Raw genomic sequence first — 124195 nt, 5'->3', positions numbered from 1 at the left:
ACCCACAAGGGACCTGAGACCTAAGCCCATGGCGACCTGAGCTCGAGTTACAAGCCGATACTGGCACACCAGTTGTGCATATATATAGTCCAGATCCACTGGGGTATTGTTATTGGACTTGGGGGTTATATAAAGCCTAAAAATGGGGAAAAAAATAAAAATGTACGCTCGTTGTTGCGCATGCGCGCTTATGACCTGATTCACTTGCCGCTTATCAGCAATAAAGAAAATAAGCGAACAAAGTTCTACAACTGTTGTGGTGGCAGTACCCTGTATACTTTGTGGCTAGAAGGGTGTATTAGTTGGTGGGATGATAAATATTTGTATGTAGGGATTGCGGTTTTTTTGAAGGCTAAACAAATAGGATTTAGTTCTTAACTTCTAACTAACTTTCAAACTTCAAAAAAAAGATATATATTTGGTTTTTATTTATTTATTTTTTTATATAATTTTTTACTTAAAAAAAACTACTCTTAAAAGGGCTTGGTTGGCCTAAATTGATATGATTATGGATGTATATGTTTATCTAGGTTATTTATTATATTTTTATGATATCTTCTGAAACTAGGGAATGAATTATATATATGCATAGGCCTAACAATTTTCCTTTCTATTTATTTAAAAAAAAACATAAACATTACTTGAGTTTTAAAGGATTTCCCAAAATTCAATAGTCAAAGATACATATATAATAGACTATATAGACTTATTGAATTTATAGAACTATCATAACCGAGTTTTCATTTAAAGAGGATTTTTAAAAGATTTAAGGTTTACTTTGTTAAAAACTTATATAAACCATAAAAGAAGACCTTAAAATGCCTGAATTCTATTACAAGAAAGCCTTCTAACCTATTATTATATTATATAAAATCATAAGTATATCATGTCATATCGTATCTTAGATATTTAGAATTATTTATATCCCAAATATCATATCAAAAATATATCATATCATATTAACATAGGATATAACATCTTATCTTTTCCATCTTAGGAAAATTATATCCATATCCTATAGTATCATAAAAACAGACATATATCACATAATTTAGGGACCTATCATATCGTATTTCAAACATATCAATATATTTAATATATTATCAATATATTTTTTAACAAAATATCCTATCAAATCTGAGGGGTATTATATCCTATAATATCTTGAGTATATTATATGATATATCTAGATTCTAGAGTCTATATCATATCAAATCATTTTAGGAGATATCAGCTTATTTCACCCATCTTTGGAATATCACATCCATATCCCATCATATCTTGAGTACATCCTACTATCATCAGCTGTTCCTACTATATCTTGAAAATGTCATAATCCTCTCGTATCTGAAGCATATATCATCCATATATAATCCTAACATATCCTGAACAAACATCCTCTCATATCACATCAAGCACAAAATAAGATATAATATCTAAAAATATATATCTTATTCTATCTGAAAAATATCATATTATCACTTCATATCATATCTGAAACCCCTCCATACCATATTCCATCATCACATCATACCCTAATATTTTCTCATAAAAATAAAACCTTTTCCCAACTACTGGGTATCCGAGAGTGCCGTAGTCTGGCACTTGCACCACTTGCGCTGTAATTAGTTCGCTATCAAGGGCCAGAGTGAGCGGGAAAGCAAAGCAAATAGAATAAAGAAAAAGAGATAGCGATAGAGAGATAGAAACGCAAAGAAATGGGAAACTTTTTCAAAATAAATTTTATAAAATTTTATAAAAATTTCAATCTAAAAGAACTCGTTTTTCGAACCCCAACAGCTCTGGTTATCATCACACTGCGCATGCGAATAAGAAGCCCCAGGATAGTGGCCTGCAAGGATTAGCTTTAAGGATCGAGAGCCCGTTGGAGAGAGAGAGAGGACCAGGAGCAGGAGAGAGGAGAGATCAGGAGAGCTAGAACACACACACACAAACTGGCCACCACAAGCTATCGGCTGGTCGTGGCGCCGGCGGGAAGCCAGCGTAGCTCGGCGGGCAATGTCGTGGTGACCACAACCACGTCCGGAGGCAACGGCGGTGGCTCCGGTGGCGGCAATGCCGGCGGTAGCAATAGTTCCGGCAGCGGCCTCAACGTCACAACCATCACGACCACCGGCGGTGGCGGCGGTCAGGTCCAGAGCGGCGGCAACAGTTCCCAGAGCAACGGCACCACCTACAAAATCGAAATGCTGGACGAGGACATCCAGTCGCTGGGCTCCGAGGACGACGACGATGATCTGATCAGCAGCGACGGCAGCCTGTACGAGGGCGATCTTGGGCCCCTGCCCGTCAACGATGATGTGGCCCATCAGCTGGCAGCCGCCGGGCCGGTGGGAGTGGCCGCTGCTGCCGCCATCGCCAGTTCGAAGAAACGGAAGCGTCCGCACTGTTTCGAGACGAATCCCTCGGTGCGGAAGCGGCAACAGAATCGCCTGCTGCGGAAGCTGAGAGGCATTATCTACGAGTTCACCGGGCGGGTGGGCAAGCAGGCGGTGGTGCTGGTGGCCACGCCGGGCAAGCCCAACACCAGTTACAAGGTGTTCGGGGCCAAGCCGCTGGAGGATGTGCTGCGCAATCTGAAGAACATTGTGATGGACGAGCTGGACAATGCCCTGGCCCAGCAGGCGCCACCACCGCCCCAGGACGATCCGTCGCTGTTCGAGCTGCCCGGTCTGGTGATCGATGGCATACCCACGCCCGTGGAGAAGATGACCCAGGCCCAGTTGCGGGCCTTCATTCCGCTGATGCTCAAGTACTCCACCGGACGGGGCAAGCCCGGTTGGGGCAGGGAATCGACCCGGCCGCCATGGTGGCCCAAGGAACTGCCCTGGGCCAATGTCAGGATGGATGCCCGTTCGGAGGACGACAAACAGAAGGTGGGTAGATCCATATTATGATGATATCTATGATGGTAATGATGTATTTGTTTTTGGAAAACCAGATCAGCTGGACCCATGCCCTGAGGAAGATCGTGATCAACTGCTACAAGTACCATGGCCGGGAGGATCTGCTGCCGACGTTCGCCGATGATGAGGACAAGGTGAACGCACTGATCTCGCAATCGGGTGACGAGGACGAGGACATGGAGCTCTCCAATCCCCCGACCATACACACGGTCACCACCATGACACCACCCACGGGCAACAGCAATGTGAGTTGCCACAGGATTAGGATTATTTTTGTGTTTTGTTTTCGGGAAACAGTACCTATGTGGCAGATCCTTTCAAGGATTTGAATCCCCAGCCATAAGTACTGTTTGTGGAATAGTCGGATTTTTTTTGAAAAGCGACTATAGGATGTCATTTTGGGATTATAAACTTTATTATTCATTTCACTGCCATTTCGATTTAAAATAAACACTAATACGCATCTGGCATATGGCATATGGCATCTGGCACTTGGCTATGCATACCATCTACTAATCCAATCATCCAATCAAAAATCCAAATCGTATCCCAACACAGCAACCGCAACAGGTGAACGTCGTTAAGATCAACAGCGCCGGCACAGTGATCACCACGCACACGGCCCAAAGCAACACGCCAGCGCCGACGATTATTCAGAGTACCAATAACCAGCACGTGACCACGACGGCCACGCTGCCCGCCTCCACAAAGATCGAGATCTGCCAGGCGCCCGCCTCCCAACAACAGCAACAGTCCCAGCAACAGCAGCAGCAGCATCATCATCACCATCAGCAGCAACAGAGCCAACACCATCAGACCACCGGACTGCCCAGCACGGTGCACATCCAGCCGGTGAGCGGCGGCCAGCCGCAGACCATCCAGCTGACCACCGCCAGTGGCACGGCCACAGCGACAGCGGTGCCGACAACAGCCGCAGCTGTAAGTGCCGCTGCTGCCGCGGCAGCGGCCGCCCAATCGAATGCCGCCCAAACGGTCACTGCCCAGCAGATCGCCAATGCCCAAGTCTGCATCGAGCCCATAACGCTGAGCGACGTTGATGTTCGTACTAATCCGACTAAACAACTACTCCTAATGTCCACTAACCGAGCCTGGAATCTAGTGGGGATTTGTTGAGACAAGGAGCATGGTTGGAGAGGTTAGGGTTTAGGGGGGAGTTTCTATTAATTGTATTTTATGGTATTTAAAACTAAAAGATAGGTTAGTAGAGGATAGGGGCTTAAAACATTGATATAATTTATAACTTTTATAGATCATAACCTCAATTCAAAAAGACACATGTTGTAACATGTCTTTTAGGGAGAGATAACCTCAAAACTTTTAAAAGAAAGTCACAATTTCAAAGAATTTGTATGAAAGTTAGAAACATTTTGTCATAATTACCTAAATTCAAAGGCTTAAACTTCCGTAAACATGTTTTAAAGCACCAGAACATGCTGTAACATGTCTTTAGAGTAAAGATAACCTAAAAACTTTCAATAGAAAGTCACAATTTGTAAGAACTTATATGAAAGTTATGATTATATTATCATCATAACCTAAATTGAAAAGCCTAAACTTCCATAAAAACGATATAACCCGTTTTAACACGCTGGTACATATTGTAACATGCTGGTTCATGTTAATACAAGGCTTTTAAAGGAGTATAACCTTATAATTTCCAATAGAAACTTCTATTAGTCAGAGATAAAGTCAGAGAAGGTTATTTTTAGTAATAGTAACCTAAATTCAAGGGTTATAACTAGCATAAGCATGTTGGATCATGTATTTGTTCTAACACAGCGCTATAAGATGTCTTTTATTGAGAGATAACCTCAAAATGTTCAATAGAAAGTCACAATTTCAACGAATTTTTATGAATATTATGATGTTACCATTGAAGAATAGATCACCATTAGAGAATAGACCTAAATTCCAAAGCTTAGATGTTTTAACTCCTTGGAACATGTTAAAACAAGTCTTTTCAGGAAAGATAACCTTAAAATTTTTAAACAAAACCCAAAATTTTTTAGAATTTGAATGAAAACTATTACCACTCATATCTAATACAACTTAATAGATTTTTAAAGAATTTTAAGAACCAAAAAACCCTTTCAAATACCATGCCACCAAAAGGTCACAACAATTCCCAACTGTTTCCCACAAAAAAAAAAGCACACCTATTTTTCTTTACTCTTCTTTTGGCTCAACCCTTAGTTGGTGTAATTATTTTCGATATTTTTGCTACCAATTTGAGTTCGCCGAGGCTTCTACTGTCACCACCCACATGATGATGATGATGATGGTCTTTAATGTTTTTTTTATTGTTTGACAACCTGATTTGATATGATTATTTTTTGTTTTGTTTGTTTGTCTTTCTTTTGCAGCTGATTATTGTGCGAATGCGTTTGCACGCCATCGAGTTATTGGTTATTTTCATCATTATTTGCATCCGAACTCACAAACAATCGAACAAACACACAATTATTCGCACATGTAAATACAACAACCGACACAACCTCCAAATCTACTCTACTCTCTACAGTGTAGAGTCTACACACGAAAAACACAAATCATTATTTTTTGTTTAAACTTATGTATGTTATGGCTTGTTTTTATTTGCATTATGTTTTTATTATTGTATTTTTTTTTTTTTTTTTTAAGTTTATGTTGAAATTTTTGTTAATATTTTATACTTTTTCTAATGATACTCATCAGAATTTATTTATTTTTTAAAACAGTATACCACGCAGACGGTTCTATCGCAGAATGCTGATGGCACTGTGTCCCTGATTCAGGTGGATCCCAATAATCCCATCATAACCCTGCCGGATGGTACCACTGCTCAGGTTCAGGGTGTAGCAACGGTGAGTCTTTGAGTCTTTAAGATGATATTTATACTCGATATTCTTAAGAGGGGTTTAATGGGAGCTTTTTGAGAGAGTTTCTAGTATAATTTTTGGGGTTTTAAGTACCGGATATCGCATACTAGTCTTCTTTTGACTGTATTTCATATCCATTCCATTCGGCCCTTAATATTGATACCCGGTACTCTTAAGATATGTCTCTAATCCACATCCCTTTCCTCTTCATAGCTCCACCAAGGCGAAGGCGGTGCCACCATCCAGACAGTCCAGAGTCTCACGGACGTCAATGGCCATGAGAACATGACCGTGGATCTCACCGAGACGCAAGATGGCCAAATATTCATCACCACCGAGGATGGTCAGGGTGAGAATCCGAAATCTACATCCTACTCCTTCCTTGAAGACTTTAATTTATTTCTGAAATATTATTATTACAGGGTATCCGGTGTCGGTGAGCAATGTGATCTCGGTGCCCGTCTCCATGTACCAGTCCGTGATGGCCAACATGCAGCAGATAACGAACAGTGACGGCACCGTGTGCCTGGCGCCCATGCAGGTAGATACCAGTGGCACACGTAGTACAACGGCAGCCGGGGGCGGTGGCGGTGGCGCCAACTTTGCTGGCGTCCAGTGTTACTCGCTGATTAGTGCCGGAACGGCGGTGGGTCGTCGTGGTGGCGGTGCGACATTGGTGGGCCAGCCGGCCACCTTACAGGCGGCATCCGGTGGCAGGTACTACCTGGCGGCCACCACCACTAGCTCCACCACCGCCGCCGCTACCAGCAGTAGTGGGAGCAGCTTCGGCGGCCACCAGAACAACAACAATAGTGTGCTAGCGAATAACAATAATAGCATTAAGATGCCACTGCCCATTGTCCTAGCCACGCCGGCAGTGGGTCAGGTGGCCAGCACCAGGTCCACCAGAAGGGGAGGGAATCCAGGAGAGGTAGCAGTATCACCAGGCAGTGTATCTGTAGCTCAGAGGCGTAGAAAGCCAGGTGGAGGTGGCAGTGGTGGTTCTCTGAAAACAAAAAGTACAAAATCCATTGAGGGCACCACCAACACCACCTCCTCGGCGGCCATTAGGTGTGTGGACAGTGCCAGTTTGACGAACTTTCACTTGCAGCTGCCTGCCAAGACCATCAAACTGGAGCACTTGGAGTAGTAGGCTCCTCCTCCTCCTCCCAGAAAGCTAAAATCCAGCCCATCTCGAATCTAGTCAGAAAACATAAACGGCTTTTTGCATGAAAAACCACTAAAAAAAATGCACTTGCCATTTAAAAAACCTTGTAAATCTTTAAGAGAAACACCAATTGTGAATGCCAAAAAAGAAAGGAGAAAGTGAAAAGCGGAATAACCTCAGATTTCAGAATTTAGGGAAGCCGAAAATCGTAACCATAATTGTTGATAATTGAAACCAAAAATCAAAGCTACCAGAAAACGTTCAGCTTGTTCCTACAGCTAGCTACAAATTGTTTTGTCTAAATCTTAAATTCTAAAATGCTAAATTTAGATACTAAAAAAATGGAATTTTATAATTAGGTTTTTTTTTAAGCCATAAGTTGAACGAAAGTGCACATAATCTTGCTTAGAAGCGTAGAGCGCCAAAACCCACACACACAAACCAAATATTAACCATAGTAGTTGTTGTTTTAAGTTGAAACTTTATTGGGTTAGCTATTATTACTATTATTATTATTATTATTATTTAGAGGTTGTTAAGTAGTCAAGAAAAACGCACACACAGGGAAGAGACCTTAGAGTTAAGTGTGAAAAACGTGTGAATTTTACCCCAAAAATTAGTCAAATGGCATTAAAAATGCTTTAAAGAACAGGAGCTATAGTAACACTATATAGTACTATATATACCATCTTGAAGTGCATATTAATTTAGTTTGTGTTGATCTATTACTATTATCATCTTTATTGCTATTGTGTTTATTGAATTCATTTTTAATTACTACAAATATGACTATTACTATTATTATTATTATTATTATTATTGTGTTTAAATGTTTTATTTGATATGTATGTATATTATTGAAAATCATTTTTAAGTTCTAGACCAAATTTTTTTGTTCAAAAAAACCCCCAAAACCTCCCAAAAATGTTGTAAAGAAGTGCAAAAAAAAAACCTTAAAAAAACTGAAGCCAACAAATTTTATTGAATAAATCCTTTGTTGTTGTGATTTTATTATCATTTGTTTTTTATTCTTCGAGTTGATATATATTTTTAACAATTTTTGCTTTTTATTTATAGATATGATTTTATTTAAGCTGAGTTTTCTGTAAGTATGCTTGATTTTTAAAAAAAAGCACTGGTTTTTGAAAGGATATTTAAAATATTTTAAAGCATAAGAATCTTTATTAATTTTATTAATTTTTTTTCTTCTTCAAATCAGGTGGAAAACGGTGATCAATTGGAAACCATTACCGTCTCACCCGGCATGCACCAAATGATGATCCAAGGTGGACCCGGCCAGGAACCCCAACTGGTACAGGTCGTTAGTCTCAAGGATGCCACACTCCTCAGCAAGGCCATGGAGGCCATCAACTCTGGGAATGTCAAGACCGAGGATACGATTATAATGGAGCAATAGCTCGAGCCCATCGACGCCATGATCTCGCCGGGTTTGAGCGAGTGACTTGGCGGCTCTCCAGGCTAGGCAGCATCTCCCATTCTTCTAGTCACCCCCCCCCCAAATCTTCTAGTCACGAGAGCGAATTTCTGTAAAAAATCTAATCAACCCAGTCTAGTCTTCGCGTAGAAAATTAACTTTAAAAAAAAAACCTCTATATAGTTAACTATTTATTTATTTTTTTGGTCATCTTATTAAGTGTATTAAGTGTGTTTTTTTTTATTGGCTATATAAATAGTTCAATTGTGGGCTGGCTACTCGAATAGCTATTTAAAATATCGTACTATACATATGCCTATATCTAAGCATTATAAGCGTTACTTGTACGTACAGCTCTTATATATAAATATATTAAATATACAGTATATATACATATATATACTCTAATGTTTGCAATAATTAATCAACAACCAAAAAACAATTAAGGAGTTTAAAAATATATATATATATATATATACAAATTAGGACAACTGAGGCCCACACAACCTCCATTGCAATGTAAACAGAGAGCATCACTTTAAATTTAATTAAATTATCTAATTACGATAACAAACCTATGCATAATTATCGAATAAATCGAAAAGTGTATGTAAAAAAAATAGTATATGTTTTTTAAGATAGGATGTGGCTTTTAATTTTTTATTTTTATTTTTTTTTTAATTTTTTTTGGTGGCCCATCGAAGCAGGAAACCTGGTGACGTGGTGGAATGATGCAACAATCCGGAAACAATCGCTGGGAAGGTGAGAGCCGGCGATCTGTCTAAACTGCAGTTTCGATACAAAAATTACAGACACACACCAAAAGTATCATAAGTTCATAGTGGCAGCGTGGCATCGTGGCAGCGTGGCATCGTCGTAGTGGCAGCTTTGGCGGGAAACACGTTTTCCCATTCCCATTCCGTAGCCTCCGTACCATTGTAATTTAAATGAAAGCCAAAGCCAAACGAAGCCGATACGTTGACCCGCTGCTCCACTACACTATAAACCACACTCGGTGGTGTGGAAGTGGTGTGGCGAGTCGGCGAGGGGCATTTGGACTCTAAGCATGTGCAACTGGAGATCATCTGCTGGTGCCACAGCTGACACTGCCCTCTTCTCGTTGGCTGCCTATAGGGTCGCAGTTTATGTGCTTCCTTGTTGCCATTTGCTAGTTGCAAGTTGCACGTTGCAAGTGGCAAGTTTCTTGTTGGCTTAGCCATTGAATTTTTATTGTTTGGGGTTATTGTTTTTCAGGTGGCACAGTTATTGTTTCTTTTAAAGACTTAAACTTTCTCAGACGGTTTTATTTTAGGATTTAAATTTTAGGCTTAATGGTTGTTTTTTTTATAATTTGTAGTTTATTTTATCTTTATATATTACCTTATGTCTTTAGTATAAATTCTATACTTTATAAACCTCATATTTAAACCTTTTCTAAATATTATACCTTTCCTATAAGTTTCATTCCAAAATTCTCCTTAAATTCTCAAGTTTTAAGACACAAGCTTTAGTGTAGACAGTCCCTTAAGAAAGTAGTGTAGTTTTCCCTTTTTTCAAAATAATTCTTGTTCTTTTTTTCTATTTTTAGAATTCTGGATAAAATTCCAAAGTGGTTTTAGTTTTTATGAAGCTCCAAAAGTTAAAGTAATCGAAAAAGAAACTAGAACTCATTATTCAAATAATATGTAAATATTTTCTTTATCTATTTTAAATACTTTTAGTTTAAAGTTAAAAACTTAAGCTACAGGGGGTCTCAGCCATAGTATTTATTTAAAATTCATTGATACTTCCTTATTTTTATTAAGTTCTTTATTTTTTGGTTTCAAAATATTTTTTCCTCAAACTTGTTTTTTGAAAAATACCTTTTTTTTTCTTTCAAAAAATTTCAATTATGTATAGTTTGGAATTTATTTTTTGAAAGTGTGCCAGCCACTATATGGCTTTTTGGGCCATTGACAGGTCATTTGTTGATATCTTGGATCTTAAACGTTTTCGAATTTGAATTATCCGTTGAGGATGCCACAGAGACAGAGCCCCCAAGTGATGATCGCACCGGCAACTTGCAACTTACAACTTGCAACAAGTATTGCGTCTGGAACGGCAGTGCAATTGACGGCAGTTTGTTTAGTTTGTTGACTTTGTCGTGTTACCTGCACCATCCTTAACTTGCAACTTGCAAGTAAAAAAAAAAAGTAGAAAAAAAAGAAATAAAAAATTGTGTAAGAGATGTGAAATTTATTGTGCCGCACTTTCCTCGACAACGACCGCATCTGCATTTGCATTTTCCATTTTGCATTTTTACATTTTACATCTCCATCAGCAATTAGTGAAGTGCCGACACCACGCCCACTAAAATAGCGCGGTGCACGCCCTCAATTGCAGTGTAATGAGGCAAGTAGGCGTTGCAACAACGGACTTGCCCCCCCATGGGTGCATATTAATTGCTTGCCACAGGAGGCCAGACTACTGTTTATGTTTCAAAGACAACAACTACAAAAAAATAGTTATGCCATCCATTACGCATTGCGATCACTATTTTTTTGTCAGCCTGATTGGGATTATGTGAGATGGAAACTCACTTGCACTTTTTTCCAAAAAGGTCTTGGGAAATTGGTGAAAAATATCAAAGGAAACCAAACCCATCGCATATAAATCATTTCCTAAAGCTTCTTGTGATTAAATGAAAAGTCAAATCTTGTTAAGACTTTGACATTATTTATGATTTATGGGCTGAAATATAGGTAGGGTATTATAGTTTTGTGGATATGTCCAGAAAGAGGTTAATTTTTGTTGTAAGGAGTGAATTTTGGCTCAAAATAGCCATGTCCGTGTGTCCGTTTGTCGGCCAAAATGCTTAAAGTAAGACTATTCCTTAAATTCAAGCGCTATTCTCTCATAATTTGGTAAATAGGTTGCTGTGGATGACTTTTAGGATGTATGCTGGTCTAGCAGTCCTATATCTTATAGCTTTTATATCCCTGTCCGTGTGTCTGCTTGTCCGCCAAATTGCTAAAACTTAAACTATTCGCTTAATTTAAATTCTATTTACTTGTAATTGGGTATACAGGCGGCTTTTGATGGTTTTTACAATATATGTATGTTGAAATAAGCAAGATCGGTTAACAATATCTTATATTTTTTAGATCTATATCCAAGTGTAAGCGTCCGCGTGTCCGCCAAATTGTTTAAACTTCAACTATTCCTATAATTTTAAATCTTTTAACTCGTAACTTGGTAGACAGTCTTACAAAAGTGGCTTTTAGGATTTATGTTGGAATCAGCAAGATATATGGACTTTATCTTATAGTTTTGTTGCATATATGTAGTATATTTTTTATGAGCCATTCGGAAATTGTCTTAAAAAGAGTATATAACTTTCAACTCCATTCGTAAGTCTGCGCCTTTCTATCGTATTTCTTTTTATACAAGGAAGATCAACTTTAATTTATGTCTTGTTTATGGGCACTATACCATTTTATCCGGCAATTACCATATGGCCCCCCTCTCCAAACAAATTCAAAAATATTGTGACTAATCGTGAGATTTTGGCCAATATGTCTGGGGCTTTGTTGGCCATATTTTGTGGTGATTTTGTGGTTGGTTGTGCTTTTGTTGTGAAAACCAATTCGACATCGTCACGCCCGAAATGATGGATTGGTGGATGACGGGATGACTGGATGACTGGATACTAGACGGACAATGCCCAGGAGGCTAAAGTTGGCCAGCCTAATCCAATGGGCATTGTCATCGTTTTGGGGCAAATTACCATTACGGGCGATATCCAGCCAGATGCAAATCAAATAATGGCAACGCCACAAGTTGCAAGTTGGGCCGATGTTGCTGCTGTGGCTAGCTGTTGTTGCTGCCTGTTGCTTGTGGATTATGTAATGAGAAAGGTGCAGCAGCAACAGCAACAGCTAGAGGATGATGCGCCAATGCTATACAAACAAAATGCTTTTTTTGGCCAAATGCGACAAACGAATGCATTTTGAGTTATGAGTTGGGGCAGCTTTCGCCTGCCACCTAGCAACCTGAAAGTGAATCCGAATCCCAAAAACCCAATCCGAACCCGAATCCAAAATTCAAGTTGCAACTTTAGGTCCCAATCCCTGAAGGCCTCCCCCTCCTTCCTTGACTAATGGCAACGATGATGCGGCAGCATTTGGCCCACATTGCGGCAACATCCCAGTTCACACTGTAAGAAATTTATTTAAAAAATTATTAATATTTTTCTGCTAGAAATTTTTAATGCTTTTACAAAAATCTGTAAAAAATTTCCTACTTCTTGAATTTTTAAAAAATTTCTTTTAGTGTAACTACCAACCGCACTGCTAGTTTTTCTTTTCTGCCTGCACTTCGGCAGCCGCGCTTTTCCGGTTAATCGTATATGCCGCCTGAAGACTCCAACTTGCAACTTGCAACCAAAACTCTCCATCTTGGCGGCATCTTTTCGTATATAAGACCGGCCTGGCAGCGGTGTCATGTCAGTTGTGGATTCGCCGCGTTCCCAGAGCGCACTCAACAATTTAAACCAAGCAAAGCGTTCCAAGCCATGAAAGTACGTCAAGGATAATACCAAATAATACGTATACGCCATGTGGTGCATACTCATTTTTTTTTTAAGTGATCCTAACAGAAAGTGCTATTTTTTTTCAAAAGATTACTAAGTGTTTTGGTTACAAGAAAAAGTGCCGGTTCTTTGGTCTTCAGGATCACTATTTAAATGGATATATCCCTGTCCGTGTGTCCGTTTGTCCGCCAAATATGTTTCTTATGGAAACAATCCCTTAATTTTTTAAGCTATGTTGCTGTAACTTCGCATACAGCATCTCTATTTTTTTCTGTAATATATATAATAGTTTGAAACAGAATCTGACGAATATATCTGATGTCCTATATCTTTTTAGTTATATAGTTCACTTTTTTATGACCTCATGACCTCCCATAAGCTTAGTTTCTTCGAGGAAAGTCAAAGGTCTCTTTCTTTGGAGTCTGATTTATTTAAAAATTATATTTAAGTAGTTAAAATATTAATCTTATATATTTTAATATTTTTTTTTTCTATTTTTCCTAGGCCTTTGTGTGTCTTTTGATTATTGGAGTGGCCAGTGTGTCGGCCAAACCGAAGCCAGGTGGTGGCGGTGGCTGGTCCTCTGGCGGAGGAGGAGGCGGTGGCTGGTCTTCCGGCGGCGGTGGAGGTCATGGAGGTGGCGGTGGCGGTCATGGAGGCGGCGGCGGCGGCGATGTCCAGATCATTAAAGTGATCACAGAAAGCGGAGGAGGCGGTGGAGGTGGAGGCTGGTCATCCGGTGGAGGAGGAGGTGGCGGCTGGTCTGGAGGTGGAGGAGGCGGCGGTGGCTGGTCCTCTGGCGGCGGTGGTGGAGGACATGGCGGCGGCGGCGGTGGAGGAGATGTGAAGCTCATCAAGATCATCAGCCTGGGCGGAGGCGGAGGAGGAGGTCACGGAGGCGGCGGCGGCTGGTCTTCCGGCGGCGGTGGAGGCGGAGGCTGGTCCGGCGGAGGAGGTGGTGGCCATGGAGGCGGCGGCGGTGGCGGCACCAAGGTCATCAAGATCATCAAGCTCAGTTCCGGCGGCGGAGGCGGCGGCGGACATGGCGGCGGCGGTGGCTGGTCCTCGGGCGGCGGTGGTGGCGGCGGCGGTTGGCAGCCAGCCGGTGGCTGGGCCTAAGCCACTGAGAGAAAATCCCTGGACATACAAACAAAAAAAACGAAAGCCCATGACTTGTAAATACTGTACATAATCTGAATACTGTTTTTTTTTGTTTGTTTTTTTGTTGCTCAGCCCCCAAGAACTGTTACTGAATTTTACAAAAATCGACTGCCTGGTAAATTAATTTTAATATAAATAAAATTTTACCATTTTCCAGGCACACATTTTGTACTATTTTATAAATATTTTATTATTTTTCGCTAAAAGGCGGCCGAGAAAATAAATGTACTCTAAATTGTTAAATATCCTTTTTTTATTTGGAGTTTACTTAAAAATAAATAATATTTTTTAATTTAAATTTAGTTTATTATTTGAATATTCCATTTCAGAAACCTAAAAAGTATACCCTCCCAAAATTATTCTTTAAAAAAGCACTAAAGTACTGCCCTTTGAAGTATGCAATAATTTGTTTACAACAAAGCCTTTTATTTGTATTTAATTTAGAATTTATTTTTGGTTTAAATTTTGTAGAATTCGAGAACAAAAGTGATTGAAAAAAGTTTCCAAAAAGACGGCAGCATACATGGATTAATATTTCGATAATAATTAATGCAAAAGTTCCACAAGCGAGGTGAAAAATTGATAAATCAATGATTTATCGTTATCGTTATTCTGGTTATCGGTATTCCCTGGCGGCAAATCGTTAGGGTTATGACCAAGGCTGCCATTTAGAATTCGGTCGCCCAATAGATCGTCGTTTTCCTCCGCCAGCCACTTGGAGATCGAGAGATGGCCATCGATGTCGGCACAGTTGAGACGCTCCTCGAACACCTGGCAGGTGATCTCCGCGCAAGACTGCGAACCGAAGGCCTGTTGCTCCAGGAGCGTGAGCTCGGCCTCTATCTCGGAGTCTGCGATTTGTTCCCAGATAGTGCTGACAGGAGCAGTCGGGCGAATGTCCTTCGATGGATCTTTTGAATCTTCCTCTCTCTTCATTTCTTTCTCTATAGGATCGAAAAGCCACTCTATCTTTATCTTTGAGTTTTGAAGATAATCCATTAAATCCTGTTGATTCTTAGGTTCTTTTGGAGTCTCCTTAGTAGTCTCCGTAGTATCCTGTTTATCTTGCTTTGGCATATCCTGCTGGGACTGTGACGCTGTGTCCTTGGGATCCAAAAGGCAGCGCATTATGATACGAAAGTCCCCACGATGGATTTTACCGATGCGTCGAGTATCGAACATCTTGGAGAGGAGTCGCAACTTCTGGGCGCGGGTATTGCGACTTGGGGCGCCACCACCGCCATACTGTGGCACCATTAACGTGGCGCACGTCTCCACGAACTGGGCAAAATTCATCCGGGCATTGGGATCCAGGGTGGGGAAGAAACTATCGACGATCAATCGATGTAGGGGATTCTGCATCAGCTGTGGAATACGCATCAGATCCGTCGGTGTCAGATATCCATGCTGATAGCGATCCAATGCCCGGAAACGGGTGTTCAACTGTTCCAACTGTTCAACAGATAGCCCGGTGGTCTCCTGGTAGCGATGCATCTGGGCTGGTGTCAACGGTCGGCTGGCCATCGATCCCATTCTGGGGCTATCGCCAATCCCTTTCAGGTTCGCTTTGTCCTGAGAGTTCCCGTGTCGGTCGTCGAACCGGGACATAGGTTACAAGCGTTTCTGATATTTTCCGGATTCGGATTAGAATAAAAATATGTATATACCCAGTCCAGTTCTCCCGTAAGGTTAGGTCCTCCTTTTTTTATTTTTTTAGTTTTTTTGTGGAAAGGTTTTCGGTAGTAATTTTTCCCAGAATTGCAACATATGATTTGACGAAGTGATCTGAATAGTCTCGGCCTAACCATTTGCTATATAGTTCAAAACCTACTAGGTTTTATATTTTTTTTCTCCTTAAACTTTGGGCACTTGATTTTCGAAGTGTTACCAGTTCTTAACTTTTGGGGTTAATGGAGGAGTATTATATTATATATTATACATCCTATACTTTACTATAATTACTTATTAAAAATACTTAATCTTTTAACATTAAACTTCTTACTTTTTTTTTGAAATATATATATTTTTATTTATTTTTTTTTAAATATATTTTTTATAATTTGCCATGAAAACCTCAAGCTATTTGTAATCCCTGATTGGGGCCATAGATCATCTTCAGGATGGGTAGACCTTTCTATTTATGCGAATGACCTTGGCGGCTAAAGAAATCGAAATAATGGAGGGGAGAGAGCTCTTTGGCTGGCATTATTTCTGTGTCATTTTCATTTGTTGACTTTTGCAAAATGCCGCATAAATCAAAACGGGAGCTGTCAAGGTCATTAAGGGGGAGGCGGTAGTGGAGGTGGATGCTACTTCCGCGCCATCGTCGTCGCCTCTGACGCACTATATACACATACATACATATATACATTAAAATCTATATATATATATGTATGTATTCCACCCAGAAAGCCCACCCACGCCACCTGATGCCCTGCTCCTCTGCCTCCCTACCCTCCTGCCGAGATCTCCAGAGGCGGCGGAGACGCCACGGTGCGTGCGCCTTGGCCGCTTGCCAGTTGACAGTTTCCCGCCACACCCGCCCCCTACACCCTACCGCCCCCCTGGGGGCCTTTCGACCATCTTAATTGGCCCGCTTTCGTTGCGTGCCGGCCTGTCCGACTGGAGGGCAAGGTGAAGTCTAAACGAGTGCAAACAAAAACAACTAAAAACCAGAAAAGAAAACAACAGAAGACCAGCTAACAAGCTGCCGGGAAATGGAAAACATTTTATGAACTAGATTCCAACTACATTTTATTGTTTTTTAGTTTGTTTTTAATGGTTTTGGTTCATTAATTAAGAGCTCTTTCGGTTTTTAGGTCAGACTCAAACCATTGGTACTTTTCATTTAGCGGAGACACAAACAAGAGGGACTTTTTTAAACCAGACTCAGGAGTAGTAGGGTTTTAAACCAATGTTAAAAAGAAATTAAAAGAGATACTCTTGATTTTAACTATAATTTACCTAAGAATGTTTTTAAAACTTATAAATTCTTAATATTTCAAGTTACTAAATTATCTAAAAACTATAGAATCTACAAAAATAAAGAAAACAAAGATAATATTCCGACATAAAAACATTTAACGGACAGTCGAGCAAAAACAGCGGACAGGCCATTATTTACTCTTCTAATGAGACTATTAAATTTTTTATGGGCTAAATAAAATCACATTTACCAAATAAAAAAAATAAATAAAATAAAAAAACCTCCTTGATGACAAACAAATAGCAATTGCAACAAAAATGCAATTGGCCTGACCTCTGCGACTATGATCGAGCATACAAATTGCGAATATGCTTTGCATATAGAATCGCGCGATCCGAATGCGACTAAAAATATATATGTACATATGTAGAAAACCGAAACGACACACACTTTTTGAACAATTTCTGTTGATTTTTGAGGATTTTTTTTCAAGCCAATTCCACTTGCAGCTGAGTAATGCGCCGAAATGTGTATGAAATGGCGTTTTGTGTGTGAAAGGCAGGAAAATAAAACTCATCATATACGTATTTTGAGTTGAAAATGAAATGAAAAATGCGAGGCACATGCCGTTGGCTGTCCGTTCGGCTAAGAAACCAAAAAAACCCCCACCATTCTCCCCACCGCCCATCTCATATTGGCCAGAAAACAAAATCGACGAAATGCTCGGCGAGTGTCAAAAACGCGTCAAGATCAAAGCGAGAACAAAATTTCACCGCCCAGTTGCCAAATGCAACAATAAATTGGCCAAATGCACACATACACATGAACAGGTATGGTTGGCCATATATTTTTGTACAGTTTTGTTCAAGAAATTAGTTTTAATTTAATATAAAAGATATACCTATCTTTTTAAAATTTTTGTGTTGGTTTTGGTCTTGGCTAAAGTACTTCAATGGGAAATTTTTAAAGCTAAGTGTCCGTGTGTCCGCTTGTCCGCTTCTAATAAACTAAGTTAAGTTTCTCTAATATTATTTTTATACAATCTCCTTTGTAGACTTGCCAAAATAATTATTTTTTCTTTAAGAAAATCCCTCTGAAATGGTTTTTAAATTCTTGATCACAATTGTTGGCCAATCTCACCGCAAAATTCCGTATTTTCCTTTGGCGCGTACAAATTGCATGAAATGTTTTTTTGTTTGTTCAACAATTTGCGGCCCACTGCGGCCATATGTCCGAGTGGCCCGTATCCCCGGATCCTAGCCCGATTTCCCCCACCGGCCGATGACTCAGTCGATGGTTCGTATGGGTTTCGGTTTGATTTGGATTCGATTGGATGGGATTGGTGTGTTTTAGGATTCGTGTTGCACAGATGCCCCTTGATATTGCCACACTGATGCGGCATAATGAGACAAGTTTAATGCATTTAAATGAACTCGATTACCGGGAAAGAGTCTTCTTGCATTTGCAACCAGCCTTGACGCTTTCCATATGGCCACCCGAAGGCTATTTATTCACTTTAGAGCCATATTAGTGGAGTGGAGACATACAAAATCATTTAAATAGTTATTCAATAAATAATAATAATTAACATGTCTAAAATAGACCGCAAAATATTCTAGAAAAAAAGCTCATTTTAATTTTATTCTGTTGATTTACCAGTTTTTTATTTTAAATATAATTTATTCAATGGACATTTTCAAATAGCTGGTTTTGAATTTTTTTTTAGCAGAGATGTGTCTTGGAAACTGGGTAACGAACTCATAAAATATTTATATAAAATTAAGAGCATATTATAATTAATTTTGATTCAAAATTGTTTATGTTTTCATTTCCATTTTTGTATAAAATGTATTTTATATTTTATATATTAAAAGATTATTTTACTTTTACCGAAAAAAAAACTCTGACGTAGAAACCAAATCTTGACTTTATTAATAAAATATACAAAAAGTCTATTCAAATGTTAATTTATAACTAATATACATTTTAAAGCTTTTGTTGGTATTTTCTTAGCCATATTTTTTAAGTTTCTCTTTCCTGTTACCTCAGAAATTTATTAAACAGAGCAAATATTAAGTTTCAGGTTCGAAAATCTTTGGAAAAATATATTTTTTGTTAAAGAACTAAACAATATCTATAAAACAAGGGAATACAAAATATTTAAGCTATTACTATTCTCCTAAATCAAATTAAATTAAAAAGAATTCTAAAGAAATGTATTTTTCACAGTGTATAAATCGCAAAAACCATTAAGTTGAATACAAATAATTATTATTGTACATTTTTAGAAAAAAAAGAAATATAGAAATGAAAAGATATTGGCTCGATTCTTGTTTTCATTAATTGATTGAATTGAATGGCCAACCTGGAAACCCGCTAGAGATAATCTTTCCTGGACCCCACTCCCCACACCACCCACCTCTAGCTATTATTTTCAGATATAAAAAAAGAAACAATAATAATATAATAATCAAAACATTTTAAGCGCCTCTCAAGGTTGTCCGGCGGGAAACGAGTTGGAGGGGGCCAGAAAGCGGAAGGCGGGTCTGTTTAGGGGGGGATGTTGTTCAAATGCCCTACTGCCAGACGACTGAGGGGGAGGGCGGTGCTGGGTACAGAGTCGCAATGGTGGCGACACAAATTAAACAACAAAAACAACAAAGTATAACAAAAAATAGGGGGGAGTAGCGCCACACAAATGACAGGCAACAAATTGTAGAGCAACTTTTATTTATTTATTATTTTTTTTTGTTTTTTACATTCTGTTTGTGTTCTGCTCTTTGCGTTAGTTTTGATTAATTAATTTCCTGACTAATTCATCCACAATGCCCGACTCGCTGGAGCCAGCAAATGTGCCAAAAAAAAAGGAAAAAAAAAAGACAAATAAAAAACCTGAAAAGTAGAGAGTGGGGTAGAACCGAAAGTAATTGTGAATAATTGGAAATGATTGCGTTTGGGATGCCAAAAAAAAAAAACATTCTTCTTAAAACAAAACACACACAAAAAGGAAAATTTTGAAAAATTAGAAAATGCAACAAATATTTAATATTCAGACCTAAAGAGCTTCCAAGAGTACTGTGTATCGTATAGTGCTTAATAAAATATTTCAAAATATTTCAAATATAACAGTCTATTTGTTGGTTGACCAGCTGTTTTGGCCACCTTTTTGGCCTACTGTTGGCTGTCATAAAGGAATTAGGAGCAAGATCGAGAAATTAAGCAACGACCTTCGAGCAAAATATGACAAATGTGCCGCCAGAGGTATTATTAGTCAACTCGGATTCGGATTCGGGTTCGGGCTCATGTCACGACGACTCATCGACTCATCCAACTTTTTGCTTTTATTTTTATTAATTTCAAACTTTTATATTGTGGTTTTTGTTATTATTGTTTAAGCAGACTGATTGGCTGGACTGGGCACTGGGGACTGGGGACTGGAGTGAAGATTCAGCAGCTAAAAATAAGTTATAGCTCTATGAGTATTTTATAGATAGTCGATTTGCCTGGCTGGCTGACAGGCTAGTTGGCTAGCTGGTTCTATAAATATTTGCCCAACTAACCCAACAACAGGCCCCTTCGTTTCCAAGCCGATCCCCAAACGAATCAAAGTATCATGAATAAATATATATGTATATATATGTATGTATATACGACGTTGTATCTTTGGTTGAGTCATGCGCAAATAACTTGGCTTATTAGAAATTCAAAGCCAAGTTCCCGCTTTCCCGCCCTCGCCCCCCTCCCTTGTTTCTCCTAGACCGCCTTTCCTCTTGGCCAACTCCCCCGTGGAGTAACATAATACCATCGTCCGGCACTGCCATTCAAATGCAAATGAGCTTAATCAAAAGCAGAGCTGCCCGCCCGAACGTCTGATCGGCTTTTTGGCCAGGCCCATACTGTTGGCTAGTGATGTGCTAGACGCCATTTTTAAAAATCTGCGATCAATATAAGAAATATTTCAACCTAATCACAAAAAAAGGAAAAAATGTATTAGCTTTAAAAGTTAAACAGAATTTTTTGTTTAAAAATGTGTATTTAATAATATTATATTAATTTTTGCTACTTAAAATAGTATCTATTACCTTATACATACCTTAAAACTTTCTAAGACTAGGCCTTTTTAAGCTAAGTCCCTATACTCTTGTCATACGTAATATTTTAGGGCTATGAAGCTTTTAAATGGAAAACCTAAAATTAAAGCTTAAAAAAGGGGTAAGAACTTTTTTAAAGACTATATTTAGTACAAGATACTAAAATTTATAAAACATCTTCCATACATAGCCTTCTTAACAAAAATCCAAGACCCCTTAAGAAACCCATTAAGTATACGTGCAGTATTCTTTCTACTACCATTAAACTTAAAATTATAAATAAATAGAATATATATAAAATGTGCATAAACATTCCATATACAAGACCTTAAAAATGCAATGAAAATTACAAACAAATCTGAAAGAAACACCTGTTACTCTCCACGAGTACCACCTGGCGTATACGCAACGTCTCACGAACTTGGGGAGAGAAAAAAATCTTAAAGGCTTTTCGGGTCTTGAAATGCCATCTCTGGTGGGGGCTCTGGTGGAAAAAGACAATCCATTGGATTTGGTTGACAAGTTGTCAGCCCAGCAGGGGGCTGGGAGGAGTGAGACGAAGTGTTGTATTTAGTTAAGGCAGGGACGACCGCGGTGCTCCGTGGTGTTAATGAAAAAAGCAAAACGGTTTAATCACAAAACATATATTTGATTTGCATATAAATTATTATGATTGTAATGTTGTGTGTGCTGATTGCTGTGTTGTTGTTTGTTTGTCTCTTTAGCAATTTTTGATTTTTCAAACAACAGCAAACGTGGCCAACAGACTCTAATCAGCTTAGTGTTTATTTCGACGCTTTTCGGCAGTTTTATTTGCTGGAAATTAGGGGGTTATAGGTTATTCAAAAATCGTAAAAAGCCATCATTTAATTGGATGATTAAATGGCAGGAAAATATCTATGATTTTTGTAATTAATTAAATTTTGGAGATTATTTCGAAGCGTTTTTTTAATGCTTTTTGTTTAATTAGGAATGGTTTGAATCAAGAGTTAATCTGAACCTTTGAACAAAATAAAATTAAAATATTAAAATCCCTAGCTTGGAGAGGAATTTCCAACAAATTTTTGACCAAATATTGAATATAGATATTGATGCAGATTTTTAGGGAATCGACTTACAAATTATTTAAGGTATTAAGCTTGAGAATCGAATAAGAATTGGCGAAGTTATAGCCATGTCTCTAAGCCCTCTTCGAAAAATCACCATTTCCAAGGGGTCTCCCCACAAAAATTGGAAAAATTTTGAAAAAATATTTTGTTGCAGGATTTCGATGCAGATTGATGGGAAATCGACTCACAAATCATTTAAGGTATGCAGCTTGAGAATCGAATAAGAATTGGCGAAGTTATAGCCATGTCTCTAAGCCCTCTTCGGAAAACCACCATTTCCAAGGGGTCTCCCCACAAAAATTTGAAAAATATTGAAAAAATATTTTGTTGCAGGATTTGGATGCAGATTGATGGGAAATCGACTCACAAATCATTTAAGGTATTCCGCTTGAGAATCAAATAAGAATTGGCGAAGTTATAGCCATGTCCCTAAGCCCTCTTCGGAAAACCACCATTTCCAAGGGGTCTCCCCAAAAAAATTGGAAAAATATTGAAAAAATATTTTGTTGCAGGATTTGGATGCAGATTGATAGGAAATCGACTCACAAATCATTTAAGGTATTCCGCTTGAGAATCAAATGAGAATTGCCGGATATAAAGCCATGTCTCTAAGCCCTCTTCGGAAAACCACCATTTCCAAGGGGACTCCCCAAAAAATTGGAAAAATATTGAAAAAATATTTTGTTGCAGGATTTGGATGCAGATTGATGGGAAATCGACTCACAAATCATTTAAGGTATTCCGCTTGAGAATCAAATAAGAATTGGCGAAGGTATAGCCATGTCTCTAAGCCCTCTTCGGAAAACCACCATTTCCAAGGGGTCTCCCCACAAAAATTGGAAATATATTGAAAAAATATTTTGTTGCAGGATTTGGATGCAGATTGATAGGAAATCGACTCACAAATCATTTAAGGTATTCCGCTTGAGAATCGAATAAGATTTGGCGAAGTTATAGCCATGTCTCTAAGCGCTCTTCGGAAAAACACCTTTTCCAAGGGGTCTCCCCACAAAAATTGCAAAAATATTGAAAAAATATTTTGTTGCGGGATTTGGATGCAGATTGATAGGAAATCGACTCACAAATCATTTAAGGTATTCCGCTTGAGAATCAAATAAGAATTGGCGAATTTATAGCCATGTCCCTAAGCCCTCTTCGAAAAACCACCATTTCCAAGGGGTCTCCCCACAAAAATTGGAAAAATATTGAAAAAATATTTTGTTGCAGGATTTGGATGCAGATTGATGGGAAATCGACTCACAAATCATTTAAGGTATTCCGCTTGAGAATCAAATGAGAATTGCCGGATATAAAGCCATGTCTCTAAGCCCTCTTCGGAAAACCACCATTTCCAAGGGGTCTCCCCAAAAAATTGGAAAAATATTGAAAAAATGTTTTGTTGCAGGATTTGGATGCAGATTGATGGGAAATCGACTCACAAATCATTTAAGGTATTCCGCTTGAGAATCAAATAAGAATTGGCGAAGGTATAGCCATGTCTCTAAGCCCTCTTCGGAAAACCACCATTTCCAAGGGGTCTCCCCACAAAAATTGGAAATATATTGAAAAAATATTTTGTTGCAGGATTTGGATGCAGATTGATAGGAAATCGACTCACAAACCATTCGTATTCGTATTCCGCTTGAGAATCGAATAAGAATTGGCGAAGGTATAGCCATGTCTCTAAGCGCTCTTCGGAAAAACACCTTTTCCAAGGGGTCTCCCCACAAAAATTGGAAAAATGTTGAAAAAATATTTCGTTGCAGGATTTGGATGCAGATTGATGCGAATTTGATTCACAAATCTTTTGAGGTACCCTATTGATGAATCGGATGAAAATTGGCTGAAATATAGCCTTAGCCCTAGATCTCCTCACAAAAATTTGAGGAACACAAACACTTTAGAAAACACCTTTGGGAAAAAAACCAAAGGACTTGAAGGCCGTGTCGTAGATACAGTAAAATTTACAGTTACAAATACCGGAAAATATACAGTTACAGATACCGATCGAGCCCCCGTTTTAGAGCATGACTTAATGCTTGGAATGTTTGGCAATCTAATCGCCGTAGAATACCCTTGTAGAACCCTCGTAGAGCCCTCGTGGCAGCCCCCCTTAGCCCTGGGTCACCCCCTTTTCGGCGATGGGGACTTCCTATCAATCAGAGAAATGATTGGCTGGCGATAGTTGAGGCTCAATCCGGAAAGTCCGGCCAATCGGCGGTCTCCGGTTACGATCTAAGCGATTCGCGATTTTTATTTATTTTGGTTTTTGTTTCGCCGATTTTCGTCGGCCCTCGGTTATAATTAGCAAATTACAACTCGTGCCAATCGAGGCGATCCGAATCGATCCCTCGAAACGCCATCATCGATCCGAGGGCCTTTATCAGCCAGCCGGCGCTTATAATTTATTGCCAATAGTTGCCGGCTTGAATTTATTAATTGCGTTAAGTAATTGTCGCTATTTTCGCATATGATTTCACGCCACTCGATCGCACTTATCTCCCTGCCGGAACGATCCGGCAAATTGGCCAACCAGGTTCGGCGAGGGGAGGGGCTAAGAGTATTAGGTCTCCTCATAGTTAAGATAGCTCCATCTTTATTTTCATACGGAGATGACTAAGTTGAAAAGATTTCCATTATTTACTAAAAATGTAGGGAATTTTAATATTACATTGTAGTGATTAAGAATAGAAAGGCAGACAAATGCCGTATCCGTTTAGGGCATCCGTTCCCAATGCGATATCATTATACCCAAGAATTTATATCATTATAAGTAGTACCACTTCTATACTATAATTAGTTAAACTTCGTGGACAGACAGACAAACCAAAACATCTCTGCAGATAAATATTCAAAACTCTAAGGACCTCCAAAGAATAAATATATTCAATATGTTTTAAAGAAAAAAAATAACTTACCCATCTCAACTATTGATATAAAAGACAGCAAATATAAAAAAGTAAACAAAAATATCTGTATTTTTATCATAAAATTATCATAAATTTTTATATCAATTTTGATATGATAGGTAACTAAACATCAAACACATGAATCATAAAATCTCAAAGTGTCATATATTTTTTATCGATTTTGTAAATAAATAAACATACATTGTTTGTTTATTTATTAAACAAATAAATAAATAAACATAATAAACAATAAATAAACATACAAATAAATAAACATACAGGAATTTATCGCTTTTTTTTATCAATTGCCAAGCGATAAACAACAAAACGATAAAGTTTTGGAAAAACTTATAAATAAAATATTTCATTTTTTATCAAACAACATTAAATGAAATTTTTAATAAGGATTTTAGGAAGATTGAAGAATAATATCGATTAGTATTTTTTTTATCAGTTTTATCGATATTTTTGTAAAATCTTAAAATCTTTATCTTCAAAATAGATAACAATTTCTAGAACTATGGTAACTCATTCATATGACACTTTCTCAAGTTCCTCTTCAAAATTTAAGAAACAAAAGCGGACAAGGTCATTCAGCAAATATGATTACTCGATTGAATGATACGCATGCTAGTCACTCCAAAAAAAAAAATGTATACATATATATTTTTTGTGAATACTATATATGTTGAGGAATTGAAAAACACCAACCGACACACACGGTCGCATGAATGGAACATTGTAATCTCTAATTCCACTCAGAGTTCACTTGTAGGTTGAGGATATGATTCATTTTAATTGAGAACATTCCAGCGTTCAACGTTTTGCTATCAGGACAGAGGCGCCACCCCAGAGGGTTACTATAAAACTCACTCCCACATTCCCATTGCAATCTGAGCCTCTGACTTTTGAGCCTTATCAGCGAAGAACTACTTCGAGCTTGCCATGTACTTAGCAGCAATATTTTTCAAAATAAATGACTATATGTTTTTCTGATTTTTTTTTTCGGCGAATATCAAAAGATTTCATCTATGAATGAACCTTAAACTTTAGCTACAAAAAAACCTTTGCCCTAATATTTTGTAATAGTTTTTGGGTTAATGAGCTTTTAAAATACATTAAAAACTGTTTTTAAGAACTAGATTCTATAGCTTTAAATAAAATAGATTTTTTTCAAAATTAAAGAGGCTTTTATATATTCTATTTTCCTTTTGTCTTCAAAGCCCTTTCCAAATAAATTATTAAATTAAATTATATGTTAATAAAAACCCCAAAAATACGTCCCATTATTAGCCCGCACGCCCTAGAATGATAAATGTTTCTTTATAATTATAAAAAAAAAAAAAAAACTATAATGGAACCTTTCCCGATTATAAATTCCTGTATAATCATAATAATCCCTTAAAATGCATATTCCTGCCACAATTGTACTTACACATGACACTTTTATTATATCTTTGTTGGTTTTTTTTTTGTACTTTTCGAGGGTTAAATACACATAAAGCAGACATAAGGGGTACATTTTTTAGGCCCAAGGATCTGTGACTAGTATGGGGTGTCCTGGCGTTCTGGCGTTCTGGCAATCGTTTGTTGACGCCATTAGCCACATGCCGGGGTCAAATCACATACGCAAATATTCCAGGACACCCTCTAGTTTTTCCTCAAAAAAAAAACCAAAAAAAAAAATATCCCTGTGAAATGGTGAAAATGATTGGAGAACCTGTGACCTGTGTCCTTCGAGTGTTTGAATTAATTGCGTAGCGCACGCCCGCCTGGCGTCCATTTGGACACACGGACCCAGGACACAGGGACACAGTGGTACAGGACATGAAGCAGGAGGAGGTCCTGCAGGTTGGTGGCTTGGCGTAGGAAGAGCCACTGGCCGAGAACTGGAGGAGCACAGCCCACACAATAAATGAGTTTATGTCCTAGTCGCACATCCGTAGTCGGCAGTCCTTAGTCCGCAATCGCACAGTCTGAGTTTTTAGAACTCTAGGGCAACAGGGTTGACAAGCTTTGCAAATTTTTTAGCAACTAAAAGTTTTATAATAGTGTAAGTTTTTTGATTTTGGGCTTTGTTATCTTTTTGGGAGGGTTTTGGGTTCTATTTTTTTGGAAGATTAAAATAAAAGGATATCTACATCTTATTTAGAGTAAATTATAGGTTATTATTATTATTAATCTAAAATAGAGTGACCAAATTTACCAGTAACCAGAGTGACCAGTTCAATTTATAAGTTTTTTTTTGAAATATTTTAATCTAACACTTTTTTTTAATATATATTATTTTCTTAATTATTTTAAGAAAACTCGACAGCCCTGTCATACAGCCTGGCAACCCCCTAACTGCCCCTGTCCATTGGCCCCGTTGTCCGCTGTCCGTGTGTCCGTTTGTCCGCGGACGCGTGTTGCTCGGCGAGTACATAAAACTGGCGCCACAAGTCTGCACACAAAATGGCGGCCCACTTGGCCCGGACCCGGACTTGTACCCAGACCCGTATTCGTTCCTTTTCTCTCCGGCAATGTCTCCATCATCTATCCTCCTCTCTCTCTCACTCACTCTTTCTTTCCCTCTCTTTCTAGCTTTATTATACAATCGTAATTTCGTATCGTAAAAGCGGGCGTCGAAAAAATGTGAAAGAAAGTTTTCGTGTTGCGTGCAGGACCTCGCTCCCTGGGTCTATATATTTTCTATTTTTTTTTTTGTTAGTTTTTTTTGAGTGAGTGGGGGGGAGGGCTGATGGGGCTGAGAAGCAGGAACAGCCAACGTCAATCGATACGAAGTAGATCCAAAACAATGCAGAGTTTCGCTTTCAAGGTATGCCCCTCGCCAAGCTTTCGGGTGTGGCTTTTGGGTTACGGAAGGGGATTCTTCGCTGGTGTCGGGTCTTGAGTCCTTTGCCCTACAAAGACACACCACCCCTCCTCCATGAAACCAGTTCCTTCTTCTCTTTTTTTTTATTCAATCGGAAATGGGTCACCAGTTGTTGCTCCTTTTATACAAAATGCTTAAAAAAATAATGGATTTTGATTTTTTTGGAAAAAAAGGGGTATTCGCCTAATCGATTATGAATAAAACTCCCAGGACCAGGACCTTAGTCCTTTCCACTCGCTTGAGCTCTAATTGAAGTTTATAAAGGGCGACGATGGCTGGTTAAGTGAAGGATTGACGGGTTGAAGGACTAAGGGACTTACAGAGTGGCGCCCTTGGCGGCTGTCGTGTCGCCGCCCCTGTTATTGATCCGATTCCTAGGAAAAAACTACAAAACTACACACAACCCACACGGAACCATAAAAATGAGGGCTAAACAAAAAAGAAAACGAAAATGAAGAAAGCCCGGAAGCTTTTCTCGCGTGCTGCTGCCCACAGACAATAATGTTTGCCTTGTGTGGCAGCAACAACATTACATTGCCCCCACGAAAGGTTGCAAGCAGTATTGATGGTGCATCCTAGTAGAAAATATATCCAAAGTATCGAGAGTCACCGGATTTCCCCTGAAAAAGAGTACACACTTCCGTCGCCAGGTGGCGTTGCCTCGTCATCTCAAAAATAAAAACAAAAAAAACTTCCTTGTATAAATGATGACTATTACTTTGCTTACTAAATAACAACTACACTCACTGCAATGATTAAAAAAAAACAAAAGAGTCAGTGGGGGAGTTACCAAGAAAAAAATTTATCATTTTAAAGGGTTTTCAAGGCTCATCCTCTCTTGAGCGGACAGCGGAAAGGATTTTTTAAAGATTATCTGATTTAATTGTAATTAAATAGAGGTAGACTGGTTTAAAATTGAATTCTAAAATGAAAACTGTTATCATTAGATGATTAGAATAGTAATAAAAGCTACACCCTCTCTTGAGCGGACAACGGACAGGAGTTTTTGAGGATAACTTCACATTTAGGTTTTCTAAACATGAAAGATTAAAGCTAGATAGGTCTAAAGGTTAAAGATTAATTTTTAAGTACAAAAAATGATCATTAGATCATTAAAATAGGTATTACAAGCCCCACCCTCCCTGTCCGCGGACAACGGACATCATTTTTTTCGATTTCCCTTAAATGTATGGACTACTTTGTAATTTTGCCTCCATTTCTCATACCCTCTTGTTGGCCATTTTGCTATTTCACCAATTTGTAATCCAACAGAGCCAAGAATTTTTTATGGTCTTGCGTGAGCCATAAAAAATGCGGCATGCAGCGTTCGGATGCACGGAGGCCAACACAATGTGCCACATTGTGCCACTAAAATCTTTATATATATGTATTCCTTCGTTTTGTTTTTTTTTTTTCAAGACTATACTTGTATATAGCGATCGTTTGATTTATGATTTTTTTGCATTAAGATGTTACCAAGCTAAAACAAACTAAAAACTAATCAATAACCGCAGCTTAGTGACTCGAACTTGGAGACAGGTTGGCCATCGATCGTGTCATTTAACTCTATACGAGATGTGTTAATCTTCAGTGCCCTGATCTCCGATTTCTACAATACTAGTTGGAGTGGTATGCGGAAAAAACAAGATTCGATGTATCCGAAAGTCATAGAAAAAAAATATAACCAAGAAACCGTAGTTATAGATACCCTACATATAGCTTTGATTTCTATTTTTTTTTTCCTTTGGTTTATAACATTTTTATGTGCCTTTGTGACGTAGTCTTTGGAGTTGATAAGAAATATTCTTTCACACTGACTTGAGGTTTACGGCGTTCAAAGCTCACATCGATATCGAAAATTGATAAGAACTAGTATAGTATTTTGCTATTTTTTTTTCACCCATGACTATGCAAATATATGTATGCTCTTTCCGGTTAGGGTATTAAGACCAAAAACCCAAATCCAGTAGCCAAATAGCCGAAATGTGGAGAGCCAATGGCATGAATTCAGAGCCAGACATAGATCGATAGACAATTTGTAGACCCTTTTTGGCCAACTTGTAAACATAAACAAGTGGGGAGTGACAAGCGTTGCTGGACAATCGGTGATCTGTCAGAGACATACCTATATTTTGGTATATATATTTTGTTTTTTTTTGTCGCCGAAGGCTGTCAATACACTACTCTATGCCTCCATTGTGTTGTCGTCGTGTGTGTTCTAAGATTTTGGGCTTGGCATTGGACATTACACGATTGGTAGATAAATCAAGTGACTGGAAGCTGTAAGCCCTGATCGATGGATGGGCTTACCATCCATTAATGATCAACCCTCCTGACCAGCACTGATCTTACCCAACAGTTTTCGATTAGCTCATCCGGCATTTCCGGACAGGGGCACAATTGCATTCATTAGATTATGATTCGTAATCGCAGACCATCATCCCCTATATCCATATAGATTCTATAGTACTCTATAGATCGATCTGTATGCAAATTTTTAATTTTATTTTCACCTTTTTGCGTCGCAGAACAGTCCTTCAAATAGTAGTGTCTTAAATAGCCACAAAGTCATTGGTCATTGCAGTTTTTCAAAAAAAAAACAAAATATTGTTAGGGGCGAATGGGGATAGGTGGGTGAGTAATACAAAGAAAAGTCGTAAAATATTATAGTCGAACCACAAAAAAAATTAGTTTTTTTTTTTTGGAATAGTCTATATAAGCTGTATAGTTCTATAGACTTGTCTGGATGAGGTATTATATCTAATAATATAATAAATAAAAAGTACCGGGTATTTATTTTAGAATAATTTATTTTAGAATAACTACCCGATACTTTTTATTTTTTCTCTATCTCTAATTTTTTTCTTATTATTATACATCTAATAAGTATCTTTTAGTCGACTCTTTCATCCCAAACACTCTAAATTGTTGTTAAGTTGATTTTTTTATGGGTTTCGTTAGTTTGCAATGATTAATTTTTATTTGCATATACATATGCGGAGAGCGCACAGCAATTGCTATTGAAATTGCAAAAAAAAAGAATACCCTGTAGTTTTACACTTTCCAGGGTATATACGATCTCTAAGGGTAGTTCTAATAGAAGACTTTATAAAGGGTATTTGGTAAGTCATTATTTTATTTATTATTTTGTTGTTGCTTTACATAACACGTTTTAGCATTTCATTAAAGCAAAATTTTAGCTATGAATGCGCCTGCAAGCAACAATAACTGACAATTCCAATTGACTAACACGTGGCGGAAAATGCGAGGGGTGGAAATGTGGATACTGGGCGGATGGTGCTAAACTACACCCACACACGCACTCTACACTCTGTATCTATGTGTGCTTCTCCCACTGCAGTTGCAGAAGCACTAACAGGCAACCAGCAAGCCCAGTGCGTCGCCTGTAATCTTAGCATCTCCCCAGCCAGATGGCTACAGTGGTGGTCAAAACGAGAGCACTTGTTACTTTCAGATTGAGAAGATGATTAAATATAAACTACTTTCAAGTAGCTTAGTAAAATAATTCTAATGAAAAAAATATATTTCTAGAGATTTTTATAGATTCCATTGTTTAAAATCATATATTTAACCCATATTTCAAATCTCTATTAAAAAAGTGATAAAGACTCTCTTTTCTAAGAAATCTACAGTACTTTCCTACCAAAAATTAATAAAAAAAACCCATGTCTTCTAAGAATATAACCCATACAACCAGTTGTTTAAATCACTTATGGAAAAAAATTAATAGACCCTATAGCTTTTTGTAATTTCTAATCTACAATAACATTTTTTTTTTGACAAAAAATTATTGAAATCTTGTATTTCTAAGAACATGAACTCATTTTAAAGTTAATATTTCCTTTTCCTATTGGCATATCAGTTCTTGATTTTTGAATAATGAGTAATAACAAAACTTTTGTATGTAATTTAAAAAAAAATGGAATTTTTTTCCTATGAATATTCCTAGGATTCTTATTAAAAGAATATAAAACAAAGCAAGACAACAGTGCGTATGAGTAATACTTTTTTAGGAATAATTTCTTGGAAAATATTTTCAGCATCTGGAATGTAATTTTAGGCTGAGCTTAAAAAGTTTATATATTTCTAAGGTTTTGGGTATTATTGAAGGTATTTGATAATTACAATATATTCAAATATATTCAATTTCTTTAAAAGTTTTTCTTTAAAATTAATTCAAGCTAAATTAAAATTGATTTATAACTTTTTTAGAAAGTAATTATTTTTGTTGTTGTTTTGTTTTTCAATCAAATAGTATAAGCTAATTAATTTTATGGCTATTTGATATTTATTTTTATTGCCGTTTGCTAATTTTTCAACCGCTGGTGTGTGCATCTGCATCTAAGTATGTGTGTGTGTGGATGAGTGTGCCAGCTTGCACTTTCTTTGGGACAATTTTTGGCACACTTTTGGGTGCCGCAGCTGCTGCAACAATTTCCATATGCCACTTGCTACCGCCCCTCCTACAAGCTACCCCCCACCCCCCCTTTACCCCCACCACTCTTGTCGTTTGCCTTCGCCGCTTGCCGCTTTTAATGCTCATTTTATTCCTTTATAAATTCGCTATTAGATGCCAACAGCGACGACGACGACGACGACAGCGGAGGCAGCGACGGCAACGGCGACATAGAACTTTTCTGTGTTGGAGAATATACATACTTGTTGTTGTTGTTGTTGTTGGTGCCCCAGTGGGTACTGGTGTTGCTATTGTTGCTGCCAACGTTGCCCGCTGTCGTTTCTATTGGAAGTGTTCGACCAATCAGCGTTGAAATGACGCGATCGGCGGCGTATGAGAACTCGGCATGATGCGAGTAAGTGTCTAAAAATAGCCCCCTTTACCATTCACTATAGCCGATGTTGTACGAAGTGGGCTCCAAAGCGTGCCGAAGGTGTACGAAGCTTTCGCTTTTTTCCTTTTTTTTTTTTCTTTTTTTCGGTTTTTGCTTGTTTTTGTTGCTATTTTGCCTTTTCGCTTTCGGCGGTCGCGTGGAAACGTGAGTGGGACAAAACAAACTGAGTGTGAGTGGAATAAATGGTAATGGAACGTAGCCGGTTCTCTCTCTCTTCCTCTCTCTTTGCCTCTCTTTTGGTCAGTTGCTCTCTCAAAGTTGCACAGTTTTGTTATTGTTTTCATTGCGTTTTTGTAGCCGGCTATTTTTTTTTCTCTTGTTCTTTTTTTTGTTTTTGTTTTTTATTTTCTTGCTTTTGTTGTTATTGTTATTGCTGTTGTTTAGCCGGTGTTCCGTTCCCAGTGATTAAAATGAAATTGTTGATTGATTGCCGAGCGAATTGCCACTCGAATGGGTGTACGCCTCCGGTACAGGTAAGAGCGTCTTCCTGCCCTTTCAGCTCCTGGCGACTTTTTTTTTTTTTTTTGGCTCTGAGCTCTGTCACGTCGCTGCCCGCGTCTCTGCGTCTGCCAGCCTGTGCACCTTTGGTTACCGTTAGCTGATAACCGATAACCGATAGCGGTGGCCGAGGCGATGGCAGAGGACGGCGAGGCCTTATCACAGTCATAAGTTGCCCGTTTTGTTAGTTTTTTTTTTCTTCTTCTTCGTTTTTATGCAATAATTAAGTGTTTCTTTATCTTCATCTTTTGTAATATTTTTAAGCTTTTTATGTAGAGTCCCTTTAAGATAGATAGTCCATTAAAATGTGGAAAAAGTATCTTCCAGATACTTTTATTTCCAATTTGAAAGCCAAGCCGGCTGCGCATGCCGCCTAAGCTCCCACGAACGAAAGAGATGCCGCCACCTGGCGACAGAAAGAGAGGCACTGAGTCGTAAAAAATATTTTCAAGGTCACGGCGTCGCAGTCGACGTCGCTGCATTTCAAATGCGAATGCGTGTATGCAATAAGATTTCATTTCCAAGCATTCCGCTCAGCAGAGAGGAAGAAAGAGAGCGAGCGAAAGAGAGTATACAGTGGAGTGTTGGAAAGTGGTGGAAGCGGGGGTGGCGGTGGTGGGCGAGCTGAAAAAGTGGGTGGTGGTGAGGGCTAGGTCACAAGATTCGCAGGCAAAAAAAAAAAAAAATTAACAGAAAAAAAAACTGATAAGCGGACATTGCTTTTTTATGCCAAGATCCAACAGTTAATCGATCGCCTGTCCGATTTGGCTTCTAATCTCTAGTGTTTCCTCTACATTACCCCTCCCTTACCAAAAATTCCATGCAAATTTTTTTTTAAAAAAAAAAAACTATTACCAAAAATTTAGTGGCTCTTTTGGCCCTCTTTGCGAGAAAGGAGAATGTGGCAGAATGAGAGAGAGGCACACACACACACACCCTCTCCCGCACACTTACGCACTTAATTTTCGGATATCTTCGCTGCCGTTCCGATTCCACTTCCACCGCTACTTCCATTTCGCAAAAGGCGTAGACGAAAAGGGGTTGCTTTTGGATACTAAGATAATGGGTATCTACGGAAGACGTTCTTAAGATTTTGTTGAGTATATTTTCATTAAAAACTGTTATAAACAAAATATAACATTAAAATTATAACTTTAAAAATATGTTATAAACAAAAAACAGAATCTTTTACTGACAGATTTTACTTATATTAGATATAACATTATTATTTATTTATTAACTATGATCTGTTATTTTAGATTATTATAACTAAAAGTAGGGATAACTTAAGCTAAAAGAGATTTCAAATAACGCGAAATGGACAGTGTTTAGGAAAATTATATCTAGAAATTGGTAACCAAAGGGATCGGAAGTATCTAGTTACTCTATTTGGAACATAAACAATTCATTTTTCAAGAAAAAATTAAGAGTCCACCTGTCTAAGAATAAGCACATGAAGTAGCATAACCCCAGTACAAGTACAGCGCTCTTTTTAATGGAGGTAAGTTTTTAACCGACAACTAATAAAGTTCTTGGTTTATAATTACTTATAAGAGCTTTTACCTACTGAAATTTAAAATAAAGAGATTTAACTAATTGAGAAATTTTTTAAGCAGCATTGACATATTTTTTTGAATATAACGATTAGGTTCCTATGTAAAGGGATAATACTTCCAAAAGCCCAAAATAGGCAAATTCTTCAGGGTTTTAGATTACCTGTATGATAAATAATGTTATAAAAGAAATAACATATAATTTTTAAAGTTTCTATTCTATTTCTTAAGTCAGAAACGATAAAAAGAATAAAGTCATTCTATTTTTTGTTGAATTTTAACTAAATTAAAGTTGAAATATTAGTTAAAGTTTAAAGTTGTTAAGCTTTTAATATCTATCATAAATTTTTTTTATATTTGTATCTCTAAATTTGTATCTTATCATATTGATTTACTTGGCATTAAACTTTTATTTCCATTATCTCGAAAATCCCCACTGATATCTACTAGATATCCATTCTGCCACCGCCTCTGCCCAATGTTTGTGGTGTGTGTTTGTTTATTTGTTTGACGCGTCCCATTGCCACACGTTCCGCTCAGTAGACAGTGGGACAGACGGTCGGTCGTCGCTACCACCCCATGTCCCAACCCCCTTTTCCAACTAGAACCACACACACATACACAATCAATAGTGTTCTTATTAGATTTTATGGCGACGACTTAGACCGCTGGCAGAAGCAGAAGGCAGAAACACAGAGAAAACAACAATAAAAACAAAAACGGGGGCCGCGCCTTGGACTGTTTCATATTCCATTCGTTTCGTTCTCGCGGCATTAGAATCGCACGCCGTGTTGTGCCACTCTGCCACTCTGCCACTGCCACTGTCGACGTCGACGCCGCCGCTGCCGCTGGCTGAAGCTTTAAGCGAATTTGAACGCTGCTCGAACTTTATTCAACGTGTTGGTTTCGTCGCGAGTACACTGAGGTACGGCCTGTCGAACAAGGTTGTGTCGTGTTGCGTTGAAAGTTACAAGACCCCAATAGCTAGGCAATTTCTAGCTATTTATCTTTTTACAAAACAAAAAAAATTTGTAATGAATAAACCCAAAAACCCAAAACCCCCCCAAAAATTTCTAAAAACACAAATATACTGAACACCCCCTTCCAACAAACAAACAAACAAAAATTGAAATCGCGAAATTGTCAAAAATCAACAAAAAAAATAGCGCAAAACAAATAAAAAGCAAAGATATACAAAACCAGAGATCGTACAATATTTTTTTCAAGTGTTGAACCAAATAAGTGCTTTAGCAACAAAACCAACAACAACAACAACTACTAAATACCACAATGCCTTACCACAGCTTTACGCTTTAGTGTCACAAAGTGTGTTTTTTGTTATTTCCATTTTTTACAAAAAAAAAATTAAAAAAAAATAAAGTGAGCCCTTTTTTCAATTTCGAAAACTCAACAACAAAGCCCGGCTTAGAACCCCTAAACCCAAACAGGTGTCTGTCGCCTGGGAGAACAGTGTTGGAAAGCAGTCTAAGAAGCAGAAAGACAATCAGCAGGTGGAATCTCAGTCCTCCAGGTAAGAGTCTGATGGATGTATTTTGCACGTAAAGTACGTGACTTTTTTCACATATTACGATATTTGTAGGGGATCTCCCGATATGTTATATACCCTATTGTATAGATTAAGTAGGGTTTTTAGGAAAGTACCTATGTATATACTAGAAGTCCAAAGCCCCCATTCGGTCAACAGGTCAAGTCTAAAATCATTCCATTCATAGGGGGAAATACTCAAGTGCCCAGTGCCGTATCTTTCCGTTTTGGAAACTTTAATTCAATATAAACTAAATAAACAATATACATATGTACATATATACATATATACTTTTAGAAGAACGTGTTGGGGAAATGAATACTTCTACTAGAAATCATTCAATTCACGATAATAAACACTCAAAGAGCTTCCATTGATTACATTCATGGGGTATGTTCGCCGGAATTTTGTTTTTTGTAATGAATGATGGAAAATGTTTGGTAAATATTTAATAGATATATATATGTATATTTTTTTTTTATTTGTAAATTAAAAACATATACAGAGATATACTAGACACAGATACTACACGTTTGCCAACTCATCATCCAAGAAGCCAGAACACACAGATACAAAGATACAAATACAGAGATACTGCCACAGGCACAGATACCAAGAGGTTAACAGGTGTTTTCTGCCTTTGCGCACTTCTTCATTAATCAGCTGCTGTTGCTGCTGCTGCTGCACACACTCACACTCACACACATAGATATCACTCACAGATACCAAATAAAAGATACAGATACTGACAGAACCATTTCCAATTGGATTTATGGACAATTTGGTGAAAATATTCTGCGTTATTCGTGCACATTTCAACAAAATGCATTCATTAATAAATATTTTTATGTTCCACCCCCTCGGGAAACCCTCCCCTATGGATATCCACAAATGTATATATATGGTATGTCTATATTGGAGCAACCCCCTTGTATTTTTTTTTTGCATTTGTAATTCAGGCCGACGGAGGCCACCGAAAAGGACTTATCCCATTGCCCGTTGCGCATTTTATCGCCGACAGTGAATTGCGGAAAATGCCAACGCCCCAACCCCAAAAAAAAAAACGAGGCAACCCTGGTACTCTGTATGACTATATATACTACAATGTGCGAGCTCTGTGCCCCCCCCACCTCCCCCATAAAGAACTTAGAATTTCAAAACTCTTTCCCAGCGAACGGATCGACTGAATGGCCGATGAATGATGCCCATTGTGCTGGCAGGCCGACACAGACGAAGACGCAGTAGTTACAGTAACTTTCAGGAGGGGAGGTAGCTGGGGCAGCTGGGATTGGGATTGGGGTTGGATCCAGGGGGAAGGTCCAGGGGTGGTCCAGGGGCGGCGTGACACAGGGAGCGTCTAATGTTCCGAAAAGAGAGCTAACATCAAGATGTTCTTTTTTGTCGGGACATGTGTGGCGTACTGGAAGATACATTTGATTTTTGCCAAAAATTTACACAAAAAATAAAGTTTAAGTCTTGAAAAAAAAATTTTGTCAATATTAAAAAAGTTTATTTTAATTAAAACCAGTCAAAATAAAGAATAATTATAATTAAGAACAAAATTTTCTTTATAATTTCAAACTCTTAGTTGGAATTTTAGTATCCTAGCTTTACTTTTTCTCAGTGTCTTTGTAGAAATTCACTTACTATAATATTCACAAACAAGAAAACAATAAAATAAAAACAAAGACAGCTGAAGAGAGACAGTCGGGTCGGGCTAACGCCCAAATGGCGTTTTAAGCACAAAAACATAGTGCGCATTAATGAGCCCGGACTTTATTTTTTGGGTGCTATATACCACCATACTCCGGGGGTCTCTAAAAGCGAGAAAAATAAAATGGGGAGTCGGGCTTAGTTTATGGCCTTGACAGGCTATCAGTGGGGCAGTCAAGCATATACCCATATATACCACATACGCATCTGTATAATGTCCATACCATCCAACCAGCGAACCATCTCAAAGCCCCCCCACCAGACCGACATCCCCGAATAACAACCAATCCATATTTTTGAGGCAATGAGGAGGAAGATGCCTGTCAAAAATACAAAAATTCATCCGAGCCGGACGACACAAAACTGTCAGTGCTGCCCGTTGGTTGTGAATAATTTTTCAAAAAGTGAAAAAAAAAAATATTGTATGAATGCACCATGTGTGTTGCTCCCAAAAGCAATGAAAATTGTCACCGCAAACAAAACTCAAATGTCCAATACCCCCATAGCGCCCCCATAGCCCCCCATTGCCTCCGTCATAAGCCATAAGCCATAGCCCGTGGAGCAGTGCATGCGGCAAATGTAAACATTTCAACAGATTTAACCAATAATCATGGGGGAGGGGCCCACGACGTATTGCATCAACAAGTAAAGTAAAGCTAAAGCTATAGCTGTTTGATGCCAGGGAAAGGGGGGTTGGCCAGGCACTTGCCAACGGTAAACTATAGAGTTACAAGGACATGGTCAAGAAATGGGTATAGAACCTTATAAGGAAATGAGGGTATAGACATTTTTGAAGAAAGAAAATTCATTGAAATGGTAAACTTTCTTATTTTGCATCAACTAGACTATAAACGAGTAACGAGAACAAAGTAACTAGCAACTAGTAAATAGGAAACATGGGGTATTAGTGATATGGTTGAATATGAGGAATAAAGAAATTCTAGAAAGGATACTAAAAAATAACAGGCATTGTTAAATATTCAATAAAAATTGAATAAGTAACGAGTAGCGTTTAATAATCGAGTAACGAGAAAAGAGTAACTAATAACGAGTAAATAGGAAACTTAAGAATTCAGCGAAATAACTGAATATGATAGAAAATGTTAAAAGAAGACTTGAAAGGACATACAAAAGTAGTAACTAGCTAGTAACTAATAATGTAATATTAAATAAAATAGTAACAAGTTACTAATAACTAATAAAAAGTAACGAGAAAAGAGTAAGAAGTAACTAGTAACTAGTAAATAGAAACTATAGAAAATAAAGGAAACTGAAAAGTGATAAAATGATAAAGTAAAGACAAAAAGTGATAATAAAGAAAGTTAGCACTTGAAATCAAGAAAAATGGATAAGGAAAAGCGAGTATTGAGTAACTAGTAACGAGTAACTACTAACCACTAAAGTCTAATTCATAACCTTAAAATAAAAACGCATGAAAAAAGTACAAACTACAAGATACGCCACAAAAAAAACCCTTTATTATCATAAGAAACCTTTCAAGTAAATAAAGACTAGAACATAACAACAAATGAAACATTGAGCAGCCAAGCCAGTGAGGCAGTCAGGCAATATTTGTAATCCCCCAAGGGAGAAAAAGGGTGGAACCACTTGGACTTAAACCCAAAACTGAACATCGAAGCCCGCATTTGTAGGCCGTGCAATCAGCTTAATTCGTTCAATTCACTTTTCAGCAAATTGATTAACCAATTGATGTTTGTTTCGTTCTTTATATCAGTCTCTCTTGGTCAGAGTCTTGGTTCCCGTTTCCCATTTCTCCCCCAAAAAAAAAAAGTATTATTTCCATTCGAGATACAATTCCAAATTTCGCCCACGCGCTTTCTTTCTTTTTTTTGTTGATTTTTTTATTGAAATTTTGTATGCATTTGGGTTTGCTAACGAGTATTTTATTTATTTATATATATGTATGTACTTTTATATATTTATTCTATACATCCCAGAAAAACAGCAACAAAATGAGTGTTAGTTAAGCTCGCCTTCGCTTTTTTTTATATTTTCGGTGAGGATCTTAGGGGAATTGGGAGGGGCTGGAGCTGTAGCTGGAGCTGGAGCTGGCCAAAAGCCAGACCGGTTTGCCATTTGTCAACTTGTCGACAGTCGAAAATGCGAAGCCAGTAAAAGCTTCACAAATAACAATTCTGTTTAACTGAAACTGAGAAGAAACAGTCTTAGAAGTTGGTTTTTACGATCATGGCGACTTGGAAGTACTCTAGTTATCTGAATCTTGAAAAGTTTTAGGGATATGGTCACGCTTTTTGTATTGTATTGGAGTAAGATCACACATACTAATTGTATTTAATTGTATTGTACTATTAGTAAAATAATATTATCTTTTACATGGTCACACTAATTGCATTCTTTTGAAGTAAGACCACACTTTTCCCCTATTTGCCTTTTATATTCTTACTCTCTTATTCTTTCATCAAAAACGTTTTCGTATAACCTTTGCCTTAACCATTCCTTGGCCCCCTTCCCCACCACCCCACCTCCCACAGCCGCCTTAAGCCCGCCGCCCTATCTCTTCCAGTCTTTTTTTTCCGAACATTTGTTTGTTGTTTGTTTTTATTGTTTAAAATTCATCACGAATTTTATTTTTGTTGTGCGTTCTTGTTTTTTTTTTGGCGTAAATTTTGTTGTTGTTATTTTGTCGTGTACAGACGTATTTTTTTTTCATTTTTGTGAGCTTCGCAGTCGACGTTGCTGCTTTTTCGCCTAACCTTGAGGCACATTAAATTTTTGTTTTTGGTTTTACGACTGTTTCTGATTCGGTTTCTTCTTATTTTCCAAAAAAAAAAACAACCACAAACAATAAAAAAATTATATAAAGTAATAACAAAAGAAAAGAAAAACATAAGAACAGCGGTTACTTTGGAATATAAAAGCTGAAAAAGTTCAAGAAGTGGGAATATAAACCATATGGATGTTGGTACATATATACTATATAGTATTGTACATATTTGTTAGTTGTGGATAAAATTATTCTTATGGAAATACACTTAAATAAGACTACAATTTGAGGTTAGCTTAGTAAAAGTTTCTTCTAGAACCAATTGATAATTTTAAGGAGAAAAGGGATAAAGAAAAAGCGCAAGTTCGAAACAGTATGCATTTTTTGAAGTTTTGATTTTATATTTTTTAACTTTTATCTTATAGTTAGTATTTTTAATTGTGAAGTTTCCGTTTTTATATTTTTCTTTTTATATATTTTTGTATTTTCTTACCATTTCCTTTTCTTCTATATTTTTCTATTCTTTTTTGTAGCTTTGTAGATACATTTACGGATACGGATACATCCACATCCACATCCACAGATACATATACATACGTTTACGTCTAGGTCTATGCCTAGCATGTCTCGTCTATATATCATTATTTTGTGTTGCTGTTGCTCCAAAAATTACTTAATTGCAGCCATATGTGAGACCGATCCAGCCCCCTCTGACCCGCCACTGACCCCTGGCCCACTGTTTCCCCAATTTTTCGTTTTTCGGTTTATTTTATTTTATTTTCATTTTTTTTTTGGCTAAACTGGAAATGTGTCGTCGTTGGCTTTGTATCTACGCATTTCTTGGCCGGCTGTAGCTGTATCTTTGTATCTCTGTAGCTGAGTATCTGAGCGTGTTGTCTGTCCAAGTATGTGTGTATCTAATTCTAATTTATTTTTGCCAAAAAGAAAAAAAAATAAATAATAATAATAATGAGGGGCCCTCAAAAACCGAAACGACGAGCCAAAATTCACTAGCCCTCCTCCTCCTGCCTCCAAGCCCCTTTCTCCGGCTCTGGTTTTTTTTTGGTTTTTGGCTTTTATTTATTTATTTATTCGCTGGCTTTTATTTTACTTTTTTTTTTCTCCTTATTTTATTTTACTTTGCCGTTTGTCTTGTTCTATTCTGTTGCTGTTTCTGGTTCTGCTTTTGCTTCTCTTTATTTTATTTATTTCTTTTTTTTTGGTTTTATGTGCTGATCAATAAATTACGTTCCGTTGACATGTCACCCCCTTTTTGGCACCACCACCCCCTCGCCAAAAGCACACGCACATCCCCTCCACCCCCCACCGCTTCTCCTGTCTCTATCTCTGTCTAAATCTATCTATCCATCTCTTTTCCCTTCTATCTTACTGTTTTGGTCATTTGAATTGCAGTCAACGCTGGCGTTACGCTCTGCTGCGTTTTAATGGCCCAAGCCATGGCCCACTGACAGAGGGGGGGGTGACAATAAAAAAAAAAACGAGAGTTCCCAAAGGGGTATCTGAGGGGGTGGGTGGTTTTTTTTACTTTTGCTTTCATTGCACGTAAGCCCGGAATCAAATAAAATTCCCAAATTCAAATACAAAAATGAACTTGAAATACTGATGGCCCAAAGGCTGGCTTTAAAAATCAGTTAGTGGATTCTCACGCTTGCCAAAAAAGTAACAAAAAAAACAACAACAATAACAACAAGAAACATGTTTGCCAGCCCTCAGACAAGAAGAAATCCCAAAAGATGGGTTGCCACAAAAAACATACGTGGGTTAATACAAAAAAAAAAAAACAGAAAAACTTTAACAAAACTTTTGTCTAGAGTGGCTTGTAAAGTTGTGGGCGTGGCCATGTTCGTATAGGTTTGCCCTCAATGCCCCAATATGGTAGAATGTCCCATTAGAAGTTGGAAAAAATTCAAATAAATACTTGATTTATAGAGGTTTTTAAGGTAAAATATTTTTAAAGGCAAGGCTTGAGCCAAGCTTAGAATTTTAATGCAAAATTTTAACAAAGACTAGGAAAAATAATAATCTAAGCAAATAAATTGATTAGAAATTAAAAGATAGAAGTTTGGGATGAAGGCAGATGGACAAATAGACAGGCTTTATTAAAATGAGGCTTAAAACTTAAGAAATTATCAACTTTTATAAGAAAATTATCAAAAACTATAATAAAAGAATAAACTAATAACAAAAAACTGCACTACTGCCCTCTACATTCAAAAACTCCATTCTGACCTTGAAACCCCAAAAAAAAACCACTCAGAACTGAAGCTCATCAGCTTTTTTTGCTCAAAAAATAAGGGTTTTCAAGGGTAAAGTCATAAACATTAGCTTCCCAAGCATCATTCCCTTGGAACCCCCATATAATATATTTTTGAGCTTTTTTCAGATTCTTTTCGGCCCAAAAGACAAATGGCTGGGCCAAAAAGTCATTAGATCTGAATTCGTATACGACTACATATCCAAAATCTGAAACCAAATCGGGGTTTGCTGTGTTAATGACTTTCCGCTGCGATGGGCAGACGGGTAACCAAAAAAAAAAAAGTTAAATAAAAAACAGTGGGGAGGGATGGGGTTTAAGGTTTTTTTTTTGTTGTTGAATGTCGGTGTTACGCTTTTTGATCCATAAAATCAGACACTAAATTCGGATAACAAAAAATTTGCCAACAAACAGAAAGAAAAACTCTCAAACAATTGTGATTAATAATAGAATAATAATAACAGTTTGCATCTTAATTATATAACAATTAAAAGAGAACGGATGAGAGGCCAGTGAAGGTTACTTAAATATGGGAAAATTTCGGGTTTATATATCATTTTTCTTTTAGTATTTTTTTTTATGAAATTATTCATAATTTCGTTGAAACAAAGACAAATTTGACAAATACAAATTGCTGACTGGAAAATTGGATTGTTAAGCTAAATGCAGTGAGTTTTTTGCGGTTTTTTTTTGTCAAGGTCACTGGAACAACCAAAAATAATTTGTCACCTCTCTGGGATGCGATTTCATTGCGCAATAAAAAAAATACAACAAGTCAACAACAATTTAAGTGGCAAGGAGTAGGAATTAAAATTAAAATTTAGAGACGAGCTGGATTTTTAGCATAACAGGTTAAAAAAAAAATTAAAAAAGCCTGAAAAGCCATCTGTCGAGAGACGCGTGCCAAGTAAGCTACAAGGGTTAGGGTTAAGTGAATAATACTATATATATATATAAATATTTTTTAAAATATAAGCCGACAAAATTTATAAAATTTATAACCTAATGACTTTCTATTTTTTTTCTCATAATCTCTCTCATAAAATGCATCGTTTTTTCTTATTTGGGGCTTCGTAGTGCCTTTTCTTTTTATCCATCAATCATTGATTGATGGCTGCATCTTTTGTCTGAAATCCCCATCTCTCCCCCCCGCCAAACCCTTCTTTAAAGGTGTGAATTTTTTCGGTTTTATTCGTTTTTTGTGTTCATTGTTTATACCTCTTCCTCTTCGTTAACTTAACTTTGAACTTCAAACCAACAACAACAATGCCGTATAGCAATCAACTTCACCTTGTTCAAGGTCCGAAATAAAAAATAAAATAATACACAATAGAGCTTATGGCAAAGACCGAAAAAATGCTGTTCAATTTGCATAGGGAAATTGTTTATGTTTTAGCCAATCCGTTTGGATAAAAGTGATAAATGAGTAGAGGATTTAAGAAGAAACTTCCTCTTCACAAATAAATAAATAATCCAAGAGATGGTTGGAACCATCCAGTAATCAATAAAGACCAGAATCAAAGAAAGTCATGGGTTAAACGGCAGTCAAGGGCTTCCCCCGAAATTCGAAAAAATCGGGGGGATGGGGGGGCATCCATCACCTACACATTCCAAACTCAGTTCGACGTTCGTGCTTCATTACAGTGGCTCCTCGTTAAAGGCTATGTTGGGTTGATAATTTGCATTTTTAGTGAAAACTTAAAGGTATTATTAAAATTTAAGTAATTGCTATTATTAAAGTGGTAATTAAATAAAAAGTATCTAAAGATCACCTCAAGTTCAGTTGGAAAGTTAAATGTATGTATATTTAAGTCTGTACTAAATATATACATTGTTTTTATTTGATTTTTTAATTAAGAAAATGCTAAAAAACAAGGGGGTTGAACCCAGAGCTACTTAGTCTTTAAAAAAGACTTAGCTTATTTTTAGGTTTTTTAGAGGAAAAATAGAAAAAGAATAGTTCTTTGAAATAAAAAAAGTCTTAAAATCTGGTTGGAGGGTCTATCTTATGATATATTATCTTTATGAAGTGCCCATCGTACTTCCAATCTTCAAATTATTGAAATAAATTGTATAAAATAAAAAAAACCAACTTAGAAGTATTTTCTAGAAGGGCTTAAGCCCATAACTAAGCTTAAAATTACACAATCTTGTTTACTTAGTTTTTAAATAAAAATGTATTCTTAATATTATACAATATTATAATATCTTAATATTATATAATAATAATATTATATATTTAAAACCAAGTTAGAACCTCTATCTTATACCACAATCTCTTTATGGAGTTCCCACTGTACTTCCAATTGGTTTGTTACGTACAGTTACGTTGGCGTCTGCACTTCCGTAGCTTATAGTATAAGAAATCGGCCCACACAACAAGTCCAAGCCCCTCCCCTCCCCCTCCCCCGCCACTGATGTTGATTTTTCTTGGCCTATACTGCACGTGGGCGCTGCACTTTTTTGTGTGTTTTGAGTTACCGCCGGAGCTGGTGGTTGAAATATTTTTATTTGCTTTTTTTTTCGGTGGTGCCCTGGCCATATGGTGGGTCAGGTCAAACCACAACTGCCCCACTCACACACACACACATATAGTATAGTTGTGACCTTCTGCCGACATTGGGCGCGTTCCAGGAAATGGCATTAGCTCCTTCTGGCTTTCTTCATTTTCTTCTACGGGGGGGTTTCTACGAAGCTCCTCTATATCTTCCTGCTAATCATATTAATGCAGTGTGCGCCCGAGGGCTTGGCCCAAAAGGTTTGGCTCTGGGCTTCTCAACCCACCTTGCTGCTGTCTCTCTCCAGCCATCTCTTTCTTTTTGTTCAGCCCTAAATACTGCTATCTCTTTCGGTCATTCCCGTTTTGTGTCATCACTTTCGCTGCTGCATATCGTGTTTTATGGGTCACTCTGCCCCTTGCTGTCCTGTTTTTTTTTTGTTTGTTTGTTGTTTGTTGTTTTTGTTGTTTTTTGGGTCATGTCCGTCAGAAAGAACTGGTGGTAATATGATAGGGCCAGGAAGTCCGGCGGGAATCCATTTTAATAGCTTGGTTCTGTCGCCCTGCTGCTACTGTTTCCTCCTAACTGGCCAGGGTTGTCGCCTCAAAAGTGATAGTCGAAGGTCGAAAAGGACCTGACATGTCAGGTGTCACTTTCGCAAAAATATAGTATCTCTAGAGAAGAACTATAAATTATTTTGTTTATCTCGTTTGACTTAATAATAAAATAATATTTTTCACGATCATCCAACTATATTTCTTTCTGGTGTGTATATACAATATATTCCTATTTTAAGTCTATTTTTATCAAATGGCAACTTGGCAACACTAGTTGTGTGTGTTTTTTTGTTTGTGCCTCGTTCGTTTTTTTTCGCACAATATGGACTCATTAGCACAAGACCCAAATAAAATAAGAAAAAAAAAATAAAGAGCGACTCCGGCCTGAACCCGAACCCAAAAAAAAAAAAATAAAAAAAAAAGTAAAACACAAACCCCGAGTCGGTCCAAGTTCCGTGCCCCGTTCAACTAATTAATTATGCCCCTGCAACGTCATGGGGGTGTAAAATATATATAATTTGCATGAGCCCCTGGCCCTGTCTGTGTGATAATGTATTTCGAGCTGGTTCTCATTTTTTTTGTTTTTTTTTTTGTGAGTAATTGAGTCGAAAAGAAATTTGCATTGTATTTAGTTACACACGCACATGGGTCGAGTGGATCGGACGGATACATTAGCATGAATATCCGCAGCATAGCACCCGAATTAAAGCATAGAACAGCTGGTGACCTCGACAAGGTGATCACACCCCATTCAGGAATATATCTATATGATAATATATGTTTAAGAACTGATCTTAACTTCCTTGTTGGACTTCTAACGAAGTAGCTACTGAAGCCGGTGACCCCGATCGCATGCAACAGCTATGGTGTGTGGTGACCCCGTCGATGGCCACAAGTTCGTTGACATTCGCAAACCAACAAAAAAAAAATCAGCTTAAGAGATAATTAAAGCCAAAGCCAGTTGTCAAATATGCAAAATTATATAATTATGATAACAGCACATTGCAAAATGTTGGGTTTCTTATACATTTTTCAAGCGTTTCTTTGCTGATAATACGTATGTATGTACTTTCAGCTTCATGTTCTTTTTTTTTTTTTGGTTTTTGTTGTATATATACTATATATTATTTTTGTTTCGGGCTTCGTGTATAAGCGTTGAGATATGCAAATTAGCTTTGGCCTTGGCGTGGGCGTTAAAAGCTTTCTGTTCCAGCGAGTATATGTGTGGATTTCAAACTTCGTTACACTTTACTGCTCTCCTCAGCTCTGAGTAGGAGTTGATAGCTCTGGTCGATATATATGTATATGTATCTTCTGGTCTGGGGCCAAGTTTTCCGATTAGTCAGAAAAGTAAGAAAACCTTCTCTCCTAGTGACACGCTGACCGATTTGAAAAAAAATTTCTTGACCATTCCCAGTTCCGAATGCGTAGAGACTTTCGAATGGAATGGTCACTTGGCCATAAGTCTTTGAATCAGAATTGGAATCGGAATTGGAATGGGAATCGTTTTTCTTCGCCAAATGGCAAAGCATTCATAAATTATTCAAAGCAAATCAAATAGCATACGAGGAGAAATAAAAGAAAAATAGCAATTTGGCCTCTTTGGTTCATTGGCATTTCATTTGCCATATTCACCATTAGCCACTTCCCACTCCTCTCTTTCTATATATATACTATATACTAGATATATATATATATATATATTTATTTTTATTTTTTTTTAAATTTTTTTTCCATTTGTATCTGCAACTTCCCATTCACGCACACCTCACCATTCATTAGTCGAAACTAGTTTCTCTTTAGTATTTGTACTCGTCGACTCTTTTGTTTGTTTCCACACAGTTTTGGATTCGGATTCGGATATTTCTACTTCTACCTCTATTTACTTTAGTTTGTATTTCCGAGCTTTGTTCAACTTGTTTCTGCTATGCTAATTAGCAATCGAAACAAACCCATCCGTACCTCCATTTAAAACAATAAGCAATTCATTTGGAATTCAAAAAATAAATTAAAATATCATAAAGCCCCCGCAACGACCAAACAAACAAGCAACAAAACAAAAAAAAAAACTCACCAATCAAAAATATTTCTGGTCCCCCATTATCATAATCATAATGATGGTGAGGCGTAACCCCGCATTTGTTCAACATTAATTGAAGTTTTTGAGGAATTTGTTTTAAAAGGGGTTTTTGGAAAAAGAGCAAGTACTTGGTGGGGCGCTGACATATAATTCTGTAAGATAAACCTTTGAAAATAGGCTTTAAAATGGACAAGTTCTTAGAGGACCCTGCCATACAATGTACGGCTCAAAAAATAGAAGAATGTCGGTTGTATAATTTCAAACATAGATTTTAGGAAATAAACCTTTGAAAGGTACTTATTACCAATTAAAGACTATATATCTTTGTGGCTCTAACTTGTTGTATAACTTTTTGCGGTAAGATTTTACGAGTTGCACCTTTGAAACGTACTTTATAGACCCTCTATATATGTATATTTTTTTTTGACTCACTTGACTTGTGACCCTACTCAACGACTTCATTGTTGCCTTTTTTTAACTTTGTTGCAGTCTTTCCCCAATTCTCCAATCTCCCTATAAAGTCGATTTTTTTGTCGTTTTTGTTACACGATTAGATCTGTCTCTCTCTCTCTAGCATCCAGATCGGATGTGAACATGCCGGGTATATGCTTGTAATTCTAGTATCCATTTCTGTTGCATTGTCAGCATTAATTTGCAAGTGAAAAGCGGCGACATTGAAGCGACAACTACACAATTATAGTAGAAACAAAAACAAAAAGCTACAGTGCTGACACGACGACCGATCATCAAAGTGCCACGCCCATTCGATCCGATTCTATCCATGCCCGGCACATGCCCGGCGGTCACTTTTCAATTCAATTACCGACTGCAAGTTAATCAATCAATCAATTACTGTAATAATGACAAAAGCGATTTGAAAAAAAAGCGAATATCAGGCGGCGCCTCGAAAAGATCCATCTGCAGTAACGTCCACCCACCCACCACAAATATAGTATCTTTATATATTTCTTTATTTTTTTTTTGTTTCATTGAAAAGTCGGCCCTGGTGTTAGGGGCTTCCAATGTTTGACCGAATTTATAGCCGGACATTTACATAGGCATTTTATGGCTTTCCAAGTGGCAGTGGAAGTTCCCAGGCGGTACCCCTACCTCTCGATACATATATACTTGAATACAAAATATATTCTACATATATAAGTGTATGTATATTCTCGGTCACCATGTGAAGGCTCTACTCAGGTGGCAAATAAATTTCGTTGAATTTCTTTTGTTGAAAGATCAAAGCGGCAACAAAGAGCCCACAATTTATTGGGTTGGCGCAAAAAATGTTAAGTATTTTCAAGAGCTGGCTACTAAAGTGTATTAATTTGGATTATTTTGATACATTTTGGATTAAATATGGGATAAGCAATTGGATGATTTTATCTTCAAATTTGCAGTTCGATCAATTTCGATACGTTTGATAAAGCTTTAAGATAATTAAAGGTATACAAAAGTATGCATTGTAACATTCGAAAAGCTAAGTATACAAAAACTTTTAACTTTTTTTTGTAAAATCCTTAATTTAAGCACTAAAAAACCCAAAATAAAATAAAATCGATTATTTCGATAACTTTCAAGTGTTGTGAATCCCCGAGGCCGAAGCTAATTGCCTCTTTTTTTTTTATTGATCACCTTCGAGTACTGGCTTTAATTGGGTTAATTATATTGGCTGTGATACGGTTATCAAATGGATTTTCTTTTAGCCAATTCCAGGAACGATCCATGGGCCATGGTGTTGGGACAAGTTAGTAGATCCGCTATCGATTTCCTCTTGCTGGGTGGCCTGGGGAGTGGAAAAGTGCATCAGGTTGGCAAATATTTAACAAATTGTTCATCTAACTGAGTCACGGTCAACTTACACGAGTTACCGAGGTGTTGGCACTGTCTGTGGCTAAATATTTTTTCCTGAACTGAGCCCGGTCTCGGAGCCACAAAAATCAGCAAACAAACGAGCACACGATAATTGGCGTTCATTATCAATGGGCAAATACAAGTACAAGTCAATCCAAAAACCCTTTAAGTGATCGTCTTTATACAGGGGGTAGGGCCAGACAGTAAAGGGGGGGTCTCTGTTGGAAAAATAAAAAAAATTAGGAGGGAGGGGCTGGCAGACACGACGACGACCACTACGACCACGACGACTCTAAGCGGAAATCCAAAAACGCAACTTCAACACAGAGTTGGCTTTTTGGGCATGGAACTTCCCGTATGGCATGGAACCTTTTGATTGCCCCTCTGCAATTATGACCAGGTACTTGTCTCAGTGCCCCCTCTCCCCCCTCCCTTGTTGTTTTTTTTTAAACATGCATGTGTGTGCCGTGCTTTTGTAATGACTTTTTAATGGTCGGTGTGTGTACTTTGCCACCAAAATTGGCCAGGCCAAGTAGTCGTCGGGCTAATCAATATTAAACACGACAGAGTGAGTGAGAAGGTACTCTATTCCTCCTATCCCCTCCCCTCTCACCTCTCTGGGTCTTAAGCATTATGACCATATCTTATCGTTGGCCAGACCTTCAACTTACAACACATCTGAGAGCCCAAGTGAGTTGAAACCGGAAGCATTAGAAGCCGGCCGCCGACAACTCAAAAAGCCCAGACTTTTGAAACAAAGCACGAAAAATCCAGTGTGAAAAAATACAGTTTCTTTTGTGTAAGTCCGTCGAAGGTCAAAACCTAAAGGGCCTAAATCCCCCCCTTCGCAATAGGCCAAGAAACACAGCCACGCCCTGATCTCTCTGATTACAATACCAGGAAGGGCCATAAATCAGTTACATTCCGGGGGCTCTCTCAGATGCTACCCGCCAGGCACACAAAAATAAACATTAAAACAAAACGTATAATTTTTAGACAAAAAATTTGAAGAAAAAAACGCCAACAGCAATTAAAATTATAAGACTATAGATTGCAAAGTTTATTAGTTAAAAAAAAAACAATAAATAAAGGTTTAATTAAGGTTTCCTAATCCTAAAAGTACGGGGTTTTAATATTTGAGGAAGCCCTACTTTTCTAACCTTTGTGTTTTTATTTAAATTTGAAGAATAATAAAATAAAGTTTGAGTTACTATATTTTTTAAGGGCTTTATACTATTGTCTAATAATTCATTTTTGTCTTAAAAGTTTAGGGTTTTCAAAAATAATCAAACTGGGCATAAAATAAAGAAATAAATCAAATGCTGGAGTAAAGTTTGATTTAATAACTTTTTTTGTTAGAAAATATATGTATTTTAGTTACTTTAATAAATTTTAAATCTATTTTAGTTTTATTTCATTTATTTTAATATAAAAACTCTTAAATAAAATGATGGAAATATTCTTTCTCTTAGCACTGGTTTCAAAATGTTTCAAAATTCAAATAAACTTAGTCCTTAACCCTTCCCGTCTTAAATCACCTGAAAACCTTCACAATCCCTAGAATTACCCAAAAACAACCTCTAAACCCTGCTAATTTAAAGATTAATAACCCATCTAATTTGCATTTTGATCCTAATGCCATAAATCTTCGTTTAAACGCAATACCTATAATTATATTTAATTTAGTCTTAATTATTTGAATTAAAAGGTTTTCCGTTGATTAAAACCCCAAGGTCAGGATAAGACTACCGTTTTTTTTTTGGCAGTTTCCTTAATTTGCCTGGCGCCTGGCTAGGAAAATAAAAAATAAATAAGTGCATTTCCAATTGGACTTTGGCCGCTGGCTAATTAAGCGATTATTTTCGGTTTGTTGGGGTTTCTGGTTCGAAATTCGAATGGTTCGGCCACTCAAGTGTGATTTATGTGTCGGACGTTAGTCCCACGCAATGAACCGATTTCGATTCGATTCCGCTTTATAGTATATATATGTGTATGTTACTATATAGTAGATAGTGTGGTGTAGTATATAGTGCACAGAGGTCAAATTCTAAATTCTAATTGACAAAGAGCCGGCGCACAGTGGGTCAAAACGAGCTGGCCCGCCTGGCACACTGCCATATTATTTGATTCATTCAGCTTCTAGCTTGTGGCCTCCATCCCCCCCCCATAGATTAATGAAATTAGACAATCAACATCAAGTCTCTCAAGTGGTTGGAATACGAAAGACAAAAGCCCAACAACTTGGCGGCGAAGAAAAACAAAAAAAAGAAAAAAAGCGAAATTAAAATCACTTAATTAAATAATTTTTAATGTGTCTCCACCTCGTTGGCTGCCGAAAAAAACAAAAAAAAATTGAAATTGAAATATATACAGTTTTTACTACTATTGTAGAGCAGCTGTCGTTGGTTAATTGCCCTCCGAGTCGGCATAGTCATTAAGAATCATACAAATTGCCTTCTATATATAGATATATATATGTATATACTGTCCAGATCACACAGAATGCATCCCAGTCAAGGTCATCATCAATTTTTTCCCATTTCGTATCGCCCATTCCCATCCGATGTTCGATCTTACGAGTGGCAATTGAATATTACCCCCTAATGAGATCCATAAAGCACACTTTTGTATTACAAATCTCCCTCCCTCCCTGTTTCCTAATATTTCCTCCCTAGATTTCTCCCCCCTCGAGGCAATTACTGCAAATTAACATTTGGTCGAATGGGATTTAAAAAAAAGCTCTAAACGAGTTGCAATTTCAAGTTCATTTTTAGCAAAAAATTATCTTTTTTTTAATTTGGAAATTTTGATTTAAATACAAGGTGTGTTTAATTTATTCAGAACTTTGGATTTTTGTAGACTCGTTAGACAGGATTTTAAGACTTTCGAGTTGATTATTGAAAGGTAATACATAATTTTATAGGTTTTTATTGATGAGGTGTTTTTTTAATCAGATTTTATAACTAAGAAATAATAGATTTATGGGTTTTGAGGGGGTATTACCATAAATTACTTGGAAAAAAGACATTCTACAAGTGCAAGCCATAAAAATACTTGCATTTTTTAAGTTTTGTTAGGGTTTTGAAAGAAGAGTACTTAAAGAAGACAATTTTAAGAGAAATACTACTATTTCTAGAAGTATGGGGTATCATTAGGCCCCTTTTTCAAGCTCAAAAGCTTTGTTAAGTAAGTAAAAATTAATTATTTCTATTTCTACAAGTACCTGGTATCATTATTGCCTTTATTGCTTTAATTCCCTCCTGGCCCTGCTTCGAGTTACGCAATCAGAGGCACTACCTGAATATCAATGAGTCAGTGTGGAAAGCTTCATGTCTAAATTATCCTTTATCACTTCATTCGGCTGGGACCGCGAGGACTCAATTAATCGTGCTTTCAACAGCATGCTTTCAATGCGGTTTCTGGCCCACACTCCTTTTTGGCCAAATCAACAGCCAAACAGGCAAACAGCAGAAACGGCAGCAACAAAATTGCTGTTAATTGCACCTAATTGGGGCCTTTGCACATTTCAATGCGAATTAAACGCGAAAATTCGCACAAAATAACAAAAACCAAGACCCAAAACCGAAACCGAAACCGTTGCCAGGTATCCACGCCAAATACCCCAATCCTCCTCCTCCATTCAGTTCCCTGGGTTTTATTTTGAAAAAAATTTAATGACATTAAAAAGAATGCAAACAGAAAATGCAATACAATCGATGCAAATGAAGTAGCGGTTACGGAGGCGATTTCCAAAATCCCAAAAACCGAACCAAAAAATACACAAAGTTCCAGTGGACGAAGCGCAGAGAATTCTCCTGCAGCCTAAGTAAACACAGAAATCCCCCAAAACGATACCCTCTTTCAAGATTTAAGCCAAATTAATGGACCTGCTTTTGCTACCTCCTACTTAAGTGGGTGTATTGGTTTTTGAATCAAAACATGCTATTTGTACTTTCACCAAGCCATGAAAAGGCACATATGTGCATATATATTTATTCAAATGAGTATCTTTTAAGCTGATAAACCCATCACAATTGTCTCTTTTTTTATTTTTTTTTTTATTTATATTCTGTGTTTGCCTAAAAAATTGGCGCTACCTACGCCTGTTTTGTTTTTAGCGTCGTTTTCTTCTTTTTGTATTCGCAATGATTCATAAAAGTCCCCAATGGTAGATATATATATATATATAATATATAGACATCCCATATATCCCCGCAGCTATGTGACTCCAGCGGCGAGTGGGGGTCGTTCGCCCAATCAATAACCATCAATCGTCTTTACGAACAGTAAACACACATAATAGATGGCCGTAAGCCGCAATTATTGATGGCAAGGGGGGAGGGGGGGAACCTCACACGGTTTTTGGCTTTAACTTTTTTGTCGGTTTTGTCGGTTTTTGGTTTCAAATCCAAAATTCATGCCATGCACATTGTGTTTGTACATTAGACGCTAATCAATGCTAACAGTTTCCTCTTTTTATTTTCAGCTCAGCTCTGCTCGGCTCGGCTCGGATCGGCGATTTGTGCATTTTTTTAATGGTAAGTCCAAGTGCGATAGCTCTACCAAAGCCGGTTTTAATTTTTGATCAATTTTTTAAAAGTTATAACCAAGAATTCACGAATCTTTACAGAGGTAACGTGGAAAAAGTAATTTGCTTTTGGTTATAACTTTTCTTTAAGTACTGGGTATCTTATAGCCTCCAAAAATGATTGTTTTGAAGAGTAAATAGAATTTTTTTGAATATATGTCCCATATAAGTTCTATTTATTAACATATTTTATTATATTTTACAAAGATTATCCTGAAAAAGCCAGTTCCATTCACTTAGGAATATTACTACAAGTACCGGGTGTCATATAGTCTCAAACAATGATCCTTCCTTTCGACTTTAAACGGCTTTGCTTATATTGTTGTGCTTTTCACAACAAAAACAATTCAAAACTGTAAAAAAATCACATTCAAATATATACATATCCTCTATACATTATATTTAACTCCATCATTTTTCATTTCATATTCTACAAGTACCGGGTATCCTATAGTCTCTGTTCTTTTCTTATTAGTCTGTCTGTTGACTTTAATGGCTTGTGATTATTTTTTTTGGCTTCTAATATGTAATATCTCTCTAGATCAGATCCAACTACGTATCCCATATAAATTCTATTTAATTTCATAATTTTTCTATCCAACCCCCCACCCAACAACTCTTCCAGTTCCGTTTCAATTTGCTTTTTTTTGTTTATGCCAACTGCAATCGTCCCATTTTTGTCCGTTCGCGGAGTAAACAATCCATTAAATGGCACTGCTATATATAGTACCGCTAAGGCGATCCAAAATTGGGGAGGGAAACACAGAACACAGACACACACACAAATACAGCTTCCTGGCTAAAAAAGACTAAAATATTACCCATACGCACTGTGGCACACGCATACCACCCGAACCAGACGGGGCAAGCTACACGCAAAGAACACACAAAGAAACGGATAGCCAAGTCAAGCGAAATCAATCAAAAGACAGCAAATTTTCAGCACGCAATCAATTCATAACCCATATAACCCCAACCCCAGTCATTCCCGGGGGTATGCTGGTCCAAATTACAAGAATGTGCGTCACAAGGTGCGGGGCCAAGGCAAGTAATTTGTGTTGTGTGTGTAGTGTGTGTGTGTGTTTGGTTGCATCTGGCGGGGTTTGAGGTCCTCGAGACAATTGGGCGCCACTTGGTTCGTTTGTCCTGTGCTTGCTTTTATGTTTAATACACTTTCAGAGAGTATATTAGTTGGTTTATAAATAAATTGAGGAAATAATATGTATATTTAATAAGAAAGTAACTAGAACTTCCTTTCAGTTTCTAAAATATAGACTCTAGGTTTCTTATAGAGACTTCTTTATATGAAAGATCTTAAATAATACAAAGTCTGAGTATTATCCCATAGCTTTTTATTAAAAATAACCCTGTCCGTGTGTCCGTGTGTCCACCCATTCCATTCCCTAAAAATAATCATAGTTTTGGCATCTCAAGTAGTACAACCTTCAAACTTTTTTTCACCAACTAAGGGTATAAAAACTTCTCCTTGGCCTCGAGTTTGGCCCTTAATTCTTGTTTTATTTTTTGTGTTTTTCGTTTTTTTTGTAGTTGTACTTTTATTCGCGTGCGTGGCTGGCGAATCAATCAAAGAAGCCAAGACAAGAATCTGCCACATTTACAGTCGAGTTACGCGCAATTTAACCTGTCTGGCTCCCCACTTGCCACCTTCCTGCCACATGCCACTTCTCTGTCCACTCTCATTCCCCTATCCAATTTCTTGTCTATCCTTCGCATTTTCTGCTCACTCAATTATCATAATTGCGCCGTAAGAGGGTGGAGGCCGAAATGATAATGTCGGCGCCAGCATTTCCGCTCTTATTAACGACTTTTTTGCGTCCTGCGCCCAGGACTCAGCTCAACCGTCTCCCATTCTCTTGTTTCGACACTCAATGCTCCTTGTTTTTGGCCAGTTGCTTTTGGACCATGGCTAGAAACACACCCACGGACCCATGGACATGTGGCCATGTTTTTGCGGCTTTGTGGCTGCCTGACACGCACAATTAGGTTCAACTTAGTCCAAGATACATACAAGGATACAAACTACATGGCTCGATTTTTCGTCTCAAAATCAAATCAAATAAAATCACAATTTACTACGCTCACGCACGCATCCCCTTCTTCTATTCTATTCTATTTTATTTATTAGAAAAAAAAAAAAAAAACCAGAAGCAAAAAATAGAACAAAATAAAGCGCTGTCGTGGCGCTTTTTTTGTAGTTTTTTTTTTTTTTTTGAACATTTCCACATTTTGCCTCGCTTCCGTTGCGCCTTAATGCACTTGACCTTCGGAGCGATGATTTGGCTGCCAGATCGGTATCCAAATTCAAATCTGACTACAAAATACGAATACATTTTGCGTATTACGAGTGTGCTTAAATCCAAATCTGATTCCGAAACACCCGTTGCAACTCAAGCGAGACAACATTTGGTTGCAATATGTTGCTGGTATTCTACAATTTCGATGAGTATTTGAAATAGAAGCTAGTTTTAAAATAGATTTTTTTAGGTTAAAAGGTCTTAACTTTAAAATAATTGTTTGTAGAAAAATTTAAAAATAAACAAATTAATCAAACAAAACCTAGTTAGTTTTGAAATTGCCCTTTATATAGGTTTTCTTTGTAAAATCTTAGAAAATTAAAAAAAAAATATTAAATATATCCTCAAGCCTGTTTCGAACCCTTCACCTAATCATTGTCAATGTTTTGTTTTTTGATGGCCTTTCAATATCCTTTTCTGTTTATCTTGTCCTCAACTCGGATATAATTTCCACTTCCCTTCCATTCTGGTGGCTGTTCCTTCCTTCCGCTTGTGAGAACCACTGGCTTGACAAAGGACACGCAGTGTCCTTACTATTGTTGCCCTGCCATTGTAAAGTTTGAGTGTAAATTCCATTAGGATTATATTACGGCTCTTACAAACTTTACTTCCACGCATACACACACATGAAGCCAGAGAGACCGTAGCCCGAAACCGAAGGAAGCCGCAAAAGTTTCGTTTGGCCCATAAAGTAGGAGAATTCGCTTTTATTATCCTTGGCATATCCTTGATGAAGGAGACAGATAGTTGGATAGTTGAGGCGACAGAGGGAGACCGAGAGTGTGAGTTGGCAACGAGGAAAGTTCAAATGGATTAGGGCCAGTATTCTTATTTTTTTTTCTGATGAAGCCCCGCAAGGCGTTGCCTCTAAAATATATATATGTATATATATATATACTCACACATGTGAAATGTGCGTGCCAAGCAAATGGCAGGATATGTGTCAAGGACACGCCACATGTCCTCTTGATATGCCACTTTGTGCTTTTTTTTTCGACTCCCGCTGCTTTGTAGTAGGTGCAATGGGCGTGGCTCTTTTGGGCTGGGCCATAATACATTTGGGACACATTCGCCGTCCACTAATTGATGTTGCCTCCTCCACTTTATCGCCCTGCCATCCATGCCACTGCCATCCAGCTCTCTAATCCCATTTTTTCGCCGCTTTTTTCGGCACTCCCTGGCGCATAAATTTTCAAATTCCTAAAAATTGGACATTTGCTTTTGGGATAAAATATCACTCTGACAAATTAAATAATAGACAATTATGTGGATTATTTTTAAAGATTTTCATAAGATATATTGGATGAATCGGATAATAATTTAATAAGATATAGCCATCACTGTGGGCCCTATACGGAAAAACACCATTTTTAGGGGACCCATCACGAAAAATGGACAAAAAATCTAAAAAATATTTTTTCTCAGGATTTTGATGCAGAATGATGGAGAATCGATCCACAAATCGTTTAAGGTACACAGATTGAGAATCGGATAGAAATTGGGGAAGATATAGCCATCACTGTGGACCCTATAGGGGAAAACACCATTTTCAAGGGGACCCATCACGAAAAATGGACAAAAAATCTAAAAAATATTTTTTCTCAGGATTTTGATGCAGAATGATGAAGAATCGATCCACAAATCGTTTAAGGTACTCCGCTTGAGAATCGGATGGGAATTGGGGAAGATATAGCCATCACTGTGGACCCTATAGGGGAAAACACCATTTTCAAGGGGTCCATCAGGAAAAATGGACAAAAAATCTAAAAAATATTTTGTCTCCGGATTTTGATGCAGAATGATGGAGAATCGATCCACAAATCGTTTAAGGTACTCCGCTTGAGAATCGGATGGGAATTGGGGAAGATATAGCCATCACTGTGGACCCTATAGGGGAAAACACCATTTTCAGGGGACCCATCACGAAAAATGGACAAAAAATCTAAAAAATATTTTGTCTCGGGATTTTGATGCAGAATGATGGAGAATCGATCCACAAATCGTTTAAGGTACACAGATTGAGAATCGGATAGAAATTGGGGAAGATATAGCCATCCCCGTGGGCCCTATACGGAAAAACACCATTTTTAGGGGACCCATCACGAAAAATGGACAAAAAATCTAAAAAATATTTTGTCTCGGGATTTTGATGCAGAATGATGGAGAATCGATCCACAAATCGTTTAAGGTACTCCGCTTGAGAATCGGATGGGAATTGGGGAAGATATAGCCATCACTGTGGGCCCTATAGGGGAAAACCCCATTTTCAAGGGGTCCATCACGAAAAATGGACAAAAAATCTAAAAAATATTTTGTCTCGGGATTTTGATGCAGAATGATGGAGAATCGATCCACAAATCGTTTAAGGTACTCCGCTTAAGAATCGGATGAGAATTGGGGAAGATATAGCCATCACTGTGGACCCTATGGGACTTATACAGAAATCCAGCATTTTAAAGGGAGTCCCTCAAAAAAATTAGGAAAAAATCTAAAAAATATTTCGTTTCAGGATTTTGATGTATATATAGATGTCTAAGATATTCTTCTCTGTGATCCAATAGGAATTGGCTGAAATATAGCTATGGATATGACCCATAAACGAAAATCCAGTATTTTGAGAGGACCCCCCCGGATGGAAATTAGAAAAGATATGGAATAATGTATAACCCCTTGGATTCGATTTAAAAAATTCTTTAAAAAATTATAGAAATCTCCAATTGTTGTAATCTTTCTGCCCCACAATAACTCGTTAATTTTCTTTCCTTAAATTATATTTTTCTTATCGTTTCTTAATATTTTGTTGGTTAGTCATAAAATTGTTTATTGAATTTATGGGAGTTCAATGGTATTCAGTTGATTTTAATCGAAATAATCAAAATTTCTTTGTTATTTGAAATCGTGTTGAAAATGGCACTCTTTTGGCGAATCCCTTATTGTTATTTTTTTAATTTTTTTGGTTTCGCGATAAACAAAGTTAAGAACTGGAACTGAAAAATGTTTATGCCCCCGGATGGCTGGAGGGCCTGAGGCCTGTGGCTGATGCTGAGGCTGAGGATTTCCTCGAACTCTCCGGACAGCTGGCAGCTGCCATGAACAAGTGTAAAAAAACGAAGAAGAAAAAAAAAATTGGCCACAAATCCCCCGGACGCCTCTGCTTTTTTTTTTTTTTTTTTGGATTTTAGTTTTCAAGTTACAGCGTCGCCAACACAGAAATTTCCATTAGATCTACTTTGTAGAGATTCTATATGTATAGAGATCTGTATCTGTATTCGAGTATCTGTATCTGTGGCTGAGTATCTGTATCTGATGCTCAACTAAACTGTATATGTGTGTTTCCATTTTGGCCGTTCTCGATTCTCGTTCGCAATAAATAAACACAATAAACATTTTTAATGCGAATTCCTTCATAAAAATCACCAAGATGACGATGATGAGCTGGCCAATGATGATCGTGATGATAATGAAGTACGCCTTCGCCATCGTCTCTCTTAGTCTATTCTGACAGCTGTCGCATGGCCACGAACTCGAGAAGCATCTAACAGATACAAAAGTATCTGTATCTTGGAGGTACGAACGAGGTGCGAAAAGTGTTCTAAATGGCTTTTTGGCCGAAAAGCCACTGAAAACCCAAAGCAAACAAGCAGATAAAATTCCACCAAAAAAAAGAGAGAGAGGTGCGGAGGTGGTAGGGGGGGGACACCCAGTAAAGAAGTGGTCATAAATAACAATAAATAAAAAAAATACAACAAAAAAAAAGCTCAAAACTTGGCACTGCGATAATGTCACCTTAATCAACATAAATCGCTACGATGTCACAAAATGAATTAGCTTTTGGAAATTAATTAGATTCCGGTTGAAAAGAATCGGAATAAATCGAACAAGTGAGAGGAAAAACCAAAAAAAAAAAAACGAAAGAAAGAAAACCTTAAAAAAGAGTATAATAAAAAATGAAAGAACCCTGTTGATAAGATTTTTTTTGTTTTTTTCGATAAGACATCTTTTGAAATGGCTGATAAGCCACTGATAAAACACATAAAACACAAAAAAGTTTAATGAAAGTTGTGATTGCAAACGTCCTTGCCTCGAACACCAGTATCAGATACGTAGATACACAGCTGCAGATACAAAGATACTCTCAAGTAACACGCTTATCAGCCCACTGAATGACTAATACAATACCTTGTGCAGTCCAGTATCTAGATATTTTTCATTCCCGGTTGCTCAATCGCATTCCATTAATATTAGTATTTATTTTTTATTAAAAAAAAAAAATGAGGAAAAAAACTAGGAGCGTATTCGAACCCACCCCTTGTTTTTCTTCCCAGAAGTACTATACGCTTCTATCAACCAATTCATTTCCATAATTTTCCATTTTCCACGCTTTTCATTTACTTGCCAGCTGACAGTTTTGGGTTTTATGATCCTTAAGGATATACCCTTTCTTTTCTCCTTTTAATATTTCAAAGTTTATTGCCTACTTTGATCTGGCTTGTATTTATTTTTTGTTTATTTACGTTTTTGGTAAGTTTGTTTCCACAATGTTGCTTTTGTTTACTGAAATAGCTGTCAAAAGTGGCAAGTGTTTGAGATTGTTTTCTGGGTTTTCGAAAGTTTTTCTAAAACTTTTAAATGCTCTTTATTAAAATAAAATATTTTTGAATATTTAAAATAAATATTTCTTAACGAGAAAATATTAAATGGCTATCTAACCTGTAAAAACTTTTGTTTTAGATTGTTTTTCTTAATTCTTCTTTTTATTTTACCTCTTCCACTAGTATTTCAATTTTTTTGTTAGTATCTTAGTGTATTCCTTATTCGTTTTAGGAGTTTATAGCTTTATTCCTAAATTGCAAAAAATTTTCATATTTATAGTTGTATGCCTTGTGGTTCTCGAATTTAACGCTCGGAACGTGCATTGAAATGTTTATAACTGTAAAACTTGCGCCACGCGTTCTTCCATCAGCACCACCCCCTACCTCCTGGATGCCACCACCCCCTTGCCCTTCGGCCAAAATCCCACCACCCGCCCCCCACAAACCCCCCGTTGTCAGGACATTTTTGGCACAAAACTGCGGGACGCATACGGAATGTGCGAAAAATTCTTAGCCAGCTTTTGCCTTCTATCTCTCATTTACTGGCTCAGTGTGGGCTTAATTTTTATAACATTTTTATGTGCCACCACCCCCCCACCCCCCTTTTTGGGGGAAGTTAACCTCTCAGTTACCCCCTACCCCACCTTTTTTTTTTTTTTTGGTCTACCCGCGGCGCTCTTAAGTGAATAATAAATTAATTGAATCGCCACGCGGCCCATTTTTAGATGGCCTTTATAGGGTGGGGGGGTGGCTATTCGCACAGAATGTGAAATAGGAAATAGCAACCCCCCTTTGGAAAATTTTCTATGGCCCATTCGTAAAGTTTTATGTTAATAGCCTCGCTTGGAGCTCAGTTTTTATCACTTTAGTTCCACTACACCACCACCCCCCCCTTTGAGAGAAAAATACAAAGTACTGAACACATACCCACCCTTGGGGCATGGGGCATAAAACTCGACGCAATTAGCAAACTAATCAAAGTCAGATAGATGGATAGATAGATAGACTATCTAAATGCCTAATTAAAGTGTAAATTTCGTGCCATCTTCGAGGAGATTTGCCGAGAACGCCCCGTCCTTCTGCCACGCCCCTGGTGCATCAATGACACTTAATTAGAAAACAGCTGACAAGGGGGGGTATCTATCTATCAGATACGAATACTCGCTCTTTGGTGTGTTTGCCTTTGGCCTTTCTGTGTTTGGCTTTGGCCAATGCTTTTAATTAAGCCCGGCGAAGAAAAAGAAAACAACAACAATGAAAGTTTATTTTTATGGCCACACAGATACACACACACACACACACACACATATAGATAGAGAATAGCACAAGATATACAGATACACCCACATGGCATAATGGCCAACTACTTTCAGCTCAAAATCCATTTTGGCCAAAAAGACAACAGTGCGGAATATGAATAAATGAATTAAGACCTCAAGGGAATACAGAATAAAGAATAGAAAATAGAGAAACAATGAAATAGAGTATAGAACCTAGAACACAGAGTGCAAAGATACCACGAGATACGAAAACTTTTCTTTTTATTACAAAGTTTCAAAGGATTGGGAATGGAATTCGAGAGCGATATTGTGTTAATGATGATGCTGATGATGATGACGTTGGCAAAAACAAAAGCCACAACAAATGAAATACTAATAGATTGCTTTCTGTTATTCCCCGGAATCTCAGATATGCAAGTATCTTACAAATGGCAAAGTATCCTCAAAGAAGTTCTGGGATAATTGCTTAGAACTTTTGGAAAACTAAAGGAGCGATAAATGAAAGCTTTGAAGGAAAAAGTTTTTCTAAAATTAAAAAAAAAAAATTGATTTAAGCTTAAAAAACTTATCCAACAATCTTTAAGATATTTATTTAAATTTTCTTAAAAAAATTGCTTAAATAATTTCTTAGAACCTTTAAGAAACATAAGAAGTGGTTGGTTTAATGTTGCGAGTCAATTACATAGATAAATGCCTGCTTTTAAGAAACGCTTTGAAGAAATTATTAAAAAGAAAACTTAAAATCTTAAAAACCATAGGACATATGGTATATTTTTTAAATAGCGTTTTTTAAAAGTATATCTAGCCCCAAAATAAAACCCAACATTTCAAACCCTTTCAAGTACTCTTTATTTCCAAAACCCTTTCTCAGTACATGCCCCCTGATATGCTCCATTTCATATCCCATTTCTTTTTTTTTTCCATGTTAATGCTTTTTATTTATATTTTTTTTTTTTATTTTTTAAAAATTGGTCTGGCGTTTTTGGCCACTTGACCCGCCTTGCCCGACCGTCCCGCCCTGGCCGCGATTATTCGTGTGAAATGTAGAGTGCGAGGAAGGCACGTACTGAAACAGAAAAGCCGATAAACATTCATAGCCCGGCCGAGAGATGTGCGAACAAAATATTGTATATATCATATATTGTATATAGCATATATAGCCCGTATTGAGGGTATAATAATTTCACACCGAACACTCGCACGACCGATATACGGCTGTACGGCTGTACGGTTTCGTGCTCCTCGATCCGGGCATTATGTATCGCCCGTTATAAAGTGTTATTAATATAATGCTCAATGCTCGCCGACAAAACGTCCGATTCGATTGTGCAATCGCAACGAATACCCCCCTTGTATATCCAGTCCCCCGACCCGACACGGCCCGGGGTTCATAATTCATTCAATTTCGATTTGCATTCGCTGGCTCGACTAATAGCATGCAAATGGAACGGGAATCCAAAATCGGAATCGGAATCGAAATCGTTAGTATGGAATGCTCGCATTACTGACTCATCGATCAGTCACACTTTTAAGTCGAATATTTTTCGGTTGTGGCGACGTGACCGAAGCAAATACACCTATAAATTGTAATATTGATATTGCCAAACAATATTTGCATGAATCAGTTAAAATGTCAAGCGGTTATTTAAAATATAAGGTTAATAAATCGATAACGGGAGTTGCAGAAATCGATTAAAATCACGATGTTTTAGATCAAACGATATATTTTTAAAAGCTTTGGTTAAAGTCTAAGCGATAACTATCGTTAAAACTATATCTGGAGAACTATCGATTAAATAATAAACTGATTATATAACAATTAACAAAGTTTTAAATAAATCGATTAATGATTCAATTAGAGACACTAAACCTTAACATTTCTATTATTTTTATTTTAATTTCCATAAAAAAAATACCAACTAATTGAATATTTAATTGATAAATTCTTTAGTAGTTTGCCGATAAGTGTCTCGATAACCCAAGTTTCTGGCTTCTTTTTTGCTACTTTGATTTTTTTATGTAGCCGGCACCTCGATCGCATATTCATGGTGAGGCACCCCAGTGATCTTGCCATATACATTTTCTATAGATATAAGTTCAAACCAATACGTATATCGGTTGTGCAAGCTTCTGTTCTGTGTGTTTTCCCCATCTCCAACGATCGACTGATCGATCGCATGATCGGCAAAAAAAAATATAAAAAAAACTCGCACACTTGAGGGCAATTCACATGCCGGCCACAAATCAGCCGCAAATGACTTTATTTCCAACTGAGGAATGTCAAATGTGGCAAGTGCAGTTTATAAAAAAAAAAAAAAGATCGAAGAGTGGAAGCTATCCTGCTGATATCTATTAAGAAAAGCTTAAAGATTCTTTCTTAAAAGATATGTGTTTAATTTAAAGTTGAAAAAGCTATCAGATGGCATTGCTTTGCCCTGACACCAAATGTTCTCGAGGAGGCCACGCATGCGCCGTTTGCTTTTTCGCTTTAGACGTTTGACGTCCACCGCATTTGGTCAAAATGAGCTCAAAGCGCTACAAAGTCCGGCCCGGGTCCGGGCCCGATGTTAACTTGGCCAAAACGCAGCGATTTGTGTGCCAGACGAATGTCAAAAGTGATTTTCGTTGCAATAGCAGCCTCAGAAACATCAAAGGCAGCCCCAGGCCTTAAAAGCTCTCATAACAAAAGCAAAAACCCCAAAGCCTCCAATCCTAAATCCTCTCCACCCCCCCAGTAGCACAAACAAATCCAACAAAATCCAAAAAAAAATAAAAATAAAATAAAATAAAGAAACATGCGAAAGTCATAAATCATAATTCTTTATTCTGCCTTCAGTTTTTGGCTTTTTTCGTTGTTTCCCGAATATGGGGGTTATTACAGGGTTAAAGGGGGAGGGGACGCTGAGCACTAAAACTTATAGAGCATGTCACTAACACAGTGCCAGGAATACAGAAATATATATGTATGTATAAAGCAAAATATATAGCCAACACTTCTGGGCCATATGATAAATGGTCAGAAAAGCACCACAAAACCAAAATGAGATTTTTGTGTTCTGTTTTTCGGCTTTTGAAGTTTGACAGCCTCAATTTGCATTTTGAGTAAAAATTGTAGCCATACCCCCCCTCCTTCCTTCTGACAACAACAAAAAAACCACATAAACTCACCCCTTTCTGGCCCTCTTCTGGCCACAAATCTTTCAAGCTAAGGAATTTCAATAAAATTAAGTGGAGTTTTTATTTTACTACTGTTCTTGTTTTGGTTTTTTCATAGACTAGGGAATACCCTAGTTTTCTTATAAAAATTCTTAGGAATTCACAGATGATTGCCTTCAATTGCATTTCAATTCCGTTTCAATTGCAGTTTCTCCTTCTGTTCACCTTCACCTCGTTGAACCCCTCAGAGGAATGTGATCTTTTTTTTTCACCCACTATTTTTTTAAATTTTTAATATGGAAAGTGTGCCTGGTCTCAATTAAACGATTAATGATTTAATTGAAGATACAAAAAAAAAAGAATGCTTGATTGAAAGCTTGAATGACTTGGTGCGTGATCAATCACGATATCGTGAGCGTGATTTGTGAGCTTTTGGATCGCGTGACACGCGCATCTTGAAAGCCGACTTCGACTTACATAAATCAATTTAGTCGAGTTTATTTTATAATTTAATTGCTTTTGTTTACGTTGACATGGGCCATTCGTACATGACTCGCCCTCTCTCTTTCTATACAGCTATATCCCTCTCTTTCCTATATACTCATACACTCTCTCTCTCTTGCAGATTCGCTGCCGATGTGAAGCGAGGTGCCGGCTGTTTCAACGTTCAACGCATTCGCTCGGCCCCCGCGATCTGAGCAACAACACACACTAAAAAATAAAAAATTAAAATAATAATAATAAAAATAAATCTTAATCGATGGATCGGCCATATACCCAAACCCCAGAGATCCAAAACTTGACGATAAAAAAATCCTAGAGCAGAGAAACAAACAAAAAAATTTGTGATAAAAACAATAAAGTGAAAACAAAGTAAAGTGTGTGCCTCCGATATAATAAAAATCGGGTCTTAAAGCCCAAAACTATATACAACAAATATATAAAATATTAAATATTTATATAATTATATACCTATATATTATACATGAGAACTTGTTGAGCAGTAACCGTTCCAATACAACAAGTGCAACGCGTAGGCCTTCAACTGTGATTTAAAAATTAAAAATTTATAAAAAAAAAAACACAACACAACACGAAAAGAAAGAAATCAAATAACCAAGTTATACTATTTTTAGTTTTTGTGTTTAGTTTTATTTTCATTTTTTTTTATTAATATATATTTTCGATAAAATCGATTAAAGCGATAACTATAATATCGATAGCCATGTTCAACTCAAACATACCGGCTGCCTCGCTGCTCAGCATCGATAGCAATGGCTTCGGTCTGGGCGGCCATACGCCCAAGACCCCCGAAATCGTCAACTCCCTGATCGCGATGACGAATCCCCTGGACAGCTTCAACTATGGAGCCGGTGTAGCGGTTGCCGTTTCAGCGGCCGTGGCATCCGTGTCCGCCGTCTCGGTGGCATCCTCGGCCTCCTGCAGTGCCGCCTCCACACCAGGGGTTACGGTACGCAACTTCAACGGCCATCCCAATGGACAGGTGAGATGCCTAATGCCGAGAGCTGATCTCGGAGCAGCCAACTGGGCGTATACTTAATGTGCGTATACTTGATTTTTGTCGTTGCAGTCGCACTCGCAGGACAGCAGTCATTCCAGTTGCTCCGGATCGCCGCTCGACTCACCAGCGGGCACGGCCACCACTCCCAGTGTGCAACAGGTAATTAAAAAATAATGTTTTTTTTTTATAAATTTTTTAAGATTTTTTTTAAAGATATTTTAAGACACAAAATGAGGCATTATCAAGATTACAAGTCAAGCTTGGGTTTCTTTAAGAGAACTACTCCTCAAAGATAAATAATAACTTTATGGTTTAAAAATTGCCTAAAAAATAAAATATAATCGATATATATTTAGTTTAGAGTGCTTCTATCCATCAATAGTCCATTAAAAGCCTTTTGCTTTGAAGAAGACTTTTGAAATATTAATTGAAATCGTAATATTGTAATGCCGAAGTGTATAGAAAGTGACCAAGATCGAAGAGGCCATATAGCCGTCAGTGGGTGGGAAATTTATGGGAAATTTGTTGGAAAACAAATTGAAAAAAAGAAGAAAAAAAGTGCACCGCGAGCGGCACCCCTTTCGACAATTAAAAACTTGCAGTCGACCGCCGCCCTCACCGCCCGCCCAATGACTATAAATTCGTTTCAAGTAATAATCATAAATCACAAAAAAAAAACAAAAAAAAAAATACAAAATTTAACAAACACCTGGCAATTACTGGGAAAGTATTCATGTATCTGAGGGATGCGTTAGCCAGAGAATCTTTAGACGGCCTCTAATTTGTCGAGTGAATATGAATTAATCGCTGAAGTTCAAAACACCAAGCATTCAACACCAACAGCGGCAGCAGCAGCAGCAGCAGTTACGTGCCTCATTAAGGCCAATGTCAGTCAGCCAGTCAGTCAAGAGTGATTCTGCCACACTCACCCCGCCTTCACAAAATACGTCTCTGTCTCAGATGCAGATACAGATACGAATGCACTTACAGATATAGTAGATACAGATACTCGAACGCAGTGTCGGCCAAAAAAAAAAAAAAAATCAATTCTTGTTGCGTCTCGCAATTGACGCCTACATGGTTGAGGCGACGCCACCAGAAGCTCACGTCGCAGGCGGACAAAGTGCCGGACAAGCGGACACCGGACAACCGGACAGATGGACCGACGGACACTTGGTCATTGCGTGGGTTGACATTTTTTTTTTTTTTTATTAAATTTTTTTTTGCACGGCGCACGTCGTGCAGAGCGTGGGTGAAACACCACACAGTCATGGGGGGAATGAATGAATGAAAAACTGGCTAAATTAAGGCGGCCAGATTGAAGCCAGATTGAAACTGCAAGTGTCTTCTAGAGTTTCTCGACCGTAACTTCTTAGAAAGATCCCCTTTCATGACCTTTTCAAATGAACTCCAAAAAGGGTTTCCTGTAAATGTTTCACTTTGTTTAACAAATATTTGCCCAAATGTTGGAAAGACTTAATATTTTATAAAAAAGTGCAAATAAAACCGGCAAACAAGCCAAACAGGCCCCAAAAAAAATGCAAATTGGTCAGCCCAAATATGAGAAAAAATTTAACTCTTTATGTTTTTTTATGCATTTTCGTATGAATTTTACGATGTGAATTGTAAAGAAAGGCTTGTCAGGCAACCTAAACTTGCAACCTGTGAGTGTGTTCCCATTTTACGCTGCCATTGCCATCGCCATCGCTAAAGATATTGCACAATTTTCCGCCAGAAGTTTCCAAATCCAGCCAGTTTCATTTCAACTTCATGTCTACAAAGACCATATGGTCATGTATTTTCTCGTATTCGGCTCCAATTTGGCCAATTCAACATGCGATTATTATGATTTTTTGAATTTTTTTCTTCTTCTCTTGTCGCTTTTTTAAACAAAATTTATTTATCTGATTTCTGGGTCAATAAATAAAGCAAGCGCATCGTGCCTAAAATTCAAATGAAACCCATGGCCTGGCGATGCCCCAAAATCCAAAAAAAAAAAAACAAAATATTAAACAGAAGGGCGCGTTCAATCAGAAATGGGGAGGGGTCTGTGGGTCTGTGCGATTTGATACCTCCGTCCACTGTCCACCGTCCTCTGTCCTCTGTCCCATTGGCATCCCAACAATTTCTCAAGCAGACAATAAACAAAATGCGAAAAAAAATGCCAGTCGATTCGGTCTTAACGACTCTTTAATGAGCTGCCGATCAAAAATGGGCTAATTGAATGGCTTTAACAAGACAATTATGACAAGTTGCAGCAGTTTTGGGTTTTTGGTTTATGGTTGAGTTTGAAGTGGGTTTGTTTTTTGTAATTTTATTAAAATTATTAAGAGTTATCACTCTTTTAAATTTAGTTTTTGAATTTTTAACTCATTTATTGCGAATTTTTACTTTCAAGTTAGTTTCCATTTATTATTTCTTTGCTTTTTAAATGAAAAAAGTATCTCCTATTTTTTTCTGATTTATTTTCCGAGTAATGGCCTCCATTTAGGGCATCCAGCAAGTCCCTATAGCCTGCACCAATTCGCTGTCAATCAACAATTGTTGAACGAAAGTTGACAATGTGCCGAATGAAGACCATCTGTTCCTGCTTCAAGCTCCATAAATGGAGCTCAGGCCCAGTGCAACTTACTCTCGAGGTTGTCTCTTTTTTTATGTTTTATATACAGTATTTTTTTTTATTTTTTATTTTTTATGCTGCCCACCCACTGCTACTAAAATGCACTTGTCAGTAACAGAGAGAGAGTGAAACATGTTTTATTTTGGTTGATTTTCGGGCGTGTCTTGGCCAGATTTCTATCTGTTTTTTTGTGCGGCTTTAATATTTATAATTCATGCAAAGCTCTCCAGAGTCTCCCCAAACCAAAAAAATCCCAGCCCAAGCCCAAGCCCAGTACCCAACCCTAAGTTAAAATGCGAAAAAATAAATAAATAAACAAAGTTGAAAATGCCGCCGGAGATAATCTCTCCCTTGCCCGCAAAGAAATCGGGTCGCGATTCGTCATAATATCTCTACCTTTCAGGTAAACAAACCTTAAACTTTCCACAAAACAAAAAAATACATTTTATTTTTATTTTTTTTATATATTTAATGTTTTTCTGGAAGATTTGGGTTACAAATCAGAAACTGCAGAAACTGTCTTGGCCAACTTGGGGGGGACTTGCCATCTTTGGCAGAGGTTTTTGGTTTGGCCGTTTTTGGTAATTGGTGACAAACGACTTTTGGCTCGAAGGACGTCTGACAAGTAACAGATAAATGCCTAAAATAATTAAGACTTAGGGGGTAACATTTTAAAACCTGACTAAAATATATATATATTTCTTTTAAAATTCTTTCCAGACCTGCTCGCAACTGATCAAGGAGGGCTTGAAACTTTCCATCCAAAGCAAACGCAAGCTATCCACCTGCGACTCCAGCTCCGGCTCGGAGCAGCCACACTCCAAATACTCCAGGAGGAGCAGCAGCAACAACAACAACATGAGCAGCAGCAACAACTACAGCGGCAACATGAGCAACAACAACGACGATGATTGCGAGGAGTCGAGCGACGAGGACAGTGAAACGAAGTCCCAGCCCAAGGGTTTGACGCCGGAGGACGAGGATCGGAGGAGGAGGCGCCGCGAAAGGAACAAAATTGCGGCCACCAAGTGCCGGATGAAGAAGCGAGAGCGCACCCAGAATCTGATCAGGGAATCCGAGGTCCTGGACACTCAGAATGTCGACCTGAAGAGTCAGGTGCGTTTGCTGGAAACGGAACGGAGGAAACTGATGGGCATGTTGCAATCGCATGGGTGTCTCCGGTCGGGGGGTTGCATTCTACCCAGCCACCTGCTGCAGTCCCCGGCCCATAAGTACCTGCCCGAACTGGAGCTGGAACTGGGTAACGGCGATCAGGTGAACGGCAGCAATAGCAACAGTCAGCAGCAGCAGCAGCAACAACAGCAGCGGGTGCAGAGTATACCCTCGATGGCGACATTTAAGTTTGGTTCCAAAACGGCAGCCGCCATGGCCCAACAATTGCCGAATGGATATTGCAAGCCCTCACCGAGTGCCCAGGAGTTCGAGCATGCCGGCTACCAGCAACAGCAACAGTCCACCAGCAGCAACAGCAATACCAGCAGCAACAGCAGCACCAACAGTCTACTGGATCATCAGCAATCGAATCCCAGTCCGGGTCTAATCTCTGACTATGTACCGAATTGTGATGGCCTGAACAACAACAGCAACAACACCACCAATAATAGCACCAGCAACAGCAGTAATCCCAACTCTGCCAGCAACAACACCAGCCAAGCCAGCCAGCAACACCAGCAACAGCAGGTGCAGCAGCAACACCAGCAGCAACAAACCAACAACACCAGCAACAATAGCAGCGCCATTGAGTTTGTGAAGAACGAGCTGGTGGACTCGCAGAGCCCCTACACCACCGCCCTGAGTGCCGAGAGGTTCCTGTTCGAGCCGAGTGACGGTTTCCCGGACATTAAGCACGCTGTCAGTGTCCTGCCCTCACCATGCGGCATCAATGGCCTCAACATGGCCTCCGTGGTGCATAACAGCACCAATGGCAACAACAATATTGCCGGCAATAACAATAACAACAACAATCACATGGTCGACTTCCATCAGGGCCTGCAACACAGCAACATCGGTGTCGGAGTGGGAGTGGGAGTGGGTGTAGGTGTGATGACACCGTGCTACGATGACGAGCAGGTGCTGTTGCTGAAGAACAGTTGCTACAACAACGATCTGCTGTCCCAGATGCTGGAAGATAGCGAATATGTGGACTTGGACTCGGCCACCGCTTTCATGACGAACGGCGGTTGTTTGGCGTGAGGAAGGGTGCCGGAGGATAGGGAGCACGAACGAGAGCGAGACTTATCTGGCGACCGTGACATACTGCTCCCAACCTTCAATCAGCAGCAGTCCGCACCCACCCTTCCGAATTCCAATTCCCATACAAGCACTATACCATCACATAACACCACCACCACCACCGATTCCCAGGTGGAACTCGAACTGGAGATGGAGTTGCAGCTTGGCGAGGAGCAGGATCCGGCCTGGACCCATGTAGACTATTGGTGTTAGGCCCAGCACACTCTACTAATCACCATCCTAACCGCCATTCATCGACTCGGTCTAGATCAGAGGGAGAGTAGAAATTAGAGAAAGAAACTAAAGAAGTCGCAGCTTGCTGGTCCTTGTCCACCCCCGCCCCATTCTAAGAGCCAAACTTATCCCAGATAAAAATAATCCTGCTATATCCCAATCCAAGTTCTTCCAACAGCAGAGTTCCCTACCACCCCCCACCCCCCAAAACATGACCACTCGAATATTATCCAGAAAAACCCTGATCCCCATGATCCAATCCCCCCCAGGACCGCCTGGAGCGGCATCCAGCCTGTGGCTTGACTACCTCATGAAAGCAAAAGCAGAAACAATTAACAAATAACTATCATTAAATGGTTTTTTTTTTATTATTATTATTATTATTATTATTATAATATTGTGTAACATTTAAAGTTTTGTAAAAAAAAAAAAGGAAACAGATAGCACAGAAGCACACTCACACGCAGAGATAAGCACTTGCACAATTGTACATAACCCAACTTTTTGATACGATACCTAGATATATCGATAACATTCCATTGCAAGCTTGTGCGAAAGAGCTAGAGAGATAGAAAAAGAGAGAGAGAGAGAGTGCAGTTATCAACTGCTAGCAGTCACATCCGCATCAGTAATTATTAATTTTAATTTGTTCGATTCTTTTCGTATGCGTATTTTTGTTTTTGCTCTTTTGCTCCCAACGAAGCCTTAAATTACGATAACGATAAACGATGACTATATGCTTATTATGTGTTAAAAAAAAATAAAATCGCGAGAGATTAGTAGGAGAAGAGAGAGAGAGAAATTCAAGTTGAGAATTCGAAGCAGGAAGCCGGATATATGATGACGTTTGATATTTTTTTGTAATCCTAGGCTTAGTCAGTGATAAACCCTATATATACTATATATGAACCGTATCTTTAAACAACAAAAAAAACAAATACATGTATGAATTTTTGTTTTTTTTTTTCGTGTCCATTATTTTGTAAGCTTATTTTGTAAGTTTAAAAAGATGATCGATAAAAAAAAATTGTGTAAGATGTTGCCTTAATCAAAAATGAAAAACGACAAAAAAAAATTACAAAAAAACTTTAAAATTGACAACTAAAACTAGATTACTAATCTACACTTTGTTAATTCTTTTGGTAAACTAATCTACAACACAAAACAACAAAAAAATACAAAAAACAACGACAAGAAATAATTAAATATTATTACTATATACACCAGAGATATATATATATAGTGTATGTATTGGTGGAATCGAAGACCTTAAAGTGCTACTAAAAAAAAACGCAAAAAAAAAAAACATTGTAACTTTGCAACTCCTTTCAACTTGCGCCTTATTACAGTTTAACGAAGAACAACTTTTGTAATTTATATATATTATATATTATACATATGGTAGGAGAAGTCGTGGATTATATATACAACAATCGTGTACTAAAAACAAAAAAAGTCTTTATATTTGTGTGTGTGTCTATTGCTTGATCAGCGAGTTGAAGCAGAGTTCATTTATATATATATATATATATATATATATATATACGGATATAACATTATATATATGTATACAAAAATTTGTGTGTATAAGCAGCTGTGAACACCAAAAAGTGGCCTAAAGGAGCATCCCCCAAACCAACAAAAATTAAAAACCACAAAAAAAAATAAGTGCTTTGAAAATTGTTTCGTAATTGTAATTGCCTCGAGTTGTACTAAAGAGTTAACCAACCATCGATAACGATAACGATAAATTATATTTGATCAAATTAAATCTATGTAATGGAAATAATGCCCACGCAAGAATCCAATCTATTTATAACACCCATATATGAGCACCGCCTTTCGCTAGAGTTACCAAGTCTACCATAATGTTATGTCACCCACGCCCACAAAGAACCACTACCCCCCCTCACAAGAAAATGCCTGCCTATCTGCCCTGAATAGGATTGTTAAGCATATATGCAAAAAACAAAAAATTATTATAAAACCCACAAAGATAAATGATTAATTACAAAAAAAAATGTATTGAGCATACCTTAAGCAAAGTTTACCTCATACACACAAAGGGCAACCCTGTTCCTTTCCTCGCCGACAAATTGATATTATTTTCAGCTTCCAACCAAAAAACAAAAAAAAAGTTATAAATAAAAATACAAAAAAGAAAGAACTTTAAAAAGTTTCAAACACTCAGGTCAGGCGAGTTGAGGAACAATCAGGGTTGCCACCACCACATTCGATGTTAAATGTAATTCGTAACTGTAAATGTTAACTGTAAACCGTAACTGTAAATGGCAAAATGCAATCAAATCCATGTTAACACCCTCGGAACCGAGGGACGAAAGGAAACTTCTTCGCTTGTAAATTTTTTGTTTATTATTTTTCTTCCTTGTATAATCAATATTTTTTGACGATTTGTTTTGTTTTCTTTTCGATTAATATTCTCTAATATATATATATCTATATAATATATGGCCTAAAAGAAAGTGTTGAGTTTTGAGTTTGGGGTCGTTTTTGGGGATAGCTTCTGCCTGCAGCTGAAGGGCGGATTAAAAAATTCATATAAAATAGAAGTCATCGTAGCAGTAGATCGAAATCATCGGAAAAACACCACCACTCGCTCTCATTCTAGCTGGAAAAATAAATTTCTTTAGTGGCGCATCTGCATTTTTCATCATCTAACCTCTGACCTATGACCTGTGACCCCCGACCTTGGACCTGATACTGGACCCTCATCCTTAGATTTTAGTTAAATAGGCTATACTATACAAGAACAAGAAAAAAATCAAGAACTTGAAAACACACAAAATGCGCTACAAAAGTACCTGGACAAAAGTAACGATAAACGATTACCGATCAACGATAACGATAAATCAATGTTGATTAATGTTTAAAAAATAATAATAATATTAAAATCCAAGAACTCAGCTGCAGGCAGAACTAGAACCCCTCTTAAAGGACCCCTCTCCTTTGCAAAAAAAAACCCATTCGAAACTCTCGTTTATTTGTATAGCCCTAGACCTATATACTATATCCATGTATATTGCTTAAAGATATTGATAAAGTTAAAGATCTATATATAAAAAATAAAAAACATATATGTGAGTGTATGTCCGCAAGAAGCAAGAGCAAGCAACAAAAATAAAAGAAAACTCCCACAAACTGTGCTAAAACGATAAACAAATGTACGAAATACCATAATATGCAAAGTGTCGAATGTGTTGAGAGATGAGAGTCCCGGATATTATTTGTGTAATTTTGACCAGAGCAAAACTATACGGAAAATAGATCTAGCTGACTTGAATATGTAAAAGCCAAGCCAAGAGTAACGCAACAGCATCCAAAATCCCTCATCAAATCTATGTGCGTCTAACTGATATAATTGATAGTCAAAATATTGTATAACTCTTCAGAAGCCCCCCTCCTCCATTTGAGAGAAAGAAAGCTCCCTCTATCCAGTGTGTTCTATGTTCTATCCAGTAGCTGTATCCGTATCTCTAACGTTCGCTGTATCCGCATCTGTATCTGTATCTCTAACTGTCTCTGTAAACCATCTCCGATCCGACCACAACCGATCACACTCTAAAAGAACTACAATAAAAATTCAAGTTTAATATCCAAAAACATTATTGTGGTTTTTATTTTTCCTCTGATGTGCCGCCGTTGCGTTTTCAGTGCTACCAGTGATCGGGGGGATATAATATATATATATAAGTACAGCCCAACGTCATCTATGCCCCGTGGGCAATATGTGAATCAACCTGACCTGCCTTCATTGACTCTACAATTATGCTCTATTTTATCAAAGGTATTTTAGTTTTAAGGTTCGTTTTGTTTTATAGGTGGTTTGGTTTTAAATTGATTACTATATATCCTTAATTTATATATATCGTAAATAATTTTTTAGAGATTTTTAAGAGATTTATAATAAGTGATTTAAAAGAAAAGTATACAATTTTAGGAATTATGAATAACTTTTTGAAAAATTTTAATAACTTCTTCGTCTTTGAATAAGAAGTAAAATCTTGAGAGTTTCAGAGAACAAAATTTGGTTGAATATTCCAGTTTTTTAAAACTTAAAATGAAAGTCTATAATGATGATTTTTTAAGTAAATAAAATAAAATATATGATAGCTTAGAATAGCTAAAGACGATGCCTTTTAATGCACGCTCCTATCTTAAAAGCATTTGAAAAGAATAGAGCTTTAATATAAATTTAATAAATTCTATAGAGTTTAATTATAATATTCTATAGAGTATTTATAATTTCATTAAGAAATGCAATCCTTCAATCGATTGTTTACTCGATTCTGTTCATTCTTGGCGCGTGTCTCGGCGTGGGCGTGGGACAATCTGTTCTACCGATCCGATCCGATCTGCCCCGCCCCCCTCTCTATTCATTACCGCCCCCCCGTCGATATTAGATCGGATCTGCATCGCTGACGGGCCGGTTTATAAACAGACGGTGACATCATGTCTCACTGTCTCAGATCGCGTAGTGTCTCTTGCAAGCGACACTTGCGTCTCGGCCCTCTCTGCCCAGTTGGTCGCCAATAATAATTATTCGTGGCCACAATATTTACCCCCTGACTATATGGGATATAGATAGAAACATAGCTTCCACCGATTCACTGACATCTCATATGCATAAGTTGAAGGCTCGCTTTTGGCGCTCAAAGTTATAGAGTAGAGCTAGCGTTCCGATCCGATCGGATCGGATCCGTTTGGTTGTGTGATTAATGCTGCCCCCGGCCGTGATTAATGCCTAATTGCTTACTGAATGTCATAACAGTAATAAAAGAACAAAATCCTCGATGCAGTGGGGCATGTGTCATACATAGATTGGGGTATTGGGTCACCGCCTCCGCAGGGGTTTCGCTGGAGTCACCCCGTCCCGATGCACCGGCCATACGATTGTGGGTGTTGCGATATTGCGATTTCAATTGTGCGACATGAGTCTACAATATAGCTATGTTTGGGGAGTTTCTATAAAAAGAAAAGCCTAGGACGAGCCCTCGGGAAAACCGCTCTACTCATAGCTGATTTGAAAATTATATTTATTTTTTCAAACATTTGTTAAAGATTATTCTCAAGGTCTATAAAATTACAGACCTTTTTCCCAATCCTTTGTATATTTTACTAAAATATTTAAGTTATAATATTTAAAATTTTTTTTTTTAAAGAAAGATAGGCTTGTGCAGACCGTCATCCGGTTAAGAACAATATTTAGATCCCACTATGTAGCGATGAAATATGAAAACCGAAATCGTATCTAGCCGTCGCCGAGCTTTGATAAATTATGGCATTTAATCGCATAAAATATCGGCCATAAATAACAACGGAACGCATTATCATTGAGTTAACTATTAGCAATCCCAGTGGCACACATACTACATAGGTTGGTAGGTGTATCAGTCAGTGCCTGACCGACCAGGTGTATCAGTATTTGAATTAAGATAGAGTCTTACATGTGTTGCACCATTCGGTATTTATAGTCGTGCGTTAAGTGAAAAATTATGCCAACAAACACACCACAACAAGTGCGATTGTGATAAATGGGAAATGTCTTTGGGGCCGCCAAAAAGACTTGAGATTAGCCCCCTTGGCAACCCACCTCTACCCTACTTCTCCTCCTGTTAGTGTCCAATTGTCGACCTGCTGTCTGCCAAGGTCCATGCCTTGGAAAAGTCTATCAGTGACTCAGTGCCCCCAGAAGGTTGGGAAACGGTAATTGTGTGGAGTACAGATTGCTGGGAGCGGGGTTACTTTTAGTTCTACATATACATATATATGTACCTACATCAAAGGCGTGGCCTGGTCAAGATTAGCAAAAAAAAATTGACAGGTCGGGAACCTGCTCCACCACCCCCATAAACTAATTAGCTGTCTGGAGTGGAGAATAATTTAAAAATTATAAATAAAAAGTGACTTCCATATGTGGAACGGAAACAATTAGTGACTTGAAACAGAGAATATTTCAGATATTTTCAAAAATATTTCAATATATGTGTATTTTACTTTCATTTTTCATATTAAACACAAAAATTAATTTAAAACTTAATAAGTAACTAGGTAAAGAGTAAAGACTTTCGGGTAGAGGAGTACTGGAATATCATATAAACAGAATCCCGATTTTTTCTTATTCGTTTCTATCCAAAACTCATGAAATTGAAAGATTTTTAAATTTCTTTTTTTAGGCATAGCTCTAACATTTGATGTCCGATCTTAAAATTATGTACCATTCTGTGATCAGAACGGCGAGTACCTTCTTTTATCATTTAAAATATTGCTTACCCTTTTTTATTTTTGGAATTTTTCCCAATTTTTCCTCTAGAAGTTGTAGATTTTCCAAATTTCTCTCCATATATCTCACTTTTGATAGGCATATCTCTACCATTTAAAGTCCGATTTTGAAATAATATACCACTCCGTGAATATCGCCCAAAGTACCTCCTTTTCTCATCCAAAACATTGCTTAAATAGCCTTTTAAATTTTTTTTGAATTTTTCCTCTAGAAGTTGTAGATTTTCCAAATTTTCCTCTATATATCTCACTTTCGATAAGCATATCTCTACCATTTGATGTGCGATCTTGAAATAATTTACCAATCCGTCTATAATACCCAAAGTACCTTCTTTCCCTATTCAAAAAGTTTCTTAAATATCCTTTTTAAATTTTTCAAATTCTTCCAATTGTGAATACCCCACTATTTCCCCTTTTAATAGCTCATCCAAATCTAAAATGATTTAAATTATTTTATCACGGAAGAAACTATAAAAAAAAAAAAAACAAAATAATAACTGATAAGCCTTAAGCCTTAGATATTTTTATTCTGGGAAAAATGGAAGGCAATGTATTAATATTCTGTGACTGCAGTTTACTTATTAACTGCAAAATAAACCTAAAAATAAATTTTATTTTATTTAGTTTTCCGAGATGTTGGCTTTCCCGGCAAGGTCACCTACGCACAGAACGGCTTTTATTAGGCTTGTGATTTATGTGTCTGCACACACAACAACAACCCATAAACAATAAAGTCAGGTGCAGCATTTGTCTCGCCAAATGGGCCGTGGCTGAAAACCCCACCAAAAAAAAATTACAATTTGCAATGCAGTAAGAGTGGGGTGTGGGGACTGCAAATCTGCACTATTGACACACAGTATTGTGGCAGCAGTATGCGCTGGCTAAGGTCAAAATATTAATAGTATTCAACCATGCAACGCCCACACAAAAACGAAATTAATTACAAGTGAGATATTATTAACTCGAGTCGAATCGTCGTCGAAATTCGCATGCAAATCGAAATTTAAGTGTTTACAAAAAACAACAACAACAACAAAAGCAGCCACTAAAAAGCTACAAATTTAGCATCTACAGAAAATTAATAGCTCCGCTCATGACTAATTGGCAATCAATCAAGCTTTGATGTTTCTTCGCGCATTACTAAGCGTTGCAGTGCGGGATTTGCATATTTCTTGATTATTACTCATTGTGCTCAACGGATTCTACGCTGTTTGTTTGAAACCTGTTTTTAGACATCCATTCTAATTTTTTTCGAAACTCTGGCTCCTGGGTTTTTTGCGGTTCTTTACAAGCTTGTTGGCCATTTTCTTTTTTAAATTTGGCGGCGGGACTGCGGGGATGTGACCGTTTCTTGCCGATATCTAGACCAAAAGGTTTGGCGCCATCTTTAGTAAGCCGATAGTTTTCTTAAGAACATTTAATTAACTTTAATTTTTACATCTTTTACAACTAATTGGAGTTATTTTGCTGGAAAATTAATCTTCTGATCTTAAAACCTTAATCTGTTCCTTTTTTTTGAAATCCAAGGACTTTCCAAGATTAAAATTTGAATCGAATTCAATTTTGTTGCATACTTTTAGGCTTCTGCTTTTTTATTTAAGGCTGTTTTATGTTTTTAGTTAACTTCTCTTAAGGAAAATTTAAATTTTATATTGGAAAATATTCCCTCCCCCTTTTAGATACGCAATTGCACCACTACAATATACTTGAGTACTCTATGAGTACCGGATATAAAAATTGGCTTTAATATTGCAAGCTTTTGGGTCCATCGATTTTTCTTCACAAGAATACTATAACTAAGATCTATTAACAATTAAATTGGCACCAGGATTGGTCTGGACACTTGTTATACTACGGATTATTAGTGGTAGAAGCCGCTGCTTCGGGTGCCTTCATGGCCAGCATGGCGTCCAGTTCCCCTTGTATGTTCTCGAATTGATTGTAGAGTTCCAGAAGCTCTGCTTGGTTCATTTCGATGTTAATGTCCTCGCCAGCACCGGTCTTCATTTGGAGGACGGTTAGTGGAGTCTTCTCTCGCTGCTGGCAGTGCGAAGCGATCTCCATGTTTAATTTCCAGGCCACATCTTCGATGACATTGGATTCGTAGCGCTTGCTGGCCAGATTGTTCATTATTGGAGTAGTTTCCCGTACCCACAGTCGCAGTATGGCATCGATCTTGGCCTCGTCCTCCAGCTGGAGCTTTTCGCGCAGTTCCCGCTGCAGCAGGCTGGGCTTGATGATGAAGGTGGAGATCCGACGGAGGATGTAGGAGAAGGTCTTGATCAGCAGAAGGAAGTCGGCCCTCGGTACGCCCACCAATCGCTCCAGTTCCTCCAAAGTGTACTCCGGTTCGGTGCTGCTGGTGGGATTCTCGTCGGTGTTGCTGTCCGCCCGTTCAGTGGTCGTCACACTGGTGCCCACTGTACTGGTGGCACTAGTCCCAGGTGCACCCGTTGCACTGGGGCTCATTTGGCGGTGGGTGTACAGCAGCACAGTATTAAAGGTGTCGTAGGGCAGGGCATTGATGATCTTGATGCCCTCACGGGCTCTAAATTAATAATTCAAATGATAATTTTTTTAAATCAATTTTATTATTAAGATTTCATACCGATCGGTGATTTTTATCCAGTTAATGCTCATTGGACTAGAATCGAATTTTTTCTATAATTAAATCTAGTTTTTTTTACTAAATTTATGTTTTCCAGCAAATTGTTTGTGTAGAGAAGTAATAATAACAAAAGGCAAACGATAACTATCGATATGGACAGCTGTTCAGAGAGTTGCCATTTCCAGTCATGTTTTTGGCAGCAAAATAAACCCAGAGTTCATTTAAATTTTGAATTTGATAATTTTTTAATTAAATTATACATTTTTATATATAACAATAAGAAACATGTTTAAATTCCTCCTGTTTTTATGGCGGGGAAAAGCTGAGCTTACTCCTTTCGATAGTTCACACCGATATCTGATTTAGTGTTGGAAAACATCTCGCCAATACTGGTAACTAAGCTGGGCAGTGTTATTGCTGGTTCGGTTTTGCTGCAAAAGATGCACTTTTGAGGCGCAGCGAGTGTGCACCCACGCCACACGTCCTAGACCCCTAGAAGTGCAGCAGCAGTTGCAGTGGAAGTGGCAGTTGAAAGTGCGCGGCGGAGAGTCCGGGTGTGATCCAGCAGGAGGAATTTCGGCCAGGGCGTCGAATGGTGTTGTTAACTGGAAAGTGGACGGGCGGAAAAAGTGGAAAGCGGAAAAGTGAAAAAGTGGGAAACTAGAAAGCATAGCCACCAGCTATAAGCTATAAAGTAAGAATCTAAAAACTAGACATATCCTATCCTGCAGCAGGAGTTAAAAACAAAAACAATACCCCAGCCAGGCGCAGGCAGTGTTTATGTGCTATTTTTTCGTGCTAGTGTGTAAATAAACAAAAAAAAAAACCCGGCTCTTGGTGGGCGCTCTCTCTCTCTACTTCGTCTCACTCTCTCTCTCTGTTAGGCTTGCCATTTTTATCAATTATTTCCCGTTGGCTTGGGTGCACTGATAAAAATGGTAATTGATAAGCAGAGTATTTTTGTATTTCAGTGTACGTGTATCTCTCAGTTCAAAAGCAGCAGCAGCAGCAGCACCAGCAGCTTTCCGACAAAAAAAAAATCGATATCGCGTCGTGGGTTGTTTATTTTATGCTTCGTCTGCAATTTGCAGCCCCTTTCTCGCTCTCCCAGCACTCCACCCCACTCCAGTAATCCAGCACTCCATGTTTTCCATACAACTCCCGTTTCACCCACCCCTTTTTGTGGAGCGAGGGGCGAAGAAACAAATACCAAAATACAAATACATACACAAACAAGGTGTCATTCTATGGATGGTGGAGGGGGAGGGGGGTAGAAATTAAAAATAATAATTTTTCTTTTTTTTTTTTTTTTATCGCGCGGTATGCAAAAGTAAAGCTGGGGAGCTGGGAGCTCGAACTGGAGCTCAATTCCAACAATCTAGCCATGCAATCATTTTTAGCGAAACAAAAAAGAAACGTTTTCTTTCTGCCGTTTTCTTCTAGTTTTCTTCTATTTATGGCATTTTCCGCTCATTATAGCTCAGTTTAGCATATTTATGCTGGAAAGAAATATTGGGGTTTCTTTGCTTCTTACCTTTGGGCTACCGAGGGCTATAAAAACAGCGGTTAATCCAATTAAGAAAAATAAAACTCAACCCAGGTCGGTTGGTCATTTCGATATGAAGGATACCCTTTCTTAACCCTTTTTAGATCAAGTATGTATCATTTACATTCTAAATATTAAAATTAATAAAAAAATTTACTTTCAGAAGTACTCTAATTACTGGAAAATTAATGCCTGCCGTGTGTACAAGCTATTATCAGTTAATAGGAATGTTATATGGTATTTTGTTTATCAATAGACCATAAATTTCAAGAATCGTATTGGCAATCCTATAAATATAACTTCGTCATAGACAAGGTGAAGTCAGTTATAGATTCACCTTACCCGGGAGCAGTTCCAGTACCAACTCTCTTCATATGTAAATATTTCAATATTTCTTTTGGGGAATAATTCTGCCAAGTCGGCACCAAGTCCACAAAAAAAAATTGCTTATATGTACATATACTTTCCAAATGGAAATCCAATTGGTTCTTTTGGGTTTCGTCTATGCCTGACTCTTCCCGGTGTAGAGCATAGTGGGCATCGGCATTTGCTGTGGTCAGTCTTAGTCTCAGTCTAGGTGGGTGCGCGAACGGGTCAAGATGCAGAGGAGGAGCTAGCTGATGGAATTCCGAACGGACGCCCAGATACCAACATAGCCATGCACTAATGCATCGAATAATGCTCTTTGCAGACCAAGACGAGCCCCAACAATGGAGTCACACCAGCCGCCGAAGCGGCCGTCGTTGCATTTACTAACGGATGAGGGAGGAGCAGCCTCAGGATTGGGAGCAGGAACAGGATCTGTTGGTGGAGCGATAGCTGAGATGTCGCCCACATCCGGATTCTTGCCGGATATGCCGCAGTGGAAGAAGGATCTCATCCAGCGGCGCAAAACCAATGTGGCACGCACCCAGGCGGCGTCCATCGCCTCACCCACCGAGGGCGGTGGCAGTTGTGGGGCTTTGGCGGATGTGCCAGTGCCAGGTGCCAGCAATGCAGGTGTGTATACGACTTATGCAATCTAAGTGCCCAGGTGTTTAGTTAATTATCTAGTTAGTAACTTATTAACTGGATAATTAGATTTAATTTCGAATCTGTTTTTCCGTTACTCTCACTTTCATGTCTGTTTTATTTAAACAGACCGCCAAACTATCGATTACATGATATCGATATGGCAAGGTTGCCACCTGGGCGTAATGCAAAACTAGTTTTTATTTGAAGCCAGATATTGAGAACTAATTGTGTTTGTGTGCTTTGCAAATTATCTCTCTCTCTCTCTCGGTCTCTTTTTTTTTGTAGACGCTGCTCCCGGCAGCACTAGTCAAGCACTGGCCAAGAGAAATGCGAATGCGAATGCGACGCTAGTAGCAGAGGAAAAGTCTGAGAAATCTCTAACCGGAGGTCATCATACCCAAGGCAAAGACTTTGTTGTTGCTGCTATTTCGAATGAAGTTGCCCCAGCACTAGCAGCAACAACAACAACAACATTAGCACCCATACCAAAGCAGCGATCGAGTTTACTCAACACTCAAAGAAGTCAGGAGCAGCAGCCAGAGATTCTAAATTCGGAACTGAGAAAGCGTGGAGGAGAGCCGGCGGCAATAGGCAGCATGGTGGGGCTGTCAATGCGCTCCCATATTCGTGGTGAAGTTGAATCTGGCACAGCGGCAGCAGAGACAACTGGAGCATTAACGGAGACAGCACTGGCAGCAGCAACGTCGTCGTCGTCAGCAAATCAATTGTTAACGAAATGCAAACCCGGCCAGAGCGTTGCTGAAGGCTCGTTGTTCCCAGAAGCGAGCCAACTCGATAACAAGAGCTCCTCTAGCTCCTGCAAGACTAAATCAATATCCGATAAATTGCAGAGCAACAAGTTCATCCAACAACAGCAGCAACAACAACAACAGTATCATCATCATCAACAACAACAACAACAGCAAGTGTCGCCCAGCAAGGTAACGGTAAAACCGACAATGGTCGCTATGCAAGAAATGAAAAAGACGACGAAACAAAATGGCCAGCACCGACACATACCAGGCAAGATCAGTACTGGGAGCGGAGGTGGTGGTGGTGATCCCGATGGCAGCCCTTCCAATCTCCAGGATTCTCTAGTGGACACCAACGAGGATCTTAGCTATGGACCCGGCATTGTGTCGAAGCTGCGGTGTCGCTACCTCAGTCTTGCCCTTCGCGAATCCCGCCAGCAGAATAGTAAACAGCGCCTGCAACGTTCCACCAGCCTGAACACCCTCCTCGATCGGGACGATGACGAGGGCGATGGCGAGACCGAGATGCCCGAGGATGGGCCAACGGTGGTGGCCATCAGTCAAGTGCGTGCCAAATCCACACCGCCACCCATACTGGGTGCCAAGCCAACACCGAAACCCATCCAGCGACCGGTGAGTTTGGGTGCCAATGGCACTGTTCCGACTGCCGCCATCAACCCGCCCAGCGTCGCCGCCAACTGCGAGGACACCAAACCGGGTGGTGGTGTAACCAATGGCGGTGGTGCCAACGGAGGGGTGAATCGATCGCGACACTTTAAGCGCGGCAACGAGGTGATGAAGCGTGCCCGCTCCGTGGAGGCACTGCTCTGCGAGAAGTCACCGTGGAATAGTCAGCGCAGCAGCAACATGACCCCCGGATCCAATGCTCCGGCAGCCAAAACATTGACGGCCACCTCACCGGCCGCCTCGCCCACCTGCGTCACCATCGAGGACAAGATCCACAATGCCCGCGAACGGTTGCACAGTGGCACGGATACAGCGCCGCCGAAGCGTCTGGCCTCCATTATCGATGATACGGAACGACCGCCACCCGATCTTGTCAAGCAAACGCTCAAGATGTTCGAGGCGAGCGCCAATCGCCGGCCCAGGACTGCCCACCGCTCCAATGGAGTTGGAGGAGTGGCCAGCAAGGTGGCCAGCTACAAGTCGATAATCAAGGAACAGAAGGTGGCGCCGCCCAGTGTGGGCTTTGCCTCCTCGACACCGCTGAGGCCGGTCAATCATCCGGATATAATACCACGACAGGCGGACACATCCATGTCGACGCTGAGCATGATGATGCGGCGCATCGATCTGCCAGAGACGGAACAGCCGGCGGAGGAGCAGCTGGTAGCCATCGGCGGCACACAGCCCAACGAGGCGCCGAGCGAGACTGAGCCGCGCGACGAAGGCGATGGAGATGAGGGTGGCGATCGTGGCGATGTCGCAGGCGAAGGCGATGACGACAACAATGAGAAGCACGACAACGACAACGAAGGCGATGGTGGCGGCAACGACAACGATGGAGACGGAGACGGAGACGTCGAAAACAATGATAAAATGGGCGCGGCAGGCGATAAGCTTAGCCCGAAGAGCCCGGCGACGGAAGCGGGAGGCGCCCAACACCGATCATTCGCTCCCTCGACAGAGAACGTGCATGTAGCAGCACCAGTACAAGTAGCAGCTGGCACCGGAGGAGTAACGCCAGTGAGGAAACTAAACACCGAATCATCATCATCCTCGACCAGTACCACAAAACAGATCGGTGTGATCCGACCGCTATTCAACAGCCAGGGCATAACACCGCCATTGACGAGTCGCGAAATCGAAAAGAATCGCATCAATGAGATGAAGAAGTCATCGGAAACCGGAAGCGGCATTGGATCTGGAGCTGGTGGTACAACTGGATCACTTGCCTCACCCACCACTAGTCTCGATACCGTGATAAACACCAAGGAGCCAACTGCTGCAACGGGCAGCAGTCACAGTGAAACGGATGCCACCGCCTCACCACTATGGACGCTACGAAAGACGGGCCAGCGGCCGGGACAGAATCAGGGAGCCGGTGTCGGGGTGACGGCCAGTTCCAGTCATACGGCAACGGAGAACACCTCGATGGTGTTTAACTTCTCCAAGAGCACCAATAAGGTGCCGGACTATATCGAAAGCGATGTTGTGATCTACAGGCGCAAGCGTGAGCTGCCAAAGGTGAGTCTTTCTAAGGGGGGTTGTAGAATTCTTTCCTCCCCTCTCTTCTCCTTCCCGGAAGAATGTGACCATAGTCTTATCGTCTATGCGGCGCCCTTGCGGATTATTCATGCTTAACAATTACCCCGTGAATTATTATTTTCCTGATAATTTTTTTTTTTTTTCGTTTCGTTTTTTTGGTGGCTTGCGTCCGTCCCCAATATCATTGTTGTTATGGTTTATATTCCGTTTCTTTCTCTCTGGTTATTTTTTTATTTATTTTTTTTCATAAAGATATATGTAGTATATCTATGGTTGTCAGCCATGCCATATAAACAAATATGAAACAAAGAGAGAGGGGGGGAGTGGAACAACGATCATGCGCATTTCGAAAGTTCAACAAGGCGGCGAGAACGGAACTGAGAGAGCGAAGAATTGTGGAGGAAAGCGCTACGCGAATACTCTTTCTTCAGAGGTCTCTTTCTTCCGATTCTTCCGTCTTTTGTGAGTCACTTGTCGGGGGGGGGGGGGTTTGGGGGTTGGTAATCTTGAGATTATTGATCTTCAGATTATTGAAATATGGTATTACTTCCTTTATATGATGATATATCTATACCTCTATAGTGATTCTTCGGAACCCTGAGCTGAATCTTGAGATTATTGATCTTTCTTGTTGAAAAATGGTATTACTTCCTTGGGTTCTTTGTTTTTAAACACCTATAGTAAGACCCTATCATGGGTTTAGTTCTCTAATATTTCGAATACATCTGTGAGATTAATTCTTTATGAAACTGATCCGTAATCTTAAGAATATTACTCTCCATAATTAAGGAAAGATAATAGTCCCTAGATCCTTGGTTTCTAATCATTCTAGTATTATACATACCATGGGTATAGTTCTCTAAAATCACTAGAGAGAATGGGAGTTCATAAAAATGATTCAAATCTTCAGATTCTTGATCTTTATTATTGAAATATGGTATTACTTCCTTGGGTTCTTTGTTTTTCAACTTTTTAGGATGATATATCTTAGGGGCTTAGTGATTCTTCAGAAGAGTGCTCCAAATCTTAAGATTATTGATCTTTCTAATTAAGAATAGATCGTACTCCCTAGGGTCTTCGTTCTTAAACTTTTTATGATGCTATATCTTAGGGGTATAGTTTTCTTAGATGACTTGTGAGAGTGATTCTTCAGAAGAGTGCTCTGATTCTTCAGTTTCTTAATTCTTAAGCCCCTAGTTTCTTTATTCTTAAACATTATATGATGATACATCTTCGAAGTATAGTGAAGAATAGGTCATACTTCCTAGTCCCTTCATTCTTAAACTTTATATGATGCTATATCTTAGGGTTATAGTTCTCTAAAGTCACTTGTGGGAGAGATTCTTCAGAAGAGTGCTCTGAATCCTAAGATTATTGATCTTTATCATCAAGGAATGGTAATAATCTTTAGGTAATATCTTTATATGATGCTATATCTTAGTGTTATAGATCTCTAAAGTCGCTTGTGAGAGTTTCTCTTCAAAATTCTTCAATATAATCTCAATATTATAGATCATTTTCATAAAAGAAAGCCTATTCTCCTTTAGGATCTTTGTTTTCAGACTTTCTATAATGATATATCCTCTCTGATAGTCCCATCCTATTATTTACTCCCAAATCCAGTTATCGCTCTGGCTTCTCCCATAATTATACCATCCAACGATTTCTCAAATCACTGGTTCCATCACTGATCATAGAGTAAGCTCAGAGGACACCAGGCCTCTATTTATCTTCCAGAGATAATCAACATTAGATCAATAAATGATCTTTAATTATGGCTATAAGGAAGGGGCTTCCAAAAAGGCAACCGAGACGTATATATCTATAATAGGAGAATCGCTTTCATTGCATCATGTCTATAGGAATGCGAATTGATCTTCTGCCCGAGTGCGAGTCAATTAAAATTCGACTTGAATAGCTCTCCCGATCGATAGCCCCCCCTCCGATTCTCAGGGCGACATGTGCAAAAGTCACTCCTACATATATACATATATATCTCTAGTATATACATTCCCATAAAGACATATATATATATATATAGCCAGCGTTGTATATCTGCATATTCTTTCCCAAAGTCTGCTTTGTTCCCTCTGCCAGATGCAAGTCTCATCTGCCGCCAGTCTTCTGTCTTCTCGGCTCCCGTCTCTTCAGTCTTCGATCCCTTCTTCTTGACTTTTAGGCTGCAGTTCTTTATTTTTTTTTTATTTTTTTTATTGCTCTGCTGGGGAAACCAGTTTCTTGAAGGCATGCATGTGGACATGAGAAGATATTTCTACGCTTCCTGCTGCCATCAAAAGTTCCAACCTAAAAGATATCGTCTTTTTCCCCCACCATACATATGGTGTTATGTGAGATAGATGGGGTCTTGGGACTGGAGCCGGCTGGAACTTGGCTTGGCTTGGATGCCAGATTGGGCTGGGCTGGGCACAGCTGTTCCTGATCCTGTAGCTGTGTTGGAAACGGGCTTTATCGAGTGCTGATGGTTTGGCTTTAAGTGAGAGGTTCGATTCGGATGGGAAGAAATATGAGTTTTTTTTTTGTTTTTTTTTTTATGGTTTTTAATTGTGATAATTTATTTTAAATAATAAAAAAAAGATTGTTTTTTTTTTTAACTTTATTTTTAAATTAAAAAAGTCTTATTTGTTATATAAAACTATAAAATCTTTATAAACTATTGAAAACTATTTTTACAAAAATATGCTAAAATATGTAGTATATTTTTTAAATATTATTTACTTTCTTAAATTAATTTTAAAAATCTATCTTTATCTCTTAGAACCTATCTCTTTTGTTGCCATTTTGAAATAGTTGGCCATCTCTAGCCTGGCATCTCTCTCTCTCTCTCTCTGCCTCTTTTGCTCTCCTTTCAGCTTTAGTTGAGTTTCCCCACTGCTTCTTCTTCTTCTTGGCACCGGTTGCTGCTTGCAAACCCGTTTTGTTTGTGCTTTGTGCCGTTCTCTAGCTCTCTCGCCCTCTCTTGCCCGGCCTCCCACCGCCCCTTGGCCCCACACAGCCCCCCTTGTGGCTACCTGTCTCCCCACCCCCCTTGGACCCCTCCTTGCTACCTTGCTTTATCCTCTCACTCTCTTTGCAGCGGTGAACCCAATTTTGTCAATTCTTTGTGTTTTTTTTTTGTTGTTTTTGTTTCTTTTCACTTCCACTTGTGGTGTGTTTTGGTTTGCTTTTACTTCTGACTTTTGCTTTTGGGGTTCTCTGTCTTTTGGCTTTGATTTTTTGTTTATCTTTTAAAGTTTATTATCTGTTGTCTCTGTTTCTGTCTCTGTCTCTGTTGTGGCATATGGCTGGGGGTCGGGTGCCACAATTGGTGCCACAAAAAATGGGCCAACGGGACTGGGAACTGATGACTCTGGACCCTGTACTACGTACCCTTGGGTAGCCCCCCCCCCCTGCAGTGAGTCACAGCTGACGATGATGACCCATAACCGAATGACATTTCCCAGAATTTCACTTTTTTGAATCGCATATGGAATGGTATTGAAACAACGGGAAATTAATTTATGACCTTGATTTATTGTTTAGTTAGTTAGACTTAGTTAGTTAGTTAGTAGTAGCCATAAAAGGTGCTAAGCTTGAAATAATCTTGAAAAGTCAGGCCATTATTATCCAACAGCTGGGGGAGATACTTAACCCCATAAGGGTATCGGGTTACAGCTTTTGAGAAAGTAATACTATTCTACTAATATATATACTAATTCTCCATCCTCTTTTTTTTTTTTTTGTAGCCAAATGAGCCCGGCTTCGTGTTGCTGGGCGACCTCTCTGTGGAGACGTCAACGGACACGGACTACGATGACCTATCCATGTGCCCGCCATCGCCGTGCGATGTGGAGTTCGAGAATGCCAACATTGTGATTGACGGCAAGTCCAGCATACGCCAGAAACCCAAAGAGTCGACGGTAAGGATTCCCTCCCCCCTCTGAAAAGGAGGATTTCCAAATGCCCCACCGTGTAATGTCCATGGGAGTGAGTCAGTGGGTGGTGTTATTGGTATTGTTATTCCCCCTCCGAAAGCTTCAAAAGATATCAATAGTTTAGTTATTTTTTTTATTGTATGTTATGAGAGAGGATAAGATAAGATTATTTTTTCGCCTCTGCCTCGAACAAAACCAAATATTTATAGTGTCAGTATTGAACAAATATCAGAAATAGGGAAGTAAGACTTCCCGACTTTGAATTCCAGTTTGGGACCACCTTGGCTGATAAGAAAGTGTAGAATAGGAGTTTTATTATATTATAATCTATATATATATATTGTATATATATCAAGGTAGTCTATTAATCAAAGTTGCATTATATTGCTTTGCTTGTATGTCTTGTTTCGAGTGTTAATTTATTTATAAATTCAGATTCCAAGTCCGAGTGCGTTCCATCGGTGTGACTGATATGGGAACTCTTTTTTTTTTTTTATTTTCAATTCGAAGAGCAACATCAGCAGCCTTTATTTCGAAATCAATACAATCGTATCGTATTTAATCGAAATGGTGATTGGAGGTTGGAGGAGGGGGTTTAATGTTCCTCCGATAAGAGAAGCCTCCGATTTTTTTTGATTTCCATTTCCAATTTTCTCTGGAGTCATCATCATGGCGCGGGGTTGACTCACTTGATATCGCTATGTTTTCTGCCGATAAGGTACTACACCACCATCGATGAGTAACCCCATCGAACTGACGACTCTGCGGGGAGTTACTCCCAAAAAGAACCCAATTTGTAGACAAAACAAGAAGGAGAACCATCATCATATAGTTTATGGTAACAAACACACACCATCTCTACCGTTTATACGACACTCCATAAACTAATTTATTCAAAAGCCATTGAAAACGAAACTGCCTAATGCATAATACATTCACCTTTTATATATTTTATAGATATATACAATATTTTAATCGGATCTTGGCCTTTTCTTTCGTTTAACCTTCAAATTATCAAACATTTTATTTGGCACTACTTGGGGTGGTGTTGTTTTTATGTAAAATAGATGGATGGATGGCTGGATGGATGGTATTTGCCAATTTTGGTTTCAAATATCAGTATTAATTCCCTTTGTCCTTCACAGTCTGCTCTTTTCTGTTCATTCATTGGATATTTGGACAAATATTTATCGGAAGGAGATTAGAAGTGAGACCACTGATAGGGGGAGCTCTTATCGGAACAGGGTTTCCTTTTTAAATAATGGGGGGTTTCTTATAAGAATATTAGGAATATTATTATTTGGGAAGAGTTAAAAGAAGTTGGGAAGTTGGATAAAGAAAGCCATTTTGTATAACATTTTTTATAAGGGCTTTAAATAATGATCTATCATGCATATGAGGCCTTCTTTTTAATAAAAGAGGGTTTAAGAAACTAAATAGCCCAAAAAAAGAGCTACCTTGTAATACATATATGATTTTAAACCCCAAATAATAATAAAATAATAGTCATATTTTTATAAGAATATGGTATGAATATATAGAATATAGAATATAATATAAGAATATTATATCATGTTTATAGGGCTTCATATTTATTCAATATTATGGATAGATGACAAGTTTGAGGATCTTGGAAAGTTAAAAAGGGATCTATCGTGTATATAAGGACGTTTTTTTTAAAGAACATTATCAGTAGAAAAGGGTTTACAAAATGATATAAGGGCTAATATGATAAGGTATTATTAGGGTAAGGATATAAAGATTTAAAAAGGATTTAAGGAACTTAAGAAGAACTATAAGAATAGCAATAAAAGAAAAGGGCTTAAGGTTCTTCTGAAGAAGTCAATAGAGGTGCTATCATATATGTAATATGTTCATAGAAGAATAGTCCCGTATATAGATAGATATCCGTATATATAGACCCGTAGATAGGTAGATATAGAATAGAATAATAGAAAGGGCTCAAGAATTGAAGAAGTCAATAGAGGTGCTATTATTTATGTAGAATTTTCTTAGAAGAATACTCCCAAAAATAGAAAAGGCTTGAGGTTCTGAAGTAACTAACAAAGGATCTAGTTACTTTGTTTATTATACCAATATAAAAGGGTTATAATAACTTAGGGATCTAACAAAGTGGTTATCAAGTATATAAGGACTAAGGATTAGTAATCAATGAAGAGATTTGAAGAACTTAAGCAGCATTTAGAGAATCTATCATAAAACAATACCCAAATAATTTTTTTTTATAAGAAAGTTATGAATAAAAAAAGGTGCTAGGACCTTAGGAACCTTAAGAAAGAAAGCTATCGTGCAATAGACCCCTCCAAAACCCCAAAAATAACAATACCAATCTCAAGACAGACTGACCGTCTCACCCCCAGACACCTCTCTGGATCAATTATCTATTCCAGTCGAATAAACCCGTTTACTGATCAGATTTCTTGATCTTTTCCCACACAGTTCCGCGTGCAGTTCAACGACACGCTGACGTCGACATTTGAATACCCCTCCGAGGCATCGATGACCATTGACGACCCGCCGTACGCCGATCCCTTCGGTCATGTTAGCAAGCACCACCAGATGCTCTTGGCGGAGCAGATGCAGTTGCTGCAACACCAGCAGCAGTTGGACCTGGAGCAGCAGCAACAGCAGCAGCAGCATCATCATGTGACCGTGGACGAGATCATTGAGCTGCCCACCTCGACGGCGGGACAGGGACATGGACATGGACACAGCAACAACAAGCAACAGGCGGCAGCGGGGGCGACGGGGGGCGGCACGATGCTGGGGAATTTACCGTTGGGTAAGTAATATCGGTTCCGTTCCGCATTATCCATCCAAGCGTGCGTAACTCACATATGTGTGGCATGCAGCAGCAGCAGCAGCAGCAGCGGCAACAGTAGTAGCAGCATCAAAAAAATGGAATGGCTTGCTCTCTCTGTCTCTGTCTCTGTCCATAACTTAGTCACTGTCTCTGTCTTACACACTGCCTGCCGCCTGCCTGCCTGACTCAATCTGACTCTTTCTATCTGCCTGCCTCTATCTCTTTCTCTATCTCTCTATCTCTCTTGTCACTTGTCCTTAATATCTTGATTTACCAGCTGTGTTCTTATAAGTTATATCTATCATCATACTACCCACTCATCCATCACTCATAGTTGTCTCTTTTGTTAATTCTTTTTTTTTTTTTTTTAATATTAAAAATATATATATTAAAGATCAACACTAACACTTGATAAACCATAAAAATATATGAAAATTGAAAGAAACTCAGGGAAGACAGTAGGTCCTCAGGAGGTTACATTTTAGGGATAATCTCATCAGTAGAACCCCTTTAGAAAAAATATATATTAAATCTCAGGTCTAAAGAAAGAAACTCTCACACTTTACAGATAATATTAATGATACAGTACTACCAGTAGCAGGAGACCCTGTCTCCGTATCCGTTTCTGGAACACCAGCTCCATGCTCAGTTCCCAGTTTCAAATGTGGCCCCAGGTCCCCGGGACACCAGGCCAGCGGCTGTTGTCGTTGGCCCAACCTCCGAGACCTGGGCGCCCAGCTACGCCGGCTGACCAGGCTGACCAGGCTCATCAGGTGGGTGCAGCCAATCAGCTAGCAGCCCCCCTGTACTCAACCTATATCCACCTGCTATACTCGAACAGAATCCACCCCCCCCCTTAAAAGCCAAAGTTCAGTGCTTCAGTTTTGTTTCAAAATTCGATTTCTATTTTTTAAAAAATACTAAAACCTCTCTAACTGGAGCACAGATCTTAGGAACTTGGCTGAGATGGGCTTTCAATTTCGACTACCGCATATTCTTGCAGATTACCCAAGTTTAGGGAGGGGTATTATCTTGCAACAGTCGCCACAACAACAACAACAGCAGCAGCAGCCGTCGTCGCCCGAACCTGCCACTCCTCCAATAGAAACACCAATGACACCAACCGGATTGGAAATCGCTGCCAGAAACAACAGCAACGATGTCACGGTCGCCAAGCGCCCCCAGCTCCCAGCGAAGCCACAGCTGCAGCGTAGAAGTCGTCCCTCGGTGTTGCTGAAGCCGCAATATGCCTGTTTCCTGCAGAACGATGCACCCAGATGCACCCCTCTGCCCTCAGCCCGAGGACCTCGCAAGGCGGCTTCCTTTTCCTATTCGATGGGTGGTGGTCACCACCAGCAGCAGGAACCACACCAGGAATCCAAGCAGCAGAGTAATTATGAAAAACGAGAGCTAGATCAGCTCCAGATCCCCGATCCACGGGAGCGACGTCGTCGGCCCAGTCTGCCGTCGTCGCTGGCCTTGCCCAATGCCAGTACAGCCCTGCTCCAGGCACGCATTCCAGGCACAACGCTCTACTATGTCTGATGACCAAGCTCACCTTACAAACAAAAAAATTCCAAAAAAAAAAGAAATGAAACACCAAACTACAAGCTACCAGAACCAATACCAGAACCAGAACCAGATCCAGAGATATCCCCAGCCAGCCAGCGAAACGTAGGCATTGCCTTTAAAGCTTTAATTGATATTTGTTTACAAAATAGGCTAGAATATCACCCATAACTCCCGGTACCCGGTACCCGATACCCGGTACGGGCCTCCTTATGTTTTGGCAAAACCATTACCATCCACGGTGACCCTGATCCGTTCCCAAAAACTGGTTGTTGATTTAAGGCCACTAAAACTACTGTAAAGTGTAAAGTTGTAACCCGTACACATCCGATTCATTAATAATAATAACAATTGAATGCGGAAACCAGAAACAAAAGGCAATATCTATACACTCACCAAATACACAACAAAAAAACGTTAAAGTTAATATATATAAAAAAATAATAAAAAAAAAACACTGGGGCGGCCGGACACTCCAAAAACACACGATTAATCAATTATTAGATGAGCTTCCTACAAGTTTATGCGGAGACAGAGTTGGCGAATTGAAGAAACTTAACTACCTGGACAGATCTGGAAGAATGCTGTATTATATAATCGATGAAGTTGGACCCGGAGATCGGAGATTGTGCTATACCTCCCTGCTGAAATCCCCTTGCTAAATATTTTTAAAAATTAGGAATAGTTTTCATCTATGATAGCAGCTAGTTGTTAGGTTTATACGGTGGTTATTTTATAGTATTTCTTTTTCTTTTTTTTTTAGATTCTTTAGAAAACCAAGCCTGCTGGTTTGCTTATTATAGTTTACTATAGCTTGCTTACTAGTATTGATTTCCTGATGTATTAAGTTACTTCTAAACACGCCTGCAGCTGACAGACTGCGACACTTCACTGACATTTGCTTGGAATTAGAATTAATTAGAAGAGCTACTCAAGTCTTAAAAAATATAAACAACAAGTTCCGTAGAAGAACTGTGTAGAAGCACTAACCATACAGCATATAGACAACCCATTTCATACAACGAAAATGGACGCGAAAATTTCTTCCGACAGGCCCCAGCAGGCCCCAGAGCGGATTTCTTACGCTCTCTTACGCTCATCGTTCGTTCATCTTACGCTCATTCTCTCATTAAATTTTTTCTGTTTCTCAGTCTCTAAACGGAGCGCGATGAAGAAGGTTGGCCTGCGCTTCGATCAACCGAATGTATGTATGCGTGTCACACATTCACTTACATGGGTGTATGTGTGCGTGCGATTTCGTTTCGAAGCCAGCGCACAAAATTTTGATTTTTCTTACTTTTCAGGCTTGCTACCCTAACCAAATTCGGGTATTCGTTATTTGATGAAATGACGAAAGAAATTATATTATTTTTTATATTATATTTTTTATTATTTCAGCATACATTTTTAATTTATTTAGGAATAAGATTAAGTGTTAGTAGTAAAATGTTTTCTGTATATATATTTTTACGAATCATTAAAAATCAATATACTGAGAAAGTGTCAGAGTATATTTCAGTCGGAGTCACTTAAAACGCCGATTGCTTTTAAGTTTTTGTTGTTCTGCAAGAGGCTTGTGCATGCCTACTCTAACGATGGAATGATTTTTAGGGGAGGGTGAAGACACGAAAACAGCTGATGGACTTGTTTACCTTTTTTGTTTACAATTTTTCAGGCACTTGTTATTATTTTGGGTTATTGTGAGATTTTATTAAATTATTGTCGTTAATTTAATAATTTCCCTATATATTTTGGAACTTTAAAAAGTCGCCGCTCGAATTTGTTACAGATATATATACATATATATATATATACGTACTTATATATGTATATATATATATATATGTATTTATGTCGGTATCCAGGGAACACCACGAGGAGGCCATTGCGATTGCGATGGAGTCTTCAATGAAGACTTTCGAGTCGACTTTAGATACCAAAACTAATTGGCTATCTCCTTGTTCCCCACCTAACATAACCTACTCCTAAACTAATAATAAAATGAGACATATACAAAACCAAAAATTATTCTTTGAGTATTTTTAGTTTCTTTGAACCTGCTGCTGATGCAGCTTTTCCTTTGAAATACATTTTTTCTGTTAGCCATTTGCTGTTTTTCCTCAATAATATTAAAACAAATCCGTCCAGCATTTTCATCCTGTGTTCATAACAGGGATGGCTAACCGAAAACCAATTAGAATATATGCTGGATTTTTCAGTGGAGGATATGCAAGATTGAATAATTGTTTTCTTTATTCTGTTCATCTGTGGCTTTTTTTCAAATATTTTCTTAAAAACAGAATAATGTATTTCAATCAAAGAAAAATAGTAGTCAGAAGGAGCTTTAAGTTTTAAAGTTTTATCAGCGCAGTCATAATTTTTATTCAGTATAAAATTTTCCGTACAGGTTTGTGCTTCTATTTTTTTCTTTAATAGATCAGCACACACTCCGCAATCTTTTTTTTCCAGAATTTTAAACAATATATAGCCTGCAAAATATCGCAAGGCATTGCTATCAAACTCGTCACCAGTTGCAATATCCAAAACTTGCTCAATTTCCGTCTCGTCATCTGAGAACATCTCGAAATCGGTATTGTCTTCGCCGGTTTTTAACTCTTTGCAAGTTTTATTCAAGCTGCAGTCCTGGATAACGTTAATTAACATTGTATCTTCATCTGGGCCGCAATTACCAGATAATGATTTCGAAGTTAATATTTTCATTGATAGCATTTTTGACATTATTGTATTAAATTCTGACATCGATGGATTGTTATTTGTTACTCCGCGAGCCCTTATTAAATAAAACAAGTTTTCTAAGGGGTCTTGATTCAATTTCGCGGTTGATAAATAAAAGATTTCGGAGCTCCACACACTTTCAGATAGTGCAAGTACTGATGAAATTGTTAACATCATGCCGTCAATGCAGTGTACTACTTGTGGATATTTAAATTCTGCAAAATAATTCCTCATTTCTAAGAGGTAATTGTGAACGTTATTATTATTTTGCAGTGCACACCTGTACGGATTTTTTTCATACAAAACATGGCTATTGAGGCAATCAAAGAGCTTATTAACCTTTTCAATAAAATTTGCCGTAGCTTCTGCGCTATTTCGGCATTCCACAAATCCGCCAGAATCAATCACTGTTCGGATTGCGGCCGAAACAGTGTGGCTAAATATTTGTGTTGCATATTTAACTTTCATTTTTTCAAATGAGTTTGGATTTATATGCTTCGCCGTTACTTTGGGACAAAGCCTCGTTGAGTTTCTAGACTCAATTTGGTATAACTTCCTTATTATATCCCAAGATACATCTCCATCCGGCGTGTTTAAATTATTTTTTATTAAAAGGTTTCTCAATGATTTTATAAGATGTGGGGCATCGAATATTGTAAATATTTCTTTACCGTTAACATTGAAACTCGGCTTGTTTATGCTAACGCCCCATTTCTTAAATGCAGCTCTATTATTTGAGCCTTGATCGCATATTATGGCACGTATGTACGTTTAACCCCAACGTTTGCGAAACTTCTATGTTCGCTTCAACTTTTTTCATGAGGCAATCATGCTTAATACCGTTAGCCGAAACAGTATAGCTTAAAACGTACTTCCAATTTTCAAATAAGCCTCTAGCCATGAAGACGCATACTTGCTGCCCTAAAAATCGAGTTCTTTTTTCACCATCATTTTCAAATCCCTGAATTTCATCGAGAGCGGTATTATATTGCAGTCCTTTTTTGATTTTTATTTCATCACAAAGGATCACTGCTTCTTTACCTTTCTCGCTCATTTCACCAACAATTTTCTGGAGGTTTTCTAGAAAATCAGGTTGAAATCCTGGCGTCATATTTTTAAAAAGAGCCCATCGACACAACGTACTTTTGGCAGGAAGTTTTAACTTTAAAACATCCCTCATGTACTCATACGTTCGCGAAGAATAAAAATTTATATTCTGGGCTATCACTTTTTCTGCGCTGTTATATGAGTTCGATTTTTTTAGCAGCATTTTGCATAATGTTTTGGCCTCATCAGAAACATGAGGTAATTTATTTATAATATTAAATAAATTTAGGGTGCTTTTTCTACTATTTCTCATACCCTTGCGTCTACTAGAATTTTTCTCATTTTTTGCATTTTTTCTTTGTATTTTTTTAGTTCAAGAGACATCTCATAATTCTTTTTTCTGTAAAATCTCTCATTTTCTTCCCTCTTCTGGCAATTTGAACAAAAATCTTCTAACTGAGGTGAACTTTCTAAATTGGGAGTTTCTAAATTGGAAGGGCTACCTACCCTATTCAAAAACTCTTTTCTTCCTATTGGGTTAATATAAGTGCCAATTGGTTCTTCCGCCCCATCATCACAAAATTCAAATTGTTCACATGGAACAGTACTGTTCGGACGCAATAGTGAATTGTCACATAAATTTAAAGTGGGTACGGCATTGCTTCTAAGCCTACTTTTCCCAATATATTTACTTTCAAAATGTCTGTTACAAATTCGCGCAGTTCGTCTGTTAAAAGTGTCATCCAATTGGCACAATTCAACCCATTTCTTAAGATTCCTATCATCCGATGGAAAAGAAAACAATCTAATTGGAATGGAGTGTGATGAATCCCTGTAACTCCCCTGGCAGGATGCAATAATGCACTTGCGTCCATTTTTCCTAACATTAGGCCGATTCATTTCAAAAATATTTAAACCGAATATTTAAATAAATTATTTAAGGTTTAAATAACTAGATTTATACTTGCAATTGATGATGATGTAGCCACGGACGCTCGGAAAGTTTACGTTTAGTAAAAATATTTCCGAAAAATACGTTAACACACCGATACTAATCACTTTGTTCACAAAAATCAGCACTTAATTTGGTCCTCACGAAAAACGCTCCTCACAGAACAAAAATAGAATGCCGATTAAACCATTTTCCTCTTTTTCATCAAATGGCAATATTTTAGGCGGGTAAATTAGGTTGGTGGGTAAGCCAAGTGGCAACCAAAAATTACAAGAATCAAAACAAACCAGAAAAAAAATAGTTTTGGCGCGCAAGTTAACACTTTCATTGCCAAGAACTCCAAAGGCATGCCACAGGGAAATGACGGTGTGTAAATACGGTAGTGACATTTTTATATTCATGTATATATTTTAAATTACACAGCAGATCATACAATAAGATATGCACTATAGATCATAAAACCATATAAGAATCCATAAGCATAAAACCAATGTAAATATATATATATATTTATAATATTTATAAATTCGAGCGGCGACTTTTTAAAGTTCCAAAATATATAGGGAAATTATTAAATTAACGACAATAATTTAATAAAATCTCACAATAACCCAAAATAATAACAAGTGCCTGAAAAATTGTAAACAAAAAAGGTAAACAAGTCCATCAGCTGTTTTCGTGTCTTCACCCTCCCCTAAAAATCATTCCATCGTTAGAGTAGGCATGCACAAGCCTCTTGCAAAACAACAAAAACTTAAAAGCAATCGGCGTTTTAAGTGACTCCGACTGAAATATACTCTGACACTTTCTCAGTATATTGATTTTTAATGATTCGTAAAAATATATATACAGAAAACATTTTACTACTAACACTTAATCTTATTCCTAAATAAATTAAAAATGTATGCTGAAATAATAAAAAATATAATATAAAAAATAATATAATTTCTTTCGTCATTTCATCAAATAACGAATACCCGAATTTGGTTAGGGTAGCAAGCCTGAAAAGTAAGAAAAATCAAAATTTTGTGCGCTGGCTTCGAAACGAAATCGCACGCACACATACACCCATGTAAGTGAATGTGTGACACGCATACATACATTCGGTTGATCGAAGCGCAGGCCAACCTTCTTCATCGCGCTCCGTTTAGAGACTGAGAAACAGAAAAAATTTAATGAGAGAATGAGCGTAAGATGAACGAACGATGAGCGTAAGAGAGCGTAAGAAATCCGCTCTGGGGCCTGCTGGGGCCTGTCGCAAGAAATTTTCGCGTCCATTTTCGTTGTATGAAATGGGTTGTCTATATGCTGTATGGTTAGTGGTAGAAGGAAGAATTGTTTTCTTCTGTAGAAGAATTTACTTTAAACTTGAAGCTTGAATAGTTTTGTTTAAATATATATGCCTAGTTATGGCTTAAGGCTTTTTAAAATAATATAATGACTGAGATAAATCTTAAATATTGGTTTGAAAATATTTAAAAGCTTAAAAGAAACCCTTAAAATTATAAATAAAATGCTTAAAAATCTTTGAAATTAGTTAGAATTTATAAAGAGCTTGAAGTTCTATTGTTCTAGTTTAAAATTCAAGCCTAATCGTTATGATTTTAGGCTTCAAAACAAAAATAAGTAAAGAAACAGAGAAACTTAGACAAATCTATCGCATTTATAGAAGAATAAAAGCTTTACAATTCTTCAAAACTTGAAATTAAAATTAAAGAAATCTGTAAAATTACTTTAAATCTTAAAAATCTATAGTTTTTGATTCAAATTCAAGCCTAGTAGTTATGATTTTAGGCTTTAAACCTAAAATAAATAAAGGAACGGAAGGAAATCTTCGCATTTATAGAAGATATATTCATAGAAGCTTTACAATTCTTCAAAAATTAAAATTAAAATTAAAGAAATCTAAAGAATTCATTAAGAACTTGAAATTCTATTGCTTAAGTTTAAAATTAAAGCCTAATAGTTAAGACTTTAAGCTTTAAAACTAAAATATAAGTAAAGGAACAGACAGCGGACATCGAACAACGGACCACAAACACCTGTTGTTGTGCAACACTATACCTCGCCCGGCTAGTGTTGCAAGTGGGACTTGCAGGCCAGAACTTTAGTTTTTTACGTTTCAATTGATGTATTTTGTGCATCTGTGTGCCATGTGCTTGTTTTTCGTTTTTTTTTTTTTTTTTTTTGTAAACAATATATGTATAGTTGTATATTAATTATATATGCTATAGTGAGTGTATGTATGTATGGCTTTATATGTTGCTTTGTTCAGTTGCTGTTTTTGGAATGCGGGGGCATGTATCGAATTGCAATTGCATTTCCCAGAGTAGAGCTCTACCTACTAGCCCCATCTCTGTCTGGTGGGGTTTCCATTTCAAGAAGCAGCCACCTGCTCAGCCACCCACCCACCAGTGCTTTGTTTGTTTGCGTTTCCCCTGCCCCCCCACCAACATCCGCACCCTGCTTACACTTGTACTTCTATTTCTATTTCAATTTCGATATTTTTTTTTTTTTTGTTCATACTAATTTCTTTTTGCAGATATTATTTAAATGTAAACAGAATACATAAGCAAATCGTTGAAATAATATCTATTGTATACCAAAACCAAACAAAAAAAAGAAAGAAATGAGAAATTAAATGAAAAATAAATATCTATGATAACAAAAGGCCCCAAAAGGCGCAGATAAAACCGATCCGCAAAGCAGCAGCTCTCAACTATCAACCCGAAATAACAATAACAATTATAACCCATGACCTAAAACTAAAAAAAAAAATAAACAAAAATAATAAATTATTAAACCAAAAATCAATAACCTAAGCGAACAGAAACACCTCTAACCCAGTGCACCTTTGCTCTGTCTGCTCCGCCGGGCAACGAAGCCTTAACAAATCAAAACTAATCGCCAATTCATATTACTATTTAAGGTAACTAACCCCTCAGAGATTAGACCAAAAAAAAACAAAACACCAAACACAAACATATATCTATTTTTTTTTTGGAAACACCCAGCACTTGGCACATCCTCCTCTGTCATCATCATCGTCATCGTGTTTCATATTTCCTCATTTTTCCATTTCCAACTCCAGTTTTAAGTTTCATTTTGCTTGGAGAGTTCCCTGGCGAACATTCCATCATCATCATTATCCTCCCATCACCATAGCCCCACTTCCACCCACCCAACCACCACCACCACCACTCGGTGCCACTTGTTACGTTTAAGAACAACTAACCCATCAGATATATATTGAAAAAAAATAGATTCTATTGAAACCCTCACTAATCTATGGTCTTATACATTTTAGGCTCCAAAGCGTTGGGCTTCTACACGCCCATGAAGGGCGGCACACCGATGGACAGCCTCTTCCAGCTGGGCATCACCCGGTACGCCCTACCCGAGAGCAGCAGCAGCGGCAGCAACTCCAGCAGCAATGGCAGCAGTCCGGCCGGAGCCAATGCCAACCGGGCCATGTTCAACGGCAATGGCAGTCTGGTTGGCCTCGGCGAGGGACTCATCAAGGATCATGAACCAAATTCGACACCAGCAGGAGCAGGAGGAGGAGGTGGAGCAGAAGCCTCCAATGGCGGAGATGGCGCAGCTGTGGACGAAGATGATTACCATCTGACGGCGACGCCGGGCGGAGGAGTCGTGTACAGCGAGGGGACACAAAAGACGGACCTGCTCTACTGATTTCCACTCACTCCACTCCACCACTCACTTACAGACTCCTCAAGAATCATTCCCAAGAATACCCATTCCCAATAACTCAGCCCCGTAACCAGCTGTTGAAAAGCTGGAAAGCTTAGATCGGTTATATATAAACAGACACAAAATCGATGCCAGGCGATATGATCCATAAAGATACGTATATACATAGATATTATTTGTAAGTCCCCGTAGGTCTAGTGTACCCACCCTATCCCCCCCTTTCCCCTGTGTATGTGTACAACAACATGGCGGTGCCGCTGGCGCATCGCCTCTGTGTGTGTGTGTGTCTTCTTTATATATATATATATATGCTTATATATATATATACATATATATATATTACATGTGTTTTTTTTTTTCTATAAATTAATAATATTATTATATTGTAATGTATCTACGGCACTGAATGAACAACCATTTCGAGAGTGTGTTCGCTGCTTCATTTGTATTTGTATTTGTATTCCATTTACGGTATTTTGATAGTAAATATACACAAAAACAACAAAAATCGACGTATTTCCGACTGTATCTGATGGTTAATCAAACGATCTGCAACGATTCAAGTTTGGCGATGGAGTATTAAAATATACATATATATACATTAAAAGTGGACAAAATAAATCCCTAGGTGTAAGCCGAGCATTTCCTTTCCGATTCTTCCCCCCCCCCAAAAAGCTCCTCCCCATCCGGAAGAAAGCAAAAGAAAATTGTAACGTTTGCCTCATAATTATTATATACATTTAGCACTTATTAAATATTTTTTACAATTGTATTCCGTAAATAAATATTAACATACATCAACATAAACAATTGTCTTACTTAAACTTTGAAATTTAAAAATGTTTGAAAAAACCGCCAAAGCTTTTCCCATCTCTAGCGTGAGTCGTTGGTATGGCAGCCCTACCAACACTGCCCGGAGTGGCGATAACCGGCTTATCGCAATATCGATAGATGATTTATTAGTGCTGCCTGTGGATGTTTTTTTTTTGTGATTGTGTCAATACAAATACACGGTTTTCTGCAATTTAATCCGCTAATATCAGACGTGGAGTTATGCTAGAAGCGGCGTTGCAAGTGACCAGCCAACAGTGCGGCCCGGAATGTATGTGAATCGGTGGTGCAGCAGCCAACTCCGCCGAAAAGCCAACTGCTTTTAACCTTAGTTGACATTGAAATGTACCCGCTTAGTGGACACGGAGGTGCGTGTGTGTTCTGCCCCACTGCGAGGGTGTGTGTTGGTGTTGGTGTGTTTGGCAAAGTGTCTGTGATTGCAAAGGAGGATAGAGGAGAAAGATAATAAAAAAAATCCGGATCCGGAATCCGGAATCCGGAATCCTTTCGTACTCAGTAGTACTCTGTCTGCCTAACTGTTTACATATACATGTGTGTGTGTGTGTGTGTGTGTGCGTGGGTGGTGGGGGGTGCGATAGGTGCGAAACCAAAACACAACCTACCTTCTTTGCAACAACAACAACAACAGCAACGGGCTAACTAGTGATAAGGAACAACAACAATAAGTCGTTCACCTACATTAAGTGCGTGTGCTACAACAACAACAAAGACTCCGTCCCCCCCTCTAGTCGACAAATCAAAACAAATTGCTTTGTTGTTGTGTAATCATTCATAAGTATTTTAATGCTAATTCTATTATTTTTGATTTAATTTTATTTCATTCTTCTTCTTCTGCTGTTCTCCTCTGGGACTCTGGTGCGGTGCCATTCAAATCGATCTGTTTGTAGTTGGCATTCGTTATTAATTAAATCAGCTCAGTAGCCGCCTCAGTCGCCGTTGCCGTTGCCGTCGTCGTCGCCAACAGCTGAGCGCAAGTGAAAGAGTGAGAGAAACCAAACGAGAGACAAACCGAGCGAGCGAGAGAGAAAGAGAGACAGTAGGCCCCCCGGAATAGGGATTTTTCCATTCCCCCCTACCTCCAACAAAAAAAAAAAAAAAATACCATTCACGAAAGTTAACGGCACAACGAAGCAGCCACCAGAAGCAGCAGCAACCATCAGCGGCACTTGGTAATTAAAAAAAAAAAAATAAAAAAATCTAAAAAAAAAGTAAATAATAATAATAATAAATATAAACGAAAGTCAGATCGAGGGTATGGAATAAAGTCGACACTCATCGAGTCGCACAGTTGACGCTCAGACGTCGCCAGTGCGCCACCTTCTCTTCCATCCCTGTAGCCTCCAAACAAAATCCAAAATCCGTTCTCCGATCTCCGATACGATCCCCGTTCCCGGCGTTGGCGTTATAAAAATAGCAACGCCTTAAACGATCGCATCATTACAGCCGCCAGCCGGTAGCCCAGACTCAGTCCCATACCCAGTCCCAGTTCCATAACTGATCTTAACTTGAGATTATCATTTTGTGAGATGAGCAATCAACTAACCGGTAATCCTTTTCCCTTAACAGAGCAGTTGTTACCTCCAAAAATAATCGTTTAAGCGGCAACATTTCACTGGATCTAATGGCCAAGGACGAGGAGGATGATCTGTTGCCGGACAAGGATGCCGCCAAGGGTTTCTATGCCAAATACGAGCCCAAGGAGATTCTGGGCAGGTGAGTTAATGGTGTAGATTCCTCCCTTGCCAGAGAATACCATTTCACAACAAAAGACATCGATTAAAATTTAGTGCCAAGCTTGCATTTCTCCAAAGTCTCTTTCTTTCTTGGTTTTTTTTTGGCCCAAAAAACCATGTCAGGCCATGAGTCAGGTGGCTTGGAGCGGCGCCTGGTCCCCATATCCCCAATCATAAATCCCAAAAGCCCCTTTGGGGTTTGCTCTTGATAGCTCCGACTACGCAAATATGGAAAGTTGGATGAAGGAAAAACAAGGGCAATCACAATTACAATTACAATTAGAATTACATGACGACAGCCTCTCCTTATCGCTTGGAGTGAGGGAGAGTGAGGAAGGGGTGCCTCCTTAGTGCATTAGATAAATCACAATCATGCCGAAAACGAGTGTCCACTTATATGATTTGTTATTCACTATTCGCAGGGGCATCAGCTCAACGGTACGGCGATGCATCGAAAAGGAGACCGGCAAGGAGTTTGCCGCCAAGATCATCGATTTGGGCGCCACCACAGAAGCCGGTGAAACGAATCCATATCACATGCTCGAAGCAACCAGACAAGAAATCTCAATACTGCGCCAGGTCATGGGGCATCCCTACATAAGTGAGTCTCCTAAAATATATATCCTTTATCAAAGCCTATATCGTTTGTTTTATTTTCCAGTTGATCTACAGGATGTGTTCGAGTCAGATGCATTTGTTTTCCTTGTCTTTGAGCTCTGTCCCAAGGGTGAGCTCTTCGACTATCTGACCTCTGTGGTGACTTTATCGGAGAAGAAGACTCGCACTATTATGCGACAGATATTCGAGGGCGTTGAGTATATCCATGCCAAGAATATCGTACATCGTGACTTGAAGCCCGAGAATATATTGCTGGATGAGAATCATAATGTTAAGATCACCGATTTTGGTTTCGCCAGGCAGCTGCAAGAAGGCGAGAAACTTACAGGTATCGAATAAATCTTGGAATATAACCTATCCAGTTTAATAATTTGTTATTATTCTTGATAGATCTGTGTGGAACACCTGGATACTTGGCGCCGGAAACGCTCAAGTGCAACATGTTCGAGGGCTCACCCGGCTATTCCCAGGAAGTGGATATGTATGATATAATATTATTATTTAAGAATTACTTGCATTTAAACAGCACACCTGCAACGCATTCCCAGTCCCAGGCTATATACAATTTCTGTCAAGGCCGACATAATACTTAGGTAGTGTTGATTCCAGAATTGATTCCCATTCGCAGAAGCTCACACAAGCTGACTCTCGATTCAGAAGTCTGAGTCATTGGCTTCAAAATAAGAAATCCGATACTTGATCGGTTGTGTCAACTATTTTTCTTGGATTCAGCAGAACTGTAAACGTATAGATTTGCGGCTATAAATGGGTTTGCTGTTTAAATGTGCAACTAGTGGTTGGGGTTTTGGGGAGGGGAGTCTCCTTTTATGCTCGACCGACTGAATTCAACACCTCTTCCTATTTCCAAAAAAACAGATGGGCCTGTGGCGTGATTATGTTCACGTTGCTCGTCGGTTGTCCACCCTTCTGGCACCGCAAACAGATGGTCATGTTGCGAAATATAATGGAGGGCAAATACAGCTTCACCTCGCCCGAATGGGCAGATATTTCAGGTGAGTACTAATGGGATTTTTTTTTTAAAAGAGAATTTATGTTGAACTATAATTTCTTTTGCAGAGGATCCAAAGGATCTGATACGTAAATGTCTAGTCGTTGATCCTGCGCAACGTATCACCGTCAAGGAAGTATTAAGACATCCATTCTTCAACCAAATGGTAAGGGCCCGTCTCACATCCTTTCTGTTACCAGTTACCCTTCAGTCTACACACCATTTAGGATATCCTGTTCGAACCAGGGGCATTTATTTATCCAGCAGTCTCCCTTTATCTTCTCTAGTTTGGGTTCTAGCCTTTGTACATAAAGCTTTACATAATATAGATCCATAGATTAAGATTATTCCAACAACCTGCCCCTGCAATTCAAAAACACACTCTCTTGAGGAAAGGAAAACACACCTGTGACTCACCCACTCACAAAACAGCCTATAACCTGCTTCTTATTGTTTATCCTACAATTAAAATTTACGATATTCGATTTACGATTTACGATTTACGATTATGATTTCTATGATTTGTGATCCCTGGCTTAGCCTAACCCACCTAGTCTAGTCCCTGAGATTGTCAGTTCTATGGCCTGACAGAGTCTGCTTTGAAAAAAAACCCCCCTTTTTTAAGTTTTTTTTTTTTCTATCGATAACCGATAATTGATAGAGATGTGCATTTTAAGTTTATGTTTATGATTACGATTTTATTATACCAAAACATCTTTTTCTTTCTTCTTTTCCTTTACATATATACGTATACGTTATTTGAAATCGGTTTCAATTAATTTTAAAACAAACCAACCCAAAAAACAAAAACACGCACTCGATTAAAAAACTCGATTTATTCGATAAACTCGATTAATTCGAGTAGCTGTTCGAGCAAAACATTGATGGCCTCAAGCGCAGCCTGTCGACCAAATCCCGACGAATGAGTCGCATCACTGAGATCGCACTGGTAACGAACTGTTCCCGGACTAACCCAATCTCCCTCTCTCTGTGCTGTGTGTCTCCATTAATCGGAGCCGTAATCGCTGTAATAACGATAAACCCGATGACAAAAAAAAAAAACAAAAACCAAAAAAAAACTATCGAAACTATCGGGGCCGGCAGTTTAAAAAAAAAAAATAAAACCCCCAATCATGCCCACTCATGCTGCCCGGCCCTTGCATCTCGTTTCTTGTTCGTTCGTGTCTGTGTTCCGTGCATTCTGTTTTGTTTTTGTTTCTGTTTTCTGTTTCGCTATGTAACTCAGCTATATATATACATACATATATATATATATAGATCATAAGCCAGCCATAATAACTTCTAACAGAAAAACAAACAAAAGAATAGAAAAAAAAACAACGTTATTGCATCCATTGATCTGTTTTGCTTGTTGATTGCAAGATGCCCCGATAACGATAACTGATAACGATAACAAACCAAAAATCCTTCTCTAATTCCCAACATGTTTGTGTGTGTTTTTTTGTAAAAATCAAACCGATTGCCCAAAAACCGATTAACTCGATAACCGATAACACCTTATTGCAGCTCAGCGCTTGCCATTCGATATTCATGCTCTGTTTAATATATATATTTTTGAAAATCTCTATGTCTGCATGCCTAAAATTAGTCCGTAGGGTCCTTGTGTTGTGCCCCAGGATTCTATATACCCAGTTCCTCCCAGACCCCACGTCCTACTCCTTGTTTTTTTTTTGGAGTCACTGCATGTTGTCAGTTAGTGAGAGAGATTAAAGGTAGTGAGATATAGATAACCATGACGGGAAGAGGTAACCTTTTGGCTTTAAAATTAATAGTATTTATGTCTTAAGGAGAGTCTTGAAAAGATTACCTCTACCAGTCTAAGGTTGTTTCGAAAACCAAAACCCCAGGCAAGGTGCATATAAAGAATATCTAAGGGACCTCTCAGGAAAAAAACCCAAAAACCTACATGTACATATCTTTTAGCTTTAAGATCTACCTATGTTTTTATATACATATTTTTTTAAGATATTTTATGAATATTAGTTTTAAGAAATGCCCCCCGTTCATCCTTACACACTTTTAATTTTAACTGATAACCAAATTTTAATTTTTCCCGCGTCTACTCTGCTGCTGCCACTGCCCTTTGAAACTGAATCTTTTTCTGAATGTATATATATATATATATATTCAATACGATATTGTGTGGGTAACTATGGCAGGTGCTGATGGGTGAACGCCGCCATCCGACGGTATCCAGTCGCTATCCCCACCTGCAGGGCGAGGTGGGGGCTAATGGCGGTACGGCAGCCGCTTCGGGCAGCGCCTCGTTCCGCTTTGGGCAGCTGAACAGTCCCGCCTACTTGTACTATGGTGCGCCCCAGAGCTCCTACTCCTCGAACCGGATGCGTGACGGCCCACTGGACGATGCCATTGCATCTGTATCCGCATCCGCATCCGCCTGCCAAGCCTCCACCTCATCAGTAAACACCTCCGCCTCAGTAGCCATAGTAGCCTCCACTTCTGCCACTGCATCTGCCTCCGCCATAGCCACCACATCTGGCGCTGCCTTGGCGTCTGCCATCTCCCACGCTCCCACACCCAAAACGCTCACGGCAACGGTCTACTATCAGCAACAGCCGCAACAGCAACCGACGCAGTCACAGTCGCAGCAGCAGCAGCAACAGCAGCTACAACAGCAACAACCAATGACGCAGCCGTTGCAGTTGCAATTGCAACAGCCAGGCGACAGTCCAGGCGGCAAGCACTCCTTGTTCTATGCACCAATACCAGTGCAGGCAGGTTTTCCTTTGATTTTACTTTTTTTGCTTTTAAAAAACATTTTCCCAAAAAAAAGAAAAAAAAGAAAATCTCAAAACGGAAGTAAAGGAAATATTACAGATATATACCTTTAAAAAGATATAGATATAAAGCTATAGGTCCAATACTATTTTTATAAAATTTTCTATTATTTTTTAAATATTTCCCTTTTCCGTTTTTGGATTTTTTTTTATAATCTTTACCTAGAAACTTCACGTATGACCTTACTGATCACTATTTGCCGATTAATTTCTAGCGCTTTTTAGTTGATTCAATTAGAGCATACATACATCATCATCATCATCGCAAAGCACACACTCCATTCGAGACAAAAACATCAAAATTTCACTTAAAAAAATAAAAAGATCTTTTTCGAAAAAATACCCTACTTTTTAGAAACCTATCTACTATCATTCCCTCTCACTCATATACGCGCCCATCTCACTCATATCGCTGTCTAGAAGAGTACGTCTATGGATCGAAAGTGATTGGTTTTCATCCAAAGGACGATGTCATTGCTTTCCAACATTATGTAACACACTTATCGGCAATAGCTAAGCTAATAGCTAAGATCGTGTACCTATTACCGCACTCTATACTCTTACTTTTATTGTATATTTTCTTATAGCTGACACTTAGTCATATCATAGAGAGTAAACACCATGTTTGTATTATATGCACCTTTCTCTAGTACATATCTCTCGGGTGAACTGGATGATATTTACCAGAACTGTATGTAGTTGACTTGCTTCCCGCCTTACTCTCATAATTATACACATAGCTCTATAGTCTTAGATATATATACATAGTTGTTGTAGTTTTGCTTTTTTTTATAACTGGGCCTAGTGTTTCTATATCTCATTAGTTTTTGTCTTCGTGTGTGTGTGTGTTGTAAGGAGTTAGGGGTAGTCGTCCAGCCTTAATGATTAACCCCAGAAGCATGGTAGTATTAGCTATAATTAATCCAAACATAGACCATTGATAGGTAAATGCAATCCAGATTGCCTTTATCTATATACATATATCATTTATCTGTATCCCCCCTCCCATATATCTGTTTCTGTATCTTTTAATATCTAAACACAACGACACCAAAAAGAAAATCGTTTCACTGATGGATTATTTTTCGTTTAATCTTCTCCACTGTTGATGATGTTATACACGTTTTGTGTTTGTGTCATGTTCTCTATATTGTCTCAGAGTCTCAACGCCCTTATAAGATGTGTGTCTATAAGTCGGTGTTGTGGAGACTCCCTTGTGAGTAAACCAAGTCAAACTGATAGATAGATAGAATTGCATATTTATGTAAAACATCCATCTAATCACTCAATATCCGATCTGTATTATTATTATTATTATTATTAAATAGCCTTTTTGTCTTGTCTAGTCCAATCACTCCTAAAACCATTAACTCTATCACCTTTGGTTCGCTTTGGTTACTATTCTGTTTTATTTCTGTGTATTTTGTTTACAAAAGACTCTATAACTAACACCTCACACTCTCATCAAACTCATACTGACCCGAGGATTAAGTTAAACTTGACCCTATAACCCCCAAATAATAACAATTCTTATAAATAACACTTGGGGTCTCGAGACAAAGTACCCGATTTGTGTATCGTTTTTGTTGTTGTCCGCAAGGATTTAACCCACTAATCCCCGCCGACCGACTGACTAACCTTGAAACACACTAATATATATATATATATATAACTCTGTTTAACCCATGGCGTGTGCACTTAACAAAAACAAAAAAAAAAAAAGAATAAAATGAAAAAAAAAATTAAAAATAAAACACAAAGCCAAAAACGAGATCAAACCGCAATGTAAATTGCAAACGAAATGCTTCGAAAACTAATCCATAACCTTCTCTTTACGACCATTTAGCTGCGGAAACAGAGTCGCTTCAACGCACGCAAAAAGTTCCAATTTGCCATATTGGTGATAAGGGCCGTAATCCGGATACGTCGTCTCCGGTATACCGCCGAGCCGCTTCACGTTGAGGAGGCGATCCGGGATCCGTACCGCGTCAAGGTTCTTCGCAAGGTGAGTTTGAATTCAAGCGAGAAAAAGTCTAATTTAATTTCGATAATAATAAGATCGATATATTTCCGATAAATGGATCGTTATTTTAGGAAGAATGGTGTTCAGAAATATTTATTAGCTTCCTTTGGAGGCTTTACAAGCCATAAGACTATAGTCTTTTTTTCGAAAACTCGAAGCTTATTAACAACATAAATTATTCATATGTAGAATGGCAATTTATCGATAAATATCGTTTTTCTGGAAATATTTCAAGAGTTTCAGGAGCTATAAGATAATAGAGGTTTCTTCTATAAGTCGTAGGCTTAAAATATAAATCATTTAATATTAGAATGAAATCTTTATCAAGAAAACAAACGATTTATCGATAAATATGATCCATTCTTGGGATATTCATGTCGTTTTTGAGTAAAAAAGTTTGCCTTTTCCTAGATTTTATCCTTAATTCTCAACATGAATAGCGGCTTTGCACTAAAGTTTGCCTTAGTGAATTAATTATTAATTTTAAATAAAACAATATTAATTAAAATATATCTTTCATCGTAGGTTATCGATGGCTGTGCCTTCCGTGTCTATGGCCACTGGGTGAAGAAGGGCGAGGGCCAGAACCGGGCCGCCCTCTTCGAGAATACTCCGCGCACCGAGCTCCATGCACTCTACATCAACAATCTCAGTCGATAGGGGGCGGTGCTCGCAACTGGGCGTGGTCGCTGCTAAGCTATTTAAGCACAAAACACACACACACAAAGAACGGAAGGAAGGATAAGCTAAAGCAAAAGCTAAAGCCATAAGTAAGCAACAACAGAAAAAAAAACGAATTAAGAAAAGTTACTAGAAATGAAACATATACTGGAGATCGACAGGAGATTGAAAGGATAAACACCAAAAAAAAAAGGACATGCCTTCGTTATCGATATCGCCTCGTTCAGCAATCGCTTCCAAAAACCAAACAGTGAAAAGCACAAAAAAACACACAGGTGTACATATGTATAGTTGTTCTCTCTCAGCCTTTATGTCCTTGTGATTTTGTTTATTCTATTTAATATTTTTTTTTTTTTTACGATAAACATATAAATTTTTTTTTGAAATATCAGTTAGTTGAAGCAAAAATATTGCCAGAACGAGCCGAACGAAGCGGAAGAGAGAGACAGCCGCCACCTAACAGGAGGTCCTTGCCTCATTATCCTAACCTAAATCTAAAAGCTAAACATAAAGCTGAATCCTAAACCTAAATCTAAAGCCCCCCCAAACACCCAATCTAAACCCACACGAGCAAGCGTACATGCATATGTATTTTCTGTTAATGATTCTATTAAATTATTTAATTGTATTTGCTAAGCGTTTACATTTTAATTGTTATGTTGTAGTATACACAATAAATAAAAAAAACAAAAAAAAAAACACCAACACGTTAAGATCAAAGATCAATCGATGATAAGTTATCGATAATGGGTCGCTTAGATGTGCTTGGAGCAATCGTAGCTGCGCTCACAGCAGGCGGGGAAGTCGCGATTCGTGTTGACAAAGTCACGGAGCTTGCAGCCCTTGGGTGGCGCCACAGCGGCGCAGGTGGTAATGGTGGCATGGCCATCGCCGTGGCACTCCACGCCGGCACAAGGATGGTTGGGAGCCTTGCCAATCTGGCCAGGGGACATCACAGAGTTGGGGCCCAGGACACACTTGCCAGGATGATCTGTTCAACAATCAAAGATGAGAATAGCTATCCGTGGACGTAATATTATTTAGTTCCTGCTTACCTGGATTGGCGGCCTTAACCCTGGCAATGGCAGCCTGAGCCTGTTGTCCCTCCAGGATAACGGCCAGGCAGATGAAGACGGCGGCAATGGCGATACGAGACATCCTGTAGTGCTTCGAAAAGAGTGCTGATTGTGGAAATGCTATCGACTGGAGTGCTGGTCGGCAAGTGCTGTTTTCTGAGACCGGGTTCCAATGTTTTATACGTTATCAGGTATGGTGCCAAAGCCCCGGAATGAGACGGGGCTAATCCGACTTGACCTTGTCCAACGATCCAGCTTCCAGCTTCGACAGATCACAGCTCACAGCTCGCTGCTCACAGCTCCCAGTGATCCTACCAGCTGCCTGTTTGGCTGCTTTTCTTGTTTTTATTATTAACAATAAAAATATTATATTTTTTTTGTTTGTTTACTGACCGACGACTTCCCATCGGTTCATTGAGTATTTAATTACAATTGCCCCCACACACCGACACACGCTCTCGTTTTTTCATTCTTGTGTTAATTTCATTTTATTCAACTTTAATTTATTTATGGGCAAACACAAGCACACACACATGCACTCATTTTTTTAAAATATATTTATTATTATTTTTTTTCAGATGAGATGAGCTGAGGTGAGAAGTCGGGGAAGAGGTACCTTATCACGTTTCTTATTTTTTTCGTTTCGGCTTGGCGCCCGTCTCAGTTTGTTTTCGGCATTTTTTGTTTTTTTTTTTTGGGAATTTTCTTGTTTTGAATGTGGAATTCCTGTGGTTTTCAGAATATTATTTAGAGGTCCCCAGGGTTACTGACTCATCGCGAGGGCACTTTCACCGGCGCCGAAAGGGTCTTGAACCCATCCAAATCCCATAAAAAATATCCCATGCTAATTAATATCAATAAATATTGTTGAGAAATGTCCGGTTACATTTATGCTACATTCTGGGGGAATTTTGTGTGACAAGCTATCATAACTTGTGAGTTAAAAAGCTATTACGGTTATTAGCAATATTTGTGCTACAATATTTCCTAGGGGTACCCATAAAAAAATTGTGGGTTTTCCTGATTTCCCCACTTTTGCTTCTTCCGATGGCCATAGCTCTGCCAATTTGTATCCGATCAGGAAATAAAGTACCATTTAGTACTCAGCGAACCCAAAAGCAACTTTCCTCATTCAAAGCATCGCTTTGGTATGGTTTTTAAATTTTTCGAATTTTTTCCTAGGGGTACCCATACAAAATTGTGGGTTTTCCTGATTTCCCCACTTTTGCTCCTTCCGATGGCCATAGCTCTGCCAATTTGTATCCGATCAGGAAATAAAGTACCATTTAGTATTCAGCGAACCCAAAAGCAACTTTCCTCATTCAAAGCATTGCTTTAATATGGCTTTTCAATTTTTCGAATTTTTTCCTAGGGGTACCCATACAAAAGTCTGGGTTTTCCTGATTTCCCCACTTTTGCTCCTTCCGATGGCCATAGCTCTGCCAATTTGTATCCGATCAGGAAATAAAGTACCATTTAGTAATCAGCAAACCCAAAAGCAACTTTCCTCATTCAAAACATTGCTTAAATATCGTTTTTAAAATTTTCGAATTTTTTCCAACAAAGTTTTGTTTATATATCGATCATTTTCCAACCGATCGGGAAGCAAAGTACGATTACCGAATCAGGACGCCATTGTCTTTCGAACTTCATTATAGAATCCTCGTAAAATCCTGATCCACATCGTAAATGGCGATGCTGATCCTTTTCTAAAATATGATAGCCGTTCGAAATGTTGTTGTTGGATTTCGAAAATCCTTTGATGCAGATCGAAGAATGTTTATGTCCTGATTCCAAAATTATATTCCATTATAAGATCGGTTTAAAAAGGATCGAGATATAAACAAACCAATTTATGGAAATGAATTTCCAAGCCAAAATATCTGTATCATTCGATTTTAACTTGGCCAATACCAGATTTTGATAGCCAAATGGACGGGTCGTATTTTTCTGCATTTTATGACATCCCACAATCCGGGCTTAGATGCCAAATGGCTGAGTTATTCCCAAAAAACAGTTTAAAAAAATGGAATCCACCTTTTCCAAAAAAGCTTGGGCGGGCGGGAACTTTTTTGAATTTAAATTTAAATAAAACGGATCGTATTTTGGATCCACAGGCGCGGCGGGAAACCTATTTTTTGAATTTGAATTTGAATTTAACGGATTTCGATCAACTTACAATCCACATATGTCCCACATAGGATCCACACAGGTCCCACATAAATTCCACACCTGCCCCATATGGGATCCACACAGGTCCCACATAAGTTCCACATACCGCCAAAGACACAAACCAGTGGATCAAAGCTCAATCCGTGACGTCACGGGCTTTCGAGGCTGAAAATTTTTCAGTTTCCGGCCGCTACCAGGCGCGGAGTACCAGGCGAACAGAAACAGGTAGTAGGTGGATTCTATTTTTTGAAACAGTTTTTTGTGAATAACTCGGCCATTTAGAATCTAAGCCCGGATTGTGGGATGTCATAAAATGCAGAAAAATACGGCCCATCTAAATGGCCAACAACATCTGGTATTGGCCAAGTTAACACGGATTGGTAAAGAAATTTGGCTTAGAAATATATTTCTATAAATGGATTTGCTTATATCTCGGGACTTTTCCAACCGATCTTAAAATGGAATATTATTTTGGAATCAGGACATGAACATCCTTCGATCTGCATCGAAGGATTTTCGAAATCCAACAACAATATGTCGAGCGGAAATCATATTTAAGGAAAGGATCAGTATCGCCATTTCAGGATTTCATGAGGGTCCTTTGATGCAGTTCGAAGGACATTAAGGTCCTGATTCAGGAATGGTACTTTGCTTCCCGATCGGTTGGAAAATAACCGAGTTATAAACAAACGAAATTTTAAAAATAAATATCTAAAACAAATTTGTTAGCCACTCCGTGTTAACTTGGCTAATGCCAGACATTGTTAGCCAGGTAGATGGTCCGTATTTTTCTGCATTTTATGACATCCCACAATCCGGGCTTAGATGCCAAATGTCCGAGTTATTCACAAAAAACAATTTGAAAAAGAAGAATCCACCTACTATGCGTTTCTGTTCGCCTGGTACTCCGAGCCTGGTAGCGGGCCGAAATCCACTTTTTCGAAGCCGCAAAAAAAGTGCAAGTCATTCTGAAAAATTAAAAAATTCAGAAAAAATCTGGAAAATGCTGGAAAACTCAAGAAAATTTTGGAAAATCGGAAAACCGTGAAAAAAAATTCGGAAGATGTATAAAAATACAGAAAAACTCAAGAAAATTCGGAAAAAATAGGGAAAAAAGTCCGAGATTCTAGAGGATTCCATATCTCGGACGTTTGTTGTCCGATCTGGCAACCCTGGCAACATTTTCGGAATCAGCGCTCGAATGTCCATCGAACTGCATACCACGATTTTCGATATCAAACAACTCATTTTCGAGCGATTTTTAGCAAAAATGGAAAGGCTATATACATCACGATTTTTTCCAATTTTCGCGGAAAAATTTTTTGTCTGATTTTGACAAAATTGGTATGCAATTCGATAGACTTTGGGGCGCTGATTCCGAAAATGCCAAGCGTTGCCAGATCGGACCACAAACAGCCGAGATATGGGCTCTAGAAACCCCAATTCTGGTCCGATCTGGCAACGCCGTACATTTTCGGAATCAGCGCTCGAATGTCCATCGAACTGCATACCACGATTTTCGATATCGAACAACTCATTTTCGACCGATTTTTCGCAAAAATGGAAAGGCTATACATCACGATTTTTTCCAATTTTCGCGGAAAAATTTTTTGTCTGATTTTGACAAAATTGGTATGCAATTCGATAGACTTTGGGGCGCTGATTCCGAAAATGCCAAGCGTTGCCAGATCGGACCACAAACAGCCGAGATATGGGTATATGGCTATACATCACGATTTTTTCCAATTTTCGCGGAAAAATTTTTTGTCTGATTTTGACAAAATTGGTATGCAATTCGATAGACTTTGGGGCGCTGATTCCGAAAATGCCAAGCGTTGCCAGATCGGACCACAAACAGCCGAGATATGGGCTCTAGAAACCCCAATTCTGGTCCGATCTGGCAACGCCGTACATTTTCGGAATCAGCGCTCGAATGTCCATCGAACTGCATACCACGATTTTCGATATCGAACAACTCATTTTCGACCGATTTTTCGCAAAAATGGAAAGGCTATAACCCCAATTCTGGTCCGATCTGGCAACGCCGTACATTTTCGGAATCAGCGCTCGAATGTCCATCGAACTGCATACCACGATTTTCGATATCGAACAACTCATTTTCGACCGATTTTTCGCAAAAATGGAAAGGCTATACATCACGATTTTTTCCAATTTTCGCGGAAAAATTTTTTGTCTGATTTTGACAAAATTGGTATGCAATTCGATAGACTTTGGGGCGCTGATTCCGAAAATGCCAAGCGTTGCCAGATCGGACCACAAACAGCCGAGATATGGGCTCTAGAAACCCCAATTCTGGTCCGATCTGGCAACGCCGTACATTTTCGGAATCAGCGCTCGAATGTCCATCGAACTGCATACCACGATTTTCGATATCGAACAACTCATTTTCGACCGATTTTTCGCAAAAATGGAAAGGCTATAACCCCAATTCTGGTCCGATCTGGCAACGCCGTACATTTTCGGAATCAGCGCTCGAATGTCCATCGAACTGCATACCACGATTTTCGATATCGAACAACTCATTTTCGACCGATTTTTCGCAAAAATGGAAAGGCTATACATCACGATTTTTTCCAATTTTCGCGGAAAAATTTTTTGTCTGATTTTGACAAAATTGGTATGCAATTCGATAGACTTTGGGGCGCTGATTCCGAAAATGCCAAGCGTTGCCAGATCGGACCACAAACAGCCGAGATATGGGCTCTAGAAACCCCAATTCTGGTCCGATCTGGCAACGCCGTACATTTTCGGAATCAGCGCTCGAATGTCCATCGAACTGCATACCACGATTTTCGATATCAAACAACTCATTTTCGAGCGATTTTTAGCAAAAATGGAAAGGCTATACATCACGATTTTTTCCAATTTTCGCGGAAAAATTTTTTGTCTGATTTTGACAAAATTGGTATGCAATTCGATAGACTTTGGGGCGCTGATTCCGAAAATGCCAAGCGTTGCCAGATCGGACCACAAACAGCCGAGATATGGGCTCTAGAAACCCCAATTCTGGTCCGATCTGGCAACGCCGTACATTTTCGGAATCAGCGCTCGAATGTCCATCGAACTGCATACCACGATTTTCGATATCGAACAACTCATTTTCGACCGATTTTTCGCAAAAATGGAAAGGCTATAACCCCAATTCTGGTCCGATCTGGCAACGCCGTACATTTTCGGAATCAGCGCTCGAATGTCCATCGAACTGCATACCACGATTTTCGATATCGAACAACTCATTTTCGACCGATTTTTCGCAAAAATGGAAAGGCTATACATCACGATTTTTTCCAATTTTCGCCGAAAAAATTTTTGTCCGATTTTGACAAAATTGGTATGCAGTTCGATAGACTTTTGGGCGCTGTTTTCGAAAATGCCAAGCGTTGCCAGATCGGGCTGCAATCGGCCGAGATATGAGCTCTCGAAAGCCCATTTCTGGTCCGATCTGGCAGCCCTGTACATTTTCGGAATCAGCGCTCGAATGTCCACCGAACTGCATACCACATTTTTCGATATCGAACAACTCATTTTCGATCGTTTTTCGACTCGATATTTTTACAACGATAGTCAATCCGATTCCATTTTGCGCACTATAGCACAGCTGATGTGCTGCAAAGCGCACTCTCGCCCACTTGAAAGCGCTGTAAAGCGCACTATCGCACGTTAATGTGCTGTAAGCGCACGTTTATGTGCTGTAAGCGCCTCTGTTTTAACTTAGTATCGATAGTGCGCTTACAGTGCTGTAAGCGCCTCTGTTGTAACTTAGTATCGATAGTGCGCTTACTGCACATAAACGTGCGCTTACAGCACATTAACGTGCGATAGTGCGCTTTACAGCGCTTTCAAGTGGGCGAGAGTGCGCTTTGCAGCACATCAGCTGTGCTATAGTGCGCAAAATGGAATCGGATTGACTATCGATATTGCGTTGTAATAATATCGAGTCGAAAAACGATCGAAAATGAGTTGTTCGATATCGAAAAACGTGGTATGCAGTTCGGTGGACATTCGAGCGCTGATTCCGAAAATGTGCAGGGTTGCCAGATCGGACAACAAACGTCCGAGATATGGAATCCTCTAGAATCTCGGACTTTTTTCCCTATTTTTTCCGAATTTTCTTAAGTTTTTCTGTATTTTTATACATCTTCCGAATTTTTTTTCACGGTTTTCCGATTTTCCAAAATTTTCTTGAGTTTTCCAGCATTTTCCAAATTTTTTCTGAATTTTTTAATTTTTCAGAATGACTTGCACTTTTTTTGCGGCTTCGAAAAAGTGGATTTCGGCCCGCTACCAGGCTCGGAGTACCAGGCGAACAGAAACGCATAGTAGGTGGATTCTTCTTTTTCAAATTGTTTTTTGTGAATAACTCGGACATTTGGCATCTAAGCCCGGATTGTGGGATGTCATAAAATGCAGAAAAATACGGACCATCTACCTGGCTAACAATGTCTGGCATTAGCCAAGTTAACACGGAGTGGCTAACAAATTTGTTTTAGATATTTATTTTTAAAATTTCGTTTGTTTATAACTCGGTTATTTTCCAACCGATCGGGAAGCAAAGTACCATTCCTGAATCAGGACCTTAATGTCCTTCGAACTGCATCAAAGGACCCTCATGAAATCCTGAAATGGCGATACTGATCCTTTCCTTAAATATGATTTCCGCTCGACATATTGTTGTTGGATTTCGAAAATCCTTCGATGCAGATCGAAGGATGTTCATGTCCTGATTCCAAAATAATATTCCATTTTAAGATCGGTTGGAAAAGTCCCGAGATATAAGCAAATCCATTTATAGAAATATATTTCTATGCCAAATTTCTTTACCAATCCGTGTTAACTTGGCCAATACCAGATGTTGTTGGCCAGTTAGATGGGCCGTATTTTTCTGCATTTTATGACATCCCACAATCCGGGCTTAGATGCTAAATGGCCGAGTTATTCACAAAAAACTGTTTCAAAAAATAGAATCCACCTACTACCTGTTTCTGTTCGCCTGGTACTCCGCGCCTGGTAGCGGCCGGAAACTGAAAAATTTTCAGCCTCGAAAGCCCGTGACGTCACGGTTTGAACTTTGATCCACTGGTTGGTGTCTTGGCTGAACCGGTTTGTGTCTTTGGCGGTATGTGGAACTTATGTGGGACCTGTGTGGATCCCATGTGGGGCAGGTGTGGAATTTATGTGGGACCTGTGTGGATCCTATGTGGGACATATGTGGATTGTAAGTTGATCGAAATCCGTTAAATTCAAATTCAAATTCAAAAAATAGGTTTCCCGCCGCGCCTGTGGATCCAAAATACGATCCGTTTTATTTAAATTTAAATTCAAAAAAGTTCCCGCCCGCCCAAGCTTTTTTGGAAAAGGTGGATTCCATTTTTTTAAACTGTTTTTTGGGAATAACTCGGCCATTTAGCATCTAAGCCCGGATTGTGGGATGTCATAAAATGCAGAAAAATACGACCCGTCCATTTGGCTATCAAAATCTGGTATTGGCCAAGTTAAAATCGAATGATACAGATATTTTGGCTTGGAAATTCATTTCCATAAATTGGTTTGTTTATATCTCGATCCTTTTTAAACCGATCTTATAATGGAATATAATTTTGGAATCAGGACATAAACATTCTTCGATCTGCATCAAAGGATTTTCGAAATCCAACAACAACATTTCGAACGGCTATCATATTTTAGAAAAGGATCAGCATCGCCATTTACGATGTGGATCAGGATTTTACGAGGATTCTATAATGAAGTTCGAAAGACAATGGCGTCCTGATTCGGTAATCGTACTTTGCTTCCCGATCGGTTGGAAAATGATCGATATATAAACAAAACTTTGTTGGAAAAAATTCGAAAATTTTAAAAACGATATTTAAGCAATGTTTTGAATGAGGAAAGTTGCTTTTGGGTTTGCTGATTACTAAATGGTACTTTATTTCCTGATCGGATACAAATTGGCAGAGCTATGGCCATCGGAAGGAGCAAAAGTGGGGAAATCAGGAAAACCCAGACTTTTGTATGGGTACCCCTAGGAAAAAATTCGAAAAATTGAAAAGCCATATTAAAGCAATGCTTTGAATGAGGAAAGTTGCTTTTGGGTTCGCTGAATACTAAATGGTACTTTATTTCCTGATCGGATACAAATTGGCAGAGCTATGGCCATCGGAAGGAGCAAAAGTGGGGAAATCAGGAAAACCCACAATTTTGTATGGGTACCCCTAGGAAAAAATTCGAAAAATTGAAAAACCATATTAAAGCAATGTTTTGAATGAGGAAAGTTGCTTTTGGGTTCGCTGAATACTAAATGGTACTTTATTTCCTGATCGGATACAAATTGGCAGAGCTATGGCCATCGGAAGGAGCAAAAGTGGGGAAATCAGGAAAACCCACAATTTTGTATGGGTACCCCTAGGAAAAAATTCGAAAAATTTAAAAACGATATTAAAGCAATGCTTTAAATCAGGAAAGTTGCTTTTGGGTTCGCTGAGTACTAAATGGTACTTTATTTCCTGATCGGATACAAATTGGCAGAGCTATGGCCATCGGAAGGAGCAAAAGTGGGGAAATCAGGAAAACCCACAATTTTGTATTGTGGGTTAGGAAAATAGGAAAAAATTCGAAAAATTGAAAAACCATATTAAAGCAATGCTTTGAATGAGGAAAGTTGCTTTTGGGTTCGCTGAATACTGAATGGTACTTTATTTCCTGATCGGATACAAATTGGCAGAGCTATGGCCATCGGAAGGAGCAAAAGTGGGGAAATCAGGAAAACCCACAATTTTGTATGGGTACCCCTAGGAAAAAATTCGAAAAATTTAAAAACCATACTAAAGCAATGCTTTGAATGAGGAAAGTTGCTTTTGGGTTCGCTGAATACTAAATGGTACTTTATTTCCTGATCGGATACAAATTCGCAGAGCTATGGCCATCGGAAGGAGCAAAAGTGGGGAAATCAGGAAAACCCACAATTTTGTATGGGTACCCCTAGGAAAAAATTCGAAAAATTGAAAAACCATATTAAAGCAATGCTTTGAATGAGGAAAGTTGCTATTGGGTTCGTTGAATACTAAATGGTACTTTATTTCCTGATCGGATACAAATTGGCAGAGCTATGGCCATCGGAAGGAGCAAAAGTGGGGAAATCAGGAAAACCCACAATTTTGTATGGGTACCCCT

The 124195-nt window shown here is 38.5% G+C and overlaps 8 protein-coding genes and 2 long non-coding RNA genes across 22 annotated transcripts; 6 read left to right on the top strand and 4 right to left on the bottom strand.

Annotated features, from left to right (window-relative positions):
* The first annotated feature begins 1874 nt into the window (after window positions 1-1874).
* Window positions 1875-8793, top strand: ewg (DNA-binding protein Ewg). Of its 7 annotated transcripts, none has more exons than XM_043209741.2 (7): window positions 1875-2897; window positions 2963-3172; window positions 3486-3986; window positions 5666-5791; window positions 6020-6155; window positions 6229-6347; window positions 8194-8793. In XM_043209741.2, the coding sequence occupies exons 1-7, from the start codon at window positions 2208-2210 to the stop codon at window positions 8389-8391; spliced, it is 1980 nt and encodes a 659-aa protein (XP_043065676.1). In that variant the 5' UTR covers window positions 1875-2207; the 3' UTR covers window positions 8392-8793. The 7 variants fall into 7 exon arrangements, 6 of the variants coding, with proteins under 6 accessions (XP_043065676.1, XP_043065675.1, XP_043065673.1 ...); XM_070277567.1 differs by lacking the exon at window positions 8194-8793 and adding an exon at window positions 8052-8079 and having other exon boundaries at window positions 2065-2897; XM_043209740.2 differs by lacking the exon at window positions 8194-8793 and having other exon boundaries at window positions 3486-3866; window positions 6229-8005.
* A 4116-nt stretch (window positions 8794-12909) lies between these two features.
* On the top strand, window positions 12910-14245 carry LOC108134068 (ctenidin-3-like). The gene is made up of 2 exons (XM_017254233.3): window positions 12910-12967; window positions 13484-14245. The coding sequence occupies exons 1-2, from the start codon at window positions 12962-12964 to the stop codon at window positions 14096-14098; spliced, it is 621 nt and encodes a 206-aa protein (XP_017109722.2). The 5' UTR covers window positions 12910-12961; the 3' UTR covers window positions 14099-14245.
* Window positions 14246-14545: 300 nt separating this feature from the next.
* LOC108134067 (uncharacterized) lies at window positions 14546-15953 on the bottom strand. The gene has a single exon (XM_017254232.3). It carries the CDS (start codon window positions 15746-15748, stop codon window positions 14687-14689), a length of 1062 nt encoding a protein of 353 aa, XP_017109721.2. The 5' UTR covers window positions 15749-15953; the 3' UTR covers window positions 14546-14686.
* Window positions 15954-35796: 19843 nt separating this feature from the next.
* Window positions 35797-76422, top strand: Atf3 (Activating transcription factor 3). The gene is made up of 5 exons (XM_017231946.3): window positions 35797-36503; window positions 54728-54779; window positions 66798-67676; window positions 67764-67853; window positions 71035-76422. The coding sequence occupies exons 3-5, from the start codon at window positions 67398-67400 to the stop codon at window positions 72526-72528; spliced, it is 1863 nt and encodes a 620-aa protein (XP_017087435.2). The 5' UTR covers window positions 35797-36503; window positions 54728-54779; window positions 66798-67397; the 3' UTR covers window positions 72529-76422.
* Window positions 76423-80823: 4401 nt separating this feature from the next.
* On the bottom strand, window positions 80824-81841 carry Vlet (COMM domain containing 10 protein valette). The gene is made up of 2 exons (XM_017231942.3): window positions 81710-81841; window positions 80824-81649 (listed from the first exon to the last, which is right to left on the bottom strand). The coding sequence occupies exons 1-2, from the start codon at window positions 81739-81741 to the stop codon at window positions 80953-80955; spliced, it is 729 nt and encodes a 242-aa protein (XP_017087431.1). The 5' UTR covers window positions 81742-81841; the 3' UTR covers window positions 80824-80952.
* A 249-nt stretch (window positions 81842-82090) lies between these two features.
* On the top strand, window positions 82091-104531 carry bif (protein phosphatase 1-binding protein bifocal). 3 transcript variants are annotated; one of them, XR_011443306.1, is made up of 7 exons: window positions 82091-82403; window positions 83947-84254; window positions 84555-87229; window positions 90994-91167; window positions 93643-93985; window positions 95010-95680; window positions 102853-103121. XR_011443306.1 is itself a non-coding variant. In XM_017231945.3 (6 exons), exons 2-6 carry the CDS (start codon window positions 83966-83968, stop codon window positions 102861-102863), a joined length of 3492 nt encoding a protein of 1163 aa, XP_017087434.2. In that variant the 5' UTR covers window positions 82093-82403; window positions 83947-83965; the 3' UTR covers window positions 102864-103121. The 3 variants fall into 3 exon arrangements, 2 of the variants coding, with proteins under 2 accessions (XP_017087434.2, XP_017087433.2); XM_017231945.3 differs by lacking the exon at window positions 95010-95680 and having other exon boundaries at window positions 82093-82403; XM_017231944.3 differs by lacking the exons at window positions 95010-95680; window positions 102853-103121 and adding an exon at window positions 103618-104531 and having other exon boundaries at window positions 82094-82403.
* LOC138926355 (uncharacterized) lies at window positions 96580-97191 on the top strand. The gene is made up of 2 exons (XR_011442842.1): window positions 96580-96779; window positions 96880-97191. It is a non-coding gene; the product is annotated as an uncharacterized lncRNA (long non-coding RNA).
* On the bottom strand, window positions 101116-101636 carry LOC138926354 (uncharacterized). Its single transcript, XR_011442841.1, has 2 exons — window positions 101412-101636; window positions 101116-101311 (listed from the first exon to the last, which is right to left on the bottom strand). It is a non-coding gene; the product is annotated as an uncharacterized lncRNA (long non-coding RNA).
* Window positions 104532-104967: 436 nt separating the features above from the next.
* PhKgamma (phosphorylase kinase gamma) lies at window positions 104968-113973 on the top strand. 5 transcript variants are annotated; one of them, XM_043209777.2, is made up of 11 exons: window positions 104968-105123; window positions 105761-106042; window positions 106440-106586; window positions 107029-107207; window positions 107268-107552; window positions 107615-107705; window positions 108101-108237; window positions 108302-108399; window positions 110414-110989; window positions 112899-113057; window positions 113601-113973. In XM_043209777.2, the coding sequence occupies exons 3-11, from the start codon at window positions 106495-106497 to the stop codon at window positions 113733-113735; spliced, it is 1752 nt and encodes a 583-aa protein (XP_043065712.1). In that variant the 5' UTR covers window positions 104968-105123; window positions 105761-106042; window positions 106440-106494; the 3' UTR covers window positions 113736-113973. The 5 variants fall into 5 exon arrangements, with proteins under 5 accessions (XP_043065712.1, XP_043065711.1, XP_043065713.1 ...); XM_043209776.2 differs by having other exon boundaries at window positions 104969-105220; XM_043209778.2 differs by lacking the exon at window positions 110414-110989 and adding an exon at window positions 109099-109182 and having other exon boundaries at window positions 104972-105220.
* Window positions 113974-114327: 354 nt separating this feature from the next.
* LOC108118995 (uncharacterized) lies at window positions 114328-115001 on the bottom strand. Its single transcript, XM_017231951.3, has 2 exons — window positions 114812-115001; window positions 114328-114747 (listed from the first exon to the last, which is right to left on the bottom strand). Exons 1-2 carry the CDS (start codon window positions 114912-114914, stop codon window positions 114512-114514), a joined length of 339 nt encoding a protein of 112 aa, XP_017087440.1. The 5' UTR covers window positions 114915-115001; the 3' UTR covers window positions 114328-114511.
* Window positions 115002-124195: the final 9194 nt, after the last annotated feature.

This window comes from Drosophila bipectinata, chromosome XL (assembly GCF_030179905.1).
Source record: "Drosophila bipectinata strain 14024-0381.07 chromosome XL, DbipHiC1v2, whole genome shotgun sequence".
In the NCBI taxonomy this organism is placed as follows: Eukaryota; Metazoa; Arthropoda; class Insecta; order Diptera; family Drosophilidae; genus Drosophila; species Drosophila bipectinata.
The sequence above is the reverse complement of the archived record's forward strand: the minus strand, read 5'-3'. Positions and strand labels throughout refer to the sequence as shown.

Bases quoted from the DNA above. Each gene is read 5' to 3' on its own strand.
- PhKgamma (XM_043209777.2), top strand. From the start codon at position 106,495: ATGGCCAAGGACGAGGAGGATGATCTGTTGCCGGACAAGGATGCCGCC. The intron at 110,990-112,898 runs GCAGGTTTTCCT...ACGACCATTTAG, and splicing joins ATGCACCAATACCAGTGCAG to CTGCGGAAACAGAGTCGCTT. The intron at 113,058-113,600 runs GTGAGTTTGAAT...CTTTCATCGTAG, and splicing joins GCGTCAAGGTTCTTCGCAAG to GTTATCGATGGCTGTGCCTT.
- ewg (XM_043209738.2), top strand. From the start codon at position 2,208: ATGCTGGACGAGGACATCCAGTCGCTGGGCTCCGAGGACGACGACGAT. The intron at 3,987-5,665 runs GTTCGTACTAAT...TTTTTAAAACAG, and splicing joins TAACGCTGAGCGACGTTGAT to TATACCACGCAGACGGTTCT. The intron at 6,156-6,228 runs GTGAGAATCCGA...TTATTATTACAG, and splicing joins CACCACCGAGGATGGTCAGG to GGTATCCGGTGTCGGTGAGC.
- LOC108134067 (XM_017254232.3), bottom strand. From the start codon at position 15,748: ATGTCCCGGTTCGACGACCGACACGGGAACTCTCAGGACAAAGCGAAC.
- Atf3 (XM_017231946.3), top strand. From the start codon at position 67,398: ATGTTCAACTCAAACATACCGGCTGCCTCGCTGCTCAGCATCGATAGC. The intron at 67,677-67,763 runs GTGAGATGCCTA...TTGTCGTTGCAG, and splicing joins ACGGCCATCCCAATGGACAG to TCGCACTCGCAGGACAGCAG. The intron at 67,854-71,034 runs GTAATTAAAAAA...AATTCTTTCCAG, and splicing joins CCACTCCCAGTGTGCAACAG to ACCTGCTCGCAACTGATCAA.
- Vlet (XM_017231942.3), bottom strand. From the start codon at position 81,741: ATGAGCATTAACTGGATAAAAATCACCGATCG. The intron at 81,650-81,709 runs GTATGAAATCTT...TTATTAATTTAG, and splicing joins TGGATAAAAATCACCGATCG to AGCCCGTGAGGGCATCAAGA.
- LOC108118995 (XM_017231951.3), bottom strand. From the start codon at position 114,914: ATGTCTCGTATCGCCATTGCCGCCGTCTTCATCTGCCTGGCCGTTATC. The intron at 114,748-114,811 runs GTAAGCAGGAAC...ATTGTTGAACAG, and splicing joins GGTTAAGGCCGCCAATCCAG to ATCATCCTGGCAAGTGTGTC.
- bif (XM_017231944.3), top strand. From the start codon at position 83,966: ATGGAGTCACACCAGCCGCCGAAGCGGCCGTCGTTGCATTTACTAACG. The intron at 87,230-90,993 runs GTGAGTCTTTCT...TTTTTTTTGTAG, and splicing joins GCAAGCGTGAGCTGCCAAAG to CCAAATGAGCCCGGCTTCGT. The intron at 93,986-103,617 runs GTAAGTAATATC...TATACATTTTAG, and splicing joins GCTGGGGAATTTACCGTTGG to GCTCCAAAGCGTTGGGCTTC.